At 32.5% G+C, this 118,345-nt stretch overlaps 17 protein-coding genes across 27 annotated transcripts; 8 read left to right on the forward strand and 9 right to left on the reverse strand.

The window, feature by feature from the left end:
- Positions 1-218: 218 nt before the first annotated feature.
- On the reverse strand, positions 219-13,866 carry LOC127241727 (transportin MOS14). Of its 2 annotated transcripts, XM_051260900.1 has the most exons (27): positions 13,551-13,866; positions 11,998-12,075; positions 11,802-11,864; positions 10,806-10,853; positions 10,588-10,734; positions 10,095-10,226; positions 9,191-9,231; positions 8,234-8,325; positions 7,198-7,325; positions 6,938-7,013; positions 6,610-6,730; positions 6,436-6,535; positions 6,241-6,322; positions 5,001-5,083; positions 4,264-4,383; positions 3,931-3,982; positions 3,679-3,834; positions 2,686-2,809; positions 2,528-2,609; positions 2,368-2,456; positions 2,212-2,286; positions 2,067-2,121; positions 1,619-1,738; positions 1,434-1,526; positions 1,201-1,346; positions 927-1,104; positions 219-838 (listed from the first exon to the last, which is right to left on the reverse strand). In XM_051260900.1, exons 1-27 carry the CDS (start codon positions 13,686-13,688, stop codon positions 554-556), a joined length of 2,904 nt encoding a protein of 967 aa, XP_051116857.1. In that variant the 5' UTR covers positions 13,689-13,866; the 3' UTR covers positions 219-553. The 2 variants fall into 2 exon arrangements, with proteins under 2 accessions (XP_051116857.1, XP_051116858.1); XM_051260901.1 differs by lacking the exons at positions 11,998-12,075; positions 13,551-13,866 and having other exon boundaries at positions 10,588-10,729.
- Positions 13,867-16,066: 2,200 nt separating this feature from the next.
- LOC127241784 (polynucleotide 5'-hydroxyl-kinase NOL9) lies at positions 16,067-25,865 on the forward strand. 3 transcript variants are annotated; one of them, XM_051260998.1, is made up of 10 exons: positions 16,067-16,544; positions 17,195-17,292; positions 17,406-17,439; positions 18,056-18,225; positions 18,339-18,522; positions 18,765-18,945; positions 19,175-19,262; positions 19,555-19,682; positions 19,805-19,899; positions 25,847-25,865. In XM_051260998.1, the coding sequence occupies exons 1-9, from the start codon at positions 16,369-16,371 to the stop codon at positions 19,856-19,858; spliced, it is 1,113 nt and encodes a 370-aa protein (XP_051116955.1). In that variant the 5' UTR covers positions 16,067-16,368; the 3' UTR covers positions 19,859-19,899; positions 25,847-25,865. The 3 variants fall into 3 exon arrangements, with proteins under 3 accessions (XP_051116955.1, XP_051116954.1, XP_051116952.1); XM_051260997.1 differs by lacking the exon at positions 25,847-25,865 and adding an exon at positions 20,409-20,629; XM_051260995.1 differs by lacking the exon at positions 25,847-25,865 and having other exon boundaries at positions 19,805-20,335.
- On the reverse strand, positions 22,942-26,426 carry LOC127241786 (transcription elongation factor SPT4 homolog 2-like). 3 transcript variants are annotated; one of them, XM_051261000.1, is made up of 6 exons: positions 26,056-26,426; positions 25,883-25,974; positions 25,534-25,707; positions 24,877-24,932; positions 23,576-23,637; positions 22,942-23,266 (listed from the first exon to the last, which is right to left on the reverse strand). In XM_051261000.1, exons 1-6 carry the CDS (start codon positions 26,173-26,175, stop codon positions 23,213-23,215), a joined length of 558 nt encoding a protein of 185 aa, XP_051116957.1. In that variant the 5' UTR covers positions 26,176-26,426; the 3' UTR covers positions 22,942-23,212. The 3 variants fall into 3 exon arrangements, with proteins under 3 accessions (XP_051116957.1, XP_051116958.1, XP_051116959.1); XM_051261001.1 differs by lacking the exon at positions 25,534-25,707 and having other exon boundaries at positions 26,056-26,357; XM_051261002.1 differs by lacking the exon at positions 22,942-23,266 and having other exon boundaries at positions 25,659-25,707; positions 26,056-26,418.
- A 729-nt stretch (positions 26,427-27,155) lies between these two features.
- LOC127241785 (germin-like protein subfamily T member 2) lies at positions 27,156-27,983 on the forward strand. Its single transcript, XM_051260999.1, has one exon. It carries the CDS (start codon positions 27,189-27,191, stop codon positions 27,864-27,866), a length of 678 nt encoding a protein of 225 aa, XP_051116956.1. The 5' UTR covers positions 27,156-27,188; the 3' UTR covers positions 27,867-27,983.
- A 2,649-nt stretch (positions 27,984-30,632) lies between these two features.
- LOC127241706 (E3 ubiquitin-protein ligase MPSR1-like) lies at positions 30,633-31,004 on the reverse strand. The gene has a single exon (XM_051260879.1). The coding sequence runs from the start codon at positions 31,002-31,004 to the stop codon at positions 30,633-30,635; it is 372 nt and encodes a 123-aa protein (XP_051116836.1).
- Positions 31,005-35,288: 4,284 nt separating this feature from the next.
- On the reverse strand, positions 35,289-42,632 carry LOC127241759 (DDT domain-containing protein DDR4-like). Its single transcript, XM_051260959.1, has 12 exons — positions 41,545-42,632; positions 41,334-41,444; positions 39,173-39,259; positions 39,048-39,085; positions 38,845-38,926; positions 38,220-38,326; positions 37,850-38,006; positions 37,185-37,277; positions 36,904-37,027; positions 36,638-36,680; positions 36,361-36,555; positions 35,289-36,259 (listed from the first exon to the last, which is right to left on the reverse strand). The coding sequence occupies exons 1-12, from the start codon at positions 42,067-42,069 to the stop codon at positions 35,395-35,397; spliced, it is 2,427 nt and encodes an 808-aa protein (XP_051116916.1). The 5' UTR covers positions 42,070-42,632; the 3' UTR covers positions 35,289-35,394.
- A 3,917-nt stretch (positions 42,633-46,549) lies between these two features.
- Positions 46,550-48,186, forward strand: LOC127241707 (ankyrin repeat-containing protein At5g02620-like). Its single transcript, XM_051260880.1, has 2 exons — positions 46,550-47,207; positions 47,371-48,186. Exons 1-2 carry the CDS (start codon positions 46,629-46,631, stop codon positions 48,184-48,186), a joined length of 1,395 nt encoding a protein of 464 aa, XP_051116837.1. The 5' UTR covers positions 46,550-46,628.
- A 466-nt stretch (positions 48,187-48,652) lies between these two features.
- Positions 48,653-52,392, reverse strand: LOC127241796 (HIPL1 protein-like). The gene is made up of 7 exons (XM_051261013.1): positions 51,875-52,392; positions 51,587-51,744; positions 50,727-51,506; positions 50,429-50,645; positions 50,178-50,356; positions 49,875-50,107; positions 48,653-49,197 (listed from the first exon to the last, which is right to left on the reverse strand). The coding sequence occupies exons 1-7, from the start codon at positions 51,963-51,965 to the stop codon at positions 48,795-48,797; spliced, it is 2,061 nt and encodes a 686-aa protein (XP_051116970.1). The 5' UTR covers positions 51,966-52,392; the 3' UTR covers positions 48,653-48,794.
- A 724-nt stretch (positions 52,393-53,116) lies between these two features.
- Positions 53,117-55,384, reverse strand: LOC127241797 (DNA-directed RNA polymerases II, IV and V subunit 11). Its single transcript, XM_051261014.1, has 5 exons — positions 55,244-55,384; positions 55,030-55,119; positions 54,871-54,949; positions 53,871-53,966; positions 53,117-53,465 (listed from the first exon to the last, which is right to left on the reverse strand). The coding sequence occupies exons 1-5, from the start codon at positions 55,294-55,296 to the stop codon at positions 53,424-53,426; spliced, it is 360 nt and encodes a 119-aa protein (XP_051116971.1). The 5' UTR covers positions 55,297-55,384; the 3' UTR covers positions 53,117-53,423.
- A 2,137-nt stretch (positions 55,385-57,521) lies between these two features.
- Positions 57,522-60,459, forward strand: LOC127241588 (zinc finger CCCH domain-containing protein 48-like). 2 transcript variants are annotated; one of them, XM_051260717.1, is made up of 10 exons: positions 57,522-57,656; positions 57,873-58,648; positions 58,761-58,856; positions 58,964-59,053; positions 59,154-59,255; positions 59,384-59,533; positions 59,660-59,779; positions 59,895-59,954; positions 60,037-60,134; positions 60,213-60,459. In XM_051260717.1, exons 2-10 carry the CDS (start codon positions 58,091-58,093, stop codon positions 60,337-60,339), a joined length of 1,401 nt encoding a protein of 466 aa, XP_051116674.1. In that variant the 5' UTR covers positions 57,522-57,656; positions 57,873-58,090; the 3' UTR covers positions 60,340-60,459. The 2 variants fall into 2 exon arrangements, with proteins under 2 accessions (XP_051116674.1, XP_051116673.1); XM_051260716.1 differs by having other exon boundaries at positions 58,082-58,648.
- An 8,790-nt stretch (positions 60,460-69,249) lies between these two features.
- On the forward strand, positions 69,250-74,455 carry LOC127241647 (plasma membrane ATPase 1-like). Its single transcript, XM_051260791.1, has 20 exons — positions 69,250-69,639; positions 69,728-69,847; positions 70,002-70,100; positions 70,214-70,351; positions 70,437-70,571; positions 70,661-70,840; positions 70,916-71,122; positions 71,199-71,438; positions 71,511-71,633; positions 71,712-71,816; positions 71,900-72,044; positions 72,120-72,284; positions 72,385-72,623; positions 72,738-72,770; positions 72,858-72,939; positions 73,018-73,178; positions 73,325-73,510; positions 73,582-73,764; positions 73,846-74,024; positions 74,104-74,455. The coding sequence occupies exons 1-20, from the start codon at positions 69,586-69,588 to the stop codon at positions 74,198-74,200; spliced, it is 2,871 nt and encodes a 956-aa protein (XP_051116748.1). The 5' UTR covers positions 69,250-69,585; the 3' UTR covers positions 74,201-74,455.
- A 142-nt stretch (positions 74,456-74,597) lies between these two features.
- Positions 74,598-77,504, reverse strand: LOC127241708 (protein NRT1/ PTR FAMILY 2.8). The gene is made up of 3 exons (XM_051260881.1): positions 77,399-77,504; positions 77,064-77,281; positions 74,598-76,028 (listed from the first exon to the last, which is right to left on the reverse strand). Exons 1-3 carry the CDS (start codon positions 77,502-77,504, stop codon positions 74,598-74,600), a joined length of 1,755 nt encoding a protein of 584 aa, XP_051116838.1.
- Positions 77,505-79,210: 1,706 nt separating this feature from the next.
- LOC127241577 (uncharacterized) lies at positions 79,211-81,568 on the forward strand. Of its 2 annotated transcripts, none has more exons than XM_051260695.1 (5): positions 79,211-79,718; positions 80,742-80,875; positions 80,971-81,118; positions 81,225-81,282; positions 81,444-81,568. In XM_051260695.1, the coding sequence occupies exons 1-5, from the start codon at positions 79,472-79,474 to the stop codon at positions 81,463-81,465; spliced, it is 609 nt and encodes a 202-aa protein (XP_051116652.1). In that variant the 5' UTR covers positions 79,211-79,471; the 3' UTR covers positions 81,466-81,568. The 2 variants fall into 2 exon arrangements, with proteins under 2 accessions (XP_051116652.1, XP_051116651.1); XM_051260694.1 differs by having other exon boundaries at positions 79,212-79,718; positions 81,225-81,331.
- A 1,082-nt stretch (positions 81,569-82,650) lies between these two features.
- LOC127241746 (homeobox-leucine zipper protein HAT5-like) lies at positions 82,651-84,994 on the reverse strand. Its single transcript, XM_051260940.1, has 3 exons — positions 84,330-84,994; positions 83,588-83,985; positions 82,651-83,325 (listed from the first exon to the last, which is right to left on the reverse strand). Exons 1-3 carry the CDS (start codon positions 84,466-84,468, stop codon positions 82,912-82,914), a joined length of 951 nt encoding a protein of 316 aa, XP_051116897.1. The 5' UTR covers positions 84,469-84,994; the 3' UTR covers positions 82,651-82,911.
- Positions 84,995-104,384: 19,390 nt separating this feature from the next.
- Positions 104,385-105,244, reverse strand: LOC127241593 (uncharacterized). The gene is made up of 2 exons (XM_051260721.1): positions 105,019-105,244; positions 104,385-104,920 (listed from the first exon to the last, which is right to left on the reverse strand). The coding sequence occupies exons 1-2, from the start codon at positions 105,139-105,141 to the stop codon at positions 104,477-104,479; spliced, it is 567 nt and encodes a 188-aa protein (XP_051116678.1). The 5' UTR covers positions 105,142-105,244; the 3' UTR covers positions 104,385-104,476.
- Positions 105,245-106,873: 1,629 nt separating this feature from the next.
- Positions 106,874-110,438, forward strand: LOC127241872 (peptidyl-prolyl cis-trans isomerase CYP19-3). The gene is made up of 2 exons (XM_051261122.1): positions 106,874-106,954; positions 109,432-110,438. The coding sequence occupies exon 2, from the start codon at positions 109,445-109,447 to the stop codon at positions 109,967-109,969; it is 525 nt and encodes a 174-aa protein (XP_051117079.1). The 5' UTR covers positions 106,874-106,954; positions 109,432-109,444; the 3' UTR covers positions 109,970-110,438.
- A 1,524-nt stretch (positions 110,439-111,962) lies between these two features.
- On the forward strand, positions 111,963-116,788 carry LOC127241875 (uncharacterized). Of its 4 annotated transcripts, none has more exons than XM_051261127.1 (18): positions 111,963-112,289; positions 112,390-112,529; positions 113,238-113,430; positions 113,533-113,640; positions 113,837-113,901; positions 113,990-114,095; positions 114,185-114,268; positions 114,462-114,608; positions 114,692-114,820; positions 114,904-114,971; positions 115,084-115,117; positions 115,198-115,282; positions 115,389-115,456; positions 115,536-115,649; positions 115,739-115,774; positions 116,061-116,147; positions 116,234-116,325; positions 116,404-116,788. In XM_051261127.1, the coding sequence occupies exons 1-18, from the start codon at positions 112,173-112,175 to the stop codon at positions 116,498-116,500; spliced, it is 1,770 nt and encodes a 589-aa protein (XP_051117084.1). In that variant the 5' UTR covers positions 111,963-112,172; the 3' UTR covers positions 116,501-116,788. The 4 variants fall into 4 exon arrangements, with proteins under 4 accessions (XP_051117084.1, XP_051117086.1, XP_051117088.1 ...); XM_051261129.1 differs by having other exon boundaries at positions 111,964-112,289; positions 112,390-112,504; positions 113,243-113,430; XM_051261131.1 differs by lacking the exon at positions 111,963-112,289 and having other exon boundaries at positions 112,390-112,504; positions 116,404-116,787.
- The last annotated feature ends 1,557 nt before the right edge of the window (positions 116,789-118,345 follow it).

A 118,345-nucleotide genomic window follows, 5' to 3' on the forward strand; every position in this document is an offset into this window, starting at 1 on the left:
AGAAAAAAAAAAAAAAAAAAAACACAACCATTCTATATACAACTCATCAAAACACCTATTTTCACTCAAATTATTAGTGAATCAACAGTGGAGATTATAGATGAAACAGATTTCATTAGCCACAACCCACAAAGCAACACTTACAAAATTGGCTCAATTTTGTTGTTTTTTACACTGTAAACATTAACACCAAAAACAAAAGTCACCAACAACATCCCTCAATAAAAACCATATCACATATATATATATATATATCTCCCCTCAAGAAATCACCAATTCCATCCACAATCTAATCTAACAATAAACCAATCCTTTCAAAAAAATAAAATAACAAAAAAGATGATACATAGAGTTCTTGAAAAAACAAAACAAGAATAAACACAACCCTTTTCTCTGAGAGGCAAGAACCTATGTATGAATTGCCATGCCAAATGATAGGAGGATCACTCTCAGTCACACCATATACAGAGTCGAAGTCGGAGTTGGAATCGGAATCGAAGACAAGGGCAGACGGAAAAATTGGTAGCCCTTCTCGGATCGATCACTCCAAACTTTATGAAACAGGAGGGATAACCTGGTGGACTTCGAGTGGCCTTAAAGCTCCTTGAACGATCTCTTGAACGGATCTATTGCGCCGGCAGACGCCTGACAATTCCTCGATTGGAATTATCAGGCCATTTATTGCTGTGCCGGAGATTGCATTAGATAAGGCTTGCAAGAATCTTGATTTTTCGGCCTCTGTTGCAGCATTTGACGGGATTAAGGACACACTTTCCTTTGCCCAGTCGAGAGCTTGTGCGCCGTAGGCTCGGACAAGAGCTACCAATGCATATGCCACCTGGAGTGATTTGGATGATGAGGTTTTAGAACAGTAGTGACTATGGTGTTGGATTTTTTATTTTTTAGGGAAAGAGGTATAAGATTACCGTCTCGATTCGCGAACTTGGAAGAGCTCCGGTGAGGGCAGCTACAAGAATTCTGGTGATCACTGCGCCTCTGGGAATGATCACGTTGTCCCGGATGGAGATGTAAGGCTTTCCTTGGGTAGTGTTTGCAATGTCGAAAACATCTGATAAGAAATTCAAGATGGATTTCGAGGCTTCCCTGCAGTGAAATGATCGAATCTCCATCAAGCACACAAGCAGAGCATATACATACGTACATATATATATGTAGAGAGAGAGAGGTTGAGGGAGCAACCTATGCTGGACAGTGATACCAATCATTGAGCAGTCCACCAAACAAGGAAACACAGGAGACGGGAAAAATAACTGAGGACAGTAGCGTATACATCTCGATGCCAACAAGAAACAATCATCGACCAGGTCAGGTCGGGATGTAAAGTCCTGAAAAAGAAGTATTCTATAAGAACGACAAAGAATTCAAACAGTTTCAATAGATGAAGTTACTTATTAATGTATATAAAACTGAACCTGAATCTTGGTGAGTGTAAGTGTTGTGTGGTTGAAGAGAGATTCAATTAGGACCTTTAAATAATCTGTACAAGATGGATCCGACCCAAATATCTACGAAAGAGGATAGAAAATTATATTGATAACATATTGATCGAAAAAATATACAAGTAACAAAGAACTAGAATAACTAACTGGATAAGCACCTTTATAACTTCACTTGAGAGATAGAGAAAACATGGCTGCTGATGCTGTCTGTACAACCCTTGAATCTCCTCGAGCATTGCACCGACTGTAACGCCCATAAGAGTTCTAGACGTCCTCACCTACACAGTAATTTTAATGTCGGAGGCATCAAATTACTAGCACATGCCCTGATAAAAATATGCCTATTGTAGCAACTTCATATACCCCCTCGGCCTACCCTCCCTCAATGTCATCTTACAAGTAATCTTTATGCTGTTAAAGCAGGTGCATTATGTGTGTGTGTGTGTGTACATATATATATATATACTGAGGTAAGTGTACTACTTTGTAACTTTGGGAAGAGCACACATAGTACTCGAAGCATATCGTGCCAGAGATCCCTCGTATGCTTAACCAATAAAACAATAGTTGAAAAACAAAGAAAATATCATCATTCAGCAAACTCACTGCATTTTTGCATGCTCGACAAAGAGATTCCATGGTCCGCATGTCCCAAGAGCGTCTGCAGAAGTATTTGAGCTTAATCTATTTAATGCATCAAGCATCCAAAAAACAACTAAATAACTATTAAAGAAGTGGCAGTAGCGCTTACACGTCAAAGATTGCTTTGAAAATTGGCCAAAGTCTTTGGACAGCATCTGCAACAGCTTCTGGATGATTTACGTGCCTGAAATTATTACAGTAGAAGATCACTGATATTTAACTAATGAAGAGTTACAGAGAGCAAAACAACAGATAAAGCCCATACCTGAATATATTCGCTAGCCGGTCTATAGGTACAGTTAGCTCACGTGCGGGTTTCTGCCCCAGCACTAAAGGACCTTGATTTAGGATATCCTGTTGGTTGACCACATGAATATTTGATCGATCTTAAAAAATAACTCAAAAGAGCACACAGAAACACTGACCTGTAAAGGAGCCACAGCAGGCAAGCACAATGCCTCAAGGGCCTTTTTCGCATGTTCCGAGGGAAGTTCTGTGATAACCATACTGTGCAAACCGATTTCTCTATGAGTCAGCATAACATCAACTTTTATATCTATCTGGAAAATAAAGCTTTATATACCTTAGAGCTTCAACTATATGCAACGAGTCTTCAGCAGAAAATTTGAAGGGACTTTCTCCATTCACTGCCGTCTGGTATATTTGAAATAGACCATCTAAGGATCCACACAGCTTTTTCTTACAGTCTACAATCCACAAAGTTATACAAGCCATACATTAGGCTTTGAGGTGTTTTTAGTGCTCAAACAAAAAGATACAACACTTATATGGATGGGATGGACTTGAGGGTGGAACAAATTCTGACGAATAAGTAAACATAAATACAAAAAGAAAAAGAAAAAGAAAAACGTGAGCATTATAAGCAAAGATAAGCAATAGGATGGCCAATCAAATGAGAATAAACATCTAGGGGAGGGGATAGGATCGGACAGTCTGGATTTCGGGTAATTCGAATTTGCATTTGAGTTATAGAACATGCTTCTAGAAACATTAACCAACTTATGCATGCTAGCTTCTATTCTACAAAAGCTTGGCATCCATCGAACTTGTTTGTTGTGCTTCTGGTGTTGCAGATTAGTGATATTGGATTGATTACTCTTCTTGTTGAGCTTTCTATAAAAAGATTATTTATGTTTTTCCCCCCTAACGAGTGACGTTAGTAAAGTTAACGGTTTCATGTTCAACTTGAAAGTGTATAAATCTACCTAGTGTAGGTTTCTATGTTGATTATGAGTGAAGTATTTTGAGTATAAATTACCTGCACCTAATTATATAGATTAGTCTCAGTTAGGTTTTTATTTTTCTTTGTGATCAAGAAATGAAGTGTCAGCTTATTGAACCAACGGGAGAAACTATCCATATTTTCTGACAAGTGATATTATGCAAACGAATGATTCCGGTGATGCACAACCGAAAATGATTTATGAAGGTAAAAAGAACAAGCGCTATAAGCATGAGACAGAATTCAGATGCTTATTCTGACAGCATAAATTGTGCAGGAAAAGCATTCAGGTCCAAGAATAACAAACTAGAGATCCCAACAAGGAAAGCTTACCATCACAGATATGGCGAAAAGCCAGAGCAGCAGCAGCTGCAGTGTCCTCAGAAATACTCATGCCACCAACAAGAATATCTATCAGTGGTGGCAAAAATGAAAGACCACTGGGTGCAGTATCAAGCCATTTTGAGTAAGCACCAATCGTCAAGCAAACTACGGAAGGAGATTTAAGGTATAAATTGAAGTCAATCACAGCTCACAGTTAAGAGAAAATCACTGAAAGGGTACAGCAGCAAGAAAACACATCACCTGTCTGTAGCAGCTGTGGTTGATGAGGAAGTTTAGGGAGTAAAGACATGATCTGACCAATCAAACATGTGTAAGTGTCATAAACTGGGCAGTCATGATTCAAGAAAATCTTATATGTCTTCAGTTTTTGGAAAGGAAAATGAGAAATAAGAATTTAATGCCATGCAGACACTCCCATTTTGAGTAAGCACCAATCGTCAAACAAATTACGGAAGGAAATTTAAGGTATAAATTGAAGTCAATCACAGTTCAAAGCAACACCCCCCCCCCCCCCCTCCCCTTCAAAATATATATAAAAATAAATAAAATTCTGGGGACGGTGAAAGTTCATACCTGAGGCATTACATCTCCTTCAGAAAGAGAAACAAAATCTGAGATTGCACGGATGTTAAACAAAGCAGCCTCTGCAGGACGCCAATCATTGTGCTGGTTTTGTTCAGAACTACGAAAAGCCTGGGATATTACGCAAACAGAAACCAAAAAAAAAAATCAACTCTCCACTTGAAAATATGAAAAAAGGACTCTTGGAATCTTCACAATGTTTATCCTGTTAACAGCTTCATATCACAAAGGATAATCATTTCACGTAACTAAGACTTCACCCAGAATTAATGTTTACTGGGATATTATGTAAGATCTTTATAGTAACTAGTAATGAAAATTGGCAAGAGTTTTATGTGGTCAATTACACAGATGGAGTAGATGCATGTACCAAATAGAGGTAGACAATCCAAAGTGCTGACGAAAATCAAGACCAAAAAAAAAAAATTGTATAAAACACTAAAGTACCAACAAAAAGCAATAAGACAAATCAAAGGTGCGTTCCTTCGTGATTTTATACTTGTTTTTGCAAGTTGTGTTTACCCCTATAAAACATCAAACACAAAGGAACACACTTAATTATTGTTGGCAACGATAGCCAATAAATGCAGTGAATACTTAGCAGGAAAGCAAATATGTTAATAATAGGCTAATAGCAATGGTGTAATCTATTGAGTTCCACAAAGACAATTCCCTTCTTTATCTGCCTTACAAGCAGAATTTCTACAAAATTAAAGAGATAAGCTCACCTCAATAAGCTTCATGTAGAGAATTCTTAGTGTTGCATCACCTCCCAGAACTAAAGCTGCGTCGATAAGAACATCAGCTACAGCTGCAACCATAAAATAGTTTCATTAGTATGCAGAGAATTTAATCACAGTCATGGATAGACCAAGACAAGGAACAGTGTGTGGAGCAACTTGAAGAAAGTTTTAGATGTTGCCATATGACAGACACAGAACAAAGATAGAATCAGCAGGTGAATAAATCTAGGTGTTTAAAAAAACATAAAAATAGAATATGCACACATTTCCAAGAGTGAATTAATAGTAATGCAGCAGAGTGTCCAGGGTGAGAGAGAGAGGGAACAAAATTGGGATATAAGATGTCCAACCAAGATAAAAAGATAGCATGGCTGTAAACCTTAAGTAGGAAAGTAGTAACTACTTCCAGCAATAAACTGGGATGTAGTTAGTTTCCTCTAGAAATCATATTTCTTTCCTTTTAAAGTCTATCTAATGTGATAAAGGAACACATATAAGATAACCAATCAAACAATTAAAAGAACAGAACATAAAACTGTTAACTACAGTATGCGACAGGTTATGTTCTGTAGTTCTAACAAAATATAGCCGAAGGATGTCATTGAAATTAACATGAGGCACTACTAATTCAGGAGCAGTTTTTGGGTCAAAGGCACACAAATACATCACAGAATATTTGTAAAAAAACTTATGTATAGTATCACAACAAAATTAGCAGATGCTGTACAGGCACTGAAAACAACAAGCTCGCTATGCCTGATCTAGAATCCCCATATCGAACAAAGATGGACTCAAATGTGGAAAACTGGATCGTATAAGTATTGACATGTTGTGCTATATAATGAGCACTTTAGAAGAGCTATCGAAGGCTGAAAAAGGGTAGGAAGATTTTCAGACACATAATGAATTGATTCTTGGTGACATGAAAGAAAGAAAACCTTTGTCCACAAAGAGGTCTAATAGAATGCCAATCGAAAAGTTCCCTACCTAAAAATACTTTTATTTAAATAGCATTGGAGAAGTAGCTCTACAGGTTAGCTCATCATATATATCATTCACCAAAAAATTCTCACAAGTTTTATTTATTTATTTGTTATTATAAAATCTTTCAACAAAAATTGAAATAAATGCAGAGTTATAAAACTATAACATAAGCAACACCATCCAATAAATTATTGGAAAATGTAGTAGCTCAACAATGATCAGAGGCATTTGCAGAAAATACCATATCTGTTCTGCTTAAAATCTTTCTGGTCCTCTCTTGAAAGTCCAGCATAGTCCTGGGGATATTCAACTTTGACACTAACCTGAGAAGAATATTGATGGTGCTCATTTATATAAGCCATGCAGCCATTTTAAAAGAAATTCTGATCTAAGGCAGATGTTAACACATTAAACTAAAGAAAGGTAAAAGTCTCACCAAAGAAACCAAGGATTCATATGACGGTCGGAAAATCTGCAATCTACGGGCTCTCTCAGATTCAGCAGATGCTTCACCTCCATATTGTACGTGATAATTACTGATCCAATGGAAACTTTAAAATTAAAAGCTGAATGAAACCACCTACACTAAGCAGATCTAAAGCAATTTTACCTTTCAACTAATATTAATTGGAGGCTATGCCAGAAGTTAAAGGTCATTGAAGCAATATCAAATTGGGGATGGGAAGCAACTTCTAGTAATGCTTGAGCAATCACCATCGATTCGTTGGAACCTGAATCAAAAGCCCTTACGAACTTAAGCAAGGAATGTAGCAAGCCTTATCTTTGTGTCAGCATCTATGTATACATGAATGTGATTTATATATAACACTGATAAAAAATATTGTATATACTAGACAAGCACTTTCCTTGAGGTTACAATATAATGTAAATGCAACAAAAAATGAAGAGAAAGTTACAACATAAGAGAAGATATATACCCGTTGCAATCAACTCAACATAGGCATCCCCCATGTCAGCAAATAAGCGGGCAATGGCCTTTAAATCTTCCTCATCCTGAAAGCAGAGGCAACTAAAGTAATTAGACAAAACAAGTACAACAGTACGGAGACAGAGAAATTTAAAATAAGATCAAAGATCATTTCACAGGAATTCTGTAATGGAAATGCCTCAAAAAATAGCAATAAGTAACGTAATTATGACATGTCAGCAGAATAAAAGTTATATAGCTTCTACATACCTTGGAAGGATCTCTTAAATGTTCTTTAAGATTCATAACTTGCGGGACAATAAATTGAATTAAGGGCATTTGAGATTCAACTTCATCAATACTTCCGACTGTTGTATAGTGTATTAACTCAGAAATAACTGCATCCAAACATTGTACAGTGATAAAAGGATTCACAGAAAACACAAAATAAATGAAGGTTAACGTTCAAACTACAAACTATCAGGACAGAAACTGAACTTTAGGCATACAATAAGTTCATACTAAACTCCAAGTGAAGGAACAATATGGAAGAAATGTGATGCACTAAATTTGCTATCCACATTTAATGATATATTTGAAGGAAAAGTGAAGAAAAGTCACCATGTGGGAGCATCACACCCAAGGATTATAATTTATAGCAATATTTACTTGGTTATATTTGAAGAAATACTGCTAACCATTTTCTGCCAAAGTAATATAGATATGCTTTGAATGAAACATTATGAAACTTATAGCATACCAACGATTAATAAGAAAACTGTATTCACAGTTATATAGACCTATCTTTTCTAATTACAAGTCACTTCAATCATCTCTCACTGAGTCTCTCTTATGCTATTTTTATTTGGAAAATCACTTTCATAATTCATACATATTACTCCCTCCGTCCCACGTATTTTGTCTTGTTTATTGTAGATACAATATTTTAGGAGTATCATAATTAGTAAATTAATTAAGAACTATATTAGTAAAAATAATTACAGCACATTACAGGTAATTATAGATTAAGATCATAATAACTAATTAGTCTAATTAAAATTAAAAAAATTATAGATTAAAAAATCTAAAATGTAATTAAGGTGTGTATTCCTTTTCTAAAGAGAAATACGACAGAAGATGTGAGACATAATGAAACAGCAACATAGTCAGGAAATGTGGGACGGAGGAAGTATAACTTAGAAAAAGGCCACAGGAGAAAGAATGAAAAGAAAAAGGATATTCCACCTAGACGAACTTTAAATACAAGAAGAAGAAATAAAAAATAAGTCTATTCATTCCGACCAACCATTAACTGATGCTTCAGAGAGTACATCACTATCCATGCTTGAGATAGCAGTGTGCACTAATGGATGTGAAGCGAGATCTTTAGGTGGTATCCTGAAAATAATAGTTGAATAAAAATAAGATTATTTTCAAACACAGAGAGGGGATATAGAGCTAAAAGAGACACGGTGCAATTTTAGAAAAAATAGGCCAAATGGTTAATAGAATAGAAATCACAGGCATGATGTCTTGAACTTCATGTTTTTCTAGCCTTATCACAAGTGTAAGCATACTACGAAAAATAGGCAAAATACTTGACAACCATAAATTATTTCTCTGATCATAGGCCAAAAAACTTGAGTTTAATTTTTACTGAATTTTTTATTTAATTTTCCTACCCTCATTTGAATTGTAAACACAGCTATTTTTATGGATGAATTGTCTTCTTATGTTTGTAAATATGTATATACATGTAATTTGATTAATAATCTAATGTTGTGACAACTTATAAATGCAAGTTGGGCATGCACGTATGAATTGTAAAATATAAAAATAAAATTTTTAATATTTGTAGTGCATGTTAAAATTTTTACTTAAATTTATATAAAGGTTGAGTTGTCTTCAATGTGAGTATGCTTATTCTAGGAAACATGAAACAAAATTGTAGTCAAATATAGTCAAAGGGTTCCATGCTCATTTTAAAAACCAAGCCAGCAGACTTAATCTTCACCCGAAATGTGGGATGTTCTCATGAGTCATGAAGACTACAGAATCCAGATGATAAATAGGTTTTAAAAGGTCTTTGTTGAATATTGATCTAACTGGAAAACAAGAAGGTTCAAGAATAACAAGGACTAGCATGCCATGCTGTACATATACAATCACAAACATGTCATGCTTGTCTAGTAAAGAAAAACATGTCCCAACTTTCAAATGAGAAGTTCATTTAAAATAAGACAGTATGGAAAGTGGACAATACCTATGCCTTAGCCGCAGCCAAGAAGCAAAAGCTTCAAGAACCTGTTGAATTATAAGAAATTATTATGGCAAACTAAAACAAACACAACTTCCAGCAAATTGATTAAAATAAACACCATAACATAAACAAAGAAGCAATACACCGAATTCTTTGAAAATGTTAAATAATGATATATATATAGTATATAACAGCTACACATTGCTTTTAAAATCAAATGATCCAAAAATCAAGGCAGCTTCAAACAAAGAGGAAGGGAAGCATTATGTGTAAATATAACACAACATGATGCAGAAAGAAGGAACAAGAGACCAAATACCAGAATAAAGGGCAAAAGCATAAATACAATTCTCTACATATGCCAGTAAGACACATGTGTTTACTTGTGAGGTTTTGATTTTGATTTTGAATAGTAAAATTTTGAATTGAAATAGTTGTTTGATGTGATAGTAAAATTTTGAATTGAAATAGTTGTTTGATGTGATACAAATATGTATCGATGTGATGTTTTGAATGTAAAATTAGATTTTAGTATAATAAACTAAATAAAAATTGGGTGTTTGATTCGATGTTTTTGGAGGGAAAAGAAAGTTGGAATAGTAAAGTCAAGATAAAATCTTACAAGTAAACATGCAAACTAAAATATCTTATTATGTTTTCAAGACATCATGCACAGAGCCTACATATATACATTTGCAGATATTATACAGCAACAAACTGACAACTGGGGAAAAAGATCAAAACTTATTCTCTTTGAGCATCTTTAGGCACTGTCTGACAGGGACACAATCTTTTAATCATACTCATTTCCAGGAATTTACACTAATCTACAAGAAAGGGTGAAGGAAATTTAAGGCAAACAAAATGAAGTAGAGAAACTAGTGAATAGATAAACTAGCAGAAATACCTGCTCTGCAAGCTCATTAATACTCAAGCATGCAGTTAAGAGATCAAGAGCAATTTTCATCTGTGAAACAAGTTCATTTTCAAAATTTCGACGTCTATCAGGGCGAGCAGCTATCTTGTAGTTGAACACTTCCTGGTCAAAGAAAAATTGTTATTATCCTTTCTTTCGGAAATTAGAAGGGATATTGTGCATCACAAGTATTACAAGCATCAATTAAGAAATAATAAAACTCTGACTACAATCTGAATTGTTTGTCTAGGACTACAGTAATACACAAGAACAACTAGGTATTAGTACCAGTAAGAGACTTCACAAAAGTTAAAAGAATCTGCAAAAAGAATTCATAGGTCTTTTCCTATTGCACCAATAGCATACATTTGTATGTTTTTAATGCAAGCATTCATTCCTATGTAAGTTTGTGTGTGTCTATGTTTATGAGAGAGAGATGAATGGAAAAAGGGATGAATCCCAAAAAAGTAGGATTTTCATATACCTCAGGCAAGACTCTAAGAAGTTCCAGAAAACTTGGTAAGCATTCAGGGTGTGAATTCATCTCATCACTTATCCACTTTACAATCCCACCATCTCCCCAGTCTTCTGCAGGCACATGGGCAGCTAATGCAGCCACTGCAAGACTAATCTATATACCACAACATTTAGCTTTATTTGGATTCAAACATAAAGACAACAATTCAAGACTCTTAACAGTACCTGAGTTCTAACTTTAGGAGGTCCCTTGTGAAATGATTTCAGTAAGGTCTGCATAAAAAATAATAAACATAAAATTTCATGCAAGGATAAAAAGAAAGGGCATTCATTACTCAAACAAGAAAACTGTTCAAAGTAAAAACTATTGTGGTGAACTATACAGAGTGGTTTTTCTTGGTAATGGCCAGCAAGGAACAAACCGCATGAAATCCTTTCATTGAGATAATAGATATAGAATATGAAAAGACAAGCTAGTTTGAAAATAAAAAATAAGCTTCGACATCTTGGGAGCAACATGCATCAGTTGTGCAGACACAAGCCCGAAATTCACAAATGAAAAAACTTACAGTTTGTATGTGGTTTGGTAGTGGTTTGTTTGGGAATAGTAACAAATTGAATTGAAATAGGTTTTCAATATGATATTTTGAATGGAAAATGAATTGTTGATAACAAATGTACAAAACAAAAAATAGGTATTTGATGTAACGGTTTTGAGAGGGGAAAATATGACGAATAGTGAGATCTAATTGAGGCCCTAAATAAGTAGACCCTTAGTTCCTTTTCAGGAATCCTTGCTTGTTCCAATCCATAGCATCCATTTTTCTAAAAGATCTCCTGTACCCAACCATCATATTCCAAAGACTAAATAAAGAACTAAAGGCTAGAGCAATGCACAGTTGCATTAAGGTATGAAAAAGTAGTTCACATGCAAAAAGACAACTTATTCAACTTAACCATCTGAAAGGTATATTTCTTTCCCAAATTGAGATATCACACAGAGTCAAACTGTCAAGCAACATCGACAATAAACAAAACAATCAGTATTTAATCTGATGATTTTTTACGAGGGGCAGTTCACTGAAAAAAAGGTGAAATCACCAACCAGGTATTAGAAAAACTACTTGATGGACAATAACATGACAGACAATCAATGCAACAGGAAGCAATGAACTAAAATCTTTTAAAGACACTACTCCCAAGTCATTACAGCCTCCTTACATTTAAAGAAAGTCGTAATGAATAAAAAGCTTCCGAAGGAAGTTCTTCAAAATCACGCTGCACCTGTTGAAAGCATAGAAAACGTTAGGCTTAATGTTGGATTATAACTTCTATCACAGATAGTGAAAAGATAAATAGAGAAAACATCTTATCCACCAGAAAAACTAATTTAATCATTAAAAACTGTGACAGTCACCTTGCTTCTGAGGGTTTGGGAACAGAATATCAAGGTTTCTATATTGCTGGATGTGTCATGAAGCAAACTGTCTGCAACCTAACCATAAGAAAGATATGCATAGCATGAATATTAAAATATATCAAGGAATGGTTAACCAACAAACACGACACTATTAAAGTTTAAGGCAAGGATCATAAAGGAAAAGAAAAGAATTGGAACGACATGTTCCTCAACAGTTTAAGTTATGGGTGTGTTCACTTGTGTTATCTATTCTTCTCCATCTTTTCACTATTCAATCTATCTTCTCCTTCCAAAAATATCACATCATCTATCTATTTTACATTCAAAACATCACATCAAACTACTACTTTACCTCAAAAACCATAGAAAACCAAAGACAGACACACGTGAAAACACCCTATATTTGAGAAATGTGAAGGACAGTCAACAAGAAGAAACAAAAGCAATGTCTTTTCAAACTTCTCCAGAATGCCACTGTAGCAAACATGAATACATATTTATTAATGAAACATAAGTCATGCATTACCCATAACAAACATACGTCAAGCAGTGCAATCAGTAGAGAAAAGACACACTATAACAATGCTGTAACATATTAAGTCATCCTTCATAATACCATCAACAAAACAATGCTGTTTGAAAAATTAACCTCCCAAATTTTCTTCCTACAAATAACGAAATCTCAGTGAAAGAGAAAATTTGAAAGATAAGCCACAAACATAGAGAGTTTTCTGCGTCTAGCAGCTTTTAGTCAGATGTGCTTCGTTAACGGTACAATTCCACAATTTTCACTGTACTTCCCAAATCTCAAGGCACAATATCTAATAACATACCCTTGGCACCCATTAAAATCCATTATACAATCATACATGCTACTTGAAAATAAAAAGTGCTACACTATATATTGTCCACAGAATTGATTAACTTCAAGTATTACGAAACCAGACAGAAATCGAACAAGTCTCCCAAACATGTTTCTTAACTGACTCAGGAAACATCAAAAGCATCACAAAAAGCCAACAAGGAGAAGAATAAATAGTTTGCATAGCAAGAAGTAAATGCCATTCCCCCCCCCCCCCCCCCCCCAACAAAACAGACAGGTCTGCACCCTATTGGTGAGATAAAAGCATTGTGACTTCACTCTACAAGACAAATCCTTTCCAATAAGAGCACCAATACAATTCCCAGCCCAGGTCTCCTAAATACAGTAGTTCACAGAACCAATCGTATATAGATCACCAATTGTCCCCAAAAGCATTCACTAAAACAAATGCAAAAGGTTCATCAAATTCAAACTCCTCAAATCCTGCCTCCGTAAATTCAAGTGAAATTGCAGATGAAATTCAAATTCACACCTTCCTAATTTAACAGCTCAAGCTAAAAAAGTAGCCGCCTTCCCCATCCACACCCAACTCGAAATACAACTCCATATCATATCCCCTCAACCACCACCCGAAACCCTCATTACAAGCAACAAAACAAGCAACTCACTAAAATCCATAAAGAAATTGCGGAATAAGTAGGAGTTGGATTGGAAGTTGGGGAAACACCTGCCAAGCGTCGATTGTGCGCTGGAAATTTTGAAGCCAGCGATCGGCGTCCATCCGAACGGAGTCGTCAGGGTGATGATAGAGCGCGTTTAGGGCTTCCTTCACAGTGGACTGCAGATGCAGATGATGCAGCTCCATCTTCCTTCCTTCCTTCCGTCGCTGCCGTTTCCCAAATCAAACGACGACGCAATGGGCAAGATTGAAAGGAGAAAAAAACACTATCTAATGGTAAGTAGTATATATATATCTACGCGTTTTTCTACTGCGAAGGAAAATTCAAATCGATGGAAATTGAAATGTGTATGTATACGTATACAGAAAGGTTGCTTTAAGTTTGTGTTTGTACGGGTCACAAAAACATATTTGAACGAAAAAATTTGATCTGAAGTACTACCTCTTCCCAAATTGTCATTTTTTATTTTTTTTCCAAAAAAAAAAAAAATTAGCATTTTCTAATTTATAATTTAGTAATGATATTATCTATATAACATAATAAATATTTTTCTAACTTACATTATATTATACAAATATTATTATTTGACTTTTTATATTACAAAATACTAATAAGAGTAATTTTTTACTATAACTTATTATAATACTAATATTAAAAAAATTATGTACAAAAAGTAAACGACAATTTTACACCATATCAGATTGAATATATAAAATTATAAATGTAATCATATATATATTTCGTATCATGTTATATCATATACTTTCTCCATTCAATTTTTATCGTTCTAAAATATATTTGGACTATTTTATTTTAGATAATTGTCTTTTATTTTAAATCGACAAATTTGTCTTTAATGTTATGATAAATAAATGAATAAAAAATAAAAAATCATTTTTTTTTTTAAAAAAAAATAGAACATTAGCTGTTAAACATTCCAAATAAAAAAATAAAATATGAGTTTGTGGACGGAGAAGTATCATATATCATATTATATCATATATCATATATCTTATTATATATTCAAATATATTTGATAAATATTAAATTTCAATAATTAATTAAAATCTGTTAGAATATAAATTTTAATTTTATTTAATTTTTTTAAATATTGAATTTGGTTAATTAATTAAAATGTATTAGTATAACCAATAATTTAATAAAATAATAATTTACTAAGATAATAAATAACAAATTTATAGAAAAAAAAATTAAGGTTTCAAAAAATTTATTAGAATAACCAATAATTTAATAAAATAAAAATTTATTAAGAATAATAAATAACAAAAAGTAACTGTTTACTGTATATGTAGACGGAAGGAGTATTATTTTATTGAGTATTATTTTTATATGAGTAATATTATTAATATTTTAAAACTATAAATTAATATTTGATTAAAAATTTAGAATATATTTATATATATTTTAGCATTATATTCTAATAAAATATATAAAATATATAACATTTTATAAATAATAAAATTTTATATAATAGGAATAAATATATTTATTTATTCATTTATAATTGACTTAAATTAGTTTTATATAAAAAATAAAGAATTTTAAATATAAATAAAAATATTTGTGATGTTTGTTTTGTTTTTTGGTTTTAATTTTTTTTTATGTAAAGTATATAAAATTGTAGATATAATATAAAAATAATAAATGTGTAATATATTAATATTTTTGAAAAAATATGTTAAGAAATTTTTTTGAAAAGAAATAAACCCTATTTATTAAAAAAAAAGTTTGAGTGAATTTTAAAATTAAAAATTTAATTAAATTAATAATTTTATTAAAAAATATCATAATAATATTTAAAGTAAAATTTAAATTAAAACCTCATATTCAAGTAAAAACAAACAAACCCTAGTTAGAATAGATTAGTTTCTTCTCTATCCAATGGGACATGAGCATATTAAAATAATATATGTAGGTATATATATATTTTATATTTTTAGTAATTCATAAAAAATGTTATTAACAAGAAATTATTGGTAAATAAACTTTATATATTATTATAATGTAAAATTAATTAAATTGGTATAAGAATTGATATAATAAATATATTAAAAATGTCTTCTTTTAAATTTTAAACTAAAATTAATTATTATTCATGTCAAATGATTTTTAATAAAAATATATATAATTTTTTTTAACAAAAATATAACATTAAAATATAATTAAAAAAAACTTAAATTAATATTCTATTTCAAATTAATTTTGAATAATAATCAAATAAACACTTTATAATTAAATTAAATTAAAAAATATTGATATAGGCGATAATAATAATAAATTAAATTTAAAATAATTAACTAAAAAATTACTCTATCCGTTTTGTACCTATTTTCTATTTTTTTTCCATACGTAAATTATTCTTTTTTATTTTTAGAAATATAATTATACACTTTAATCACATTTTAAATTTTTATAATTTTCTTAATTTTAATTAAACTATTTATTTATTTTAATAATTAAAAAATATACTAATATTTTAATCATAAAGATATTACTCATTATATAAATTATCCTATAAAAGTTGCCCTAATAAAACGACCCACAACCGCCGCCCACACCATATTCTTTCTCTTTCTTCTTCTTCTTCTTTTATTGCTCTGCTCCGCTGGTTCGAACCGTCTATTTTGCTCTATACGGTTCGAACCGTATAAAACCGGTTCCGGTTCCATTGCCGTCGGCGGTTCAAAACCGATTGGGCTAGTGGAGAATACAAATTGCGCCGGAGACAACACATCGCACACCGCCGGCGTGCTCAGCTTCTACTGCCACCGCCGCCGCCTATGGTTTCTCCCGTCCCGTAAATTTAGTTGTTTATATACGGGATAGAGTTGTTAATTCGGTGATATGGCGGCAGAGTCAGAGAGCCCTTCGCCGAATATAGTTATACCCTACGAATGGGCTAATGCCGCTGAGACCGTAACGTATGGTTCTGTTGCTTCTCCGATAGCCTTCATCTGCGGCCCTAAGAATAGCGGCAAAACTACTTTCTCTCGCCACTTGGTCAATGTTCTTCTGCGGAGGTATTTATGCAGTAGTATTCTACTTCATCCTTGCTATTTCCATTCAGTGTTTTCTTGTTGAGGTTTTCTGAGTGATTTAATGTGAGAATTAATGTGTAATGAGGATTGGTTATGAAGGTAGAGATTTGCTTCCCCGTAGGTTGTATGCTTGTGAATGTATGATTTTTTATTTCCCAATATTGGAATTTCAACCCAATGTTGAATTTGTTGTGCATGTAGTGTATCGTAAGAATGTTTCATGGTGTTTGGAAGTGTAATTTCACTCAAATTCGTATGGTTGAAATCTTTCCTATTCATTAATTTTCGGCATGCCCGTACATGAATTTAGAAACATAAATTCTTACATACACATACATTCATGCTTTACATGTAGATGAATTGATTGTTATGCAACATATTTTTCACTGTTTGTGAGAGTTCCTAGTTATCCGGTATGTATATATATATATATATGTATATATATGTATATAATCAGTAAGGGTGCAACCTTCATGATTTTCAATTGAAATAGGAATTTATTGTTCATAAAATGATAGGAGTATGTAGTTGAGCAAATACAGCTTGTGCCTTTGCACAACAACAATATCTATTGGTGGTGATATTTAACTTACCAAGGATCACATGTTCAAATTACGAGCTTTTTATTACAGGTACAAAAAAGTGGCATACCTCGATACCGATGTTGGGCAGACAGAGTTTACCCCTCCTGGCCTTGTGTCACTGGTTATGATTGACAAAACAACTCCAGGTATATTATTTGTTGTTTTGGCCAATAAATATATGAGCATTTGACATTTTCATCTACAATCTTACTACTATTAAATATTGCTAATTTTCCCCATTTGTGTGTTTGATATGCAGATGTGACGATCCCGTGCTTGAAAACTCCTGCACGGTATAAAATTGATTCATGCCTTGACTTGTTCTTTAATATATTTTCTTTCTTTTTAATATGAAGAATTAATGTACAAAACTTAGAGTCCATTATACTTTTGTTTTATCCATCAATTGTCACATACTCATATTTTGTGAATTTTCTTGGCACACCTCAAATTTGAAATGCTTATACCTTTTTATTTGTCTCATGCTGTTATCAATATGCTTTGAGTGAACAATGGATTAATAATAAAGACTATTCCATATGAGCGTACCAATTTTAGGTCTCATCTCAATGATTTCGTCGTGTAAATTTGCCTTTCACAAAAACTATCATGGCCTACTTTCAATTCTCTTGCCCAGCAATGTGGACTGTGGTAGTTGACAGTGTATTTGGTCATTTCCTAGTTCAATTTGTCTTTTGAGTGCAATCTAATGTCTCATAATAAAGTTTCTTCTGGAACCCTGTAATTTATGTGACATTTTGAAGATAATAAAATCATATGATATAGTTCTATTGTATGGTTTGATGTATTCGATACAAATGACCCTTAATTGATCTTATAAATTTTATGCATTCTCCGTATCTATGGAATGAAATTTGATTGACTGTTTACTTCTGAATATCATTTCAGATGTTTTTTCTTTGGTGATATCTCATCAAAAAGGGATCCTGCTACTTATGTATCTTACATCAAAAAGCTGTATGAGCACTATCTGAAAGAATACAACACAAACAGTCGAGAGGAAATTCCAGGAAAGGATGAGGTTCCACTTGTCATTAACACCCCTGGCTGGGTTAAAGGTTTTTCTCTACTGCCAGAGACATGCCTATACTTATGGATCAAATACTATTTGTGTATCTTCTCTAAATAATTATATTCTTTTCACATTCTATACTATCTTTTCTTTTTACAGGAATTGGTTATGAGATACTGGTCGACTTGCTAAGAATTATGTCCCCCACCCATGTTGTTAAGATTCAAATATCAGCTTGGAGCAAGAACCTGCCATCAGGAACATTTTGGTTGGACGAGGAGAATTCTGATTTAGTTTCTGTCATTGAGATCAATGCTGCCCTTCAAGACCACATGAAGAGATCGTATGTTCTTCTTCTTATTATTATCATTAGTGCAAACGTACATATCTTTTTAAAATTTTCTCACTAATGGGTTGCACATTCGGGGTAACTCCCTTTTTTAACTTCAAAATTATTATTTTCCTTTCTGTGCTTGCATCCTTTATAGAATGTATATATTACTAGTCTCCTGTCTGTCGACTTTCCGTGTTTTCTTTCTGTCTGAGGTATTCAGCTGCTTCTGTTTTCTTAACAATCTCTTTTAGGGTGCTGGTGCGAAAGGATGCAAACCTTCTACGAGATCTGCGGTTGATGGCATACTTTCGACAGTGCTTTCCCCGAGATATGACTATCTCCACAATCAAAGAACTCGCCCGAGCAATTGCAGCGCACCCTCCTTATGAAGTTCCCATATCGAGTATCAAAATTGAACACCGTCACTGCAAGGTAAAGACTCCCCAAACCACTAGATATATAATATCCACAGGAAGAGAATATCATTCTAGCTTGAAGTTGTGATATACGGTCTTTATTTTATTTCTTTCTATCCAACGTAATTTTTTATGTTGTCGCTGCTTAATCTTTATATCATATTGAATTGCTTATTCTACATATTCATATCCACAAATTAGAAATATTATTCATACTCTCTGATGGTGCAACTTCTGCTTGCCAGGTTCCAGCTACCGAAAAATTTTATAGCTTGAATGCAACTATAGTTGGTCTTGCAACCAGTTCAGATCCTCCCCAATGTGTTGGCTTGGGTTAGTAAAACTTCTCTTTTCATAAAAGCCTCTCTATCCCTCAAGATTCAAAACTTTTACAGCATGCTATAGATTTGCCATATAAATGCATGATATCAATATAGCAACACTGAAAGTCATAAGATCCGGGTTCTAAATGGTTCATAGAAAATTGCTAAATGGTTATAAAAGCTCGTTATGTATGCAGCATGCAACTTCTGTTGTTTCTTCTTCGAATATAACCAAATAAGATGGTATTGTTCAATTTAAATTCTCACAACTGTGCTTTTTACCGCTTCTCTTGATGAATCAGGTATTGTGCGAGGCATCGACACTTTCAAAGGGGTTCTCTATATTATAACTCCTGTTCCACCACCGACACTGGAAAATGTTGACATGCTAATTCAGGGATTTATTCAAATTCCCACTTCTCTACTGCAAGTAAGTTTCTTGCCAAACACCACAGTTTATTACTACTCATACGGCTCATATTTCATAATTTACTTTCATTTTGCTGCAAAAGCACTTCCAAATCTTAGTTTTGAGTCATTTCTCTTCTCCAGATGCAAGGCTGTGTGTCCCCTTACATGTCTTCAAATGTACTATCAACAAAATAGGACCGCCACATCGGCTAACAATTTCACAAGCCCGAGTAAAGGTATCCACACATAACATAGCTTCATTATCATCATTGTTTACGTTAGTTATAGCATTTGAAACTCACGTTATTAATTTTATAAAAGTATACACACATTAACAAACAAAAGGGCTAGATTTCCTTCATTTACCTCCTTACTTTCCTATATGTGTCTGTTTTTTGTATTTGTGTTTTATATTTAAATAGTGGCTTAATGTGATGTTTTGCGAATATATATATATATATATATATAAATTCAAACATTTGTTTTAGGTCATTTTATACACACGAAGGTATGTGTTTTGTCACGTCTGAATTGATCATGATCATATATATATATATTTGTGTATATATGTGTAAGCACATAACACAAATGATATACAATGCAGGTCTTTAATTTTGGGTTATCTTTGCATTAAAATTTCTCTGCATATCTTTCATTTGACTTGGCCTTTCTTTTTAATATATATTTTTTTATTTTGTTAAGCAAAATTTTGCTTGTATGCATGTTTATGTACTCCTCTTGGCAGGTTTTTATTTTTTTATCCTATACAACACACGCACCCACTCGCGATCAAACTTACGGGAAGTTGAATATTTTATGTTGGTTTGTATGTGTCGTTTTTAAGAAACAAGCATGAAATGTTGTTCCAACTTGATTTGTTACATTATTATTATTATTATTGTTAGATTAAACTTTTGTTTATGGTTATGTGAAATATTAATTTACTTTTTTACTAGCATTTTGTTTGGGTGTTTTGAATAAAAAATATTAATGAAATAGTGTTTTTATATTTTACTAAATTTTTCTCATTTTTTTATATAGACATTGTACTTCGAGCTTCTCTTGACTAGACATCTTGTACAGACATCTTGTACAGACCAGTTATAGTAACCATTTTGATGTTTACATATGGTATGATAGGCTGTAGATCTTAATCCTGCCAACTTAGCATCGTGTTATTATATAATATAATATAGGGTAAATTATTTTTTAGTCCTCTAACTGAACCCCTTTATCATTTAGTCTCGTAAGTGAATCTGTCGCAAACTAGTTCTATAAGTGAAAGCTTTTTGCTGTTTTAGTCCTCCGGCACCGGAGACGCCCGCGTGGCTCGCCGGAGGTGACGTGTCCGCCAGGTCAGCGACACCTGGCGGATACAAGAATTTACTTTTTTTTTTTTTTTAATTTTTTAAATTTTTTTAATTGGACCAAATAAAAAAATACAAATAAAATTAAAAATAATTTTTTAAAAAATGAAAAAAATGAAAAAAATAAAAAAAATCCACGTGTCCGCCAGGTCAGCGACACCTGGTGGACACGTTACCTCTGGTGAGCCACGCGGGCGTCCCCTGCGCCGGGCTCTACTTACGCGACTAAAATGATAAGGGGTCCAGTTACGGGACTAAAAAAAAATGTTTACCTATAATATATGTATTTATAAATATATGCTGGTAATTTTTATAGCCTACTTGACTAGGGTTGTCAAATAGATCAGGTCGGGTTCAGGTTCGGGTCAGCTTTAAAGGGGTTACAAAATCTTGACTTGAATCTGACCCATTTAATTAAATGGATTGATATTTTGCAACTTTAACTTTGACATTTTATTGATCAAGTCAACTAACAATTTTTAAATATATAATATATATACATATTAAAGTGAAAAATTATTTATTCATATCATAAAATCGGTATTTAAGAATTGAAATAACAATTATTATACAACACAATCCTTTAATTTTTTATAGTTTATTTTTATAAAATTGGAATTGTATTGATACAATTTAGAAAAATATATTTAAATTTAAAATAATATTAATTAAATATGTTAGACGGGTTATTTTGTGGTAAAAATGTAGATTTTTATCTGATCCATGTAATTAAATGAGTTTGATCCAATTATTAGTTTTGGGTCAAAAACTTCAACTCAAATCTAATTATTTTAGTTAAGGTTCAGATGGGACTATTAGGTCGGATTAATTTTTGGTAGCCCTATATTTGAGAGTGATCACAGATCAGCCGATTCATGCCTTCGTATTATCTCAATATTTATTTTTTTTTTATATTTTTATATTTTTTTATTTTTTCTAAAAAAGAATAAATTTAGTATTTTTTGATATCACAAGTTTTCGGAGTTTTATTCATTGATAGTTTGATACACATACCCTAAATTTTATACCCTAAATTTTAGAGCTTGTACTTTTAGTGGATATTGAGTAATGAAAAAATAGTTTGAAATGGAGTATAAATTAAATAAACTCTTAATTTTTTTAATAAAGTAATTATTAAATAGAATTTTACTTCTTTTTGTAATATTCCTTTTTTTTCAGTAAAAAAAATAAAAATTCTTCTGTTTCTTCGCCGTTGTTTAGTATATTCCAGTGTTCCATGAACGATTTAATAATTTTAGAATATTAAAATTTTAACCTAAAATAAAATTTAATTCCAATATAAATATTTAATATAAAACCACCTTTGTTCTATCTACTTTTGCCTATGATATAAATAGTAGTCTTAATATCTGTTTTTTTATTAATATTTTATCCTAAACTCGTATGTTAGTTATATATATATATATATATTTTGAAACATTCCAATTTTATTTTTATTGTTTAAAAAAGTTAGAAATAGTGGCATCCCAATTTTATTTTTATTTTTTAAAAAAGTTAGAAATAGTGGCAGAAAGAGTATACTGAAAAAAAAAAGAAAAAAAAAAAGCTTTTCTATACAAGAGTGCTAAAATTTTGGAATTTTGAAAATGTATTGAAATAGTAAAAATGTCAATATTTGATACTTCTGAGTTAGTCACTGAAAAATATTTTAGATTTTTTTTAAGTAAAAAATTATTACACTTTTGTACTTTTTTTTATAATATAAAAGAAAAAAATAGTCATTATTATTCACTTTTAACTCGTGCTCGGTCAAATGAACATATATTTGCATTACGAAGGGAGTAATATTTTGTAAGAAAAAAAAATATAATTTTTTATTTTTTTTTAAAAAAAAATTAAAATTAATGAATAGTAAAAAAATTTAAAAAATGTAAATATAAACAAAGCCCAAGTGTTTAAGATATTCATAAAAAACGTAAAATTTTGATAAATAAAACACCAACATGATTGAAGGAAGCCTCCAAACCCATAAGTCTAAAATCTAGACAGACCAAACACATGTGTGTTCAAAGCCAAAGCTTTTAGATCTGCAAAAATGGAGGCTCCCCATAACTACAATATATCCTTACTGGATGTAATAGAATTCCAATACAATTTACTTAACTACATTTACACCAACCAATCATCAATGAACATACACACCAGGCAAATATGTCGATTCTTAATCGTCGGATCTTGGTGGAATGTACGGCACCCCTTCTTCTTCACAGATGTCCTGCACCATTTCACAGTTAGAAATCTTATAAACAAAATGCAGCAACAAGTCTAAACAAATCGGCAATGTTCGGCGCAATGTCGTACGAAATCTTATGAAGTAATGTTTTGATGTAAAAGACACATTCTTAAGGATTTCAGTGACAGAGAAGGTTCAATAGATGACTAAAACTGTTAATGGTAAGTAGTTGTGAGAATGTATGGAAGGAAACCGCGAATAATCCGGTGTGAACACAACTTATAATGTCGAGTATTTGCTCATTGATAAATAGAAGGAAACTGTGGCTAATCAGTCGATTTACTTATCTACCTGCAAGTGGCGAGGAAGCACCTCCGAGACTGAAAGAGTGTAGCATCCCGGAACAAACTTACCTGAGTGAAAAAAACAAAAGTATCACAGTTGAAAACCGGAGTCCAAGATTTGACGATGTTAAAGAACAAAATAAGACGGTGCTTAGAACATCGAGTTATGAATGGAGGGGGTAACAAATTCAGAATTTGGTCTCCTGCACTTCACAATCTATGATTCGTGTATTTTGGATGAAAGAAGAAATTAACTTCTACACAACTCATCGATAATGTGAAATATATATATATATAGTAGTAATAAAAGGTAGAAAGCCTACCAAATTTTCAAAAAGCTAACAAATAGAAAATGCTCTTCCAATTACACCATGACATCATACATTGTCATTCTAGTCGTTTTACGCGGCCATGTTTGTATCTCACTCTCATTCGTTGTGGCTTTAATGATCCTAATTTTGTGTGTTACACATGAAGGGTTCACAACCATAAGTGACAACAAGATTTTCTAGAGACCGTCACCGAAATGATAAGAAATGACACTTCATGCATGATCAAAATTATAAATTTCCTATTCTTATAAAAATAAATAATACATTTACACCCTCCACAGGCTGATATTTCTGTAAACTTTTCAATTCTGAAGAAAAGTCATTTTCGGGACTTTTCTATATAACTTCTAAAGCTAAAGTATAGTTCTACAAGACAAAATGGCCCTTAACTTTAGATTCCAGTATGGTCTATGGGCATGCTGTTGTTGGATCATTAAATACGATTAAATACGAGACTAAAAAGCGTGGTATCCAAGAAGCTAGAAAAATATGAAACACTAGGCCGATCGAATTAGTGATCTAAATGGAAATAACTAAACTCAGTTCAAATCATGAAATGGTACTAAATAAAAGGAGCACTCTTCTTCCAATCCCTACAACCAAATTTCTGCAGATAATTGATTTGATCATCACTTTACTCCATCTCATAACAAATAACAACTAAGGGTGTGTTTGTTTGGGGAATTTTCCCCAAAATACACTATTCATCAAATTTTTTCCCTTCAACAATATCAAATCAAATATCTATTTTTCATTTTTTATATTATACTAAAAATATCAATTTTACATTCAAAACGTCATATCAACACCTATTTATTTCTCATTATTCAAAAATTTTACTATTCAAATATCAACTCAAAATCCAAATCCCAAAACAAACACGCCCTTGAGGATATACAAAAGAAAGTATGGATGTTGACAGAAAAAGCAACTGCAGGAATTATTAAAGTATCCGAATTCATAACAAGCTAGTTACCGATTCGGAGCCAACGAGCAGCCCAAGTCCTCGATGGATCCATCACCGTGATAACCCTGGTAGCAAACAAAAGAGAAGAACTCCAAATTATAAAACACACAGTCTCTGATACAAGATCCTTAATGTTTAGAAATTAGGGCTAGTGGCACTTTTCATTAATCCCAAGTAAGCAGATTTAGTCACACAATTCATGGTTTTGTTGAAAAACTCCATCAATTGACAGATCTTAAACATGGTCTTGTGGCATAAACCACTGGTGAATTATATAAACCCTAAACCCTTAATTTAAAATTTGTACAAAACATCATCTTCATCCAAAAGCATGGTAAATATATTAAATAGTATTATTTAAATAAAATAAATAATTAAATAATCTTTTATTTTACAGTTTTTTTTGAGACAAAAGATTATCTCATTCTTTCAATAACTATAAAAATGAAAGATTAAAAAATTATTTATTTATTTTATTAAAAAAAAAAGACTATTTCAAATATTTTATTATTTTATTTATATAAATCGTGCATAATTTAATTCTATATTTACAACCAAATATCAATGAACACAAGTCTTGTGCAAATTTTAAATTAATACAAAAGAATTTCACACCATCAATAAATGGGGTGCATCTTTACTAATAAAAACCAAGGGTTGAAGCACATTTTATAACTGGTAAACGGCCATGTTAGGAAAACAACACGGCCATGTCCAAAAGAAGTGTTTCGACCAACTCCATCCAACCCACTGCGTATGGGCAAAAAATGGGGGGAGGGGCTCCAACCTACCCCCAAATCCCCCCTATTTGTTAAGTAATGTAGGGTGTTACTCCAATCCCTGCAAAAAGGGTTGGAGAGTGAATCGGCCTGGGAATCGATTTTAAGCTTGAAACGAATTACACCATCATCAAAAGTGCAGCTACCCTAGCTGGATGGGATCAGGTTTGAGTTCTAACTTTAAGCTTGACATTGACTAGGATATCGCAGAAGATAAACAAAAAATTGAAAGTTACCCTGCGAAATTGATGGTCGTAGCCTCGGCAACACGTTCATCGTCATCCTTCATATTCAAGACAGAGCAATTCTCGCACCCCGAAATCCGAAACTACCAAAGTGTTGCACGAAATCAGCTCACTGCCTTATTCTTCTTCAGAACGAGCAAATCAGGAGAAGAGAGAAACCGAACCTGGTCGAGAGTCTTCACGAGGCGACATCGAAGGCAAGCCCTAAGTTCGCGGCCGAAGCTATTCGGTATTTCCGCCACTTCCGGTTTCTTTCCGAAGCCGAGTTCACTTTGACTCGCCATTGCTCACTTCTCTTCTTCTCCACCAATTCTGCTCGAATCAGCACCAATTGTGGAAAATTGTTGGAGAAATACAACGAGAAGCAGAATCAAGAATGCGAGAAGTAGAATCGAAGTCGAGTGCACTGAGGCGACTGTCAATGTCAATCCCGCATTGGGAACGCGAGGGAATTTGGAAAAGATTTTCAGGTTCTGGTCGGAAATTGGATTCCTCAAATGTGGGCTTTAATGGGCCTTGCGATATTAATTGGGCTCTACAAGCCCAACTATTTACACATAATTGAAATAATATTTCTCTTCCGCCGAATTTATTTTCATTTTTTTAAATTTATCCGTTAAACTTATGTTATTACTAATTTTAAAATATTTAACGAATAAATATTTAATTATTATATTTCATTCGACATTTATTTATAACAAATATCATTAATTTTATTATATTTTCCTTCTTCCTTTACTTTGGTTTCTAACTAAATTTTCGAAAATACCACTAATTAACTCTTTATTTTTATCACTTCAATAAAATATTTATTTTTTTAAAAGAGTTTTTATATCGGCCCAAAACATGCTAATTTTCACTGATGGAGGAAGTATAAAATATCAAAAATAGTTTTATTTATATATTTTAAATAAATCTTTTTAAGATTGTTCTTTTTGAGTTTATTTTCAATTTTTTACTCCTATGTCATAGAAACATAGACAAAAAAAATTATAATATAAAAAATATATACACCTGAAAAGTTTATAAACATACCCATTATATTAAAATAATAATAATAATAATAATAATTTATTCATATTTTTACTTATTTAAAAACAATACTTAGTGCTGACTTAGTTTCTACTAACTCCTCTGACTATTGGACGATTTCCACGCCGTTGACTTCATTTAAAATTATACTTTAAAAAATAAAATAAAATAAATTCACAAATGGCTCTATAAGAACACTAGTAGTACTTAAAAATCCAAACCATCGATAAACTTATCCTAAAACTATTCCTTCGTTGCATCAATCATGTCTATTGCCATCTCGAGCCGTCGTCCACGAGAGACTTTCGTTCTCGTCGCGACGCTCGTATTTAATTTTTTATTTCTATCTCTCTCATCCGATCCAGATCCTTTACAGGACTTCTGCATCGGAGATACGTCCGTGGCCTTCTCAGTGAATGGTTTCCCGTGCAAGGCGTCCTCGGACGTGACGGCCGACGACTTCTTCTACGACGGCCTCAGTCGGGAAATCAGCACGAATAATTCCTTCGGGAGCGGTGTAATTATGGGGAACGTGCTTGCTTTCCCAGGTCTCAACACGTTAGGCATATCGATGAACCGGGTAGAGATTGCGCCCGGCGGGATCAACCCGCCGCACCTCCACCCGCGCGCCACCGAGTCGGGGATTGTCGTGAACGGGACCGTCCTTGTCGGGTTGATCACGACGGGGAACGTGTTTTATTCGAAGAATTTGACGGCGGGGGAAATGTTCGTCGTCCCGAGGGGGCTCGTGCACTTTCAATTCAATATCGGGACGGAGAAAGCGCTGATTTTTACAGCGTTTAATAGCCACTTGCCGGGGAATGTCCTCGTCGCCGTGAACCTCTTCGGATCGAATCCGGCGGTGCCGGACGACGTCCTTTCGAAGGCCTTTCTGGTTGATCGGAGTGTGGTTGATGAAATTAAGTCTAAGTTTGGGGGGTGAATTGAAATTATAATAAGCTGTTAGGATTTGTTGTTTGTACGAATGTATTTTGATTTCTTGTGTTGTTTGCTGAAATACAACGATCAAGAATGTTACACGAACATGGTCAATAATGTCAATAACACTATTTTGTTTGGTTTTGATCGATTTAAATATATATATATATATATTAATTTATATAATATTTTAATACAAAATTTGGTAAGAAAATGATTAGAAATGAATTAATAATATTTTTGAATGAAAATCCCAAAGTTATTTTGGCATATAGATAAATTGTGCTTTAATTTTTACACAAAAAACTTTTCAAAAAAAATATAAAAACTGTATATTTGAGGAAATGTCAAACTATGGAAATTCACTTATTTTATTTCGGTGCAAAGAAAAAAAAAATGTAAGTGATTTACTCAATCTCAAATGAGTTTTTGACACAAAAATCAATCGGAGAGGTCGACGGTTACCAGAGATAATGGAGTTCCACCGGGGGATGGTCGGACTTTGAACTTCTTTATTGTATGGTCGTTGTTAGTACGAATTTCTAGCAACGTGAACCTGTTGAGGTATTTTTCTATGTTAACCATGATAAGCGTTAGGCTTGAATAAGTTGTGGTTGTCAGTGGAACTACTCTTAGATTGATATCCCCGGATATAGATTAGTTGATAATCGAATCGGATCAACAAACACCTTGTCTCATGTGTTGTTTTGTATTCTACTTTGTTATTTGTAGTTAAATAGTTGTTTTAACTGTGAAATATCCACACTTTCATAATTGGCCATTTGTTACTGTTCGAAGGAGATTAGTTTAATACATCACTTTCCAACAATATTAATTAAAATTTAAAATTCAAATAAAGACGTATGTTAGGTATTTTTATTTGTATTTTTATCTTTTTCTATTATAGCATTTTATAACTAGATATTTTAATATTAATGGTATTATATTTAAAATTTATTATTTATTAAAATATAAATTTAATATTCTACCCCACCTGGTAGAGTCAATGTATCTCACCGAGTCAACCACATTAAGATCTTGCCACATACACTATTTGTGACACATAGTCACTAATTTACATATACTTCATATTTTTAAATTATTTTAAAGATTATTTATTAAAAATTAAATTTCCTTTCACGGTCGAAGTTTGGTTTATTTCACTTCAAAATATATATGTTATTTTTCAATATACACTTATTTATTTATTTTTCTAATATATCAAATCAAAATACCATCTAAAAAAATTTGAACTTTAATATAATAATTTATAATGATTATTTTGTTAGAAAATATATAGAGAGAGAAATATGAAGACTGAATTGTAAAAAATAGAGTTTTAAATGTATATAAAAATATATTTATTTATTTATAAAAATGAAAATAGAAATAGAACATTTCATGTAAATCCCAATTTAAATTAATTTAAGAAAATAAGTATAACAAAAAAAAAATAAAAATTGAAAATATAGTTATAAGTTATCTCTGAACTACGAAACAACCAAATATAGAGTTGATTTAATACAATGTTCATACAAATGACGAAATACAACGTACACAAAAACATCACATCTTATCCAATCTTATCATAAGTTGGAGTAATTCGATAGACCAACTAAAAAATGGTACAATACCTAACTTGCACCATAAAATAACAACGTCGATGGACCTTTCTTGGTCGGGAGATTCAATATTATTACGGAAATGATACAATCAGGCTTCATATCCCAACAAATACCATGTCATCTAACGTTATTTTCTATAATCCATCGCAAAAGTAGATGCGCTTTCACGTCATTGTAGTTAATTTTGGTATCGACTATTCGGAAATTTGACATAAAATCTTACTTTTAATATTTGATCCATTTGTATTGTTAAAAAAATACATTTGCATTGTATTCATAAAAATAATAGAAATTTATAAATTTAATCTAAACTATAAACTAAATTACAAAAAGATCTTAACATGTGTAAATACCTAAGCTACAAAATTATATACATTCTTCATTTCATTCACCAACAAAAAAACAACCCGTTTAAATTTAATAAATACTTACTCAATTTTGTCTTTTAATAATAAAATATATAATTTTTAATCTTATTGCATAACTTAAAATAATCATACTTACGGCATTATTAGCCATTTTGCTTCGACACTACCCTCAAATAAATTCATGATTTTTATAAAAAATTATATATATATATATATATTCAACTATATTAAAATTGTGATCATTTTTTCTATTTTTTATATCTTCTTTCTTACCCAATTTATTTTTCAATTTTGTCTACATTTGATATCACAACAATATTGGGTGTGTTTGTTTGGGGGTTTGGATTTTGAGTTTGGATTTGAATAATAAAAATTTTGAATTTGAATAGTTGTATGATGTGATATAAATAGGTGTTGATGTGATATTTTGAATGTAAAATTGATTTTTAGTATAATATAAAAAATGAAAAATAGGTGTTTGATTTGATATTTTTGGGGAAAAAAATTGGATGAACAGTGTAAATCCAATCCAATCCCCCAAACAAACACACCCTAAGAAAATTTTTAGGCTACGTTTAGATAGAGATTTTTTGAATTTTTTGGAGTTTTGAAAGCTTGAAAAAAATAAAAAATTATTATTTAATTTGATATTTTGTGAAAAAAAAAATATATTTGATGTGATATTTTTTAAAAAATGAATAATGCTAAATGAATGAAAATTGATTGTCTCATTACTTTGCAATTGAAGATGGCACGTGAGTTACATGTGCATAATATTCAGAAGCCAGCAACATGGAAGGATGAAAACCAAATGACCATTTCCTCAGTAAAACACTCATGTCTCTTAAATCCACTTTTTCCGTCGTCGCGGTCGCCGCCAATCGAATATCTACAAACGGGACACGTGTTCTTGGCGTGGGGCGCCGACAACCACCTGTCGATGCATGCGGCGTGGAACTCGTGAAGACAGGGGAGTATCTTAGTGTTTGCCATCTCCCAGCCCCGACCGATCGTCGATAGGCACACCGCACACGTGCTTGACGACGGCGGAATTTTGGCGGCGGGCGGCGGCGGCGGCGCAATGGTGGTGAAGCATGGGAAGGTGGTGGTGAGAAAAGATGAGAAGATGGAGTTGATGATGGAAGACATTGGGAAAAAGTGTAATAATGAGAAAGATTAGGGGTTGTGGGAGAATTATTTAAGGTGGGATTTAGGAGGGTGTGATAAGTTGGTAAAGTTTCAGGCAATATGCGTGCTTTGCAAGTATGGCTAGTGGTAGTTGAGATGCCATTTTTATAGTATATATTTTTCATTTATATATATAAATTTATTAGATGTTGATTAGGATTAATCGGTATATAAAATGATGAAATATAAGTTGCCACCTTATAGTTTGAATTAATACAATATGGGGTACGAATCAGTCGTTGATTCGGCCAAAGTCACCCTAGTGCTAATTTGATTGGATCAGTATATATTATACAGATAATCGGTCAGCATATTTATAATATAATATATATTATACTGTGTGTAAATATATATTGGTTATGTGTATGACATATACTGATTTAATCAAATCAACGTCATGCTGACTTGACCGAATCAATACAGGATTCACAATTTACAATATGTGATGTTTAGATTCTTACTATGTTCTGACTGTTTTATTTATTATATGTATGCTGTGTTAATATACCTGGTGGGGACTATTGTTAGTTTGTGTGTTGTATTTGTATTATATTAATATATATATTTTATGTTGTTGGTTTATGCTTTATATCCTGTCGATTTATATTTCATGTACTGTGGGTAAACAACATGATAATTATTGTCATACATATATATATAATATTATCTTTGTTCGGCTTTAAGGATAATATTTAGTTTTTGTGTGTTGATCTTTAAATATCAATTATTATATGAAAACGTAGTATAAACCAATGGAACATAATAAAAATTATTCTATTAGTGTCTTATAATATTATTATAATAACATTTGTGCAAAAAATTATACAAATATAAAAAAAAAATTAATGTAAAGTACAATGACGCAAGAAATGAATGAAACCCTTAGGGTCGGACGGAGAAAGTATTTATTCATACGTTATACTTATATTTGTTTGGCGACTATGGAAAAAATAATATTTAAATAATAAAGTTAAAGTTATGAAGGATATTTAAAAAAAATCAATAATAAAGGTATTTAATTGATGATGTATATGTGATATAATGACAATGTAAAAATTATTTTAGTCCGTCCCATAACAAAGTATTCATTTTCTTTTTTAGTAACTGTATTATTTACTTAACATTATAAATACCCTTACAATTTACAATATATTACACAAATGTCATTACATTTATATCACACATACTAATAAGGGTATTTTAGTCATTTCTATTTTATTCCCACTTCATCCCAATATAATACTAATATTTCTAAAACTACGTATAAAAAACAAATAGATATCTAGTTATGAGATTGAAGGAATATTATGTATTTGAAACATGGATTCAAAATAAGTATATAGATTGTTATATATATAGTATAAATAGAAATATGATGGACAAAATTAAATAAAAAAATAAGTTAGAAATATGATGGACAAAATTAAATAAAAAATAAGTAGTATAAATTTAGTAGTAAGTAAGTATTATTAGTTAATATGAATGACACTTAGGATTTGGAGTGCTCAACACAAATTTGGTGTTACCAACAAATAATGAGGGTGCCTTAAGAACCAACTTTTATATATATATATATATATATATATTTGTATATAACTATGCGTGTGTGTCGGGCAATATACTTTGTATTTTTTAGTCACACTTTAATTTTTTTGAAGTCTTTAATTTATATATTTCTAAAAGGAAGAATGATTGCGAAAGTTTCTGAAAGTGACACAGGTTGTGTTTTGGTTCTCGTTTTAACAGTGGTTCATACTTTTTTTTATTTTTTTTATTTTTTTATTTTTATGATATAGGAATCCGCAGCCGCTGTCCGAAAATGCGCACCGGCTAAACCAGCCGAACCTAATACCCTTCAAACCAAGGCGATTCATACTCATTTTGATTCAATTAAATTGATCATTTACCAAAAGATTATATAAATAAAATTGCCATTATACCCTTCTTTCTTTTTTTTTTTTTTTCTCGTCCAAATTTATACTTATTTTTTTTATTGTCATCTAAAAATTTTTTTTTTTTTCTCTTTAGTAAAAAATATTAATTTTTTTGCTACTCTCTTCGTCCCACCTAGTATGTTCATATTGCTGTTTTTTTCTGTCTCACATGTCATTTTCATTTTTTTAAAAATGATTACATCCTTAATTTTATTTTTTTTAATTTTAATTAAACTAATTAGTTACCTTAATCTTAATTTATAATTATTTATATTATAAAATAATTATTTTCATTAATGCATTTTTAATTATCTGTTAATTATATTTATCTTAAATTTTCATATTTACAGTGACGTGGACATCCAATGTGGGCGGAGGGAGTATTAAATATCATTCTTTATTTTTCTTAAAAATTCGTCATATAATTTCAGATAATAGAGGAATAATTATTGGATTAACTACTAAAGACAATCTCACGGCTAAAAAATCAAATCAGCACTTTATGTAAAAAAAAAAAATAATAAATTAAATTAAATTTGATGTTTATTTATTTATATCATACTCCCTCCGTCGCATGTAATATGGGTGTATTACTATAGACTAAGAAGTTAGATAAAGTATAATTAGTAAATAATTAAAAAGTGTATTGATAAAAAAATTATTATTTAGTAAAAATAATTATAGATTAAGATAAGTAAATAGTTTAATTAAAATTAAGAAAATTATAAAATTTAAAATTTAAAATGCGATTAAAGTACATAATTATATTTCCAAAAATAGAAAGGATAAATTATGTGGACTGACAAAAATAAAAAATAGGGACAAATTATGTGGGACGGACGAGTATAAAACTTTCTAATAAACAATGGAATGGGCATCCATAAACTACTAATGGACCAAATTGAGTGTACATATTATATTTGAATTTGAGTCGTGTTTGTTTGTTAAATATGAAACTTAAAATTTGTATTTTCTGTTTGATGAGGTTCATTAAGAGATTTTTAATTTTTATTTTATTTAAATTTAAATAAATTAATAATACAATTATTATTATTATTTTATTAATAAAATTGTATAAAAAATTAGAATTAAAAACATTATAAAAAATAGCATTTGTTTGATTTTGATTTGTATTAAAAATTTTATTTTAGTTTAGATTAAATATATTTTGATTTGATATTTCATCAAAAAATAATAATAATAATAATGTATTTTTATTTAAAAATTATGTGAGATAAAAAAAAAATAAGTATATATATTAAATATGTATTAATTTTTTTAATAAATACTATTGAACAATCACACAGACAACTCAAATTTATAATTTTCTTTGTAGTTTCTTATTATATTTTTTTGCCTTCTAATGCTATTTCCAGCCATTGTTTTGATCATCTAATCAATCTTCACACAAGGCAAAATGCAAAACCATACAATTTCTTGAGTTCAACTGAAATCGTCCAATTCGCAGGCCGTCCGAAAAAATTAATTTTGATTCCAATATAATTAATTTTGATGTAAGTACAAAAGAACTTATGAATTTTGGTTCCAATATAAATACTGATTGCATTCAAAGTGTGTAATTGAATAGAAATAAACACGGCCGTGTGTAATTAAACACAACCGTGTACTCTGATTTAAAGTTGCTGAATGCGATACACGGACGTGTTTGTTGTACACAATCATGTTTCGTCCAAGTCAGACGTCATGTCATCTCCGTTAAGTCACGATCAGCATTTCCCATTGAATTTGTAACGATGAAACTAAAATTGATTGAAACGATTTATATTGAAATCAAAATTGATAAATATTTTTATAGTGAGACATTACGTTTGATTATATTGGAACCAAAATTAATTTTTCTCCTGACTTTATTAACAAGCTCAATAAACCCATCATAACCCAAACTCGAGCCTGACTCGATTACACAAATAATAATTCCGGAGCTTAAACTCAACTCATTTATCTCTATAAACAAATCAAACCTAAGTATTAACAAATTAAGTCGAATTTGACTCACAACTACCGACCTATTGTGAAACCACACTACAACTACTACCTATAAGTACAATCCAAGAACACTTCTTACCAAATGTGAATATATGATGATCAAATAAAGCAAGAAAATCCTCAGGTTTCAAATCAGTAGTAACCATTCTCAATTTAAGATCCATCCATATTTCATTTCATCTTCTTTCTTTTTTTTTTTTTTTTTTTTATTTTTACTTGATAAAATGGAATGTAAAATCAGGCTAAAAATCTACATAAGGATGCTCCCAGCAGGAAAACCTTTTAAGAATCTGCATAAGAGATGTAACCAAGATTCATTCATTCATTCATTTTATACCCAAGAACAAGAAAGAAGAAGAAGAAGAAAAACCTCTCTCTCTCTCTCTCTCTCTCTCTACAAATAATCCTCGCTAAATATTGTCGCCGTCTCTGTCGCGATCCTCGCCTTCTGCAGGATTCGGAGTGTCATCGAATCCAGAACTCGGCGCAAGTTCGTTCAAATCAAGATATCGCCTTTTTCCAACACCCTCGACTTCTTCTTCTTCTTCCTCGTCGTCGTCTTCCTCTTCTTGTTGCCTGTGATTTGTTCCGTCCAGGTCCGGCTGGTTGGTTTCCATTTCATGATCCATTTGAGAGTTCTGCTGTTCCATAGGTGCGTCGAGGTCGAGATCAGGAATGGGATCGTCGCGCATCTCCTGCTCGTTGTTTCTCTCATTGTCGTCGCTGTCGTCGTCGTCGTCATCCGAATCCTGAAAACCTCTCGAGAAATCTGCTCGATCGCCGCTTCCCTCGGAGTGCTCGGACAACACCGCTGCCTCTGACTTTGCACGTTTCTTCGACTCGTTATCTGATTCGCTCATCTCATAATTCCTGTAATTGATTCGGTTCCGGGTTGTTCTTTTGCTGCGCCTGAGACCCGATTGAAGCTCGCCGACCGACCTCAGTTTCGTTTCCCGTCTGGTGCGGCCGCGCACAGTTCTCGATGATCTCTGCGGCCTGTTGCTACCGTCGCTCGTACTTACGACCTCGTCGTCTTCTTCTTCCTCTTCATCCTCCTCATCCTCTTCGGGATTTTCTTCATCCCAGTTATACTCTTCGTCGCCTTCCGAGCTACTCGACATCTTCTTTCTTCGTTTCCGACTCTCTATGTATTCATCGTGATAAACTACTTCACCAACGATATCTTCATCACTGTCGAAATCCATTTCGTTTTCCGAAGGAGCTTCAACAAACTCTTTCTCGGAATACCTCTGAGGCTTCTTCCTTCGGCGATTGCTACAAGCCACAATTCGATTGAGGAAACTTCATAAATCTGTCGATAACGATAAACGCATCGTGCAAATAGTACATTGCTGAACGAGAAAAAAGTGGAGTACCTTCGGTCCAATGTTTCTTGCTTATTGAGTTGATAATTTTGAGTGTAATCGGGAGAGTCGGAAGTCAAGTCGTTAGATGACGGCGGTTGAGAACACTGCGACGACGTGCCACCCCCCCATTTACCGTTTTCAGAAACCTCAAGTTTCATGTGAGGGTCTCTTCTGTCGAAGGGTTCCGGAGACGGCTGTTTCTTCCTGTACAACAATATAAACGAAAAAAGTGAACGAAATGCACGAGGAATAGAGCTTATGAAGATACATGAACAACGATTCTTACTTGGTGACTTTTAAAGCCTCATTGATCGATCGATCATAATCATCTGCACAAAAGACAAATACCATCAGCACGATTTCAATATTCCTGTTAAATATGTTGAAAATTATTCTTAGCCACGAAAGTAAGGCTCAACGGCTGCCGATAATTAGAACTGAAACTGTGATTAAAAATCCAATTGGTGGAGCAACTCCGGGAGACTTAGATGTTATATATATATATATACCGATAGATGACAATAAAAATGTGAAACACTAGATTACACCTACCGAAAGTATATGTGACGGGTTTTCGATCACGGAGAGACCGACCAGCGGTCAGGCCATCCATGCTTATCATGCTATCGAGCATAAGTGCTTGTCTGTGTTGCTTCTTTAGCAGTTTCTCCTTCCTCTGTGAAAAGAAATTCACATCAGTTACATGAAATAGAAAAAGGATAATACCAACGTAAATGACACGGAACTACACTGAAGTAGCTAGCTAATTTACGAACATAAAATGCAAAGTACTGAGGAGTAAATAAAATTTTAACGAAGGAAGAGCAGACCACCTTGTGCACTTTCTCGATTTCAGGAAGCATATCATTCTTCAGTTTTTTCCCAACAGAAACTTCGGTTCTATTTTTACTTGACAGGAGCTTTTCCTGTATGTGATGAGCAAAATAATTAAAAAATGCTAATAAAAATACAGGAAACAGTCCACGGAATAGTAAAAGAACATATGATACAAGCATCCCAATTAGAATCGACATAAAGCTACAGAAACAAGCAATACAAGGCCAGGTTGCACAAGCTGAGAAAATATGTTGCACTGGATACTCAAAGGCTACGTTTGATACAGAAAATATTCAAGTACAGCAACAAAATCACAGGGCGCTGACTACAAAATATATAAAATGCTACGGCGTCTTATATTTAATTCATTGATCAATAAATGGAGAATTTATAAGTGCACACTTAACATTTTGACTTCTCATATTATTTTGTAAAAGATAATCTTGGGATTGCATAAGATATGTGAAAACATGAAATTCTCCTATTGCCTTTGCAGAATCAAATATCAACGGTTACATCAGCTTCCATACACTAAAGAATGAAAGCAGATAGCAAATTTGTTGGCCTTATACGGGAAATATTAAGTAGCATGAAAAGCATTACATTGCTGAAGCCATAATTAAAAAAAAAAAAAAAAAGCACCCAAATCGCAGATACTCACAGAAACAGTTTGGAATTCATCTAAATTTGTAGCAACAGCTTCCCACTGATACGATGAATCGGGAATAGGAGGAATATTCCTCCCTTTTCCTTTTTTTGCCTCAACTTTTCTAATTTCACGGTACAATCGATGACCAATAATGGAATCATCTTCATACCTATACAGAAAATGAAAGGGAAAGTATAAAAACATATAACACATCTAATCAGAATTTACATAGGAGAGTTGAATCCAACACCACAAGACAGATGATAAGGCTAAACGAGACGAAGAAACAAAGGTAATTCCTATTACTGATGGGCGATAAAAAGGAATACGTTTTATAGATGCAATGAAATGTGGTTTATCATTTTAAACATATATATATTACCAATATGATACTCCGTGAGAGTCACCACCAAGGGGCTCTTTCCGAAATGTGGAAAGCAACACTCCATGTTTCATTGAGTGCTCCATATATTGACGAATATCATCTTGCTGCAGAAGCCAATTACAGATATTAACTTACGGGTGACTAAAATGTACCAAGGGTTTCATTACTGAGCTTCATCCTTTCACGAGCAATTTATCAATATCTAATAAACTAAGGCCTCCTACGTGCACTGTTGTTGAAATAAAGTAGTACTTGTCACACATATTTAAGAATCCATAACCTCGAAGGAACCGTCAAATTGGAAATCACAGTATGCACTACAGATACTAAGATAATCAATTGGAAATTTTGGAAGTGTTCCTTAAAAGAATGAAACGTTTGCAATTACTACTACCTCTATTTTATATCTCCAATGGCTATTTCTTGAACAGGAAAAATGAAGATCTTATAAATATTACTTATCGTACACTACACAAGAAATCAAATATTAAGTCTAATATGCATAAATACATAAGTACATAAAGTGATCGTAGCTCTAATAAACAAACTAAAAAGGGGGCAAACATTTATGCAATTGATCCTCTGAATCTAACAAGGACTATGAAGAAAATGATAACAATACCTCAACCCGAATATCACATATTGCCTTCAGAATCACCACCCTCATCCCAGGGTCAAGTGACTTGTACGTCTCAACTTCAGCACTACAAGAATATAAGTGGACATACAAAAATAAGTAGCATTATAAAAAATTCATTGAGTGCATCTTTCACACCCAAGTACATACATTGAAATTTATCAGAACAAAAAAAAAGCCGTGCTCACCCATGTGATGCAACTATTGGTAGATCTCCTTCTGCAACCTGCAATAAAGCATCAAACTGGGTAAATCCTACAGAACTTCTACAGAACTAAATCAATAATCTTTCGGGGATCAATGAATAAATTACCCAATGCCACCAATCTCTCAATTTTCTACATAAAACTGTAATCCAAGTATGATGTCCAAGTGCCATTCTTGTGACGGGAGGAATTGCCTAAAAATCACAAGGACATAAAAACACATGTACACTGTCAACATCGAAACTTCAGCAACATATTGGTTTATTTTGAAGTGTGAACGTACAATGAAGAGCCGATAAACACCATAATTAATTTGGACCTCAATAAATGAAGTGTCACACTCATAATATGGGTTTGTTCATCTAGAACTTTTTGCTAGCATGATTTCTGATAAATATTAATAAAAAATACATTATATACACACATCCACGTAGTATAAATAATATATATACTCCATTCTCTCACAAAAAAGTAAAAACTTCAACACAAAATATTATTTTTTCTTATATTATAACACTAAACAAACACACCCTATATACTTAATGGAACAAAGAAAAATGAACTGGAACAAAATATCTTGTGATGCAAGTTATGACGATGCATCATATATGTCTTTTGGCGCATATGACGTCTCTAAGATAGTAAGATGTACGCATTTCAAAATTCCATTTTCTAATGAAGACGGAAAAGGAACTAATTGGTCATGAATATGTCAGCAGGACAGTGGATAAAACATTGCTTCATTGCTATCACATCTATATCAGCACGTTCAAAAGTATGATGGAACAAACAATGACAGTGAGCATTGCTTGAGAGTATGACAACTTAAATAAGGTGGAAACAACAGAAGGGAACAACCAAAGAAAATGAGTTGACTCAAGCTCCCTAGGAATTATCACTTACAAACAAGAAAACAAAACTATAGATTCGGAAGACCTAATGTAATTCTAGAACGAGTCACTTTCTTTCAATATATATTTATATATACTTTAAAAAATGGATCAAAGATAACCAGAATAGTTACTATTGTTTAGAACATTCATGTCAATGTTCACCAACTCATGAGCAGAAATAAATATTTCATATCTAATCATCCAATGAAATGGTTCAATTCCAAGCACAGGCATAACAGGAACATCCATATCTGTAGGTTTTGCACAATTCATAAATGGGCAAGATCCGGATAAAATAAAAAAATTACCAAATTACTAAGCTTAATATGCATTAAATACGGTGAATGTAAATGGAAGGATTCCAGCTAAACATGCATTGACATGCTCCTAAAATCTTTTTAGCCAAATAAACAAGGATGTTATGCACTCAAGCATTTATGTAAGCCACCTGTAGCTATTTTCACATAAATTTATGTTGGTTTTCCACAAAGAAGGTTTTACAAGACATTTAAGAATATATTGATGTGATTAAACCCGCACAAGGTAATAAATCAACAGAAACTGATTGGATTCCCCCATAATACTATATAAAACTTGCACCGATAACATATTATTCCCCTCAGTGTCATGGATGGATTAAACTATTCTCAAGTATCAACTCACCACTTCTAAAATCTTAAACACCTAAATGAAGAGTGAAATCTCAAATTGAAGTCATATCATCTCATCCAAATCATGGAAAGGAGTTATTGAATGTGAGATCAGTCCCACAAATTACACAAATTTTCACACTTTCATGCTTAGCATGGCGCAATGTTCTGACCAGCTTGCTCAAAAAGTCTATGCAATCCAAATGTTATTTGACTTTACTCATTGGAATTCAAGCAAAGGGAATTAGTTAAAATCTTCTACAACCATTTAGCCAGAAGCGGATTAAGAAACAGGTGAGACCTTGCAGCAGTTGGCAGATAACAAACTGATTCAAGCAAAATGGAAACGAGGGAATATTAATTGGGGGGGGGGGGGGGGGGGGGGTGTGTCATTTTTGTTTTGGGTCTGGGGCGAACATGTTCAAGATATCAGAGAATTAAGGATCCCCACCAAAGAGTCTAATCCAATCCATAATGATGCGCCATAAAATACAACATTTTATTACTTGACCGACCATTAGGAGAAGCAAAGGCATCACGTATGCTAACCAATAAGATTATTGACAGAAGATCAAAGTAAAATAACATTATTAGAGAATACAATACACTTTAACTTTAAGAAAATAAATGGTTTCGATGCCTTGCAAACTAGTGTGCTAACCATAACAATTACAAACAACAACAACAGCATCACACAATTTGCTCAAAAAGAAGAAACAACTCACCTTCAACAATGGCATATGTATGTCGGCCAAAGTATTGTTGGGACTAATCAAAGCTGTCTCGAACTCCTCAGCCGAAAATTCCACTTTGATATTCAATGAAGGCCTAAACACCTAACCATCAACACAAGAAACAACACATTAGCATAAAATCAAAACCACACAAAAAGCACAAATCATATCCATAAACCCCATACATTCACAAAATTCATACATTCAAAAAGTTGAGAATCGAAGCCAATTGCCACATTGATCGAATCCTCCACCGCGGCAGCTGCGACTCCTCCGGCTCCCCGAGCAGCGGCGTCACCATTCTACCCGGCGCCAAAGATCCATCCTCTTCCTTCTCACCATTCTCCTCCTCCCCATCTTCATCCTCACCCTCCTCATCAGACTCCTCCCTCAACAACCTAGCAGTCAATCTCTCCTTCCGCCTACTCTTCTTCCTCTTCCTATCAGCCTCCACCGCAGCCTCCGCTTTCGCCGCCGCCTGCAACCTCTCCGCCGCCCGCTGCGTGCATGCTCTCGACAGCCTCTCTCTCCTAGACACTACACCATTATTTGCATCACCAGTACTGCTTTTTACATCGTTATTCTTACTCTCGTCGTTGTTTTCAGCGTGGGCCTTTTCCTCCCGGGGGCTTCCGCGGTGGATCGGCGAGGAGCGGTCGGACATAGCGAAGGAATCGGACGGGCGAGGGTCTAAGGACGAGTTACATGGAAGATCAAGGGCTTGCATTGAAGCAATCCCGAAACATGTGCCTCGAATCCCAAAAAGAAAAAAATAAAAGCTGGGGTTTCGCCAATGATTACTCCAGAAATAAGATTGAAGAACAGCCGACGCGACGCCTAAACCAATTTGAAAAATCAAAAGGTGTATGTATAATCAGACAATCGCAAAAATCACGAATGGGTTTTGCAATAAATTCCCCCAACTCCCAGGCAGGTTCTTTCTCGTCGATGGGGGGAATGGAAAGGAAAGGCGTGCGGTAAGAAATTGGGGGATTTGGGCGTTTTCCCACCAAAGAAAAGGGTATGAAAACGAAGATTAACAGGAGTAGGGTTAAAATTTTGGTCGGAAAAGGTTAAATCTTGGCCCTGGGGATTAAAATTGACGTTTTCTGGAATGGGGAGAGACGACTGGGTCGGTCTGGGTGGTGAAAGAAGGATGGAATTGGATTATTCGATTGTAAATTGAGGGTTTGTGATTGTGGAGGCATTCATTCATACACAGGAGACTAGGCCTACTGCTGCTGCTGCTGCTGCTGCTTCCATTGTTGGTTGGATTAAACTCTTGGAAGTGAGGAGTACGACGTCGTTTTAGGGTTTACTTTGGTTCCATAAATTTCAGTCAACATTGCGTCTGACAGTCCACATTTATACCTGTATCTGTATGCCTACACGGTTTGGGAATCTTGAGAAGGATTGTAATTTAATTATAAGATTACAGAATTTTAAAGATATTATGGGTGTTTCTTTTCTTAAGGGCTTAGCTATATAAATTTTTAAAATTTAAGACTTCGTCCGTCCAATTCTAAAGACTATAATTATATTATAGTAAATAAAAAAATAATAATATTTTATTAATTAATAAAAATATATAATATTTTTATTTTGATTTTAAGTATAAAGTAATTTGTATATGTAATAATATGTTGTATATAAGAGTTATATATATATAATAGATATTTTTGAATGAAATCGGAAAAAAAAATAAAATTATAAGTATACAGAAAATTGATACTTTTGAATGAATAAAGAGTAAAAATAGTATTTTAAATTAAAACGAAAAATTTATTATTTTTATTTAAATAATTTCTTTATAAAAATATATGAATAAAGTTTTGATATTAAGTATCTAAATCAAACATTTGTAAATCAAGAAATGAGACATTTTCAATCAAAGACTAAGTTTAATATGATATTGTCATTTTACCATTACAAGTAAAAAATATATATATATATATATTTATGAAAGTTAAAAGATATTTTAATATTTATATATAATTTATATAATTAAAATAAATAATTTTGAACAGACAAACAAAATAATAAAATAGATGCATTGACTATGACAAGAAAGTATAATATTTTTCATAACATATTGTATCAAATACTTAGGGTGTGTTTGTTTAGGGGATTGGATTAGACTATTCATCCATTTTTTTTTTCTAAAAAATCAAATTAAACAGTTATTTTTCATTTTTCATATTATACTAAAAATCAAATTTACATTTAAAACATCACATCAACACCTATTTATATCACATAATATAACTATTCAAATTCAAAATTTTTACTATTCAAATCTCAACTCAAAATCCAAACCCCCAAACAAAACACACTATTAGTGTGTTTTTTTGTAATATTTTGATTTCGATTTTACCATTTTAAACTAATCTTTTACAAAAAAAAAAAAAAAAAAAAATTAAATTAAATTAAATATTTATTTATTTATTATTATATTAAAATTTAATTTTATATTAAAAATATTACATTGATATATATTTATATCATTGAGCAACTATTTAAATTAAAAATTTTATTATATTTAAAATCAAACCTCAACCAAAACTCCAACAACAACCATACTTTATTAACAAACTCGTAACGTGTAATTTACTAAAATACCCTTAAGCAAAATCCGACACTTAAGCCCAATAGTGGGCTTTCTATTGGCCCAATTTTTTGGGCCTTCCTTCTACAAGTTCAACAAGAGCTTTTAGCTGTGTTTATTATTTATTTTGTAATTAGTTTTTTCTTTCACTATTTAATTAATATGTTTTTATAAAAATATATTAATTTTTTTTGTAAAATTTAATGGGTTGTTCACCCAACAAGTTATTTTTTATACAATTCTGTACAAATATTAATAAAAGAAATATAATATAAATATATTTGCGTAATATAAATAATACTACCTCCGTTTCAGACAAGGCACGAGTTTTTAGGTGGGTAATATTAAATAAGATAATTTAGAAATTAGGTGATGTGATGGAAAGAAAAATATATATTTTATTTTTTTATTTGAATGATGTGAGGGAATAAAATGTGGGGTAGATATTAAATATAATTAATTATTTTCTATTTTAGAAATATTGCAGGATATATTTGAGATATACCAAAAAAAAAATATTGCAGAGTGTTTGGGACGAAAGGAGTACCATATATTAATATATATTCAATCACAAAAATTAACAATTTCAAATAAAATATTATTCAACTCGCGTTCTATAATATTTTTTATTTTAATCTATCTTATATATTCTACAATATTTCTAAAATAAAAATAATTAACTACAATTTATCATATCATATTATTCAAATAATATATATATATATATATATACACATTGTTCCTATCATCATATAACTTAATTCTAAAATTATTTTACTTGATATTACTTAACTAAATTTTCCTTCCGATTTGTTAGTAATTTTATGTAAAATATAATGTATACTCATACATACGTGTGTTTGTTTGAGAGTTTGGATTTTAAGTTGGGATTTGAATAGTAAAAATTCTGAATTTGAATAATTGTATGATGTGATATAAATAGGTGTTGATGTGATATTTTGAATATCAAATTGATTTTTAGTATAATATAAAAAATGAAAAATAGGTGTTTGATTTGATATTTTTAGGGAAAAAAAAATGAGATGAATAGTAAAAATCTAATCCAATCCCCCAAACAAACACACCCATAATACTAAAATAAATACATCATCATCGTTGAGAGAGCATGGTAATTATTTCATAATAGTTGGTTGATACCTTTTTCATTTTAGACCGTGCTATATAAGAGTTGATATACTCCCTCCGTCCAATTGAAATGTTACAATTTTTTATTTTCGTCTATCTCAAACAAGGTTACCATTTCCTAATTTAGTAATTGTACTACCTACTTAACATAATAAATATTTTTTCAACTTACAATATATTACACAAATGTCGTTATTTTTATATTACACCGTACTAATAAGGTATATTTGTCTTTTTTACTACAATCCAATATAATACTAATATTCAAAAATCTATGTGCAAAAAACAAACGTCACCCTTCCAACTTGACGGAAGGAGTATTTTAGTTCTAGTCAATTTTAAATATACTTAGGTGTGTTTGTTTGGGAGTTTGGATTTTGAGTTGGAATTTGAATAGTAAAAATTTTGAATTTGAATAGTTGTATGATGTAATATAAATAAGTATTGAAGTGATGTTTTGAATGTAAAATATAATATAAAAAATAAAAAATAAGTGTTTGATTTGATGATTTTGGAGGGAAAAAATGGGGTGAATAGTGCAAATCTTCACAAATCCCTCGAACAAACACACCCTCAGTAAAATATAAGATTCATTCAAAATTTCTTATTTAATTTAAAACTCCATTTTTTCAAAAAATTAAATTAGTTTATTATAATCATAAATGAATAATTTTTTACTTATTTGTATTATATAAAATTTATTTTTTATAAAATAATATCCATAATATATATAGTATTTAAAATATTTTAATATATATTATATATATATTTTTATGGCGTGAGAATCCGCAACCACCACCCGAAAGTGCACAGTCACAAGTCGTTTTATACCACCAGACCACCCTTTACGAGACTTATTTTAAAGATATCAATAACATAATTTATAAAAATTAATAATTATTAAATTATACTTTACGTCTCATATAATTTTTCAATTCTTTTTATTTAGTCTGTCCTACCTAATTTGTCATTTCTTTTTTTTTTTTTTAAAAAATATAGTTATACACTTTAATTATATTTTAGAAATCATAATTTATAATTTGTTATGTTAATTAAATTTTTTAGTAATGTTAATTTTAATTTATAATTATTTTTATTATATCATAATTATTTTTATTAATATATTTTTTTTAATTATGTACTAATTATGTATAAACCTAATATTTCTTGTCAAGCTAAAGTAAGACAAATAAGTTGGAATGGAGGGAGTATTATCTAAAATATTAATCTTAAATTTTTTGTTATTTTATTTTTTGAAAAGTCATTTTATATTTAATAGAAATACTTGTATGTTGCGTGGTAAAGCAGTTTGCATATTAGAATACGACGTTAAATATTGCAAGTCAACTCAAAATCCTAATCGAAAAATTATAGTATATGTTCGTGGTACAAGTTTATTTGGTCAATTATTTCTTTTTTACCTGTAACTCTAAATTTAAAATCAAATCAAATATCTATTTATATTGAATTTAAATTTTTCTTATTTTTAAAATACACTCTTTGTGCTTAAGAGCTTTTACCTTAAGAGCTCAACAATGGCCGCCCGGCTATTCGACGCTGCTCGTCGCGGACAAGTTGATACTCTTATCGAACTGAGTAACCAAAACCGGACGATCCTTGCAGATTCCAAGATCATTTCTCCTTCGGAATCTCTTCTTCACATAGCCGTGAAATCGGGGCAGCTCGACTTTGTTCGAACGCTCATGAGCATCGATCCCGGGATGGCGCACGAGACAAACGACGACGGTTATAGAGCTCTCGATGTAGCTGCGATTCTCGGCGACGTGGAGATCGTTAACACGATGTTGAGTTTAAACCGAGACTTATGTCGACTCAAAGGTAGAGATAACCGGACAGCGCTTCATTATGCAGCTATGAAAGGTAGAGTCGATGTAATAACCGGATTGAGGAATGTGTCCGTCGATTCAATCGATGATGTCACTGTCTACGGGGAGACCGCGATTCATCTCGCTGTGAAGTACCACCAATTCGAAGTGTTTACTTCCTTGGTCGAATGGGCCATCGACGCCGTTGGCAAAGAATCGATCGTGAACGAAGGAGATGGAGATGGCGACACCGCGTTGCACCTTGCCGTCTTAACAAGACAATACGCGGTAGTTAGATGTATTACATCATCGTATAACAATAACATTATTTTAAACGATCTTTTGTTTTGACACCATATCGAACGATCGTTTGACCTAAAAACTTAGGTTAGCAATAAAATGCATTATTAATTACATATTACATAGTTTTCCAACACTTAATTTCTTACAGTTTATAGAGTTCCTCGTCCACGAGGATCGTGGAGGAATAACATCCGTGAATGCCACAAACTTAAATGGCTCGACACCGCTCGACTTTCTTGACATTCAAGATTCGTACGACGCTAAGATCAGCCGGAAGTTGGAATCTTCCGGCGCCATCAGAGCTTCAACTTCTGCTCCGGTGGCAATTGAAAGGCTGTCGAATTTCACGCCAGCCTCCGGACAGGGTCAAGATGCTCGGTCAAGACACGTAGAAGATTGGTTTGGCTACTTCAAATTCCAAAGGCAACGGGACAGCCCCGGCGACGTGCGAAACGCTCTACTAATCGTGGCTGCGCTCATCGCCACCGTTTGTTTTCAATCTGCAATCAATCCACCGGATGGGATTTTCGGAAATCAAAAGGTGAAAGACAACAATCAGGCGACTCCGGTCGGGCCACCAGGTCCGCCACCACCTCCTGGGTTTAGTGCAGGAACGGTCTCCGCCGTGTCATCTGTTTCTGCGATTCTCGGCTCTTATTTAACGGCTATTTTCTTCTTGTTCGCCAACACCTTAGGCCTCACTGCCTCGACGTGCATACTAATATATCTTACGATGGGATTTCCGTTCCAGCGCGAGCTCCACATCGCGCTGTATTCTATGACGTTCACATATGGTTTCGCTATTGGCCACTCGATCAAAGATGTCGATGCGAAGGAGAAAGTCAAGGCTTACGTTTTTCTAACGGTCGCCCTCGTTGCGCCGTGGGCACAACGATGGCTCCCGAGGCTTGGGAGAAGGGGTTGGAAGCTTTGGAGTGAACCTAATTTGCAGGGCCAGCCCTGAGCATGGCGCAATTTCTTTTTCCGCCTGAAGCCCTTGAAGCTCATGAATTTCGCCAATGGTAAAAACTAAAAAGATGTAACAAGATCATAGTTTGATGAATTTTATTTTGTTTTTCATATATATATATATTTTAATAACGTGAGAATTCAGAACAGGTGCACCCGGGATAAACTTGGAAACTAATTTGATATATATATATTGTTTGATGTTGAATAACCGTCTCACCTAAAAATTCGAACTATTAGAAAAAAGGTTTTTTATTCATTGATGTATGCTTTCCTTAGTTGTCAATTTTGTAAATAACATTTTAATATCTTTAATTTATTTATAAACAACTAATGTCAAACATTTACAAAATATTTAAATACAAATAATTAATTTAATCAGCTAGTTAAACAAGTTAATTAAATAAACCAACAACTAATTTAATCAACTAAAAACTATCAACTAAAACGCACTCTAAATTACCCATAAAAATAAACATTTTATCTCAAACTATTTTAACTAAAATTTAAATCCAAAATTCAATTTCAAATGAAAACAAAACAAAACTCAATTTTAAGGCATCAAAGATAGCAAAACATATTACAGAAAACAGCCAAAACTGATCAAAACAATAACAACAAAGCCATCAAGAAAACCAGCAAGAACAAACCTCTCAAAACGCCTGAATTTTTAGGAGGAGAGGAAGACGAAGACGAACCCGGGCCCCGAGCAACGCCAGAGGTCGAATCGTTCTCGGTCGTGCACATGTAGCCGCAGCGGCTGGCTCGAACAACCCTGTAGACGCCGCTGTTGGCCAGAAGGTATACGTCCCGGTTGTTGTCCTCGCCGAAGCTGAAAATGTAGCTCAAAGAAGGAAGTGGATTCCCCGGCACGGTGAAGCTGCAGCTCAACGGAGAGTCGCGTGCGCAAGTGAAGGGAACTTTGCTGCTGCTGAAGTTGCCGCTGTTGGCGGGGCGCTCCGTGCCGGTCCATATCGAACCTCCGTAGAGATCGGCGTATAAATACCTGAAAATCGAATGTGCGATTAAACAAATCGAGCAAACTAGAGTATCTATTGTTCGACCTCGATTAGAACATCCTATCAGTACAAGCTTGACTCGGTTCATTTAGAATTCTAGATGAAATAGTGACTTGAGCTCGACTTATTAGGCTCGAGCTCGAATTCAACTCGAATTTCATACATATTATATATATATTTAAATTAAATATATAATTGTATAAATATATTTTTCATCACAATTTATTATAATAAAATATTTAAATTTTACTAAACAATAGTCTCTGTCCTTTAATATTATATTGATATGTAGTCGAAATAAAATAGAAATGATTAAAATATCTTATTAATATTATGTGATATAAAAATAATGTTATTTGTATAATATATTTGTAACGTTAACTACAGTTATTAAAAAATGAAATAAAAAAATAAATAATTTGTTAAATGAGGGAGGAAGGGAGTATAAAATAATACAAATATACTATTATTAATAACGAGTTCAATCTAGCTCAGCCTATTTAAGTATATAGTAATTCTTGATTTCGAGTTCGGCTCGTTATTTCTATAAAGGTGTCAAGTTGAGTTGAAGTTGGCTCGCCAGCTACTCAGTTCGTTTAACAATTTTAGTTTTAGAACATCAACTACTAAAGAGAAGTGTCGAGATGAAATTTGCGCATATTACCTTCCGTGCATACAAGGATCGGTCATGGATCGATAAAAATATCCCCCGGTGATCGATGCCGAGCCTTCGTTCACATTCACTTCAGAGTGATTGTATCCAACAGCCGGGAAGATTAGCCTTGCTGCGTCTAGTGAAGCATTTCCTCCCGAAGGCTTGTAGACGTAAGGACCCTCGTAAGCTCGCCAACCGTAGTTCCCACCGCGAGTGATCAAGTCGACCTCTTCATATCGATCCTACAGAAAAAACGCAGCTCGTTCTTATATATCACTTGAAAGCTATCGAAGAACAGCCAAGATAGATTACCTGTCCAACGTCGGCGCAAATGAAATACGATGGCCTCGCTGAATCGAAGCTGCAGCGCCACGGATTTCGTAGCCCCAAAGCCCATATTTCCTTCTGCATTTCCTCGTCGTCGATGTACGGGTTGTTTTTAGGGATCGAATAGTTCCCCCATAGCTCGGATTGATCGACTTCTTTTGCACCTGAAAAAAGGAAGGTCGAACTCCTTTCATCGACTGTAAAGTTTTCGATCAACAAGAAACCTGATCGCTTACTCGGGAAGCTGTCGACATCGAATCTCAAGATCTTTCCGAGCAAAGATTTCTTGTTTTGTGCAAAGTTAAACGGATCTCCGGTGCCTCCTCCGTCTCCCATCATCAGATACAAATAGCCGTCTTCGGGGCCGAAAAGAATCTGTCCCCCGTGGTGTCCTGTAAACGGAAGCCCCATCGTAAAGATCCGTCTCACTTCCTCAGGTTTAGCGTTCATCGCCTGGTAAAAACAAGAACAAACTTTCCTTCATGATCGACAAAAAAAAAAAAAGCTTAAGAGGCGTAATTAGCGTCGATATACCGAAGAAAGCTGAGGCGCGCTTCCATTGACAGAGAACTCGGCGATGACACTGTGAAATCGACAAGGCTGTTCAGTGCTGTTAGTGCTAAGTTTCGAAGGATCGCAGTCGACATCTGAGTTGCACGCGCACCTGCCTCCACACCCCGGCGTCTTCTCCTTGTCGCAGTTGAATGAAACGAAGAACCTTCCGTTTTCAGCGAAGTTCGGATGGAATGCAACTCCTAACATCCCGAATTCGACGTCGTAGTGAACCTCATCCGTTAGGTCTAAAAAAGGATCGGCTTCGTCAAGAAACAACGTTCCTCCCGATCCTTCTTCAGGGATCGTCGCCAGCCATATCTTTCCTTGCTGGTTCGAGAAAAAAGCTCGGTTGGAGCCATCGGGGTGTGCAACCATGTTAAGGTACGATCCGTTTGCAATTTTCTCGAGGCAAAGACCACTCGGAGCAGCAGCCGGAGTCGCAGTGCTATTCAGGGCGACAGGTTCGCCGGAAAAACACGTCAGCCCATCATCAGAAGCTCCACCGTAAACATTACAGAAATCGGCTTGCGACCTCCAAATATCGGTCAATTTGATTGAACTAGAGTTTTCGGATGCTCTAAAAGGCGAATCGAATACAGATGCATTTCGACAAGTAGTCCAAACCGTGGAGCAGAAGTCGCGCGCGGCTTGATTAGACTGCGTCGAATTCTTCGAGATCGTTGAGTTGCATAGGACAGGAACTTCGCGAGGAGCTGATGAATCGACGCGGAAGAGCTGAGCCGAGAACTGGTCACACCTCTGCAAAACGAACAAGAAATGAAAAACATTACATCAACCGATCAATCTATTTACAATGCAGACAAGAAGATCGTCCTTACGGCGCAGAGGATGGACTTAAGAAGCGAAGCGCAGGCAGAGTCAGAGATGTTCATGGAATCGAACTGCTTCTTCAGCTGCAGATCATCAGCATCATCACAGCACGTGGCACCGGTCGAGGAACAAAACTGCAGAGTATGATTTGCAGCAAATGGTGCACCTGCCAAGCGAAATTCGAACACGAAAACATCGTTAAAAAACTCGGGTAAAGTAAACTTTCTTCAATGACTTTCAAAAACTAACATCACAGAGGACTTTCGTCGAACAGTTCATAGGCAATAGAAACTCACTCGAGTCAGTACAGAGAGGCAGTGAAGAATGAGGATCAAAATACATCACCAAAATCAACAAAATTGCAGCAATTTGAATACAGCCTTCCATGATTCCAGAATCTGATGAAATTATGCAAAAAACACACTTTTCAAATCAATGGAATACTTCCAAAATGATCACTACAAATTGGTCTCCTCCTGAAGAAGACATTGAAGAGAACGGGGAATCACAATGGCTGCGGGATTTGTTTGAAAGTTGTGTCGTTTCTTCTTCACCATTTGACATTTTTGTTGGATTGTCAATCAAATTGGGATATCACCAATCCAATCTGCAGCAAAAATGGTTGACTTTGAATGCTGGCATATAATGGAGTAAAATAATCACAAGTTGCTGGTTGGTTGACAATTTTGTGATTTGTTTTTGGAAAATCACAGGCTGGAAGAATGTATCCTTGGTTGGTTGAATCATGTAGTTTTGTTGTTGAATTAAGATTCTTGAAGGTATCTGCCATGGAAGTTTATCCAATTGGTAGAATTAAGCTGTATGTGAAAGTGAGGACTTCAGACCTCTTTTAAAGTATTACAGTGAACTGTGACATTATTTGAGTGATTTGTTTTTTAAGGCATTGTATATGCATACTGAAAAATATAAATATTTTTTTATTAAAAATTATGTAAATATTAAAATAATAAATCGAATGTATTCCTAATTATATTAACCCAATTATTAGGATTTGGTGCGTCACGCATGATGTCTATAGCAGCAATCCTAAGGTGCCTCAATCATAATTCATTTGAATTTTGTCATATACTCCTTCCGTCCCGAAAAATACAGTCTTCTTGTATTGAACACGGAGTTCGTAAAAATCAATGGCAATTGTGTAATAATAATGAAAAAATAAGATAATTTTATGATAATACAATTATTTATGAAAATAAAACTATTGTTTTGAGATCAACAAAAATAGTAAAAAAAAAGAAGTATTATAAATATGTATCTTAAATAATGCTATGTGACAAAATTAGAAACAAAAAATAATCAAATTATATAATTTGAATTGACTTAGAAGCTTGTGTTTCAAATATTTTGTTGCATGTTGAATTATATATATAAACTAGATAAAAATATTAGTACGAAGTCCAATATTGATAGAACTGTTTTTGCTCTCTCATATATTATTCATCGTGCATTAATTAATTAAAAAATTTCAATGCAATGGCATTTACGAGAATAAAAAAATAAAATATAAAAAGTAAAAAAAAAAAAAGAAAAACTTATAGCATATCTTTTTCTTTCCCTCGAAAATATTACATTAAATATATTTATTGTTTTTTCCTATTTTCAAAATTCGAAACTTCAATATAAACACAGTCCAAACGATAGAATCACACCAAAATACACCCCAAATTCTAATCATTTTTTTTTTCTGATGAAATATTCCAACACGATCAGAAGTAGAATGACAAGCAAATTCACCACAGTTCCTACATAAAATGTTCCATTCGATAGCTAGCCGGTTAACTCACGAGGTTTTGTAAAACCCGATCAGCGACTCTAGACACAAGCTCAATAATCTGGCAGCCTCTGCGGTCGCTTAGCCAACTCCGCCTACATAGACATGGAAATATTTAGAACACAAACCGGGAAGGACTGTTCATTCGAGCACAACACAGTTTCTAAGCATAGAAGAGGATAATAGGGCCTTCTGATAACAGAAGCTGGAAAAATCGATAAGCATTATTTGATTATTAGACACTAATCAATAGGTTTATGTGGGGTAAACTATACTCCCTCCGTTCACTTAGAAAATAAACATTTACTTTTTGCACGAAGTTTATTAAAATATTATATTTTAATGAAGTTGGTGATAGTTTGGAATTCCTACTGGGACTGAAATGATATCATTGTAGCATAAACTCAATTGGCTGTGCCGAAATAGAACAAAGTTTTAACATTTCTTATTTTGTCGAGTGGTTTGCATTGCTTGCCAAGATATACACTAAACATGCTTACCACAAATTCATTTTTCAGATGATCAAGTTCTTTATCCAGATCATTGATGGCCTGATTATATGCTTGCATAGGTGACGATTGGCTGGTCGTGTGGATCTGTAAATTTGACCATCACAAACATTATCAAATAGAAAACCAAACTGATCCATCCCATAACAACAACACTGTCAAAAAAGAAAGAAATTAAGCACCTAATTTTCATTTAATATATTACACAAAAGAATCAAATTTTCATTCAAAAGATCACAGCAAATACTATTTCAATTCAAAACTTTATTATTCTCAAACCTCAAACCCACATAGAACCTTAAAGAAACACATTAGGAGTTTGGAAGAAGATAAACAAATGAGTAATTAGTATAAAAATAATTAACTAGAGTATTAAACAAGGTTCACTTCACCCCGGTTTTAACGCCTTTGCAAAATCATTATAACAAACTAAACACCACCAAGGCCAATAGCATTAGAGAAACTACTCATCTTTTCAAACCATAAAATGAAAGGAAGAAAAGATACCTATCTATTAAGATACAAATTAATGTGTTAATACCAAATTAACATTCTATGTATCAGTCAACTGCCGCTTCCGGGAAGTTATATCATGAGACAAAGCTGCAAAAGTAATGTCTTACAACATTATCCACTGCCGATGCAAGAAAACCACAATCTAACCCTTCATACAAAAATTTGATACTAGATCTGTCCAATATTATAGTTTTTCTCAATCTTGGGCAGATTCTTAGACAATATTTAACACTACTAGTTTCCAAAGACCACATTGAGATCCATTTCTATGCAACCTAATTTGATATTTCACATTTGCCTTAAAATGTTTACAAGGCTCAATTTTTATACAAACTAAGATATGTTTTAAATCTCAAATGGTGTAAAAAATTATAAAGAGACCGTTGTGATTATCATAACAGAATTTGGGGATAACTTCATCGAAAACAGAATACATTCAAGGAAGACTGGGAAAACAAAAACGCAAATTACAAACCCTTATAAGTATTTTGTACTGGAGAGGATGAGGCAGCTTGTAGCCAGCGAACATAACGTTCTCATCCCTGTGCAATTGCCTGCGTCACAAGAATTAAATAAAATTAGGGTTTTCAGAAAACGACAACCCTAAACACCATTAAACAGAGCAGTAGCATACATGCGGAGAATGTTGCCGATGGTGTGATCCTCACGCTCAATAGTGAACGACGCAGCATTTATAATCTTCGTGTCCCGCTCGTAAGACACCCTGTTCAGTCAATTAAATTCACCGCCAACGCAAATGAAAAGATCAGAAACCAGTACCAAAACAAACAAAAAAAAAAAACACAAGAAAAAACATAATATGGGGACGAGATAGGAAGGAACTGCACTTGGAGACACCCTCAGGAACGACGAAGCGTTCGTAACGATCGGGGGCGTTCATCTTGTTCTTCTCTCCAGCTCGGTCCTTCCTTCGCTACTGAAGAATAGTGGACAGGGCAGAGTTAAACGCCGCCGTACGCTTTGTTAATGGGCCGTCGTGTTGTTGGGCTAAGGTCCGATTAAATCAAATTGATTTCCACTGGAATATCACAGGCTTGCTGATTATGAAGTATGGTAATTTTTTACTCCATCCCTTCGAACAATAAATATACAATAAATATACATTTATTTTATGCAGAGTTTAAAAAATAATAGTATTTTAATTATAATTGGTAGATAAAAGTATTATAATGATATTTTTACCTTACTTTTTGGTATAAAAGTAAGATGTGATGTAAAATAAGGGTATTTGTGAAAAAAAATAGGGTATTTAAGGAAATAGTTATTTTGTAATTTAACATCCCAAAATAAAAATATATATGCTTTGTAACTAGACAGATGGAGTATTATATAATTATATTTAATTTAAATTTTCTCATTATTTATTACATCATTTTTTATAATTTATTTTTATTTATTTTAAAATTTAATTATTTATTAAATATATTATTTTTATATTGTAACACTCTAATTAATTATTTAGATTTATATATATATGATTTTTACATAATAAATAAATAATAAATATATCTAAATATTATTAAATAAAATTTATTTATTTTAAATAAAATTCAAAATATGAAAAATAAAAAATAGAACATACAAATATTAAAAATGAATATATATAAATTAGTGGTTCAAATCATGACCGACGATTTTTAAATCGGCTGTTTAAAAACCGCTAATCAAAATTGTCAAATAATAATCAAAATTGTCGCTCGGAAAGGTTCGATTTTAGTTTGATATTTTGACAAACCGTAATCAACGATTTGTAATTGTAATCGGCGATTTTAACTGTTTGAGCAAATCTAAATTCAAGTCGTAACCGACTATTTTTAAACAATAAATTAGACACCGTAATCTGACGATTTATAAACCATAAGATTCCGTTTCGATATGATATTTTGACAAATCGTAACTAACTATTTAAAAAGAAAAAAAAAATCCCAATCTAAAATGTCAAAGAATTGAAGATTTTTAGACTACACTTTCATTTCTTAGGGTGTGTTTGTTTGGGTGATTGAATTGGATTTACACTTTTCATCCAATTTTCTTTCTAAAAAATATCAAATCAAACATCTATTTTTTATTTTTTATATTATACTAAAAATCAATTTTACATTCAAAACATCACGTCAACACCTATTTATATCACATCATACAACTATTCAAATTCAAAATTTTTACTATTCAAATCTCAACTCAAAATCCAAACCCCCAAACAAACACACCCGACTAATATTTATTATTTATATGATATTATATATGATTTCTAGTTTTTTTTCTTTTCAATTTTTTTTTATTTATATATAATATAAATTATATTATCATATACTCCTATTGGAGACTTTCTTACAATTTATATTTATATCTATTTATCATGTGTTTATTTGTGGGTTTAAGTTTTGACTTTGTGTTTCGAATATTACTATAAATTTTAATAAATGTTTGATACGATATAAAGATATATTATTGTGATATTTTTTACATATAAAATTAATTTTTAATTCCTCATTCGTCTTTTAATAATTTATTTATTTATTTATTTTGGTCGTCTTATAATAAAATATAAGGTTTTTTTTAATAATGGTATTATCTACCTAACATTATAAATACTCTTAGTCTTTTTATCTTTATTTTTACTATATTTTAATATAATATTAATATTTCTAAAATCTCGTACAAAAATAAACGGATAGATACATATGAGACGAAGGGAGTATAATATATTAAAATTAATAAATTGATTTGATATTTTTAACAAAAAAATATAAAATAACTATATATATATATTTTCTTTTTGCTTTTTTAAAATGCAACATTATGATTTTCTATAAAATAATTAAAATATCATATTAAAGATAAATTCAAACGCTAATTAATCATTTACCACTTGAATGGAGTATATTTTGCATACTAGAATTTTTTGGAGGACAATGTTAATTATTGCGTAGTTGTAGGGTCAAATTTGTATTATGAAAAATTAAATAAGGAAACAAACATCTCACTGTTAATTAGCATATAGCTACGGGGTCAATTTTTTATTATGAAAGTTAAATAAGGAAATGGATAACCGCTCCAGCCTGGCATCTCAAATGTATAAATAGGGATGGAGTCGAGAGAAAAGATTACATTCGTACATCGTCAAGGATTTTCTGCGCGGAGGAAAATTTCTCTCTCGAGTGTCTGTTCGTGACGAGCTTGATTCAGTGTTCTCGTTTCGATCCCTATTCTTCTCTCTGCCGCCGATAATCTCATCAGGTTCGCTATCTTTCGATTCTCATCTATTGATTGTTAAGAGTTTAGGTTTTGGACGCGATTGCACGGTTCGTCATCATCGATGGGTTATCCACAGTGGAGGGCGATTGGATCTGATTTATCAATGAGGATTTTGAGATTTAGATCTTATTTAGGATTCTGTTTATTTGGAGTAATCAAGGGTTATATAGAATCAAGAATGATTACCTTGGACTTCAGGATACATGTACGTGGATGTGAATGTTCCATTTCGCTTTGAAATTGAGGGATGGAATGTGGACTCAGAGAGAAGGAATGGATATTCATCTGACTTGCACAGTGCAGATTTCCTTCGGTTTTTATTTGATGGGAATAGAACAACCTGGCTTGGCTTATCTTGCGTCATGTTGGCTCAGATTCTGATTGTCCCTTATGGTATTTTCTTTTAGCTTTCGGCAATGGAAGTCAAGGCAGCAAGGAGAGTCCCAGTCTTTGATCGAGTAGGAAGTCAACCTGCGAGAAACGAAGTCTGCACCTTCTGGCTTGCGGGAAAATGCAATAGAAACCCATGTAGGTTTATGCACAGAGAGTCGCCACCTCCTCAAAGTGGGAAAATGTCCCATTCACCTCCAAGGAGTGATTTCCATCGAAATCGCTCCAGAAATTTGACTTGGAAGAAACCCAATAATTCTATCCCCAAAACTGGGAATGCGGAGAGTAGCAAGAACATTCCACAGAAAGTATCCACGATTAACAGAACCATCAAACACAATCAAGAAATAATGGATGTTACAAATGAGAAGGATGAAAGCACACATGCCCTACCAAATGATTTGGAAACTGACGATAGTATTGTTCAAGAAACTCTCCCAAGTATTGTTCAAGAAACTCTCCCAAAGCAATGCAAGAACTGGCTCAGTGGCAACTGTAGCCTTGGGGAGAAGTGCGCGGATAAACACTGTTGGTTCTATGGTTCTGGATTTACAATGTTGGGAAAGCTAGAGGGACACGGCAAGGTATTGCATACATGAGTATCTTTTTTCAACTTTCTATTTTACATAAGAATTGATATATTTTTCTCTGTTGTATGGATTATTATTCACATTTGTTTCCTGCAATCATGAGCAGGCTGTTTCTGGAATTTGCCTCCCATCTGGACACACTAAGCTTTATTCGGGTGGTGAGGATGGCTGTGTCCGAGCCTGGGACTGCTACAGCGGTCAGGTTGGAACTTTTACTTTTTTTTTTTTTTTTTTTCTTCTATCTTTTGGAAGCACTCATTTTGTTAGAAGGTGAATTAGTAGTTACATGGTTATTATTGCCGCATGCAGTGCTCTGGTTTGGAAAACTTGAACAGTGGTGTACGTTGTATGGTCACCGAAGGTCAATGGCTTTTTGTTGGATTGCATGATGCTGTTAAGGTTCGATTTTCGTTTTGTTTTACATGGTTATTATTGCTTCTTGCAAACATGGTTTCCTTACGTGTATCTTTTTTCTTTTGTGTCCTTGACGGTAATATAGGCTTGGAACTTTGAAAGTCAATCTGGATTTACTCTTAATACCGGAGGGGCTGTAATTTGTAGCATGGCTGCCGATGACAATGTCTTGTTTGCTGGAACAGAGGTAACTACTTCAAGTGTTAATTGATTTATGTCGTCCATTATATATATATGTTATGCTTCTCGGGATATTCTTGATTTATGTTTGGTGAATTAATCTCATTTTCCTTATGAACTTTTACATGGCTGCAGCATGGTTCCATATTGGTATGGAGATGGCAATCCGAAAGCTCCAATGCTCCTGAACCAGTTGCATTGTTGAAGGAACACACGGGTGCTGTGTGTTCACTTGTCGTAGGATCTAAGCGACTTTATTCCGGTTCTAAGGACTCTACTATCAAGGTAAATCTATATACACATAGTTACCTAAAAACAACGATATCTTCTTGTTCATTCTACAGAGGCCTTTGCTGGTTTTCTTTCTTTTCTTTCAATATATTTAACTCGTTGACAATGTGCAATTCGCAGCAATGGGATGTGCATACTTTGCAGTGCTTGCAAACGTTGCACGGGCATACAAGTGATGTGACGGCTGTTCTTTGCTGGGATTACTTTTTGCTATCCGCTTCCCTCGACAAAACAATAAAGGTTTAGCTCTATCTCCATCCTTTGCATTTCTTATTTTCATCTTTTGTCATTAAGGTCTCTACTTTGATGCTTTCCATCTTCTAATCAGCTGGTTTCGTGTTCTTTCTTACGCCAGGTTTGGGCTACCTCGGAAAATGAAACCATAGAAATGATCTATGAGATGAAAAACGATAATGTAAGTAGTCATTTAGTCATCGATTCATTTGTTAATATAATTTTGTCGTTGAATTTTCTCATGTATTCATATTATTTTCCAGGGAGTGATTGCCCTCGCCGGCATACATGCCTCAGAAGCTAAGCCAATTCTACTATGTTCTTACACCGACAACACTGCTCGACTTTTTGAACTGCCAACGTTAGTATCACCATCATCATCGTCGTATTTTATTTATTCGTTCGAACAGTTATAATTATATTTTGCGAATTCTCTCAGATTCTCCGAACGAGGTAGAATATTTTCAAGGCATCGCATTGAAGTGATTCGAAACGACGGCGACGTCGAGGGACTCTTTTTCACCGGCGATGCAGCCGGAGAACTCGTTGTTTGGAAGATGCTTTGATCCGTACATTCTTTCTCATGTAAATTCTCAACATTCTATAGAAGAAATTGAGAGAAATTTTTCCCATATCATCAGCTATTTAAGAATGAATGGAATATTTGTGTTTAGATAATATATTAATTATTTTGGAACTTTTGAGAAATTCAAAAATTATAATTAAAAATAAAATTTTATACTGTCTCTATCCCATTCCCTCTTTCTCATACGAAAGTATTCGTGTATTTGTAATATTAGTAGACAGTATTTGAAAAAATGGATAGTTTGATAGACTGAATGGATATTTTGTATAGAAAATGTATATATATATATGTGTATTTTTATTAGTTTTTTTATGCAATGTTCTGAATGAAAATTAATATATAATTTGATATTTTAAAAATACTAATAAATAGTGTATCAAAATTAAAATGAAAATATATGTAATTAAAGCTCATGAAAGAAATACAGAACCCTAGTCTACGATAAATCTTTCAAATAATTAATTAATCGAATGAGAATAAAGAATTTATACAATGTGTATAAATGATCTTTGACAATTTATTTTGCACATTAAATATGAAGATTAGATCAAAAAAATCATATAATGTTCATTTAATATTTGAATTTGAATTTTGTGTTTTAAAAAAATAATAATAAATTTTTTAACTGAAATAGGAATAATATTTACTCCATCCGTCCTAGATATTTTGGGCTTATTACTAGATAATTAGTAGGTATTAAAAGTATAACTAGTAGATAATTAAAAATATTTAATTAAGATTATAAAATTTAAAATTTATAATGCGGTTTAAGTGCGTAATTATATGGAAAGGAACGAAAATAAAAAATATGGATAAATTATGTGGAACGGAGAGATTAATATAATGCATTAAATAAAATTTTAGTTTTTTTTAATATATTAAATGAAACACACATATATATATATATTTGATTTTATAATTTTAAACATATTATTATTGTTATTATTGCATGATCCTTTTTTTAGTGTGTTAGATTGAATCAAATCAGCACTAGTTAGGTGACCCGATCATCACTATCTCATATAAAAGTTATATGTTGTGAAGTTTTATACAGGGGTGTGCAAAATTACCAATTTTCGATTTATCGACCAAATTCAAATTAAATTCGAAAATTCGAATTTGGTAATTTGGTAATTCGGATGATATTTGGATATGCCGAATTCAATATTTTTAAAATTAATTCGAATTTGGTTTTATCATTTTTGAATTCGGATTTACCGATTTCGATTTTAAACAATTATTTTATTCAATATAATATATACACACATTTTGTTTTGCAAAAATAAAATTACTTTATATAACACCAATTCATCAAACATAAAAAAATTAAATTATAAATTTATATTATTTTATTTTATTTATATTTGTATAAAATTTTAAATAAATAAACAAATTTGAATCATCACAACTCAAGTTTATTATGTTTATATTGAATTCGATCAATTCGGTAAATATTAAATTCAAATTAATTTCGAATTGAGAAATTAAAATTGAAAATTATGAAATTGAAATTGAATTTTATCGAAATTTTTTTTTTAAAAAAAAAATCCGAAGTTTTCGATGCACACCCCTAGTTTTATATGTGTATTCCACTGTATAAATATATTTATTGTGCTCGACGATACTAATAGGACCCTAATCATTATGGCAAGGAAAAGTTTGATTCAGAGGGAGAAGAAGAGGCAAAAGTTGGAACAGAAATATCATTTGATTCGTCGATCCTCTTGAATCAATAATATATTGTGTTATGTATAATTATATCATATTCTATTAAGAATATGCAGATTGCCTTTAATGTGTTCGATTAGGTCAAATAATACTGTGTTGATTCGATCTCATATAGCATTCAAACCGAAACGGTTTCTCTTAATATAATTTTGCATATGTGAGCGAATTGAAGAGTTTTTCAATCAACTATCGAAAGAGAATTTTTTTGGCAACGTCAACTGTTGTGGTGCAAACCCAAATCCCACATCGGAAGTTGTGAAGAAAATTTCACACCTTATAAGTTCCGAATGAACTCCACCAGTATGAGGCATTTTGAAGGATATCCAAAAATAAATCCGTGCGAGCTCGGCCCAAAGCGGACAATATCATACTTAGTGTTGAGTTGACTCAGTCCCAACATCAACCAAAATAGTTTTATTGAATGAGATTTTTTAGTGGTGTACTATTATATAGTGCTAAAAACTTCAAAAGTATATATGTAAATAAAGCCATAATTCGTTTTGAATTAGATAGTATTTTGAATAAAAATCTAGACTTATGTAGGGATTTATTCTTTTATAATTTTAAATTAAAATTAAAATTATTTATCTTATATAATTTTCAACAAAAACAAACTATTTAATCTCATAAAACATAATATTAAAATACTATTAAAAAAAAATTCAAATAAATACTTATTTCAAATCAATTTTAAACTCCAACGAAACAAAATATAAACTAAGGTTAACATATATATTTTAAATTAAAAATAAAAAATAAAACCTACTACTATCGAATGTAAGCTTGGCTCATTTCATCTTGTAAAAATTCGCAAAATAAGAGCAATGACCTTCAAAATAAAAAGCCTCTCAAATACTATGGAGATTTATTTATTTATTTATTTATTTATTCAATAGGCTTAAAAAAAAATAAAAAATCATAAAATGACTTTTCTTTTCGTACCAAATAAAATAAAATAAAAAAATACAACCCCGACGCTTTAGATCATATGCTATATATTGTTTGTTTAGTGTGACTTGCCTACTAACAAGTATTAGGTTTGGCCGGAGGTTTATCCAGTGCGCACTTTCGAATAGCGGCCGCAGATTTTCACCTCATAAAAAAAACAAAAAAAGAACACATGAAGCACTTTGACCTGTACAATGAATCGTACAGTTGTTATCCGAAAATGTACATTGAGGGTGTGTTCGTTTGTAGGTTTTTAACAAAATCTTACTATTCATCCAAAATTTTTCCCCCAAAAACATCAAATCAAACACTCATTTTTCATTTTTTATATTATAATAAAAATCAATTTTACATTCAAAACATCACATCATCACCTATTTATATCACATCATATAACTATTCAAATTCAAAATTTTTACTATTCAAATCTCAATTTAAAATCCAAACCCCCAAACAAACACACCCTGAATAAACTTTCGACCGAACATCGGAGATTTTAACATATGACCTTACAATTACAAGTTTACCTGTACTACCAAATCATCCCTTAGGGACAACTTTTTATTTGTTTATTATTATATATGTTCGTTACATCCAAACCTTTCTCGTTATCATCTTTTCCTCTTTTTCTCTCTATAATCTTCTCTCGTGCTCTCTCTCTCTCTCTCTCTCTCTTTTTTTTTCTTTCTTCCTCTCACATTCAATCTCTTTCTTCATTTCAGCCTCTCTTTCCCTCTCTCGCCAATTTATCCCTCACATTTTTTATAATGCGAAAACTTGTGCTCGTTATTTGAAAATATGGATGAGGTAAACCTTCGATCAAACATAATAGCCTGCAAATTAGGTTCAATAAGACAAATCACACTAAGTGAACTATGTGTAACAAGCAAAACATTGAGGCGTCGATGTCAGAACTCACGACTTCACGGTTAGTGAGTGACGGATCTACATTGGGGATCTATAAATCGAAGAACGAGTGAAGCCGGTCAGTTCTTCCTAAATTTTTCTAAGTATAATTTTTTCTAATTTTTTATTTAGTAATCAAATTTGCCCCCTCTGAGATTAATATTCTACATAAACCTCTGTATTATTATTATTTTAATTTATAATAATATATAATATTTTTATTTATAAATTTATTATATAAAAAATAAAATATTTTATCTTAAATACTATTTCCGTTCATTTTTTTTCTTCTACACATCCACATTATAGTGTTCAAAAAATCGACGAAAAAATTCTTATATTATTTTTTGTACATACAGAAACAACCGAATATCTGTTTCAAATAAAAAAAAATGTTCGAAATAGGTTGAAACTAAAAATAAACAGTAAAAAAATAAAACAAATAAACATAACAATTTTACCCTCCGGAGCCGCAAAGCTGGCTCCGTCACTACTCACGATCACAAATCCATCCCTACGCTACCAGACCATTCATTTACGGGACTACAATGGCACAGGCTCTTATAGAGATGACCTGAGGTTAAAAGGCATTGACACACCAGCTTTTGGATGAATTTGGAGGTATTTTCAGACATAATAAACCATTGTAAAAATGCTGTAATTGAGTGTAAATTAGGGGTCCATTTCAACAGCTATTATGTTAAGAGTCCCGTAAAGAATAACCTGGTGATATAGGGGTTGGACTTGTGACCGTGAGGTCATGGGTTCAAACCCCCGACGTCTCAGATCATCTGTCATACATGGTTTGCCTAGTGTGACTTTCCCGTCAGCCTTGATTTGTAAGATATTAACTTCGACCGAAAATTTACCCAGTACACACTTTCAGATAGCGGCTGCAATTCCCGCATCATCCATAAGAAAAAATGTTAGGTAAGAGAGTACGAATGGTACTTCAAATTCAAAGGAGACAAATGTCATGTGCCCCTATTTATTTTGTTTGTTTGGACTCATTTATTATTCTTATTTTCTAAATATATACCCTATGTATATATTAGTTCTGTAAAGTTCGCTTGCAAGTTTATCGGAATCGCAGCCGAAAAGTAACAGCGTCGTAAAATAAAATAAAATTTATATAATCTTTTGTTATTAGTTAGTAATAAATAAACAAAAAAATTACTTTGAGGAAATTGTAATACTCCCTCCGTCTCACATACCATGTTCACATTGCCGTTTCTATCCGTCCCATATACCATGTTATTTTCATTTTTTGAAAATTGATTACACACTTTAATCTCATTTAAAACTTTTTAATTTTATTTTTTTAAAATTTTAATTAAACTAATTAATTATCTTAATTTATAATTACTTATATTATAAGATAATTATTTTCACTAATATATTTTTAATTATCTACTAATTACACCTCTTCTAAAATACTATGTCTATCAGACACGGTACGAGATGAAATATTATTTAAGTGAAGAAGTTTTTATTACTTGTTTAATATTTTATATAAAAAAATTTATTTTCAATTTAAAAGTATAAACAATTTTTTAGTGGAAATATTATAAAAATAAAAGAACAAACCCCATTATGTCTTCTCCCCCACATATCACATGCCTTTGTATATTTGTTTTCTCTTTGTATTTTTATGGAAAAAAATTAATTTTGGTCTCAATATAAATAATTTCAATCAATTTTGGTTTCATTATAAACAATTCATCAATTTTGGTCCCAATATAAAAAACTCATCAATTTTGGTCCCAATATAAACAATTTCAATCAATTTTGGTCTCATTATAAACAATATAACCAATTTTGGTCCCAATATATATCAATTTTGGTAATAATATAACAAACTTATCAATTTTGGTCCCAGTATAAACAATTTTTAAAAATTGTTTATAATGGGACCAAATTTGATTGAAATTATTTATATTGGGACCAAAATTGATGAATTTTTTTATATTGAGACCAAAATTGATAAATTTTGGTTATATTGAGACAAAAATTAATTAATTTTGATTATATTGGGACCAAAATTAATTTTTTCCATATTTTTATTTATCTTCCAATCATTATTTAGCTTGTATTAATTTAGATAAATTATTATTAAGGCTATATGCAATAATACAAATTAACAAGTTGGGTGTTTTCTACCCTCTTTTTTTTTTTTTTTTTTTTTTTTTTTTAATTTAGAATTTGAATTTTGGCTTAATTAATAGTATATTAATATGATATTTTGCGTGGAAATATAATGAATTTTCATTGAGAATTTTGAAAATTGAATAAAAAAATACTTCATCTGTCTCATGTAATATGAGTGCATTACTGTAGACATGGGAATTTAGGTAAAGTATAATTAGTAAGTAATTAAGAAATATATTAGTAAAAATAATTATTAGTTAGTAAAAATAATTATAGATTAAGATTAAGATAACTAAATAGTTTAATTAAGATTGAAAAAAATTTAAATTTTAAATTTTAAAATATGATTAAAGTGTATAATTAATTTTCCATAAAAGAAAATGACAAATTATGTGGGACGGACGAAAATAGAAAATAGAGACAAATTATGTGGGACGGAGGGGAGGGAGCATGTATCATGTTGATTTAATATGAGGTAAATAAGTTATAATGTCTACTTGTATTGCTTACGCCACGGTGCCAGTGTCTTAGATGTCAACACCGTACTAATTAAACACTAATGATTATATTTAGGGTGTCTGGGAAATTGAATTTTAAATATACTATTCATCTAATTTTTTTTCTCTTAAAAATATTAAATATTTTTTATTTTTTATATTATATTAAAAATCAATTTTACATTTAAAATATCACATCAACATCTATTTATATCACATCATACAATAATTTAAATTCAAAATTTTTACTATTCAAATCCCAACTCAAAATTCAAACCATATTATTTTGATACTGTATGATCAATAATAAATAAGATTTATTTTGTAATTTCATTGTACACATTTTAGTTGAAGTAATTAATTCTATGGTGAGAACATAAATTATACTCACTCTTTCCGCGAAAGACGAGTGATTTTGTTAGAGATACAATATTTTAGATATAGTGGGTTATTAAGTTATTTATAATAAATTATGATAATATTTTATTATTTTTTATATGTGTAGTACTGTTGGTATTTTAAATATTTTATAATTATATTTTAATAAAATATATGCAATATGGATACCATTTTGTTGACCATAAAATTTTATATAGTACAAATGAATAAAAAAAATATTTATTTATTTATTATTACCACAAATTAGTTTTATAAAAAGTGAGGAGTTTCAAAGATAGATAAAAATATTTGTTAATCGAAGAGATCGTGTCTGAGATGTTAGAAGTTTAATTAAATTGATTTATATTTGTTAAATATATTTAAGATTTATAAACTTACCAAAAATAGAAATGTGTCGTCTTTTGTGAGACATACCGAAAATGAAATGAGATCATCTGTGACGGGACGGAGGCAATATTTCTAAAAAGCATGAGATCAATAAATAGACGCAACAATGATATATTTTTTATTACTGTGTTCGATACTTTCATTAGTTACTCCAGATGCTTTTCAAGTATAAAATTACGCAATGTATAAATTCAATTATAAAATAATTTACTCCATCTATGAAAATATACTTATATCAGTTGCACAGATATTTTAATGAATATAATATTATATTGATTATAATGATATAAAATAAGCATATTTTTAAAATTATATAAGTGAGTTAACGAAGTAAGTGAAAATTTTAGATTGACAGAGTATGAATAAATTATCTGCTATAAATAAATATTATATATATATATTTTTTTTATGGAGAAGTAAAAAATTAAATAAAACAAGATAGGAAATAACACAACAATATATATGACTTAGAGCACCATGATTAATAATAAAAAGCATAAAATTATGATTTTCAAATGTACATATATTAATTAATCTTTGAAACTCTTGAATTAACACAAATTCTTCTCATAAATTTCAAATCAACTTTCATATCAATTTTTTTTTTCTTTGATTTACAATAATATATATATATATATAATATGAAACTAAGAAAGTATATAGAACTCTATTCTCCAAAATAAATTTTTTATTTTTATCAGTTCTATATAAGAATGTCTTTTTTTTTTTAAAAAAATATAATTATACATTTTAAATTATAAATTTATAAATTTTTAATTTTAATTAAAATATTAAATTATTTAAATATTAATTTATAATTATTTTTTATAATTTTTTAATATTTTTTAATTTTTTTAATAATTATACTTTAAATAAATTCCCTTCTCCTTAATATGCACAATTTATCCGTGGAGAAAGTATATAATGGATGTGTTTGTTTCGAGGATTCTCCCTCAACTTCACTGTTTATCTAGTTTTTTTTTTTAAACATCAAATTAAATAATTATTTTTTATTTTTTATATTATACTAAAAATCAATTTTACATTTAAAATTTTACGTCTAACGTTTATTTATATCATATCATACAACTATTTAAATTAAAAAATTTTACTCTCTCTGTCCCACATACTATGTCAACACTGCCGTTTTGTTCGTCCCACATCCCATGTCAACACTGCCGTTTTGTTCGTCTCACATCCCATGTCACTTTTATTTTTTTGAAAAATAATTACACACTTTAGTCTTATTTTAAATTTTTTAATTTTAATTAAATTAATTAGTTATATTAATTTTATAAAATAATTATTTTCACTGATAAATTTTTGAATTATATATATATATCTTAAATTATTGTGTCTACGGTGTGTGTGACCAGACATCCAAAGTCGGACCGTGAGTACTACTTAAACCCAATATAGGTGTGTGGTGGCATAAATGCACAGAAATAATTCATTCACACAAAAAAATTTGAATGTCTGAAAAGAATCAAGGTTGGTTCCATTCCAGTAAAGCAGATTTAATTAATGCCATGTGCCCTTTCTTCTTGCTTCTTCTTCTTCATCTTCATCTTCATCTATTTTGGCCCATCTCCATCATCTCTGTTAATTCCTCCATCTACTTGCTTGCTTGCTTGCTTACTGTTAACAATGGAACAAACAAATCTACTCAAATCCAAAACTACCTTTTCATTATCTCCAAATAAATATGCTCTTTAATTAATGTCTTCTTTTTCCCCTCAACCCCATCTGGATATTGAAATGAAATTTACCTCTCAATAAATACTTAAATTCATTCATTCAGTGTAAGTTCCGTTATGACATATACATGCATATATATATATATAGAGAGAGAGAGAGAGAGAGAAAGAGAGAGAGGGGGGCTGAGGTTCACCCCTTTCTGTAACTTCCTTGTCGCATCAGTTTCTTCCACATATAATGCATTTTATTGCTCACATTTTTTGTATATAACCAACAACTTGTACTCAGAAATGCACCACTTTCATTGAATCTTTCTCTCACTCTTGCAGATTTTTGGTATTATCAATATTATTATTATTATTATTATTGATTGGTGTGTAGCCGTCGTTTCTTGTCGCCAATTGAAAACCCCCAATTTTGGTAACTTGGGGCTTGCTTTCCAATCTCTTTCAATTTCGAGTTCTTGAGTGGGTTTGTGTCTGAAACCTTGCAAAAAAGGTTTGCAGATTTTGAAGATGGGGGACAAGAATGAAGTTCTTGATGCTGTCCTCAAGGAAACTGTCGATTTGGTAATGGATCTGCTGCTGCTGATGATTATGAGTATGGTTATGATTTTTCATTATTCGATTCGATTTGATTTTTTTGATTTGATTTCAGGAAAATATCCCAATTGAGGAAGTGTTCGAGAATCTGAGATGCACCAGAGAAGGCCTCACAAGTGTTGCTGCTGAGGAGAGATTAGCCATTTTTGGACACAACAAGCTCGAGGAGAAGAAGGTCTTGTTCTGATCTTATTTTGCTTGTTTTTGCCTGTTACTTTTTAATGTTCTTCAATTTTCTTGCCTCATCTGTGCTGTGAATTGTATTAATTAAGTTCCCTTTTTGAGAATTTGTATTTGTTTTTGCACGAATTCGATCGGTTTGAGCTCAGGAGAGTAAGTTCTTGAAGTTCTTGGGGTTTATGTGGAACCCTCTTTCGTGGGTTATGGAAGCTGCAGCTATAATGGCCATTGCCCTTGCCAATGGAGGGGTGAGAACAATATTTTGATTCGATTCGATATTCAATTCGTTATTTGATTCGATTCTGTCGTTGGATTCTTTGTTTGGAGAATGTCTGTATTGATTCGATGTCGAATTCGGCAGGGAAAGCCTCCGGATTGGCAGGACTTTGTCGGGATTATAACGCTGCTCTTGATCAACTCTACGATCAGTTTCATCGAGGAGAACAATGCCGGCAATGCTGCTGCTGCCCTCATGGCGCGGCTTGCTCCAAAAGCGAAGGTTCCGCGTGTCGATTTTTTATATTTGCGGCGTTTGTTTGTGATATTGTTGATGGATTTTGTGTTTATTGTTTGTTCGTCGAAAGGTTTTGAGAGACGGGAGGTGGAATGAGGAAGAGGCGTCGATTTTAGTCCCCGGCGACATTATTAGTATTAAGCTCGGCGACATAATTCCTGCCGACTCTCGTTTGCTCGAGGGCGATCCGCTGAAAATCGATCAGGTTGGGATTTGGAGGAAGTTCGATTTTAGTTTAGTTTAGTTTCGACGAGTTTTGTTGGATAATGTTGCGTTCGTCATGTCATCGTACAGTCAGCGTTAACGGGCGAGTCTCTTCCGGTGACAAAGGGGCCGGGAGACGGCGTCTACTCGGGTTCGACGTGTAAACAGGGCGAGATCGAGGCTATCGTCATCGCCACCGGCGTCCACACCTTCTTCGGAAAAGCGGCGCACCTCGTCGACAGCACGAATCAAGTCGGGCACTTTCAGAAGGCGAGTTTTTACAAACCCGTCGAACATTTTGTCGAAGCATCAAAAATTTGATTCGTAATTTTGTCGTATGGCCAGGTTTTGACGTCAATCGGGAACTTCTGCATCTGTTCGATCGCCGTCGGGATGGTCATCGAGATAGTAGTGATGTACCCGATTCAGCACCGCGAGTATCGCCCGGGGATCGACAATCTCCTCGTCCTTCTCATCGGCGGGATCCCGATCGCGATGCCAACCGTCCTGTCCGTGACGATGGCAATCGGGTCTCATCGTTTGGCCCAACAGGTTGTCGTCGTCGTCGACGCGGTTTAATTCGTTTTGTCATGGTTTCGATGACTAATGTAACGCTATTCACTCGCAGGGCGCGATTACGAAGAGAATGACGGCTATAGAAGAAATGGCGGGCATGGATGTGCTCTGCAGCGACAAAACCGGGACGTTGACGCTGAACAAGCTCACCGTGGATAAGAATCTCATCGAGGTTTTTGCCAAAGGGGTCGACGCGGATACCGTCGTTCTGATGGCAGCTCGAGCCTCCCGTACTGAAAACCAGGACGCGATCGACACTGCTATAGTCGGAATGCTGGCTGATCCGAAAGAGGTATCGAATCTTATTTTCGTTAAAACTTTCCGAACTTTTGCGAAATTGACGCGTAGATTTAACTTCGATAAGGCTCGAGCTGGCGTGCACGAGGTGCATTTTCTTCCGTTTAACCCTACGGACAAGCGAACTGCTTTGACGTACATAGACAGTGAAGGGAAGTGGCATAGGGTCAGCAAAGGCGCTCCCGAGCAGGTGCGTACGGCGGCTTATTCTTGTCGATACGGATATGTTTTATTCCTCGAGTCGTAATTCTATAACGTGTATGTTCAGATTCTAAACCTCGCGCACAATAAGGCGGACATCGAGCGCCGAGTTCATGCTGTGATCGATAAATTTGCAGAACGAGGGCTAAGATCGCTCGCCGTTGCATACCAGGTCTTAGTTTTTCGATGGTTTACATTAACCTCGAGTACGCGCAGCTACATTGTTTGTTCGGATTTATCGAATTTTCATTTCAGGAAGTTCCGGAGAGGTCGAAAGAGAGTCCCGGCGGGCCGTGGCAGTTCATTGGCCTCTTGCCACTCTTTGATCCGCCGAGACATGACAGCGCCGAAACTATAAGACGAGCGTTGAATCTCGGGGTTAATGTTAAAATGATTACCGGTACGGTGAATACACTACGAAGCTAAATATATGTTTTGTCGATCCCTAATTGCTCGAAAATCTTTGATTTGACAGGCGATCAGCTTGCGATAGGGAAAGAAACTGGACGAAGGTTAGGAATGGGAACTAACATGTATCCTTCGTCCGCGTTGTTGGGGCAGAATAAGGATGAATCGATTGCTGCTCTACCGATCGACGAACTCATTGAGAACGCCGATGGTTTTGCCGGTGTCTTTCCCGGTACGGTACTTAATTGGAACTTAAAAAAAGCTTTTTGATCGAAGAATGTGTTTTTGTCGATTTTTTGTTTGTTTATATGTTCGTCTCGAGCATTCCTCAGAGCACAAATATGAAATCGTGAAGCGCCTACAAGCGCGAAAACACATTTGTGGAATGACCGGCGACGGGGTGAATGATGCGCCAGCTTTGAAGAAAGCAGATATCGGCATTGCAGTCGCGGATGCAACTGATGCAGCTCGGAGCGCCTCCGATATTGTCCTAACTGAACCCGGCCTCAGCGTGATCATAAGCGCCGTCTTAACCAGTCGAGCAATCTTCCAAAGGATGAAAAATTACACGGTAAATCTTTGTTTTTTTGTGTAAATTTTTTGTTAGTTCTGATATTTTTTGTATGCTGATCAACTTGCGTACGAAGATCATGAGTTCATGACTTTTTTCTACCTGTTTTCGCAGATTTACGCTGTTTCTATTACAATCCGTATCGTGGTAAGTTGTTTTTCTCCCAAAAATTTATCGTAAATTCGAATTCGCCTCTTGAACAATAGCTCGACGTAATTCCCTTTCTTCTTCTAGGTTGGTTTTATGCTTTTGGCGTTGATCTGGAAATTTGATTTCCCGCCTTTTATGGTGCTTATTATTGCCATACTAAACGACGGTTAGTTGTTTCTGAGGATGCTTCAGCTGCAATACGGCTTTATATATCCGTCGCTTATCTTACTGTTCTTTTGATTAGGTACAATCATGACCATATCGAAAGATAGAGTGAAACCTTCGCCACTTCCGGATAGCTGGAAGCTCGCTGAGATTTTTGCCACCGGAATCATTCTTGGCGGCTACTTGGCAATGATGACGGTCATATTCTTTTGGGCAGCATACAAAACTGATTTCTTCCCGGTATGCTTTTTTTGTTTTCGTATTCGAAAGATTGCTTACGGTATGCATAGTTCTTGATGGCTTATTCGAGTTTAGTTCATATTATTTGGCTGGAATTGAAATGTTTGTACGTTTGTTATGATTTTTGGGCAACTTGGGATCAATAGCGCGTATTTGGTGTATCGACTCTTGAGAAAACTGCTCACGACGACTTTAGAAAGCTCGCTTCGGCAATATATCTACAAGTGAGCACTATCAGTCAGGCTTTGATATTCGTTACAAGATCACGAAGCTGGTCGTACGTCGAGCGCCCTGGTTTGTTGCTCGTAGCAGCGTTTGTGATCGCTCAACTGGTGAGAAATAACGCGTTGCATCTTTAATCAGCATGGCATCTTATTCCTTACAAATCGTTCGACTGTGATAGGTCGCTACTCTGATCGCGGTGTATGCAAGTTGGAGCTTCGCTGCCATCGAAGGAATTGGATGGGGTTGGGCCGGGGTGATTTGGCTTTACAACATCATATTCTACATCCCGCTCGACATCATCAAATTCCTCACACGCTATGCTCTCAGCGGGAGAGCTTGGGATCTTGTTCTCGAGCAACGGGTAGAAAATTTACGCAATGAGATGCAACCTATGTGTTCTAGATGTTTCGATTTTCAGCGTCGTGTTTTTTTTCTGTTGTAGATTGCTTTCACGAGGCAAAAGGATTTCGGAAAAGAGCAGCGCGAGCTAGCGTGGGCACACGCGCAGAGGACCCTTCATGGCCTGCAAGTGCCCGACACCAAATTGTTCAACGAAACCACCAATTTCTCGGAGCTCAACCAGCTGGCGGAGGAAGCGAAAAGAAGAGCGGAGATAGCAAGGTACACACAATGTCGATGTCTGGTACCATGTTCCATGTCTGAATCTCATTTTCAAAAACTACTAATGTATCGTACGCAGGTTGCGAGAGCTGCACACTCTGAAGGGGCATGTCGAGTCCGTGGTGAGGCTGAAGGGTCTCGACATAGAGACGATCCAGCAATCGTACACTGTGTAAGAACACTACAACCGCGTAGAAACCGTCAGCCTCGGTTACATTTCAAACCAACGACCGATGGATTTATGCACGAGTGTATTACTAGAACCGTGCTGACTTCGCAACTTTGATTCTTGCATCGAAGACTTCGATAGGTTCACTATTTCAGATACGTTTCAAACTCTGCATCTCTTCATATATTATCGTTCTCCGTCATGCTTATACTTGTTTGTCGCCTTCGAAAACAATACAATACCTCAAACCGTCGTATGTTTATGTCTTGTAAGTTTCATCGGGAGGAATTCTAATCACGCAATCCTGTAAGGCGGTTCATTTTCCCGCCAAACTGAAATAGAACATGAAACCGTAAGATAGAAACAATAACTTCAAGATTGTACCAAGTAAACAAAAACCTTAATCAGGCAACAATGGAGGTTCTGTTAGGATCTGCACCATTTCTTTCGACATTCTCATCTTCCCCAGAGGGCAAATACTTTCTTGCAAAGAAGATGAAGTAGACGAAGTTAATCAATCCAAGTCCTCCCAGAATGTAATAATAATTATCGAGTCGATTCATGTTAAGATCTGGCCCTCCAAGCCATGGCGTTCTGTTCTTCCCTCCTGTTGCAGAGTGTACAACATTCACGATCAAAGAGCTTAGGTAGCTTCCGATCGACAGGCTGACGAAGAAGATCGCGCCGGCGACGCTTCTCAAGCTCTGTGGAAGCTTCAAAGTATAAAATTCTAACAATGCGACTGCGGCGAAGGCTTCGGTTAGGCCGGATAGGGCGAACTGAGGAAAGAGGAACGTTACGTGCAGAGGCGAGGAGAATGTACCGTTCTTTACCGCAGAGGCTCGGCGATGTTTCTCAACTGTCCCGGCGACAAACATACAGAGGATCGACATAATTATCCCGACGCTGATCCTCTGCTGCATTGTGAGCCTCGAGTCCCTTTTCACGACTTTCTTGACGATACGGATGTAGAGCTGCTCGTAGATGAGAATCCATATCGTGAGGGTGACCATCGATGTGATCCCAATCCAGCCCGGCGGGATTGTGAAATGTCGCCCGATCGATCTGTCCGTTTGGATCGCCTGCAGAATGCCGTAAGTGCTCTGCTGATCCATCACGACGAAGCAGAAGATGCCGGAGAGCCAGACAGGCGCGACGCCTAAGACGCACTTCAGGTTCTCGACCTGCTGGACGCTACAGAGCTTCCAGTTGTCAACGGCTAAGCCTTGCGCATCGATTTCACTTGGATCGGTTACCACAGCTGCCCGGTCGAAGAACCCGAACTTATCGGTTCTGACGAGTTTCCGCGCCTCCCATGCGATGTCGCCTGAAGGGTTATATAAAGTCGGCTCGTGGACTAACTTCAAGTCTGCCTTTCGCCTCCTGAATGCAGCCACGACGACTTTCGCCATATCTACGAACACGCTGCCTTCAGGGCTCTTGTAGAGATAAGTGTGACGGCCGAACCAGAAGACTGCGGTGGATAAGGCGAAGCAAGCTGTGGGAATGGCGAAGCCGATGCTCCAGCTGATGTTGGTCTGAACATAGACAACTCCAGTCAGGGCTATGATGAGGGCAATGGTGAAGGAGAAGTACCACCAGTTGAAAAAGCTCTGGAGTTGGATTCGACCCTTGTTGGTGCTGGTGTCGAACTGATCGGCGCCAAAGGCAATGTTGCACGGCCGGATGCCACCGGCGCCCAATGCGACGAGTATAAGGCTGATGAAGAGCAATGCTAGCTGCCCTTTATGGGGCTGGATGCAGAGTCTCTCTGTTGGGCATGGAGGAGGCCTTAGTTGAGGTACAGCAGCAGTTATGGTTAAAGCTCCTATGCCCTGTTCACAAGAAGGAATGATCCATTCAATAGGTAAAGAAACTATGGGTGAATTATTCCAAAATTTCACATACGACACCTATTTTCGGTTTAAAACTTATTTTTCATTCAAAGGTTTTGAATCTAAGACTCATCGAACCTCTTCAAAACAGAGACCAAAAACCCCTAAAGAAACTATGGGTGAATTAGTTCAAATTTTTACATTGTATACAGAACTTATTTTTCATTCAAAGGTTTCGAATCCAAAACTCATCGAAGCTCTCCAAAACAGGGACAAAAACCCTTAAAGAAACTATGGGTGAATTAGTTCAAATTTTTCACATTGTATGCAACACCTTTGAACTTATTCTTCAGTTAAAGGTTTTGAATCCAAAACTCATTGAAACTCTCCAAAACAGGGACAAAAAATCCCTAAAGAAACTATGGGTGAATTAGTTCAATATGGATACAACACCAATTTTCGACTTAAAAACTTATTTTTCATTCGAAGGTTTCAATCTCAAAACTCATCGAAGCTCTCCAATACAGAGACAAAAACTCTAAAGAAACTATGGGTGAATGAATTAGTTCAAAATTTCACATTATATACAACACCTATTTTGGTTTAAAATTTATTTTTCATTCGAACATTTTGAATCCATAACTCATCGGAGCTTCCAAAACAGGGACAAAAAACCTTAAAGAAATTATAGGTGAATTAGTTCAAATTTTCACATTGTATACAACACCTATTTTCGGTTTATAACTTATATTTCAATCAAATGTTTCAAATCCAAACTCATCAAAGCTCTCGAAAGCAAAGACAAAAAAGCCCTAAAGATTTCATCAATTCACTATATTGGCAAAACAATAAAATTGCTTGCAAGTTCTTTTGAAAAGTTGAATTCAATATCTGAAACAGCAGTACTATCGAATGGTACAAATCGAAGTGTATGAAATTGAATTGTTCTTAATTTGAACTAACTGGATCTGCGCGGGAATGAAAACTCAACAACACAAAATTCAAAAAAACCACAAGGAAAGAGGTGAAGTTTACCAGCAGAGAGAGAATGGTACCGCAGAGGAGAGTGAGAAACCGCCCTAAATAGGCATCGGAAACAATAGCCCCAACTGTCGACAACAAATTGCAGGAACCGTTCCATATATTCACCACATTCACCAAAAATATGCCGCTCAAATTGTACTTGTTGCGAAGATAAACAGTTATGTTGGCCGTAAGACTCATCGACGCCAGTTTCTCGAACGATTCGTTCCCTTTCAGATTCACAAAAATAAAACCATGCAGCACGCATACATTGAATTTAGTTGTTGTACGAAGAAATTACAAAACTGCTATCTCAAAACACTGAAAATCAGAGTGATCGCGATTACCGAGAATGTACTTGATCGCCCTCCATCCGCCGCGCTTTCTGGATTTTGATCGAGAGATTGGGGGAGATGAAGCAGCTTCCATTTCCATCTCCATCTCCATCGCCATCTCCACTCGGATCGATCAAATTCGAATACTTAGGGCAAAATTTTTGAAAGAGCTGCAGTTGTTGAACGAGGGGATTATTTGAAGAGTAGAGAAAGTTCAAAAAGCCCTTAGAAATTCATGCAAGGGTTTACGTTATATATATATATATATATCCTAAATTGCAGGATATGAAATTCCGCCGGAGTCTACTTAATATATCTCCGTCATAAAAATAAATAAATAAATAATAATAAAATAAAAAATTTGAATATGTATATATTCTTTTTTATCTTAAATATGTATAAATTAATTGAGAATATATGAGTATATCTGGATATATAAATAAAGATATGATGAGAATGGTAAGGTCCATATTTCTAGTTTGGGTAGTTTGGATCGAGTATTTGAAATTTCGATAGTATAAAATACCATCGGATTCAGACTTGAATTTTTTGGGTACCTAAAATATCCATTACCTTAATTTTATTATTTTTGTATTTTGAAAAAAAAATATATATATATATATTTACTATATTTTTTCGGAGCAGATGAACCATTTGGTTGATGATATGTATTTTAAATAAATTAGTAAAATATATATTAATTTATTTATAATTAATTTAAAATTAATTTTATATTCTTTCGGTCTCATTTACTTATGTTTCGATTTCTTGTCACTGTTTTTTAAAGGAATTATAAACTTTAATTTTATTTTAAGTTTTTTAATTTATAATTTTTTAAAATTATAATTAAACTGATTAATTATCTTAATCTTAATTATAATTATTTTCACTTATATATTTTTAATTATTTACTAATTATATATCCTTCTAAATTCTAGTATCTACAGTAAAACACACATGATAGCCGGACGGAGAGAATAAAAAATAAAAAAAAAATTTAAATATAAATAAAATATTTATTTATTAAAAAGTATATATATATATAAATAAAATGATAATATTCCTTCCGTCCCGATGCAAGGTTGACGTTTACTTTCACATAAATTTTTATTAGTATTATAACAGGTTGTAGTGAAAATGATGAAAATACTTCTGTTAGTACTGTATAATATAAAAGTAATGACATTTATGTAATATAACGTAAGTTAGAAGAGTATTTATTACGTTAGGTAGACAGTACAATAACTAAATTAGAAAATTGTAACTTTATTTTGAAACAAACAAAAATAAAAAATGGCAAGACGAAGTGAGTGTTTTTTTTAAAAACGAATTAATATTCAAAACGGTCAACTAAATACTCCACATCCCAAGTGGTTCTATTTACCCAACACACTTCCACTCATTTGTAGCTATTCATTTTTTAAAAAACATCACATCAAATATATTTTTTCTTAAACAAAACATCAAATCAAATACTAAGAGTTTGTTTACTTGTAAGATCTTATGTCTGTTTTACTATTACAATTTTATTCTCTATAAAAAAAAATCAAATCAAACATCTAATTTTTATTTATTTTATTATACTAAAATTTAATTTTATATTCAAAATATTACATCAAAACAACTATTTCATTTCAAAATTTTACTATTCAAAATTAAAATTAAAACCTCACAAGTAAACACAGCCACCCAGACATCCAAATTTCCAAAAACATCCCAAAACTCTTATCTAAACAATCCCACTTGTCAACTTGCTCATAAAAATTTCCAATTTCACAAATCAATCAAAGAAGCTCAATATAAACATCAGAAACAATCGTACATTCAATCATAAAATATTTCTGCCCAAAACCGCGCAACCTTAAAACCGCGGACGCCGGCGGCGGCGCCCCGCGCCCTTATTGCCCCTTCGCCGCCTCCAGAAGGCCACTTTCAACGCCTCCCAAATCCCATTTAATATTTATATTATTACAGCTGCTTGTCGTTTTCTCCATCCACCACAGAATCCTTCGATAATTTATTCATCCCAAAAACCTAATTCCCGATCCCAATTAACATCAATCATCTGCAACTATACTATACTCTATGGCTTTCCATCACATTCGTGTTCAGGTTCCCCTCCAAATATCACTTTCTCCCATTTATCATCCAATCCCAATTCCATTTCCAATTAGTCGAAACAAATGTTGGGAAAAAGGGTTTTTTGCAACAGTAAATGGGTCGACGAGGAAGAAGGGCTTTTGTGTAAATTCATCGAGCAGCTTGTCGGATTGGGTGCCTGAAAAGACCTCCAAAGCTCCTTCTCTAAGCGACGTCGTTTGGCCGTCCGCCGGTCAGTTTCCAACATACACCTTTTTTGTGAATGAATGAAGAGTTGTTAAGTCCTGTTTGGACTGACATTTAGGATGTATTTTATTTTTAATTTTGGTTTGTCAATTTAAGTTTTTTTTACTATGATATAAATAAATATTAATATAATATTTTTAATATAAAATTAATATGTCGTGAAAAAATATATATTTGATTTAATATATTTTTTTTGCAAAAATATTTGGTGAATATATATATTTAAAAAGTAATTAGAATTTTAGTGTAGCATTATCATTATATATATATTATTTAAAATTATTAAAAAAAAATAGTATTAGGTGTTTATTTATATTATTTAAAGATTATTGCAATTCAATTTTTATTTCTCTCAAATTTTAAATCTAAATTAAAAAATCGTGCTCTATTTTAAAGTTTTGGTTTTAGCTTTCAAACTTTTACTCAAATAAAGAAACAAAGTCAAATTTAAAAAAGAATATCTAATAGATTTGTTTATTTGTATTTTTTAATGGATATATTTTTTTTTATATATTACTTACAAGCAACTCTGTTTACAATATAAAAAATAATATTCATAATTAATTTTTTATATATTGATGTTACGTTAAAGGTGACGGCTACAGTGCTGAATATAAAATGTTATAAGATAGCATAAGTTGTTATCATAAATAACACACAGTATACTTTAATATAATACAAATACAACACATTAAAAAAAATAGTACAACATATGATATAGTCTCACATATTCTAACACATGGCATATTCTCATTAAATATATGTTATAATTATGAACTAACAACACATATTTTTATTACAAATAATATATTCTGCATATTATAAAGAACGTATGTTATTTCTATATTTTAAATTGATTTGGAGAATCAGCATTGTACTGATTTTCCAAATTCAGTGCTCTAACTTTTTCGTATATTAATATATGCATAATTTCATAGGAAATGGTATAAAAAACCATACTAAGTCAACAAAATTAAATTATTGTATTTGATGTCTTAATTTGTTGTAGGGGCTTTTGCTGCCATGGCTTTACTAGGAAAGATCGATCAAATCTTGGCACCAAAAGGGATTTCGATGACCATTGCCCCATTGGGAGCTGTTTGTGCTGTCCTATTTGCGACACCTTCGTCTCCCGGCGCACGGGTCGGATAGAGAAATAATAATCATAATTTTACTTTCAGCATCTTACAATGATTGGATATGTTATAACACCCGATCAATGTAAATAATTCTTGCAGAAGTACAACATGTTTATGGCGCAGATCGGCTGCGCTGCAATCGGCGTGCTGGCTTTCACGATTCTCGGCCCCGGCTGGGTCGCGAGGAGCGCAGCGCTGGCGGCCGCCGTTGCCTTCATGATCGCGACCCGCTCGGTGCATCCTCCAGGCAATAATTTATAATTCCTTGACGGATATAATAATTCATTGATCGATATATCAATTTTGTATCGAGCAATTTTTTATTTTTTTTATATATTGTTGTCGAGGCGCAGCTGCGAGCTTACCTTTGCTTTTCATCGATGGCGCGAAGCTGCACGGGCTCAACTTTTGGTATGCTCTGTTTCCCGGCGCTGCCGGATGTGTCGTCCTCTGTTTGATTGTGAGATTTTTTTTTTCTTATATATACATTTGTATTTTCGATAAATTTCGATGTCTCTTTTTATTTATTTATTTATTTATTTTTGATTAATTTTCTGGTTGATTTGATGCAGCAAGAGATGGTGTGTTACTTGAAGGAGAATTTGAAATTTTGAAAGGCACTGATTTTTAGTTTTAATAAAATGTTGCATCATTTGTATAGTTGTAATAGTTGTTAATAAAATGTTGCATAATTTTAGAGGCCGTCCAGTTCCTTAGGTATGTTCTTCCTTGACGTGCATGCTTCTTCACTCGAGCAATGCTCATGCGCTTGGTTCGCCACCACCATCAAAATTCGCTCTGATACCATATGTAATGTGTCCGGAAGCTGACACGTTCGGCGCCTAGGCCACGTTCACGCTGAGGCTCAAACTAGCCGTCTCTTGTACGCAACACGTCCGGGATATAATTTCATATTTTTGAAAAAAAAAATGTCTATATATAAATAGTAAATTTTTAAAAAAATACCCCAACCAAACACATCCATAATATAGATATAATATATAACTAATAACACCCACAATACGTTGTAATAATAACCATTTTAATTTATTAAGTCACTTAAACTATTTGAAGTCAAATCTATTTAACAAAACAGACAACAGACATATCGACTTATCATATCAGTAACCGACACGCCCTGCGTCTAGACCCTACCCGCTCTGAGGGTTAGACCAACTGCTTCATGTGCACAACAAGTACGAGGACACCATGTCATATGGAAGATGTATACGGAAAACGTACTTGCAGTGACACATAGGCCATTAATACACCATACAGGATCAAGGGTATTGCACATATAAAACGGACTATGGCCAGGAACTTAGGCGAAACTGTCAACCCGTGACAGTATTTCCTCATCTCAAATCGCAAACGTCCTACACCGACTTCGCTTTCTTGCACCCCTTGCATGCCTTTAAGCGTCATTCCATCAACATTTCCAGCATATCCTTCGTGTTTGCCCAATATAAGTGAGGTCCCCACAACCGACCCACATATAGCTCATTCCGCCACTCATCTCTGTACGCCCTTCAAAACACCACCTATTGCGGCTTGCGCTTTTAGCCCAAAAATTGCCCTTAACGCGATTCCCCTCAACGCAAAAAAAATCGTTTGTTTTGATCATCATCGCCCTCAAGATCGTTATGATATCACATGTAACGTATCCAGCAACTAACACGTCCGGCGCCTAGACTCTGCCCCTTTAGAGGGCCCTGAGCGCAATAAATCTGAGTATACCATTTAATATGAGAAAGTCAAAAGACTCGCACACATAAGACGAACTATAATAAAAAACTTAGAACAAATCTGTCAACACGACATTGCTGACAAAATTCAGTAAAGATTTAAGAGAAATACACATATACATTAATACATCCATCAATGCCTCAAAATGGAACCATTACAGGACAAACACACAAACATAGGACTTTCCAAAAGTGATGGCAGATCATTATTATTGCTACAAACACTAACAGCAACCTTAAGACAACTTCCAAATTTAAGTAATAAACACGTAAAATTTAAAGGACAGCTTATTAATTAATAGGACCAGAAATTAAAGGAATGATCATCCGCTGGGAATCCATAGTAGAAAGAACTTGCAGGGGTATGGCAATGAGCGTCTTCCATGATCCTCGGCGCTGGCGCCGGAAGATCGTATACGTCGATCTGCCGTAATTCAGCGTTCAGTTCTTCTTCCCCGTTCTGCGATAAATCCGATTCCTCAAACTCCACGGTGATCGTGCTGTGAAGGAACTCTGCTTTAGACACGCCGCTTCTTCCCGAGCTTTGTTCTTCGTTCTTGAAAGCCATTGCCGAGGCCGCCCTCGACTCCCCCTCTTCGGAAATTGCGTCGTTCGGGAAGTACTCCAGCATTGCCCGGGACGGGTCTTTGCCGCAAATCTTTTCGACCTCTACATCTCGTGGAAGCCCGTCACGCTTGAGACGAAGAACCTGTATCAAAAATTGCGAGCTACCAAATGAGACGGCGACCATATATTGAATAGATTTTAAGCAATTTTTCTTATAACCCACTTGTGGTTTGTATCATATTCATTCATAATTTATAAATTGCGAGACTCTCTCATGATTTCGAAAATATTGTCTATAATCTTTTAAATAAAAATGTGCAATATTTTCGAAAATACGAGTCAGGTTCATGCAGTTTTCAAACCACATGTTAGTTATAAATAATTATTTGGAACGGATCGATCACCTCTGCTTTTAGTTTCTCGTTTTCGGCAAGAAGGTTGTCGTAGTCGGCTTTCATGTTTTTGTAGCTTGCGTGCAACGCTTCGTAGTCTGTTTCGAGCTGCCTCGACTTCCAGCGTGCCCGGCGATTTTGGAACCACACGGCGATCTGCCGAGGCTGCAATCCGAGCTCCTTTGCAATCTGGATCTTCCTCTCCGGTTCGAGTTTGTTCTCGGCTGCGAAATTCCTCTCGAGAAACTGGATTTGATCGACCGAAAGAAGCCTCTTTTTCTCAGGTTGATTGAAATACTCATCCAAGTAGTCATCCACAGTGTCGTCTTGATCGAATGGCCGGAATAATGAAGCTTTTCCGGGGCTGTTCACTCCGCCGGCGCCGCCGAAACTGAGCATAGCCCTCGAGCCTGAGATCGAAAATTTTTGACACGATCAACAAACTTACAGGTGAATTAGCAGTGAATTACAAAACTATGGCATCGTTTCATCTCAAGATTTGATGAAAAATCAATCCATGGCAGATTTAAAGCATAAATAAAATGAAGAAAAAAGAATCAAATCATCAATTTTGGCCCAAAAACTCTAAACAGATCATTGAATTTGCAGTGAATTATAAAATTATAGCATCGTCTCACCTCAAATCGGATGAAAAATCAATCCATGGAAGATCTAAAGCATAAATTCAATCGAAGCAAAAAGTCAACGCCCAATTTCGGGATTAGGGTTAGGGTTAGGGTTAGGGATCGCGTACCGAGAAGAGGAATTGAGGAAGCAGATGCGAGCACGGAATCAAGAGGCTGATCGTGAGAAGAGTTTTTAAATTTCCAAGATGGATCCAGAGCATCGCCGCCGCCGCCGCCGCCGCCGTAGACCGACCTCCGATTCGCCATATCTGAACAGTTCAGTTCAACTCAGAGCAGTAAACTAATTAACGAGAATAATCCGCCATATTCATGGCTGCTTGTTCATCTTGAGACGCTCTTCCTCTTTCGCTGGCCTCAAAATTTCCCAAAATCAAAATTAAATTCCCCAAATCTCCTCCTCTACAGAGCCTACCCGAAGGAAGGAACACAAAAAAACAAGGAACGCGCTCAGATTTTGTGGCGGAAGAAGCTGGTGATGATGATCCTTGTGATGTGTGAAGTGTGGGAACACCTGCTGCTCATCACACCCATCCCCTCGCTCGATTCCACCCAACTTTTTCCAAAATCAAATCCAAAAGGAACTCCTCAATTGGGCAACTGGTGTGCGTGCGTATGGGCGTCTCCGAAAAGGAACTCCTCAATTGGCAGATTTAGAAGAAGAAACCGCAAATTCAATAGTGGTTTGTAGAGAGAGAAAAAACCTGAGAAAGATTCTGCGTATGATGGAAGGAAACACTCGGACGTCTGGGCAGGACCGTGTCCATTTCTTCTGAAGCTCAATATTTTAAAGCAACAAGGTCGCCAATGGCGGAAGGTGATTTTTGAAGAACTGCGATTTGGTCCCTAAACTTTTTATTATATGACTTTTGTCCCCTGTACTTTAGAGGGTTAACATCTAACCCCACCAGACTGAATTTATTTATTTAAAGATAGATTTTTTTTTTAATAATTTAATTTATTTATTTATTTATGTCAATGAAATTATTTATTTGTCAATGGCACCACGTTGGTTTCCCACCAAACAAAGGTTTGGTTAAATAGATAAGAAAAAATAATAAAAATAAAAATAAATAAATCATAGAAAAGAGGTGTTAGACTACTCAATACTGATTTTATTTAATACTATCGTCACAAAAATTTATTAAAAAAAATATATTCGTTGGTCAAGTTTTTTGTTCAACAAAATTGTTATTGTGTGAGGAATTTCAGTCATAATTGTATTTAAACAAATAGTTGAAGAGAAAATTTCAAAAAGAACTTAGCTGAAAATATCCTTTAAAAAAATTATCAATATGACAACAATAAAAAAAAAAAAAAAAAAGTAAATAATGATTTTGTTGATTCATTTTGTTTTTATGACACAATTTTTTAAATATTAAAAAAACTACAATATATATACATAAAATATATATAATATATATTGTATTCTTTCGTAAAAATCGATACTTTAATATAAAATATTACTGTTTCCGTCTCAAACAATGAGCAATATTTGAGAAATTAAGTAATGTGGTGAAGAGAAAAGTGTACTTATATATATATATATTTTATTTGGGTGATGTGATGGGAAAAAATGTGGGCCAAAGATTAAACGAGTTAAATCACTCAATTCTAACGCGATCCATTTATTATTGCGAACGAATTCGTATTAACTCGTTTATTATCGTGTCGAATTCATGTTGACTCATATAAATAAGTGAGTCAAAATATCTTATCCAAATTCAATTATTTCTTGTCGGATTGACGTGTTATGTTAATTTATGTCAATCTACTATAATGTGTATAGTAAATTATATTGAATTATTTTTAAGATTGAACTTAGTCTAAATTAAAGTGGGTTAATTACCAAATTAGAATGATTTTTATATGTATAATAAATATATTAATTAATATTATTATATTATAATCAAGTTGTCGTATCCAGTTTGAGTTGAGGCCTTAACCTTAATTTGATTTGTTTATTATTATGTCAGGTTCGTATCAATTTATATACATAATCAAGTCGAAATTCTTGATCCAAAGTCAATTATTTCTTGTTGGGTTGTAGTGTCATGTAAATTTTTGGCAGCTCTAATTATAATAGACTGATATAATACTACCTCCGTCCAATTTGAAAATATATATTTACTTTTAGTATGAAATTTAAGAAATAAAAGTATTTTAATTGTAGTGAGTAGTTAAAATTAGTATAGAGATAATTTTATTTCCTTTTTTTGTGTAAAGGTAATAGTGCGATAGTAAAATAGAAATATTTGTATATATATAAAAAAAAGTGAAATATTTTTGAATACTCTCTCCATCCACTAAAAATAGTCCATTTGAGTCCGACACGGAGTTTAAGAAAAATAAATATTTTATTAAAAAAGTGATAGGTAGTTCGGGGTATTTTGAAAATTTAGTTAGAAATAAAAGTAAATAAAAAGAGATAATGTAATAAAGTTAATGGTATTTGTTGTAAATAAGTGTTGATTGAAATGTAATAATTTAATATTGGTTTGTTGACTTTGCCAAAATTAGTAATGTGATAAATTTAGTTGACGGACTGAAAAAAAAATAATAATAAATTCGAGGGACAAATAGAGTAAGTTTTATAATTGAACAACCCAAAATAGAAATATATATTTTGTGAGTTGACGGATAAAGTATTATATTTATTAAAATCCGTATACAATCTAAATAAGCCTATGATGGATTCCAAAAGTATTATTTATTTTATTATACTATTCAAATAAAAAACATAAAAACATAGTACTTTCTCCGTCCAACAAAAAAATATATATTTACTCTTCACACCGAGTATAAAAAATAATAATATTTTAATTATAGTAGATAGTTAAAAGTAATATATAGAAAATTTTGTCATTAATTTTCAGTATGAAAATGATAATGTAATGGTAAAGTATAAATATTTGTGAAAAAAAAATGAAAGTACTTTTAAAATGATTACTTTGTATTTGGATAATTCAAAATAACTATAGACTCTCTCCATCTAAACTCAAAGTACCATTTTTACCATTTTCATCCATATCACTCTAAAATATCTATTTTCTATCTCAGTAAAAGTAATCATACATCAATACTAAAATACCTTTAACTTTTACCTAAATTACAAACATATCATTACACATACAATTAATTTATATATAAAGTCAAATGGCAAAAATGTCAAAATTTCTTACTCACTTTCACTAATTAATAAAATACTATTATTTTTTAATCTATTACAAAATTTCAAATGATCCATTTGGACCGAAACGGAGGAAATATATACTTTATAAATGGACGAAAGTAATATAAAAAAAAATTCAAAATAAAATACCTTTTAGAGTTATTATTATTATAAAATAAAAAAAGATTAATTTACGTAAGCACTTTTCCCCCAAACTCTTAGAATTATATATTTAGCCCTCACACTTTGTTAAATTTCAATTTCAATCCCTTTAGTTTTATCCTTTTTTTCATTTATGTGTTCTACTATGTTTAGATCAACAATTTTAGTCCATGATTCATCTACTTCTGTCCAATTATTATTATTATTACTAGAAGATTAATATGATGCATAGAGTACATTAAGCCATTTTTTATTTTTTCAAATATATTTCACCAACTTCAACCTCTATATCCACTAAGTTAATTAATTTTACTATATTTGAAAAAAAAAATTAAAAAAAAAAAAAGAGAGAGAAAGAGAAAACAATAATAATGAATTTAAGATCAAAACTGTCCATTTAAAAATAAAAGAATGAGATTTGAAGAAAAAAAAAAAAAAAAAAGAACTATAAATAAACTTCACATATAAAAACTACAAATATAATGGAATATTAACTATTTAAGTTTGGATTAAATTGTAATTATAATTTTAAAAAATAATTAAAACAGGTAATCAATATATTTACTAGCACACCACATAATAAAACAAAATTAAAGAAACATATAAAAATAGATAAAGAAATAATAATGGAATCACACTTCCACTTTGAATGTATAACATACAAAGAGAAGTGATGGTGGGGGTGATGATAAAGTTTGACAATGAAAGAGGGAATTATTTTAAAACTAAATAAATATGAAATCAAAATAAAATATAAAAAAGGTTGCAATCAATCCCTATCTTAGTGGGGAATTGGCATTTGCAAGTAAGTATAAAAATGGACACATGGGGTGGTGGGGGTGGGGGTGGGGTGGGGTGGAGTGACTCACCACTCCTCAATATTCTTTATTATTATATCCACATTTTCAAATCCAATCAAAACTCTACTTGTAAACAATTTTTATTTATTTATTTATTTATTTTATTTAGGGTGTGTCTTTGATGAATTTGAAAAATTTTGGGGTGAATTTGATATTAAAATAATACTCTCCCCGCCACACAAATTAGTGTCCTATTTTCTTATTTGGAACATTCGAAAATGATTGTTCTTTTTTTATTTTATGCATAAAATTTACCTTTTTACTCTTATTTTATTTATCTTTTTTATATCTATACACAAAATAAGCTATTTTGTCAATTTACAACCAAAAAACTAATTAGCAGTATTTGATAAGATGTTTTGTGATAGAAAAAATATATTTTCTTTCGAAAAATACAGAATTAAAATAGTAGAAACAGGGGTTTTGTGACTAAAGAAACACACCCTTTAGTGATGTAAAAAAATGATCGGATTGTGTGAAGTAAACTCTTGATCGTATGATCGTTGTTCAAAATTTTCCACATTTTTCTATCTTATACATTCTCTTGTAAATAATTATTACTATTTTTATTATACAATCTATATTTGCATGCCACTTCTACATTATGTCACTTTGTAATTATCGATCGGTTACTAATAATTTTATATATATATATATATAAATATTTATATCATAAATATAACAAAGCACCAAAATCATCATCAATGAATCTACAATAATTAATTTTTTTAGTCACCCATATTATATATGTGTATATATATATTTTTTTATTTACTTCATGAAAGATCCTTTCTATGTCTCAATACTTGTCTATGTCTCGCTACTTATACTATAATTGCTCCATAAAACTGAAATTCAAATATGACTATTCTCGTAGTGTGATTTTTCTGTCGGGCTTGGTTTACAGGTTATCAAGTTTGGTCGGAGATTTACCCAGTGCGCACTTTCGGGTAACAGCTGCGGATTCCAATGTCATAAAAAAAAAAAAGACTATTCTCACCAAAAATATAATGATTTGGTTATTTCTACAACCAATCATCGGTATTATTCATATAATAATTGAATTTCAATGTTCGATTATATATGACTATTCACAACAAAATTATGATGATTCCTTTGATCGTGTGGTCAATAATTACTATAATTTCACCTATATTATTCGCAACTAAATTATTATGATTCGACTGCTCCTTAAATCAACGTCATTTCTATGGCTTGTTACATAAGCCAAAAAAATCGCAATCCGATCATTAAGGTTAATTGTTAATATAGCCGCCGTTATACCTCTGGTGTTGACAAATGACTATCACAGTCGGAGATGCATTAGATATCTATAGTTGATAGTCCTGCCGCAATCATAACCAGTGACGGATCTACATTGGGGCTTGGGAGGCAACTGACCCTCCAAATCTTTCCTAATTTTTTTTTTAAGTATAATTTTTTATTTAGTAATTAAATTTGCCCCCAATTTGAGATTAATACTCTACATAAACTTTCATATTATTATTATTTTAATTTATAATAATATATAATATTTTTAGGGAGACTTGGACTAAAGTCCCTGTCAGTAAAATTCACTTGTAAATCAGTCCCTCTTGAAAATTAATTAGTCTGCAGTCCCTACTTTATAGATTAGGTTTATTATAGCTCCCCAATTTATTTTTTCTCTTAATTCACCGTTGTAAACATAACAAGTACTCGAAATAGATTAATAAATACTTCTAATGTTGAAATTTATACCTACATTACTTCCCGCTCTACCCTCGTTATAATTTTATATACTTCTAGTTAAATATCGAGTACTTTTTTTTTTGCGAATTAAAAAAAAAATAGTAAAATAAAGATAGTTACTTACGATTTAACAGGAGTTTAGACAGAAAAACCTCCCATAACTCTCCTCATCCCGATTTTAAACCCTACATCTTCCATTTTCAAGTGAACCAGTGTTCTCCAACGCTCGGTGATCAAGTATCGAACGATCGGTGCAAAAATAGTGAAGAAAACAACTGACCCACTCTCATCCCCAAAGACAAGCTCAAAAAAGTAAGACCTTTTTCGATTTTTTATTTTGTCTAACATTAGTATTTTATATCGTAGTTTGTTCGATTGTTTGGGGTATAAGTCTTAGTCCAATATTTGTATGCCTCGATCGGTTCGGTGTTGAGGAGCCCTGGGTGAGCGGTGTAGTTGTGTTTGTTAATTGGGTTTGAAATTGTTCGTATGTTTGCCTACGTAGACCGAGTTGGGTTTTTATTTTGACACCAATTTTGGGTGATTTTATTTGTTTAATTTGTGATTTTAGTTAATTTTATAGATATACATTTTGTTTAGTTACCTGGAGTTGCATAATTTAATATTTTTTTGTTTGTTTGATTGATCGATAATTACTTATATTTGTGGGTTGGTAAATGCGATTATGTTAGGTACCCCGAATTGCATTTTTTCAGGTTTAGTTTGATAAGTAATAGACTTTTAAGGGACTACAGTGTACTCGTAATCTATTGTTACATACTCCTGATAGATTCTGACAAACTTTAAAATAAATTCAAGATTTGGATAATGTGTATTAATGATATTTATTTACAGATTGGATAAAGATTACATATCGGTTATCTATCAGTTTGTAGTACTGATTGGTCTGTATGTTCTCCGAGTGTTACATCCATGCGAATCCGGTAGTATCGGCAGCAAGTTTGATAATATGAAGAGCTATCGCGGTAAAATTACGACCAAAATACTAAAAGGTCCACCGACCAACCGTAGATTTCAATGAACAACACATGGTAAGTGAATGTTGTAATGAATTTGGATGGATATGGGATTTATTTGAGTTTTGTTATTTGTGCTTGATTTGAGTAGTGTGTTATTTCGATTGAATTGTTGGTTGAATTGTTTAATATGCCTCATGTTCAATGATATTATATTAAGATCTATTGAGGGATTAAATTATAGGTTAAATTTGGTGAAACTTAAAGTTTGGAGTAATGTTATAAATTGTGCCGTATGATTAATTCTTCGCATGGTTAAAATTGCAATAATGCACATATTGTACCTCAACAACAGATTGATGTACCTGTCTAACTAGATCGAAATACCTTCAAAAAGCATATATATATATGCTCATATACATGTTATTCATTAATTATGAAGGTTATCCTTGTATGAAGACAACAATAAACCAAAAAAGTTATGCATATTGCTTTTAAATTAGAATTAACTAATTCATTACAAGACCTTGCAATGATTGAAGTGATGCTTGCAATGAACAGAAGTGCATATATGGATACCTAACTACATTAGTGGTACACCTAAAAAAGAAAATTATATACATGTACTGCGAAAGTTTATGCCCTCATCACATTGATACATACTTCTTGTCAAACACGACAGACCTCGGTTATTTAATGATATACCTATATTAAGCTAGAAAATACCCCAAGTTAAGTTATTTATGTCTGGGGGGTCTAATACTTCATATCTCGAACATTAAGTAAAGTATAACATTATCTTTAACAATATTCGAACATGGGATGTATTCATCTTTAACATAGTCAATTATACCAATTTAGAAAATTAAAAAGTTGTTTATAAAAATTAACAACATGATCCATATAGGTGAATAATAGGCTATGGCGTTAGTTAGTTGTGTTGTTGGTAAGAGTAGTACTTAGTTATGATGCATATGCAATGGTTTTACAAATTAATAATAATGAGTATTAATAATTGGAGAGTACTCTCTCCAATTAAATTCACAATAATAGATTTCAAACACTATGGGAGCGACATTATATTACAACATCTCATTCATTCACACATGTTAGCATCAACGGGTACCTCAGTCGTTTACCAATATACTCCGGAATTAGTATCTCATATGCTCCTATAACTAGTATCTATGCCTGGACACTTGTGCTTGGAAAACAAGCGGTTCTCAATTCAAAATATTCAATTTTTGTCTGTAAACAGGGATAAATTCATCATTATAATATTTTCGTAAATTCTGTAACTGTATGTAAAGCTAAATAACACATATTTATTATGGATGACTGAACAAGTATTAAATAACTTAGATTTAAATTATGTTTTTTTGTTACTCATACATATTTTGTAGTCTTTCCATTGAAAAGTATGGTATGAGCTGTCAAATATAAACGTACAGTACTTAAATTTTTCCAACAATGCTAGGAGATGAAGTACTCTCACCGAGTTTGTGCCCCTCAGGGGATCAACTGAAATCAATCACATTCACGAATACCTTCTACTACAAAGAAAATACCTAAGCAATTATCATTTATACCTTGAATGTCGGTGTGTGTACCCAAAGCGCATACTTACATACCTGCAGCAAATACGAACATACCTTGTCACAGATCTTGTGTACCTATAATACTGGTATTATATGCTTCAGTAACAAGTATATATACTCTGATAACATGTGCTTGGAAAACAGACACTTTTTGTTCAAATTATTCACTTGTTGTCGGTAACCAAGGATGAATTCATCGTGATAGTATTTCCGCGGCACCTTAAATTGTTTGAAAAGATAAATAATATATATTTACTATAGATGACTAAATAAGTCAGAAATAACTTCGTTATATTGTGTGGCATATGTACAATTATAGTCCAACCTCCACTTGTAGATGGCTAAACAAGTCATAAATAACTAAGTTAAATTATATTGGTTGTTAAGAGTAAATAATTTCTGCCAGGAATTGAAAATCTTTGGACCAGTTACGTAGTAATCTACATCGTAACACACACACAACAACAACATTCAAGTGAAAGCGCGAGTTGTAATCTACTACTAGGACTTCAAATGTTTTTTGTGTAATAGGACAAACATATTTTTTCTAAAATATTTTGACCCATAACATAATAATCTAAATTTTCACACTCATAAACTCAAATATCAATCAATCAGAAGCTTTTAACAAAATAGTAACTCAGTTGAGTAGGAAAGTACTCCAATAGAGCTCCGATGTACCTCTGTTAAATTTTCAGAAACCTTTATTGTCAACAAGTCATATATAAAATACTATCTCACATACCCATAATTTCTGTTCATCTACCATAATACATCAAATTTACAAAAGAGCTTCAATGCAACAATTCTCTTATTGTTGTATATTTATATACAACATTATATTATGTTTAGCACGCTAAAAGTAATTACAATGAGAGGATTGATGGACATTCTTTCAAAATAAAAAAAAATTACACATTTAAATATTACAACAATTGTGTCTGGCTTTAACCAACTATCACGGACCAAATTGAGTACTTCTGCAGCTGCAATTAAGATATCAGCGTCTTGATTTGTTCTGAGTTTTTGGTAAATGGATGAAGAATAGTCACTTTAGCACGATGCTTCTGCCCATAAATAGATAAAATATTAATGTTCAGCAACTTAGGAAAAAATATGTGATTATATAATAAATTGTACAATTAGAGTACATGAATATAATATTTTACACACTAATCTAAACCTACTGGACTATAATAAATTATAATTATATATACCATATGTAAATCAATACTTGAAGAAGTAAGGCTGTAGGCAATCCAACAATGTTATTTTACCCATCACTATCACATTGTTTTCTATAATATCAACACCAAACTACAATAGATTATAAATGCACAAAAATAACTAGTGATGACAATATTGAGGATATATTTTTGATTGAAACTCCAAAATAGTGCATATTCATGAAAAGTGAAATTATAACTCAATACTTTGAACAAAAAATTATTAAATTCTCTTACACTAATACATGTAACTTTTTGAGACATTTTATCGAACATGTGAAGTGCATTAAACATTTACCTTACTACTATTAACATAATGTGTTTTCCAAATGGGAGATAGGAAAAAAGATGAAAAATGCATCAGGGTTGAGATTTGGTATTCATTCACCACACATAATATATCTACAATCAATCAAGAACAGATGTTCTAACCTTTCGAAAAAAATAAGGTGGGTCTTCTTCGAAGAGAAATGGATTGTTGTCCAATGGCCGTAACAAATTGGGATAGATGGGTCTTTGTGTTTGTCGGAATCTAGGCCAGTGATCTGTAATTACAATTTCACGTTCACCGGATTATGGGCGAGTAGATTCCCCTTCCAATTTTGTGCGAAATTAACGAGAGATTACAATAGGAAAAAGTGTGAAGACAAAATGAAATAGAAAATGAAGGAGTGTTGCGCTAGTAAGATTTATCACAAAATAATCACCTCATAAAAACATAAACTACCCATTTTAAAATAGAGGTCCTAACCTTTGTAAAATTCCGATGTCGCTCTTCGCCGGAGAAGAAGGGCTCGCAGTGGCACGAAAATATCAAACAAGAAAAAAAAATGGTTCTTCGCGATTGTTGGCCTATGGGCAACGCGGCTACGGTGGTGATTTTTGATCCAATGATTCTGGACTAACATGTTTTACTCCCAATTCCGCGCGAAGAATAACCAACGTGTGAAAGGGATTTGAGAGCTAAATCAGAAATAAAGAAATGATAGGGAGTGAAGAACGAGTGAAATGGAAAAGTAGGGACTGCATAATAAGAATTTAGTAATGGGGACTGATTATTAATAAATTAGACAAAATAGGGATTTAAAGCCAATTGTGCCATATTTTTATTTATAAATTTATTATAAAAAAATAAAATATTTTATCTTAAATATTGTTTTCGTTCTTCACAACCACATTATAGTGTTAATAAAAATTGAAATGACTAAGATGACATCAAGTTGGTAAAAATAAGTCAGAAAGTTCTTATATTATTTTTTGTATACACGGAAATAGTTAAATGTCTGTTTCAAATAAAAACCAGACTCGAAATAAGTTAAAACTAAAAATAAACGGTAAAATAATACTATAATACATCGAGTATAATCAAATTGGTTCAAACGTAATACGTTGATTTAGAAGAATAATAAGAGGAGAACCAATAATATATTTTAGAAACGTCTGATAATTAGAATTTTCTATATATATATATATATACTAGAACACGCTCTTGCGCGGTATACCGCGCGACTATTCTATAATGTAATGTAGTAAAACATTATTTATTTGAAATATAAACTGTAAAACAAAAATGTAATCGAATTATTTGTGCTCAGGTCGGTGGGTCAGGTCGTTTGGTTTGGTCGGTTGGTCTGGTCGGTTGGTTAGCGGTCGGATAGGCAGGTCGGAAGGTCCTCGGTCGGTTGGTCTGGTCGGTTGGTCCTCGGCCGGATGATCAAGTCGGTTGGTTAGCGAACGGATGGGCAGGTCGGAAGGTCCTCGGTCGGTTGGTCCTCGGTCGGATGGTTAGCGGTCAGACAGACAGGTCTGATGGTCACCATATCGGACAGACAGGTCCGATAGTCTGCGGTCGGATAAAGTAGGTTGGCTGGTCTGCGGTCGGATAGGCAAGTCAGCTGGTCCGCAGGTGGATGGACAGGTTGCTTGGTGGGTGCGGCCAAGGAGTCTTTTGGTCTAGCGATTGGTCTCTGGATTGGTCGATTGGACTATTTGAGTTCTGGAACTGGTGGAGGCTTTTGGCGAGGCGGTTGATGTAACCGACCAGACGACGTTTCAAAATGTTTCGTCTTGGGCGGTTGACGGTGGTTGCTGGCGACGGTTCCAAAACGTCTTTTCAAGCCAGTACAAAGGTAGATTAATGGCTAAATTGTCATTTTCGAAATGAGGGGCTGGATAGACTTTTCAAGTGGCAGATCCGTACAATCTCGTCTTTTCAAGCCAGTACAAAGATAGGTTAAGGACTAAATTGTCATTTTCGAAATGAAGGACATGATAGACTTTTCAAGTGGCAGATCCGTACAAACTCGTATTTATAAGATATAATATATATATTATAGTAACATACGAAAGTAAAAATATTTTGGTACAAAGAAACATTTTATTTCTTTTGTTTGTTTAAGTGAAAGGTCAAACTTTATAAATAAATTATTATTATTATTTTTTTGCTTATTTATTTGTTTTAAAAAAGTTTACTATTTAATTTTATGTTTTTTGGAAATTTCATTATTTCAATATTATAAAACATTACATTTAATTTTCTATTCAATTATTTAATTTTTACGATTTTTTAAAAAATTTTACACCAAAATATGACTTTACAAAACATAGCATCGAATATATTATTCAAATAAAAAAATCTTCGAAAATATTTTTTCATGAATTCTCACTTAATAAAACTCTCTTTTACCCGATTAATTATTTTTTATTGTTTGATTCATCCAAATCGTTGTAATTCTTTTACATTTTAACTAAATTATACTTCCTCCGTCCCAAACACCTTGCAATATTTTTTTTGTTTGTCTCAAACTCACTGTAACATTTCTAAATTTAGAAATAATTAATAATATTTTTATATATATATTAATATATATTTCACTTTATCATATCACATCACTTAAATAAAAAACTAAATAATCATTTATCTCTCAAATCACATCACTTAATATCCAAATTATCTCAAATTATCATACTTAATACTCCCCACCTAAATTCCCGGTGCCAAACACAAATGTTGAACGGTATGTAGGACAGAGGAAGTATATTTTTATCAAACAAAAGAACTAATCCTTATTCTTTACTTTTATTTCTTGGTAATTTATTTCTCTTTATTAATTGTACCTGAGAGGAATTTAAAAAATATACTCCCTCCGTCCCATAACAAAGTATCCATTTCCTTTTTTAGTAACTGTACTATCTACCTAACATTACAAATACTCTTACAACTTACAATATATTACACAAATGTCATTACCTTTATATCACACATACTAATAAGGTTATTTTAGTCATTTCTATTTTATTCCTACTATATCTCAATATAATACTAATATTTTTAAAACTACGTGCAAAAAACAAATGAATATTTAATTCCGGGATGGAGGGAGTACTTTGGTTATTTATGATAATCAAATCATTAAAAAAATAACTTTATAACCTCGAGGAGCAAATGTCATGCTTTATGATTATTTTTCTTTATATGTATAACGTTTGTTGTATAAAAGTATATTATATGCTAAAATATTATTGTATGAGTCTATAACATGTATTGCTAATTCATATATTGTATTTATATTATACTAATATACGATATATTGTTTATAATAATATCATGTAATATCTATTAGCACACGATGTATCGTTACATAAACCACTGCATTCCATTGAGTATCTATTTAGGGTGTGTTTGTTTGGGGGATTGGATCAGATTTCTACTATTCATTTCATTTTTTTCCCCAAAAACATTAAATCAAACACCTATTTTTTATTTTTTTTATATTATACTAAAAATCAATTTTACATTCAAAACATCACATCAACACCTATTTATATCACATCATACAACTATTCAAATTCAAAATTTTTACTATTCAAATCCCAACTCAAAATCCAAACCCCCAAACAAACACACCCTTATTTTACATTCGAAATATAAATATTTTTCAATTCGAAACTAATTTATATATATTTTTAGTAATTATGATTCTGTAAAAATAAAGAGTATCATTATATTTTAATTTTTATTACAACAAAGCTATCCATTTATTTTTACTAAATTACAAAACAAACATATTCTATTTAAAAATATAATAATCTTTTCCGTGGTCTTTTGTACTTTGTATATATAATATTAATACTTTAAAATCCAAATGCAAAAAAGTAGATTGATAGATTAAATACAAAGAGAGTTTACACATATATAACTATTTTCAAATGAATTTGCCATTTTATCTTTGAAAAGATTGGGTTTTGGCCCAAAAATTGTACTTCATGTTTTATGGTTAAATTAAGTTTAGGTGCTTTTGAATTTTGATAGAGAAAATAAGACGATTTAGAAATAATAATAAAAACTAATTATAAAGAGATATTTAATAATTTAATTTTAACTTTTTATTTTCATAAAGTAACTTTATCTATTTTTTTTTATACACATGATAAAATTGAATAAAGAGGATGAGAAATAATTTATATTTCAATTTTAAAATTTAATCAAACAAGATAAATTAATTTATTTTTTATTTTTTTGTGACTTTCATTTCTCTTTACCAATACATTATCCTTTTGTTTTGTTTATATTTGAATTTGTATTTTGATTCAAATAAGATTTTAAAATTATATTATTTCAATAAAATATATTCATTCAGTTCGAAAATTTGATATGAGATTACTTGACCACAAATATTAAAAATAATACTACATTTTAGTATAAAAATAAAATAAGTAAAAAAAAGTAAAGTGTGAGAATCATAAAAAAATTTAGTAAGAAGTTGATAAAATAAATAAAATTTTATATAATAATAATATAATAGTACGTTGATAAGTATATAGATATATGTACGTATATATTAGTCTAAGTATTTATATTAATATATTATAATACAGTAGAACAAAGATGTGTAATAAAGAGGGAAAGTATGAATTGATTGTCTGTGTATTCCATTGAATGAATACATGTGTGTATTTATAGGCAAATGGAAGTACACGAAGGCCACGCGACATCCACACCATATACATGTGTATAATATGTAGTATATGGTATAAATAAATAAAATAAATAGTGATAAGCAAAAGACCCACAAAAGGGACCATTTATTCTGTGCATTAAAATATTTTACGGAAACTCTAAAGATTATCAAAATAAGGGGGTCTATATATAGACATCGTAAAACAGACTCGATAGATTCAAATATAAATAACCTAATATAATTGATATGACCAAATCTAAATCAAAAACTAACATATTGAAAATCTCTCGACACCCCCTCTCAAACTCGAGTGGAATCGTAGAAACCAACTTGACTTTGACAAGAAAGTTAAACAAAAACCAAAAGACGCAAATACAGATAACAGTTGTTTGGTCCGTCGTTGCCGCCGCCGCTCCCGACTGAGCTCCTATTCTCACACATAATAGTTGCTCGTCCGACGTCACCTTTGCCGTTCTCAACTAAGCTCCTGTTCTCGAACGCAAACATGAACTCTAACGCAAATGCAAATAACAGTTGTTTTGTCCGTCGTTGCCGCCGCCGCTCCTGACTGAGCTCCTGTTCTCGCACATAATAGTTGCTCGTCCGACGTCGCCTTTTCCACTCTCAACTAAGCTCCTGTTCTCGAACGCAAATATGAACTCTAATGCAAACGCAAATAAAAATTGCTTTGTCCGTCGTTACCGCCACCGCTCCCAACTGAGCTTCTGTTCTCGCACATAACAGTTGCTCATCCGACGTCACCTCCGCCGCTATCAACAAAACTTCTATTCTAGAACGCAGACACAAATTCTAATGTAGACGCAAACTCGGACAAAATTGTAGACATATCTCAAAATTAAAGACCTCCGGGTACATTCCAGGTTAAATGTACCCGGAGCAACGAGGGTTAGTAGACTATGTCTATCCCAAAAAAAAAATATGCTCTGATACCATGTTAAAATTTTGGAAAAAAATAATGAGATTGTTTTCTTTTTTTATTATTATAAAAATAAAGAGTTTATATATAGATAATACAAAACAAACTCGATAGACTCAAATCTAAATAACGTAATATAGTGGATATGACCAAATCTAAATCTAAAACTAAATATTGAGATTCTCTCGACACTGTCATTTTTCTTTTTGAAAAACAAAATTATACACTTTAATTTTATTTTAATTTTTTTAATTTATAATATTGTTTAATTTTAATTAGACTAATTAGTTTCTTAATTTTAATCTAAAATTATTTTTATTATACAACAATTATTATCACTAATACATTATTAATTATTTACTAATTATATTCCTTCTAAATACTCGTATCTATATTAAAAGAGACACCGTAGCTAGTAATACTAATTTATCTCCACTTCTACCCATCGTTGAGCTCCCGTGGATCATCGATTGGGTTGTACATTATTTTTGGGCTTGCATTATTAGCCAAGACATTTAGTTATTTCATCCAAAATTTTCCACAAAATCAATATAAATTGAAATTTAATTAACTATGTTTTAATATTTCGAAACAATATATGTAAATAAAATATGCATCAAATATCCTCTCTATTTCCATCTTTTCCGCTAGCATTATTGAATTGTTGTCCAAGAAAGTTGATGTTCAATTTATGGTCTAATCTTGCAACCAAAATCCATAAAAGATAAGAATTTTGGCTACCATATATTGTTCACAAATCCATCGTACAAAAGGAGTTCCTTTGTATTGAAGTTTAGATATCTAGGTGCACGTGGGAGTTCGACAAATCAACTTAGAGTTTATATAAGTCGACACAAGATGCTAAAAGGTGCGATAGTGTAAAAAACGGCCAATGAAACAACCGTTAAAGGGTGAGTATTTTTTTGTCCCGTAAACATTTTACAAAGGTACTACTACTCATGTCTACATGTTTTGTTAGTTAATACCATAGTCGGCTAATAGCAGAAGCAAATGAGCAATTTAAAAGAACTCGTACTTTTAAATTTTATCCTATTATTATTGGGCATATTAAAATTTAATTAAATTTTATACCATGTTTTTTTTTTTTTTTAATAATTATCAAATCCAATTCTAATTCTAGAATTAAACTCTAGTAATATCTTTTCTAAAATTGATTTCATTTTCCTTTGCTTTTAGAATTTGTAGTTATTATTATGGGTGGTGGTGATGTTATTATTGGATATACTATTAATATAATTTTTACTTTTGTGTAGTTTATTACTTCATCTGTCCTAAATAAGGTGCAACATTTATTTTTGATACGGGTTTTTAAGTGAGTAGTATTAAGTATGATAATTTACAAATTAGGTGATATGACAGAAAAAGAAGTGTACATTTTATTTATTTTTTATTTGAATGATGTGAGGAGATAAAGTGTGGGATATAGATTAAGTATAATTAACTATTTCCTATTTTGAAAATGTTGTAGAATGTTTATGAGGCCTACTATTTAATTTTTGCTCGGGATCTTAAAAAATCTGAGACAGCCTTGGCATTACTTATGTGTTGCTGGCTTTGATTGTTGGAAAAATATTGGTATACCGTTATATACATACACACCTTTATTTTGAAAGATTGAGTTTTCATTTTCGTGATTTTAGAAAGAAAGAATGAGGGGAAAAGTTCATTTTCTCATCTTCATTCTAGAGAAAGCTCCATCCCTATAATTTGATAGTCTAAGTTGTCCATTCATATGATAGGTGATTTATTTTATATTTTCATATAAAATTTATGGGAAAAAAAATCTTGTAATGATTGAAAAATCATAAAGTGATTTGTATTCGTTTTTTGTAATTTTTCGTTTAAATTGAAATAGCCACAAAACTGTCAGATTTCAGACATATTATGAGAGAGAAAACTTGTAATTAATAGTGAGGATAAATTGCTGTCATTTTACCACTCTGAATAAGAGACTCAAGAATTAGAGGTTGAAGCCTTGTGAAACTATCATTGCGAGGTAGTTTACTACAACTTTTGATAATCGTTGTACTAATGAGTTGTTTGTGGTTTCCTTGTTGTCTCGAGTGATAGTTATGAGGTTGTAACTTGCTTCTACTGTGCTCATATCATAGTGAATAAATCTGAATTAGAACCCTCTAAATATAGGCTAAGTTGGAGGCCGAACCGAGTAAACAAACTTGATGTTTGATTTGATTTATTGTTTCTGCGGAGTTTTATTAATTCTCGATCGATATTAAAATAATTCACGAACAACCTATGTGAACACAAACAAACCTCTATTGTTTGTTTATATTTTGCTTTCATATTGATTATAATTTAAATTGGGGTTTTTGCTAAATTATTCCTTCGATATATTCACAAATTTGAGACCCATAAGAGAATCCAACATCCAATTTTGGAGGATAAAGGCCTAAAATATAGCTAATAATGTACCAAACATGTTATAAATATAACGAGGAATTATTAAGATTAATTATTATATTGACAACTATTACTTTTTAAAACATGATTGTAGTTAAATTATCGTATATTATATGAATTATTATCATATATTGGGGCGGATGCTATGCTAAATTTTTTAGTTCGGCATAGATGAAGTTAATATGAACCCTTGATTATAAAATTATTTATTTAATAAAATAATTAAGTTTAAGGTTGGGATTGGATTCAGTATATGCTGAATCAATATACATATGATCTAATCTCATCCTATATTATGGGTTCATAGTTCATACTATTTATACTATATTAATATTAATTATTGAAATCACTATCCTATATAACTATTACCTTATACTATTGATCCTTATATTCAATTTAACTCCAATTATATTTCCAATTGTAATTATTTATATACTAAGTAGCTCTAATCAACATTTAACCATTGCCATAAATATAGGTTGTGTTTTGTTGGATATTTTTCTAAAAGAATTTTACTATTCATTATTATATATGTTTCAAAAATATGTTTGTTTGGGGGTTTGGATTTTGAATTGGGATTTAAACAGTAAAAAAATTGAATTTGAATAATTGTATGATGTGATATAAATAGGTGTTAATGTGATCTTTTAAATGTAAAATTGATTTTTAGTATAGTATATAAAAAAAAATAAGTGTTTGATTTGATGTTTTTGGAGAGAAAAAAATGGGATAAACAGTGAATTTGAAATCTAGTTCCCAAACAAACACACCCTTGTCAAACTTATACTCCCTCAGTCCATTTACAAGTGTTACATTTACTTTTGGCGCGGTGTTAAAGAAATACTAGTATTTTAATTATATTGAGTAGTTAAAAGTAGTATAATGACATTTTTGCCCTTACTTTTTTGTGTAAAAGTAATGATGTGATGTAAAGTAAGGGTATTTGTGAAAAAAAGTAGGGTATTTAATGAAATATAAACTTTGTAATTGAACGTCCCAAAATAGAAACATGTAAACTTTGTAAGCCGACGAAGGGAGCATTATATATATATTTATATTATATTAAAAATTAATTTAAATTTCAAAATATCATATCAAGTATTATTTTTGTATGAGTAAAAAATATTTATTTTTTTATTTTTGTATGTTCAAATAAAAAATATACGTTTTATTTTTAGTAATAATATCTCTCAATTAAATACTAAAATATCACTTATTTTATTATCTTTATTATTTTAATCTCGTCAATGCTAAAAATAAAATAGATTTTACGCTATTTCCTACACTGTATACCTATAAAATCCAATATATCTAAATTTACATGCATAAGCTAAATGAGGATTGGTGCAAAAAGTGTATATTTTTATATTATATCAAAATCTAGAGAGTATAATTAGTAATATTCATTTGTTCGACATAAATTGTTTATTATTATTATTATTATTATTTTTCGTATTGATTTTTTTTTGTTTTTTTTAAAAATTAATTATATATTTTAATCATATTTTAAATTTTATAATTTATACTTCCTCGGTCCTGGTAGAAGAGTGGCGTTTGTTTTTTGTACATAGATTTTTGAATATTAATATTATATTATATTGTAGTAAAAAAAGACAAAAATACCCCTATTAGTATGGTGTAATATAAAAGTAATGACATTTGTGTAATATATTGTAAGTTGAAAAGGTATTTATTATGTTAAGTAGGTAGTACAATTACTAAATTAGGAAATAGTAACCTTGTTTTGAGACGGACGAAAATGAAAAATGGTAATCTTTTAACGGGACTGTGGGAGTAATATTTTTATTTTAATTGTATTACTTAGTTATTTTAATTGTAATATATAATTATTTTTATTAATACACTTTTTAATTATTTAGTAATTATACTTTACCTAAATTCTTATATTATATTTACGGTAATATAAACAATTTATCAGGGACTGAAGGAGTATATAATTTAAAATATATATTAAAAAAACTAATTTAATTAAAATCTAAAAAATTGTAAATTATAAAATTTAAAATATATATAATTATTTTTCAAAAGATAAGATGAAGAAAATATAAGGAATAAATCAAAATTATGTAGGACGAAGGTAATAAAAAATCGAAACCATCTTAGTATAAACAATTAGCTTCATCAAACCACAAAACATAATTAATTACACCATTAACAACTAATTACATCTCTAATCTGCCTCCTGCAATCCTCCCAGAACAATCGACCCCACAAACAGCCCGGCGGCGCCGGCCGCCAGAACCCCGGCGATCAGAGCCTGCGCCGCCACCAGCGCCACCGAGTCATCCGGAATCACCACCACCGTGACAATAGCCGCCACCAGAACCGGCAGCGCCGCCGACGCCAGCAGCGACGGCGACGACCCCGCCGCCGATTCTAGGAGGCTGAGCAGGCCGAGATCCTCCGCCTTGGACAGCAGGCCGAGCTTCTCGATCGCCGACAGCGTCACGCCGAGCTCCTCCGCCTTCGTCAGCAGCCCCGCCTTCTCGACGGTGCTCAGAACCTTCCGCTTCTCCAGAGTCTTGAAAACGTCGACTTCCTGATCCTCCGCCCCCTCGTAGAATATTCCGGGCCCGAACCACTGCTTCTTCCAGTTCGAGTCGTACCGGTTCACCTACAGAAAAAAAACCGCCGCCGGTTTTGGGTCAGGTCCGGCCGGGCCGGGCTGGGGAGTTAATGGGGGAAATTGAAGGAGGGATTTTGATTGAGTACCTTCTTCTTGGGCAACGCTGCCATGGCGAGGGATCGGGGAGGACACGGGCGGCGGCGGGAGAGCCGCGGCGGCGTTTCCGGCGGGGTTTGGAGGTAATGGGCGGCAGTCGTCGGCACCGCCATGGGAGTGGAATTGGGAGGTGTGACTGAATTTGGGAAGGGTTTCTGCGGCGGAGGTTTGCTGTGAGAGAATTGTGTGTTTTTTGCTAAATCTTTAATTCGACCAATCAGAGCTCTGCATATTCTATCGGGAAGGAGTGCCTGAGTTTCCAAAGGTGTGAAATGTCGATTATGCCCTTCACTCCAATGTAACCAATGCCCGTAATTTCAAATTTGAATGGTGTTTGGATTTGATTTTAGAGTTCACCAAAAAAAATTAAGGGTGTGTTTGTCTGGAAGTTTAGATTTTGAGTTGGGATTTGAATAGTAAAAATTTTAAATTTGAATAGTTGTATAATGTGATATAAATAGGTATTGATGTGATGTTTTGAATGTAAAATTGATTTTTAATATAATATAAAAAATAAAAAATATGTATTTAATTTGATGTTTTTGGGAGAAAAAATAGAATGAATAATGAAAATCTAATCCAATGTCCAAACAAACACACCCTAAATAAAAAATTTTGGCATGTAATCATCTAGCTTTTTTTTTTTTTTTTTTAAAGAAAGAGACAATATAGTATTACAATGTATGTCTAGGTGTGCACAGAGTTTAAACCCATTATCTCACAGTTATAAATCTAATTTCTACACCACCAAATCAATTTTTACGAACGAATTCTAACTTTTAATCTGGTAATAAGTGGAGTGATCACTAGATCATGACAAAAAAGTTCTCACATTTTTAAATTCAACAATGGAAGTATTAATAACATAAACTGGACGGATCCATTTTCAGCACTTTGCTACTGTTGGATGAAATGATAATTATTTAATTTAATATTTCCTCAGTTTTAATTAAAACGTTAGCCTTATTTTTACTTTTGTAATTTACTTTTTACTTTTTATCATAATTATATAAAGCAGCATTTTAGTTTTTTAAAAATATTTTTACATTCACTATCAATATAATATTCGTCCCGTCTCAAAATTATAGTCTTAATTGGATTGATCACCAGATTTAAAAAATATTGATATTATATTGATAGTTGGTCAAAAGTATAGATAAAAGACTTTTGTGTCATTGTAATTGTATTAGTGTAAAAAGTAATAGCAATTGTGTAATAAAAATAAAAAAGTAGTGGTATTTTTACGGTGATATGGTTATTTATAGAAATAAAATTATTGTTTTTGGACAGACAAAAATGATAAACAAAACTATTGTATTAGGGCGGAGGGAGTACTATTATTTCTTAATTCGGTGCAAATCCCAAATGTTCATATTATTTTGGGACGAAGATAATATATACTCACTCCGTCCCAATACAATAGACTTATTTACCATTTTTGTCCGTCTCAAAACAATAATCTTATTTTCATAAATAAGTAAATAACCATATCACCGTAAAACTACTTATACTTTTTCATTTTTATTACACAATTGCCACTACTTTTTACACTAATACATTCACAAGGGCAAAAAAGTATTTTATCTCTATTTTTTACCAATTACCAATATAATATTATTAGTTAAATCTTGTGCCTAATTCAATTAAAACTGTAGTTAAGGACAGAGGGAGTATTTTATATTGTATCAAATAATTATTTAAAATTAAAATTTTACTTTTTAAAATTTTCAAATAAACACCCGTAATTTCAATATTGTCAAGAAGCCCACCCGCCCGGTCCGACTTGTTGGTGGATTATGGGCCGGGTAGCCCACTCTAAGCTTCAACCCTAAATAAACCCTATCTTCGATACGAGGATTTCTTCTGTCATCGGTTTGTGTTCACTTCGATCTTCGTTAACATTTCCATTCCTCAGGGAGTCGCTCGGTAAGCTCCTCATCAGAATTTATTTATTTATTAATTTATTTATTGATCTTGGCAGCTGAATGCTGCTTTACTTGTATTTGAAATCGTGCCGTGTCCAATTGTGAGAAGTTAAGCAGCACAAATCGAAGGCTTCATGGGTTTAGATTAATTGAATGTCCATGTCCGTGGAGCTCAAAAATTGTGCAATATCAAAATATATTTCATCCGCTATTGATTTTCCCTCTTGATTTGGCAAGAGGATTCGATAAAGGATGTACATATGCGCGCGCAGGCGCTCTGTCGTAGCTTTGATTTAGCTGAGGGAGGGTTCGTATGGGAAGTGTTTCTAAGTTCGATTGGATAAAAGTTCAAGTTTATTGTTTCTGGATTCTATGAGTGCTTTCTATGTTCTTGTTTGTGGTCTATAGGTTTTATTTTAGTTCTTGTTGTTTTTTGATAGTGATTTAATCGATATATTGTAACTAAAATTAATACTCCCTCCTTCCCATTGCCGTTTATTTCTTGCGCATAGATTTTTTTGAATATTAGTATTATAATGGATTGGAGTGAAAAAGCCGAAAATACCTCATTAGTATTGTTTAATATAAAAGTAACGAAATTTGTGTAATATAGTGTAAGTTTGAAGGGTATTTATTATGTTAGGCAGGTAGTACAATTACTAAATTAGGAAATGGTAACATTGTTTTGGGACAGACGAAAATGGAAAATGACAAACTTTCCATGGGACGGAGGGAGTAATATATTTTTCTTGTGAGCAAATAAAAATTATAGAATTTGGAACTATGAAACATTAGATTAAAAAGAAAAAATTGTCTTTCACTTAAACTACTACTTAAAATCTATGTATATCGTATAAAAATATGTACTACACTAGTATTTTACAATCAAATTTGTATTATTCTCAAATCCTAATCAAACAATGAGTTTGTTCCCTTTTGTTTTTGGATGGATGTTAGTTTATGTTGGGCACGGAAAAAAAGTGTGTTGGTAATATAAGATATAATACTCCTGCCATCCAAAAACAATAGAGACATTTGGGATGGGCACGAGAATTAAGGAATAATAATATTATATTGATAGTGGATGTAAAAGTGTTTTTAAAAAACTAAAATGTTTTTACTTTATGTAATTATTATGAAAAAGTTGGGATAGTTTTGTAAAAAATTGGAAAGTTAGGTTATAAAAAATGGAAATGAGATTATTGTTTTGGGCGGATGAAAATGGCAAAATGGGATTATTTTTTTGGGACGGAGTGAGTATTTTGTTTTGAAATGTTGGTGTTTGGGTAGATAAAATATGTATATTAAATACATTGTGTTAATGTCTGTATATTGTATATTTTTAATAATATTTATGGGGAATTGTGGCACCAAAAAATACTAAGGATGTGTTTGTCTGGGGCTTTGGATTTTAAGTTGAGATTTGAATAGTAAAAATTTTGAATTTGAATAGTTGTATGATGTGATATAGATAGGTGTTGATGTAGGGTGTGTTCGTTTGTAGGATTTTGACGAAATCTTACTATTCATCCAAAATTTTTCCCCCTAAAAACATCAAATCAAATACCTATTTTTTATTTTTTATATTATACTAAAAATCAATTTTACATTCAAAACATCAAATCAACACCTATTTATATCACATCATACAACTATTCAAATTCAAATTTTTTACTATTTAAATCCCAACTTAAAATCCAAAACCCCAAACGAACACACCCGTAATGTTTTGAATGTAAAATTGATATTTAGTATAATATAAAAAATAAAAAATATGTGTTTGATTTGATGTTTTTTGGGGGAAAAAATGGGATGAATAGTATATTTGGAGAAGAATCCCTCAAACAAACACACCCTAAATGAAAAACTATGTTTATTTGGGTTTGTTTGGTTTGGTGTTGTGTAAATAATTTGAGTTTGTGTGAAATTTGTTTGTTGTGATGTTTTGTGAGAATATATATAATGTGTTTTTATTGGGAGTTGTATGTAAAATTTGTATTGAAAAATGAAAATGGTATCTCAAACCAAATAAAATCTTTTAGTGTTGGAGAACTCAGCGATGTTAGATGATCTTGGATAATTGAAGAACTTTTGGCTCTGTCCACTTGGTGTGTGGTTTATTTGGTTTCGTATTTTAGTGTTGGATTTTGGTTTAAATAGTAGTTAGATGTCATGTTTTGGCTCCGTTAATTTTGCATAATAGTTTTAAGTTTTGGTTTAAATAGTAGTTAGTTGTGATGTTTTGCGACTAAATACTAACATCTTTATATTTCTCTCATATGTTCTTTTGTAGCATTGAGAATTATTTCTGATTCTTATTAGTATTTCATTAACCTTTTGTATTCTAAAATTGCTTCTTTGATAACTAATCTTCATTGTTCTTCATGTGATGATCTGCTCCAATTTTTGACTCTGAATTTGCTCGAATTATTGCTGTTTTGGGGAAATCTTGATTTATTCTGCTTCCCTGCTGTCCAGAAATTCCTCAAAAATGAAGAATCCCAAGGTTTTCTTCGATATATTGATTGGAAAGACAAAAGCCGGTCGTGTAGTAATGGAGCTGTTTGCTGACACCACACCAAAAACAGCCGAGAACTTCCGCGCCCTATGCACAGGAGAAAAAGGGATCGGAGCTTCCGGGAAGCCCCTACATTACAAGGGGTCGAAATTTCATCGTATAATTCCTAGTTTCATGTGTCAAGGCGGCGACTTCACTAGAGGCAACGGCACCGGAGGAGAATCAATATACGGGGCGAAATTTGACGACGAGAATTTCAACCTGAAACATACGGAACCCGGCCTCCTATCCATGGCGAATTCGGGACCAAGCACGAATGGATCACAATTTTTCATAACTACGGTGAAGACCCCTTGGCTCGACGGCAAACATGTGGTGTTTGGGAAAGTTGTCGACGGCTATAGCGTAGTGAAGGAGATGGAGCGAGTTGGTTCCTCGGCGGGATCCACTTCAGTCCCCGTTGTGATCGAAGAGTCAGGTCAGATATCGGAGAATTAATGAACCACGGATGAATAATGTTGATTTTGATTACAAAACTGAAATCGAACAAACCTTTTGTTGTTCTACACATTTGTTATGGTTGTGAATTTTGATTTGTTGGGTTGATTATTAAGTACTGTGATGTAACGTGTCCGGAAGATGACATGTCCGGCGCCTACGCCACGTCCGTGTTGAGGCCCAGACTAGCCGTCCCCTGTGTGCAACACGCTCGGGATATACTATACAGTATAAGAGAATTTTGCGGAACACGTACCTGTACCAAGATATGGGTCATTAGTCGGCCGTACAAGATAGGGGTTTGCACATATGGGACGGACTATGGACGAAAGCCAGGAGCAAGAATGTCAGCCCGTGACGGTAAGCTCTATTCTACCTCATATTTTTATGTTTTGTTTCATCTTTTTTGTTTTCTATTTTTTTTTTCTCTAAACAAGTTATATACTCTATTCATCCTATTTAGAGCATTTGTTACACATTCTTTGTTATTTTTACTATTGTTTTTCAATTTTTACTATGTTACTTTCAACAAAAAAAATATTAAAAAATAATTAAATATTATTTAAAATTTATTAATCAAATATCACGTTTTATCTGTTATGTTTAAAAATTAATTTTTTGTTATCTACTTTTTTTATATTCAATTTTTAAATTAATGGATTATATAATTCAAATTATTAAAATTTATATAAATTAATATTTAAAAGTTAAAATATTAATATAGAAATATATTACTCCCTTCGTCCCACTTCTCATGTCTACATTTTTATTTCCGTTCGTCTCACTTGAAAATGAATTATATATTTTAATCTTATTTTAAAAATTTTAATTTATAATTTTTTTAATTTTAATTATACTAATCATTTATTTTAATCTTAATTATTTTTATTTTATGATAATTATTTTCACTAATATATTTTTAATTATTTATTAATTATACCCCTCATAAATTCTTGTGTCTACAGTAAATCGAACAAAATATCCGGGGGACGGAGGAAGTATTAGACAATAAAAATATATATAGATAGATAATACTAAAAATATATAGAAATAAATAAATTATTGTAAATTTTATAAAATACTACATTCGTCCGACTCTAAGTGTGTCATTTATTTTTTGTATGTTTATCTTTGAATGCTAATTATAATATCAAAACACAGTAAAAAATTTTAAAAAAAATTATAAAAATACTTTTATTTTAACCTTAATGATAATTATTTTCACTAATACATTCTTAATTATCTACTAATTATATTTATTTTAAATTTTTATATCTACAGTGACCCAAACATCTAATGTGGACGAAGTGTAAAAATGAATGTGTTTTTGTAAAATAATTTAAAAGATATTTTTTATTAATAAAATTTTATACATAATATAAAAATAATAAATAATAAATGTATTTTAATAAATTTGTTTTTTGAGAAACATGTGTGTAATTGTTAGGAAAAAGAACACATTCTCAATAATATAAAGGTAAATTATATAACAGTTCATTATGTTTTAGCAAAAATACATAAAATATCTGTATTTTATTTATTGAATGAAACTCACCGTTAATGTAAAATTTATACGAAACACCAAAGTTGTGTAAAATTAATATTTTATTCTAAATAAATACTTAAATTAAGCGACTTTTATATAAATAAAAAGTCCAAAATATCTTAAATAGTCTTTTTTTCATAAAATAAATAAATAACTAATCGATAAATTCTTATTTTATAGTTTTTAAAACATATCATTATTTGATTTTTATAAAAATTATAAAAATAAATGATTAATCAATTATTTATTTTATTAAAAAAAATATTTAAAATATCATGCAAACTTTTCACTAACACAAATAATTTTAACAATAAATAAAATATAAAATATTTTATGCAATTTTTACTAAAATATAATAGAATATTATATAATTTAGCCGTGATTTAATACAAATAATATTTCATACCTAAGTATAAAAATACGAGAGCGTAGCTAGCGTGTATTCATCACAAATTCGTTTTTACGAAACATAAACAGAAAATGAACTACTTCGAATATGGATGAGGCTGTCGTGTCTAATTTCACGCTTTAAAACCTATCCCCATTTTCCCGACGACTTCGACGATTCAATGTTGATGGTTTCGCGCTTCAAACCCATAAAATGCCGACGAATTTCTTACTCTGAGTGCTCAGTTCGTCGGAATTAGTTAGGGTCCAATGGCGAAATTGGGAGGATTCTCTTCCAATGGCGTATTCATCTCTTCGCTCCCGATGATCACATCCGCGAGGAAATTCTGTCTGCTACCGCAAGCTACTGGTCCTTCAAAAACTCAAGTATGAGTTAACTTCTGTTTATTCCCTTTCTCTATAAATAATTTGTAAGTGCCGATGGGACTGAAATTAATTTTTTGAAATTACTTCGATGATTATTCAGAGGATAATGGAGAGTATACCTGCAGCTGAGGAAGCAGGTGGCGCCGGCGGTGCCTACTCTTACAATGCTTTGAAACGACTGGATAGCCTCTGGTCCACCATTTGTAATGATTCGGGTGTGAATTTCTGTCTGGTAACAATGTAGGTTTTACTGATTTTAATGTGATCGGGAGACCAATTTTCCTAGTTAACTTTACTTGATATATATTTTGTTAGTAGTTAGTTTAATCAAAACCCCCTTTTCGATACATAAGCTCCGTTTAGATGGAAATTTGTGAGGTTGAAAACATTTCGGAATAAGTAACAAGTTAGTATTTGATATGATTTTTGTGAATAAAGAAAAAAAAAGTATTTGAAATGATGGTTTTAAGAAAAATTAATGAAGATTAATAGTGTCTAAAAGTTTCGAAAGTGTATATGTAAACAGTGTCTTAGAATATCATTAGCCAATGCATCGATTCTAAGCAATTTTCTGAGAAGACGACCCTACTCATTATTGGATTTTGTTTTATATTCTGCGACGTAGGAAACTAGCATTAAATTTTGCAGCGTGACGACAGCTGCCAAATTTTGGAAGGAGAGATATATTGTTGCTATAATATAGTTTTAGAAAGTGCAAAGTTCATGAAAATGATATTATACCTGAATTTGGCACGGTAGTGTTGCCGGTGCTAGGTAGAGCCTCGCAGGCAAAATGGATTTGTAAGGACAAATATTTATGAATTTGGCGCATGATTTCGGTTTTAAACTCAATAGTTGATCAGAATTCTTGAGTGCATAGTTGGATAACTTGGATTAACCTGAATGTGAGATTTGATTGATTGTTCGTTACTGACTTGAAATTGATAGTTCAGCTGTCCAGGAACCAAAAAAAATGGTGTCCAATGTTTCGGGTTTATTTCGCGAATCTGAGCAAGCAGAAAAGTGCATAGACATGTTTGATGTTGTAGTATGCGGCGGAACATTAGGAATTTTCATTGCTACAGCATTGAGTTCAAAAGGGCTGCGAGTTGGGATTGTAGAGAAGAGTATCTTGAGAGGGGTATTGTAATTTATTGCTGTCTTTCTGCATCGGTAATTAAACAGAGGATCATCGTGATTTGCATCTGGTTTAATGATTGTTTGTTCTTTTGTTGTTGTACAGAGAGAACAGGAGTGGAACATATCGAGGAAAGAGCTTTTGGAGCTAGTCGACGTTGGAGTTCTTACAGAAGACGATATCTATCACATTACAGCAAACAGCTTCAATCCTGTACGAAATTTTTTTCTTGCATTGAATGCTATCTTTTTAGTGATATTTCATTCTGCAATTGTTCATGTGCTCGAAGTGAATCTCTTAGTCGAGTCTTCAAGAAAGTATGCATTTGATTCGATACTTCAACTTGGAACCACTACCACTTAAAAGTTTTATCTTCTATAATCCAAAATGTTTCGTATAAACGGTGTAGAATAGATGTGGATTTGAAGGGAAGGGTGACATTTGGGTGAACGACATTCTCAATCTTGGAATTTCGTAAGTTTACCGTATATTCAGATATCCTATGCCATAGATCACTTGTTTATTCGACTCCTCAGTCGGCTTTTTTTTTTTGTCATTTTAGGCCTGCGAAACTTATCGAAATAATGAGAGATCGTTTCACTTGTATTGGCGGCATTATCTTCGAGGGTTGCATCGTATCACATGTAACAATTTTTGAGGATGCAGCTGTAAGAATTTGTTTCGGCACCTCCCTATAGTGTTTAATATCTAGTGTATTGTAGGCCTTTATTTTCCTTATAGTGTTCGTTTCTCGCAGGTATTAGAACTAGCGGACGGGAAGATTTTGTCGGCGAGTCTCATCATCGATGCAATGGGAAACTTTTCTCCCATTGTAAGACAAGTTGAGTAAGCTTTCGAATATCAATTAACTCGACTCTTACTTAGCTATATAATCAACACAAATCAGCGTATATGTGTATATACAACACGTAGAATAAGAAAAAGTTTTCTACTCTTATAATCTTATAACCTTTTGCTTTGTTTCTGCCTGTTTTTTCTTCGTAACTTCTTCTGATGCATCCGAAATTCGACAGATTAGAAATGGAAAGAAACCAGATGGTGTTTGCCTCGTCGTTGGATCGTGTTGCCGGGGCTTTGAACAGAATTCGACTAGTGACGTAATTTATAGTAGCGCTTCGGTGAAGAAGGTCGGACGATCGGAAGCACAGTATTTCTGGGAGGTGTAATGACTTCCATTCGTCAATTGTTTCGTTTTTCGCCATTTTGTCCAATGTATATTGATATTAAACATGTGCATATTCAGGCCTTCCCGGCTGGCTCGGGTCCTCTCGAGCGAACTACATATATGTTTACCTATCTTTACCCCGAACCCGGGTGTCCCCTTTTAGAAGAGCTACTCGAAGACTATTGGGAGTTAATGCCGAAGTATCAGGTACTGTATTTTCGCGGAGATATTCACAGCCATTTACATTTTACGCGTAATGTTTTTTCATCTCATCGAATGCAACTTCACAGGGCGTGTCGCTTGAAGATCTGGAGGTCCTGAGAGTAATATTCGGCATCTTTCCTACTTACCGCGATGGGTAAAATCTGCATAACTAACATCTGTTTTTGATATCTGGTTCGATCGTATGATTGTTTGTCTTAGTTTTGTTACTGATTTCTGGTCTCTGCTGCTTCGGCCTCGCCTGGTAGTCCGTTGCCGGCAGCCTTTGATCGCGTCCTACAGGTTTCTTATCATACATCTTTCTTCCATCGATATTTTTACAATGCTCGTCTTACAAATTCCTCTTGTTACGACTGTCGTAGTTTGGTGATGCCAGCAGCATCCAGTCGCCGGTTTCCTTCGGTGGTTTTGGGAGCCTGACGAGACACCTCGGGAGATTGTCATCCGGTGCAAACTCTACATTATATCTTCCTCGTTACTTATGGTGAAAATCGAATCGGAATTAATTACTTATCCATGGAACTGATTCGCTTCCCTTTCGATGAGGTTTAAGGCATTCATGAAGCATTCGATAATGATTTTCTGGATGCGCAGAGCTTATCGTTGTTGAACCCGTACATGGTTAGTAAATGCTCGCCTTTAATTTTCTTCGAGTTCTTGCGCTTCTTAAGTTTTCGGCGTTGATCGAATCTTTCTGCAGCCCAACTTAAGCGCTTCGTGGCTGTTCCAACGAGCAATGTCAGGCAAAAGCCAGTCCGGCGTTTCGCCTACATTCGTAAACGAACTTCTATACGCCAATTTTAAGAGCATGGAGGTAGTTAAAACTCGATGTACATTGTTACAACTTCGATAATTTTTTCTTGTGTTTCTTATGTACTTCTCGAACTCGTTTCTATGTTTCAGAAACTCGGCGATCCGATTCTCAGACCTTTTCTTCAGGTTCGTCTATATTCTATGACTTCATTTCGCCTTTCGGAAAGTAGGAAAAAATGTAGATTTAATCCTACGGTACTGAATTTTAAATTTAGCGGTTAATCTTATACAGCATACGCTGTAATTATAACCAAACAAAATATGTTGTGTATAATAAAGTGCATATTCTGTTTTTTTATTTTACGTGTGCTTTCAGATAAGATTTTCCCAAATTAGCATCGTAACTCTTCTCATATATATATATTTGCCGAGAATTAATAAATAGCAAGACGACGAGGTGTTTACTTTGCAGGATGTGATACAATTTGGTCCTCTTGTGAAGACATTAGGACTAGTGATGATATCGCAACCTCTAATCATCCCGTCGATATTCAAGAAGGTAATAGTCCGCACAGCTCATTCTTGTGCGCTTTTATTTCTCGTCATTTGGTAAATTTAAACTCGTTTGACGTGGAATAAATGCAGGTTGGCCTCCCCGTTTTGATCGAATGGTCGGGACATTTTGTGATGCTCGGGATTTACACGTTTCTTTCTTCTTACATCGATCCCCTTATTAGGTAACGGGTATCCAACTATGATGTCATAATGTATTCGGCTCTGCTTATCATCAATCACTCTCACTATACATTTTGCAGGCCATTGTTGAAGACATTGCCGGCGAAGGAGCGATACGAATGGAGGCGGAAGCTCGAGGCGTGGACGTACGGATCTGGTCTCGACTATAAACTTTGATCCGAGGTATATTCAGCTTCAACGTTGTTAGATTTGTGTTCAAGACGAAGCTGTAATGAAAGTGTGAAGATGTCTGAATTATGCATACGTTAATTATACTCAGGTGTCTTTGATTGGGAGATTCGATTTTTGGATTGAGATTTGAATAGTAAAATTTTTGAATGTAAATAGTTGTATGATGTGATATAAATAGGTGTTAGACATGATGTAATGAAAAATATGTATTTTATTTGATGTTTTGGAGAAAAATTGAATAAACAGTAAAGTTTGAAGAAAATTTCGGAAACAAACACAACCTTAGTGTTCTTAGGTTAGATATGAACACCATTGTTATGTATTTTTTTTCCAATAAAAACATATACTCCATTTGTCAGGAATGAATGGTTTGTTCTTTTCGTAAAAATAAAATTATATATATTTATTTAAAAAAATTAATATATTAAAAACATTCGTTATTTTTATATTATTTACATAAATTTTTATACTTTACATAAAAAAATAAATAAAAATTCTTTCATACTATTTTACAAAACAAAATCATCCTAATTTATTTATTTTATCATTATAATCGGTATAAAATCAATCTATTCGTTTTGGGGAATTAACTTATTCATTTTTATCAATGTAATTGGTATAAAATCAATCTATTTATTTATTTTTATTAATTATGATCCTCACATAAATTTTTAGTACGACTAAAATTACTAACTTTTTAAAGATGCAATAGTCAATTTACCTACTTCTTGTACCACATAGACATAAAATATTAATATTTTAAAATTATACAAAAAAAAAAAAAAAAAATAGATAGATATGTACCGAGTGGAGGAGTTATATTTTTCATAATATATACTCCATCCGTCCCATGTATTATGGGTCTATTACTGTAGATTCGGGAATTTAGGTAATATATGATTAGTAAATAATTAAGAAGTGTATTAGTAAAAATAATTATCGTATAATAAAAATAATTGTGGATTAAGATTAAGATAAATAAATAATTTAATTAAGAGTAAAAAATTATAAAATTTAAAATGAGATTAAAGTGTATAATTATATTTCAAAAAAAGAATGGACAAATTATGTCGGACAGACAAAAATAAAAAATAGAGATAAATTATGTGAGACAAAAGGATTACAATATCTAACAATTATTTTACTAAGAAAACAACAAAATCCAAAGCAAATAAAATACTACAAAAGAACATCCCTATGCCTATGAAGACTTAAAAATTATAATAGTAATTATAATATTTCTTCCGTTCCAATTCAAATTATTTTATTTTTACTATTTTTATTTGTCCTATTTCAAAATTAATTTTTCTTATTTTAGAAAAAATAATCATATTAATACCAAAATATCTTTAATTTTTACCTAAATTAAAAATATACTATTACACATACAATTATTTATTTTATACATAAAACCAAAGAGCAAAAATTGTTATACACTTTTACTAACTAATAAAAATACTAATTTTTTTAATCTACCGCAAAACTCCAAATGGCTCCATTAAATTGGAACGGATGGGGTAATATTTTTTTTAAATTAAATGCTATTCAACAATAGTAACTTTTTTTAATAAAAAATATCAATATCCCTTTTTTTAAAAAAATATTTAAGTTTACAATTCTCAAAATTTTGCAAAAATTCCAGAACTTTTTAAAAAAAAATTAACATTTTTTAAAGATAGTAATAGAAAAATATATAAATTGAGTTATAGGGTTTTGTTTATTAGTGTTTTTTATTACTTAAATTTTTTGGTTTTATTGAAATGACATAATGGTTAGTTGATACTCCATATTTTACATGAAAATTGAAAGTGGGTGGAATTATTATAAGGG

The sequence above is a fragment of the Andrographis paniculata genome, unplaced genomic scaffold, assembly GCF_009805555.1.
Source record: "Andrographis paniculata isolate CXL003 unplaced genomic scaffold, ASM980555v1 Contig83END, whole genome shotgun sequence".
Classification (NCBI taxonomy): Eukaryota; Viridiplantae; Streptophyta; class Magnoliopsida; order Lamiales; family Acanthaceae; genus Andrographis; species Andrographis paniculata.

Excerpts from the sequence above, each read along its gene's own strand:
- LOC127241727 (XM_051260900.1), bottom strand. The coding sequence starts at position 13,688 with ATGGAGCTGCATCATCTGCATCTGCAGTCCACTGTGAAGGAAGCCCTA. Across the intron at positions 8,326-9,190 it reads TGGCTGCGGCTAAGGCATAG|GATACCACCTAAAGATCTCG; the intron begins GTATTGTCCACT and ends TATTATTTTCAG. Across the intron at positions 7,326-8,233 it reads CTCTGAAGCATCAGTTAATG|TTATTTCTGAGTTAATACAC; the intron begins GTTGGTCGGAAT and ends GTTTGGATGCAG.
- LOC127241784 (XM_051260998.1), top strand. The coding sequence starts at position 16,369 with ATGGCGGCAGAGTCAGAGAGCCCTTCGCCGAATATAGTTATACCCTAC. Across the intron at positions 17,440-18,055 it reads TGCTTGAAAACTCCTGCACG|ATGTTTTTTCTTTGGTGATA; the intron begins GTATAAAATTGA and ends ATATCATTTCAG. Across the intron at positions 18,226-18,338 it reads CACCCCTGGCTGGGTTAAAG|GAATTGGTTATGAGATACTG; the intron begins GTTTTTCTCTAC and ends TTCTTTTTACAG.
- LOC127241786 (XM_051261000.1), bottom strand. The coding sequence starts at position 26,175 with ATGGCGAGTCAAAGTGAACTCGGCTTCGGAAAGAAACCGGAAGTGGCG. Across the intron at positions 25,708-25,882 it reads ACGACCATCAATTTCGCAGG|GGATTGGAGTAACACCCTAC; the intron begins GTAACTTTCAAT and ends CCCTTTTTGCAG. Across the intron at positions 24,933-25,533 it reads CCGTTTACCAGTTATAAAAT|GGTTATCACGGTGATGGATC; the intron begins GTGCTTCAACCC and ends GTTTGCTACCAG.
- LOC127241785 (XM_051260999.1), top strand. The coding sequence starts at position 27,189 with ATGTCTATTGCCATCTCGAGCCGTCGTCCACGAGAGACTTTCGTTCTC.
- LOC127241706 (XM_051260879.1), bottom strand. The coding sequence starts at position 31,004 with ATGTCTTCCATCATCAACTCCATCTTCTCATCTTTTCTCACCACCACC.
- LOC127241759 (XM_051260959.1), bottom strand. The coding sequence starts at position 42,069 with ATGCAAGCCCTTGATCTTCCATGTAACTCGTCCTTAGACCCTCGCCCG. Across the intron at positions 41,445-41,544 it reads CGATTCTCAACTTTTTGAAT|GTGTTTAGGCCTTCATTGAA; the intron begins GTATGAATTTTG and ends GTTGATGGTTAG. Across the intron at positions 39,086-39,172 it reads TGAGAGATTGGTGGCATTGG|GTTGCAGAAGGAGATCTACC; the intron begins GTAATTTATTCA and ends GCTTTATTGCAG.
- LOC127241707 (XM_051260880.1), top strand. The coding sequence starts at position 46,629 with ATGGCCGCCCGGCTATTCGACGCTGCTCGTCGCGGACAAGTTGATACT. Across the intron at positions 47,208-47,370 it reads TCTTAACAAGACAATACGCG|TTTATAGAGTTCCTCGTCCA; the intron begins GTAGTTAGATGT and ends AATTTCTTACAG.
- LOC127241796 (XM_051261013.1), bottom strand. The coding sequence starts at position 51,965 with ATGGAAGGCTGTATTCAAATTGCTGCAATTTTGTTGATTTTGGTGATG. Across the intron at positions 51,745-51,874 it reads GCCTCTCTGTACTGACTCGA|GTGCACCATTTGCTGCAAAT; the intron begins GTGAGTTTCTAT and ends TTCGCTTGGCAG. Across the intron at positions 51,507-51,586 it reads TTAAGTCCATCCTCTGCGCC|AGGTGTGACCAGTTCTCGGC; the intron begins GTAAGGACGATC and ends TTCGTTTTGCAG.
- LOC127241797 (XM_051261014.1), bottom strand. The coding sequence starts at position 55,296 with ATGAACGCCCCCGATCGTTACGAACGCTTCGTCGTTCCTGAGGGTGTC. Across the intron at positions 54,950-55,029 it reads ATCGGCAACATTCTCCGCAT|GCAATTGCACAGGGATGAGA; the intron begins GTATGCTACTGC and ends CTTGTGACGCAG. Across the intron at positions 53,967-54,870 it reads AGTACAAAATACTTATAAGG|ATCCACACGACCAGCCAATC; the intron begins GTTTGTAATTTG and ends TCAAATTTACAG.
- LOC127241588 (XM_051260717.1), top strand. The coding sequence starts at position 58,091 with ATGGAAGTCAAGGCAGCAAGGAGAGTCCCAGTCTTTGATCGAGTAGGA. Across the intron at positions 59,256-59,383 it reads TCTTGTTTGCTGGAACAGAG|CATGGTTCCATATTGGTATG; the intron begins GTAACTACTTCA and ends ACATGGCTGCAG. Across the intron at positions 59,955-60,036 it reads ATGAGATGAAAAACGATAAT|GGAGTGATTGCCCTCGCCGG; the intron begins GTAAGTAGTCAT and ends ATTATTTTCCAG.
- LOC127241647 (XM_051260791.1), top strand. The coding sequence starts at position 69,586 with ATGGGGGACAAGAATGAAGTTCTTGATGCTGTCCTCAAGGAAACTGTC. Across the intron at positions 69,640-69,727 it reads TCAAGGAAACTGTCGATTTG|GAAAATATCCCAATTGAGGA; the intron begins GTAATGGATCTG and ends ATTTGATTTCAG. Across the intron at positions 70,841-70,915 it reads AAGTCGGGCACTTTCAGAAG|GTTTTGACGTCAATCGGGAA; the intron begins GCGAGTTTTTAC and ends TCGTATGGCCAG.
- LOC127241708 (XM_051260881.1), bottom strand. The coding sequence starts at position 77,504 with ATGGCGATGGAGATGGAGATGGAAATGGAAGCTGCTTCATCTCCCCCA. Across the intron at positions 77,282-77,398 it reads GGCGATCAAGTACATTCTCG|GGAACGAATCGTTCGAGAAA; the intron begins GTAATCGCGATC and ends TGAATCTGAAAG. Across the intron at positions 76,029-77,063 it reads GTACCATTCTCTCTCTGCTG|GGCATAGGAGCTTTAACCAT; the intron begins GTAAACTTCACC and ends TCTTGTGAACAG.
- LOC127241577 (XM_051260694.1), top strand. The coding sequence starts at position 79,472 with ATGGCTTTCCATCACATTCGTGTTCAGGTTCCCCTCCAAATATCACTT. Across the intron at positions 80,876-80,970 it reads CTTCGTCTCCCGGCGCACGG|AAGTACAACATGTTTATGGC; the intron begins GTCGGATAGAGA and ends TAATTCTTGCAG. Across the intron at positions 81,119-81,224 it reads CCGCTCGGTGCATCCTCCAG|CTGCGAGCTTACCTTTGCTT; the intron begins GCAATAATTTAT and ends GTCGAGGCGCAG.
- LOC127241746 (XM_051260940.1), bottom strand. The coding sequence starts at position 84,468 with ATGGCGAATCGGAGGTCGGTCTACGGCGGCGGCGGCGGCGGCGGCGAT. Across the intron at positions 83,986-84,329 it reads TTCCTCAATTCCTCTTCTCG|GCTCGAGGGCTATGCTCAGT; the intron begins GTACGCGATCCC and ends TTTCGATCTCAG. Across the intron at positions 83,326-83,587 it reads ACGAGAAACTAAAAGCAGAG|GTTCTTCGTCTCAAGCGTGA; the intron begins GTGATCGATCCG and ends TTTTTGATACAG.
- LOC127241593 (XM_051260721.1), bottom strand. The coding sequence starts at position 105,141 with ATGGCGGTGCCGACGACTGCCGCCCATTACCTCCAAACCCCGCCGGAA. Across the intron at positions 104,921-105,018 it reads CAGCGTTGCCCAAGAAGAAG|GTGAACCGGTACGACTCGAA; the intron begins GTACTCAATCAA and ends TTTTTTCTGTAG.
- LOC127241872 (XM_051261122.1), top strand. The coding sequence starts at position 109,445 with ATGAAGAATCCCAAGGTTTTCTTCGATATATTGATTGGAAAGACAAAA.
- LOC127241875 (XM_051261127.1), top strand. The coding sequence starts at position 112,173 with ATGGCGAAATTGGGAGGATTCTCTTCCAATGGCGTATTCATCTCTTCG. Across the intron at positions 114,269-114,461 it reads TTTCTCCCATTGTAAGACAA|ATTAGAAATGGAAAGAAACC; the intron begins GTTGAGTAAGCT and ends GAAATTCGACAG. Across the intron at positions 115,118-115,197 it reads CCTTTGATCGCGTCCTACAG|TTTGGTGATGCCAGCAGCAT; the intron begins GTTTCTTATCAT and ends CGACTGTCGTAG.